Source organism: Dermacentor silvarum, chromosome 7, assembly GCF_013339745.2.
Source record: "Dermacentor silvarum isolate Dsil-2018 chromosome 7, BIME_Dsil_1.4, whole genome shotgun sequence".
NCBI lineage: Eukaryota > Metazoa > Arthropoda > Arachnida > Ixodida > Ixodidae > Dermacentor > Dermacentor silvarum.
The window spans coordinates 100,448,299-100,592,477 of NC_051160.1; the positions used below are offsets into that span (position 1 = coordinate 100,448,299).

General features: G+C 44.9%; 5 protein-coding genes and 1 long non-coding RNA gene across 8 annotated transcripts in view; 5 read left to right on the forward strand and 1 right to left on the reverse strand.

The window, feature by feature from the left end:
- Positions 1 to 9,698: 9,698 nt before the first annotated feature.
- On the reverse strand, positions 9,699 to 19,540 carry LOC125946537 (keratin, type I cytoskeletal 10-like). Its single transcript, XM_049670034.1, has 4 exons — positions 19,484 to 19,540; positions 16,112 to 16,149; positions 13,202 to 13,276; positions 9,699 to 10,192 (listed from the first exon to the last, which is right to left on the reverse strand). The coding sequence occupies exons 1-4, from the start codon at positions 19,518 to 19,520 to the stop codon at positions 9,959 to 9,961; spliced, it is 384 nt and encodes a 127-aa protein (XP_049525991.1). The 5' UTR covers positions 19,521 to 19,540; the 3' UTR covers positions 9,699 to 9,958.
- A 32,032-nt stretch (positions 19,541 to 51,572) lies between these two features.
- Positions 51,573 to 70,650, forward strand: LOC125946538 (uncharacterized). Its single transcript, XM_049670035.1, has 4 exons — positions 51,573 to 51,654; positions 57,963 to 57,994; positions 58,642 to 58,686; positions 70,253 to 70,650. Exons 1-4 carry the CDS (start codon positions 51,621 to 51,623, stop codon positions 70,625 to 70,627), a joined length of 486 nt encoding a protein of 161 aa, XP_049525992.1. The 5' UTR covers positions 51,573 to 51,620; the 3' UTR covers positions 70,628 to 70,650.
- Positions 61,991 to 66,588, forward strand: LOC125946539 (uncharacterized). Its single transcript, XR_007467651.1, has 3 exons — positions 61,991 to 63,144; positions 64,541 to 64,641; positions 66,490 to 66,588. It is a non-coding gene; the product is annotated as an uncharacterized LOC125946539 (long non-coding RNA).
- Positions 70,651 to 90,356: 19,706 nt separating the features above from the next.
- Positions 90,357 to 112,006, forward strand: LOC125946540 (uncharacterized). Its single transcript, XM_049670036.1, has 5 exons — positions 90,357 to 90,477; positions 93,045 to 93,088; positions 96,233 to 96,332; positions 105,145 to 105,395; positions 111,726 to 112,006. Exons 1-5 carry the CDS (start codon positions 90,423 to 90,425, stop codon positions 111,870 to 111,872), a joined length of 597 nt encoding a protein of 198 aa, XP_049525993.1. The 5' UTR covers positions 90,357 to 90,422; the 3' UTR covers positions 111,873 to 112,006.
- A 9,073-nt stretch (positions 112,007 to 121,079) lies between these two features.
- LOC119459034 (collagen alpha-1(X) chain) lies at positions 121,080 to 137,268 on the forward strand. 2 transcript variants are annotated; one of them, XM_037720881.2, is made up of 7 exons: positions 121,080 to 121,203; positions 124,171 to 124,251; positions 127,020 to 127,244; positions 130,594 to 130,851; positions 132,943 to 133,077; positions 135,488 to 135,841; positions 136,590 to 137,268. In XM_037720881.2, the coding sequence occupies exons 2-7, from the start codon at positions 124,194 to 124,196 to the stop codon at positions 137,045 to 137,047; spliced, it is 1,488 nt and encodes a 495-aa protein (XP_037576809.1). In that variant the 5' UTR covers positions 121,080 to 121,203; positions 124,171 to 124,193; the 3' UTR covers positions 137,048 to 137,268. The 2 variants fall into 2 exon arrangements, with proteins under 2 accessions (XP_037576809.1, XP_049525994.1); XM_049670037.1 differs by lacking the exon at positions 132,943 to 133,077.
- A 1,605-nt stretch (positions 137,269 to 138,873) lies between these two features.
- Positions 138,874 to 144,179, forward strand: part of LOC125946541 (uncharacterized) — a 7,079-nt gene continuing 1,773 nt past the window's right edge. The window contains exons 1-3 of one of the 2 annotated variants that reach the window (XR_007467652.1): positions 138,874 to 139,058; positions 143,011 to 143,099; positions 143,488 to 143,538. Coding sequence is in view for 1 of the 2 variants with exons in the window: in XM_049670038.1 (XP_049525995.1) it covers positions 141,434 to 141,497; positions 143,011 to 143,099; positions 143,488 to 143,538 (204 nt within the window). In the remaining variant the exon portion in view is untranslated. Of the gene's footprint in view, positions 139,059 to 141,347; positions 141,498 to 143,010; positions 143,100 to 143,487; positions 143,539 to 144,179 lie in introns of those variants that run through there. The other variant, XM_049670038.1, reaches the window with a different exon arrangement.

Sequence of the window (144,179 nt, forward strand, 5' to 3'; positions counted from 1 at the left end):
TGATCATGGTTCATAATGGTTAGACACAGATAGACAAGGCGCTAACGAGCGATGACGGCTTATGATGACAAGGACGTCATTAGCGCACCTGGCACCGCAACCTGCAGTACTTTGCTAGCGTTGTCAGTGCACCTTGCGCCGCCGTGCGCAAAAGTTCGTGTCGCCGCATCCCTGTCGTTTGTACTGGCCGGAACAAGTGTCATAACACTGATAATGAAGTTGGGCTGCGTGGGGATGAGTAAGTGGCACAATGCATACATAGACAACTCCTTGAGGAGTTCCTGCATCATTTTTTATTCTCTTCTGTGTATTCCTTCCACGTACAATAAAAATATTTTCCCTTAGAATTCCTGGCACTGCTCATTGGATTGTACTTTTGTTCCTTATGTACACACCTGCAAATATGGCCAATATTTACTTGTGTGATATTGTTAGCTTTTTACAGCGGAGCTGTTAGAGCTTTTCGTTTCCCAGCGTGGGGTTCGCAAAAACTCGCCTAGCGAAGACTTGACTGCGCGTTGCCTAGCAACCACCTGCCACAGCTTTGCCTCGCTTCTCCTAGCCCAGGCAACGCTCCTCCTCCACCGCCCCAGCAATGACGTCACTGTGCGCTGCATAGCGCAGCTTGCAACACCGACATCAGGTTCCAGCAGACTCGCTCTGTCAATACGGTCGCCTAGAAATCACTTACCCAGCTTCGCCCAGCCATGACAATGCTTCGCGCCGCAATTCTTGCTTTGCTTAGCCATGAAAAAAACTTTGTGAAGCTTGGCCATGACGTCACACTGCTTACAAAGATCGTGTCGCCGCGACGGCGACACACACCACTCTCGTAGACTTCGCACTGAGTAAATGTAACAGGGGACGGCCGGAGAAAGTACAAGCGGTACAAGACTCCCGAAGAAGAAGCCGCTCAGGTGGAAGCTCGTCGTGCCGCCAGCCGAGAACGACGTGCTAATCCGGAGTATCACGCCGAAGCCGCTGCAGCGACGAAGGGCCGAAGATCCTGACTTCCGAGCCCGGGAAAGCGAGCGTAGGCGACTGAACTACCAGCAAAACTTAGCCGAACCTAGCAAAACTTAGCCGAGCCTAGCGAAACTGGAAGAAGCTAGGTGATCACAAGCTCCACTGTTTATGGTGCCTTCTACAACTTAGTGCAAGCTGTGGAAATTCTTTATTGCCATTTGCATTATTTGCCTACTTCTTGCATTTTGCCCTTGTCTATCTATCTGTCTATCTAGCTATCTATCTATCCATCTATCGACGCATTCGTTTATTTATGTATCTATTCTTACGCCAACCCAGGGACCCAAGTTGGCTACCCATGAGCCAGAAAATGTGTGCTCTTTGTCATGATGTCGTCATGGTTCCTCTGTTGACGGCATTCCAACTTCGTCACCTGACTCATATCATGCCATCATAGTCACGCCTTTTATCCGACCCAGTGGACCAAGTTGTCTAGTAGTCTGAGCCACTTGGCTTGTGGTTGTGATGCCGTCATGGTCGTTGCATCAGCATGATTCTAGCTTCGGCATCCGACTCTCTTCATGCTGCCATTGCAACACCATTGTTGTCACACAATCGTCGTGCATTCGTTGTCATATCCCGTAATGCCGTCACGGTCCTTCCATTGTCGTCATCCCAGCTTTACCATCTGATTTCGTCATGCAGTCGTCATCACGCCTTTGAAGCCGACCCAATGAATCAAGTTGTCTAATAGCTTGAGCCACTAAGTACGTGCCCGTGGTTTCGATACCGTCGTGGTCGTTGCATTATGATGCGAAAGCGTCAAATGGCCCATTGAGTGAAAAGGCTGGCGGCGCCTGTAGCAGCAGCGAAACGGCACCTCATTTCGCATTGGTTGCGACGTGACGTCGCAACCAATGCGAAATGTGGCCCTAGCTCTCGCTCGTGTCCTAGGTCTCGCTCGCGGAAGCCTGTGTTATCCGCGCGTTTCTTGTCCGCGCAAGCTCTCACCCGCGATCTAAGAGCATCTCGGTAAGGCCAAATCAAAACGCGCTAAGCCTCTCAGCCCGCTCGCTTGCCCGTGAAGAATTCAAACTCGACAGACCGCTCAGCGGCGTTCGACCTGCGACGTGACGTGAGCAATGACGCACGCACCAGGTACACTTCTAGGCAACTGCAACGGTGGAGCCGCCATGGCGTATAGAGGAAACGTGCTCGTCTAGCACCCCGAAGGCCCGTGTTGGATTCCCACCGAGACCGAAATTCACCAAGTTTTGTTTTGAAGGCCCTTGATTTCCCTTATTTGCGTGATCCTCCCTGAGAAGTTTGACTTTAGTCCATGCATTTTTGACGTGTTCTTACTCTTTGCACCGTTGGCCATTTTGGTACCATCACTCGGTGGCAACACCGACGACGCCGGATTATCGCATAATGTGGCATATAATGCTTTCGCATAATTATATTTAGGAAGTCACTTGAGTCGTGTAGAGTTCCTTGTATTTGGAAAACCGCTAACGTGGTCCCATTCTGTAAATCCGGTAAAAAGGAAATACTTTCGAATTATAAGACAATATCCCTGCCATCTACGACTTGAAAGTTACTTAAACGCATTATTCAAAAACACAAACTCAACAAACAATAACGTTATTTCGCCGTGTCAGCGCAGCTTTCGGAGCACTTTCTCGACAATAGAACAACGTATTGAGTTTTCGCATCATATTGCTACGATGGTAAGTAGTCGAGGCCAACTCCGAGCTGCATTTGCAGATTAAGCCAAAGCTTTCGACCTGGTCTGTTATATAATACGTCTTCTGAAGCGTCTTGGCGTTATTAAAAAAGTAATTTTAATTAAATTACTGATAACTCGCATCACAGAAGCCTGTACATTTCATTTAACAACACTAAGTCCAAATCCGTTGAAGTTAATGAGGTCCGGTGTGCCCCAAGGCTCTGTTTTAGGCGCGCCTTCATTTGTAATCTGTATTAATTACGCTTCGAAGGTCACTCAAAGCACTCCAGTTAAAGCCAACGACTGTGTATTGTATTCTAGAATCTCGAATGCTAGTGACCAACTACTAATAAATTATCTTGTATTGCGATAGCAAATATGTGGACACTCCAGGCGCACTTCTGCCGTCGGCGTCGCAGTAACCGTGAGGTTTTTTTTTTAATAAATGTATTTAAGGAGAGGTTGGTGTTTATACGTGGCGCCGGCTACTCCTCTGCTCTTGCATGATAGTTGTCCTCGCAATTTTGTCAAAAATCACCAAACTGGACTAATAACCACATGTTCGAACATTCACGTACAATGTCTTAGCTGAAATATAAATAAATGTTCGCGCTACACAAGAGTTCACATAACATAAATACTCACAAAACTGAAGTGTTCATACACAACACATGAGTTCACAAACCATAAATGATCTCAAAACCAAGTTCACAAAGAAGGTGTTGGGCACTTGCGAATTGGGTCCCTCTTAAATGCTGTGATCTAAATACAACAGTCTTGTGCGCATACACAAATGCCACATGAACACGAAGAGACAGTAAACATGTAATCAAGAGTGCCTGTTAATAATCACAATGCCAGCAATAACTAATATCTGACTTAGTATTCTTGTGATATTTTTTATTCCTCCAAAAATTGGACCAAGGCGCGCGCAGCGATGTTTTGTAGCTTTTCTGTCGGCCATGGACCCAAAATATTTCCTATGGATAGTGGTCGTCTATCCAAGCCATGTAGTTTTTCTGAAAGCTTCTTACAGGGAGCATCATGTTTTTTACAGTGTAGAAGAAGGTGTTCTATGTCTTCTTCAGCCTCTCCACATGAGCATGTAGCACTATTAGTTTTTCTTATCCTATACAGGAAGCTTTAGTATAGGCAGTGCCTAGCCGAAGCCTATGTACTGTTGTTTCAACCGATCGGTTAATTTTAAACGGAATATTCAATTCTATTCCAGGATCAATATTATATATTTCAGAGTTCTGCGCATCATTTATGAACCAAGTTTCCTTGGACAATTTACCGCATAGTTCGTTCAATAAACAACGCGCATCACTCCTTGCTAGAGGAACTAGTGATAATTGATTCTTTTGGTGAGCTGCACGTGCCATTTGATCAGCCGTTACATTTCCTATGATTTCACGGTGACTTGGAATCCACTGGAAAGTTATGTCGTGTTGCAGATCTTTCGCTATGGCGTATGTCTTCTGTATTTCGTATGCAATGTGCTGTTTGTTTTTCTTAAGCTGATTTCATTTAGGCTCAGCAATGAGGCTTGCGAATCACTCAGAACTACCCAGCGAAGAGGTCCTGAATCCTGACATATGTAACGTAACGCACAAAGTATTGAGTAAAGTTCTGCCGTTGTGGACGTTGTAAATTGGCAAAGCTTATAAGAGGTATGCAGGTATATAAAACGCTGATGTAGAGCTTTGTTCCCAGCATTATCCATCGGTATTTACGTGAATTCGATCTACGTAGTTAGTTTAAAGATGTGATAAAGTTAATTGCTTTATCGCAACTACGGGCATATCGCATTTACGACCTACTCCAGGAATTGAAGTTACTATTTCTGGAATTGTAAGTCGCCATGGGGGATGAGCTGCGCATGCAGGCCAGTATTCGTAAGCAGGTCGTAAGTTTTTGCACCACCGTATTTCATTATGTATGCGTGCAGCGGTTCTACCTTGAAGGTCTTGGCACCGCAGCCGTGGCCTAGTGGTAGAACGCCCGCCTCGGCTGCGGGAGGCTGTGGGTTCGATTCCCACCGCCGCCGGGCACACACTGGTTCAAAAGGGTACAAGCGTACCCCGGCCTGGCGTTCGGCTATCCTTCAGGGGTGATACGCTTGAGAAAGGAGCCTGCGCCCTGAATTCCCGTCGGAACCAACGTGAGCACGGAAAAAAAGTGGTGTCTGGGCCGCTCCCATGGCGGTCATTTTCCCATGTGGCGCCCCAAGCACCTATTGAGGTGGGAGCACTTTCGGGTTGAGGTCAAACACCCCCTGGCTGATTAGCGTGTTGTGTTGCCAGATGAAAAAAAGTGACGGCAGGTTTCCGTAAATCTTAGTGCATGAAAAGTTGGTTGGCGGGACTCGGCAATTACCAAAGCACTGGCAGATGCACGGGGAACGCCAAGACATATGCGAAGGCTTCTGGCCATTAATCTTTGAATTGTTTCCTCTAGGTTACGGGATATTCCATGTAGTACAGGAGCAGAGTATGCTATTATTTGTCTAATGATCGCCGAGTGAATGCGTAATAAAGAAGAGGTTGAACTACCCCATCTCACTCCAACACATCGACGAAGAATATTGATAAGGAGTTGACTTTCTCCTCTAATGCTTTTATTTGGGGAGTCCATGATAATCTTCTGTTTATTATAATACCCAAGAACTTGTGTTGTCGCACAAGTTGCTAACGCTGAGAGTCTAGCACGAGCTGGAATCTCTTGAGGTATTTCCTTGTAAAAGGAAGTACAGCAGTTTTCTCAATTGAAATAATCATACGTCTACTTTTCAAAAAATCATTAATCACTGTTAGGCCAGCTTGTAACTTTTGCTGAACGGCTTGAATACTCGTGTCAGATGCCCATATGCACAAGTCGTCTGCATATAGTGATTAATTCAAGGTATCAGGCAAGATATGGGGTAATTCAGCCATAACACAGTTCAATACAAATGGACGGAGTACACTACCTTGTGGAACGCCTTAATTCACTTTATGCTCTGTGCTTTTGCCATCAGCAGTTTCAATATAGATTTTCCTGTCTCTTAAGAATTCCGCAATCCATCTCAGTGTTCGGCCAACTATGCCCAACTGAATTAACCCATGCAGTACGTGAGTGTGGCTGGCTATGTCTAGAAAAATTGCAACGGTGATTTTTCCACAGCTCCTCTCATGATCTACGTATGTAACAAGATCTAAAATCGCATCCGTCGTACACCGGCGCCTGCGGAAGCCCGCCATATTTTCGGGCAGTGCGTTGGTGCATTCTGTCCACCATTGAAGCCTAGCATCAATCATCTTTTCCGTGAGTTTACAAACGCAACTTGTCAGGCTTACAGGGCGGAAAGAATCTAACGATAAAAGAGTTTTACCCGGTTTTAGTATCGGAACCACTCGCGCAATTTTCCAAGAAGGAGGAAGACATTCCGAAATCCACGCATCATTTAGTAATATTAATAAAGTATTTGTGGCTACAGGACCCAGGTTTTTCAGGGCAGCATATGTGACCCCGTCAGGTCCAGCTGCTGTCCTCTGGCGGCACGATACAAGTGCGTTCTTTAATTCTTCTAGTGAAAACGGTGGATCTAGGTCATGATGATCGCTTCTAATAAAATAATTTATCAATGCTTTGACTTCTTCGACAAAATTACTGTATTCAGATGTATTTACTGCTGAACTTGGGCGTGTAATAAGCTTACAAAACTGGTTTGCAACAGTTGTTTCCGGTACTTTCTGGACTAAAGCTAGAGCTCTGAATGGCTGTTGGTGCGTTACTGGTCCACTTAAAGAGCGCAGAACATTCCATAATTCTGATTCAGGTGTAAAGGGAGTGAGTGAAGTGCAGAATTCTTGCCAGCGTTTTGTACCTAGTCGCTCCAGCTGCCGACCCATACAATCATACACCTTTTGGCATTCTCGGCAATCTTCAAGAAGGCCTGTGCGTCGATATTTTCTCTCAGCTCTGCGGCGCATAGCTCTGAGCCTCTCGTATTCAGAGTCTACACCAGCGTAACCATCAGGAATCTTAACAAATTTTGAACAAAGATTTAATTTGTCTTCTATAAGTGATAATAGACTGTCTGTATCACTGACAGCATCAGCTTGGCTTGTAATGTGATATCGAAATGCCTGCCAATTTGTTATTTTTGCAGAGCGCCGATAAGTCAAAAATCGTAGTCTAGGATGCTGTATTAGGATAGGAAAGTGATCACTACCCCTTGTTTCAATGTCTGTTCTCCATGTTGCTCCACATGCAATATCGTTTGAGCAGAGCGTGAGGTCGAAGCAGCTGGAGTAATTAAAACCGCGTAGGAAGGTCACTGAGCCGTCATTCAACAAACACAGACCACTCTTCTGAATTGCCTTTTCTAGCTCATTTCCACGACGGTCGCAGTAGGCGCTTCCCCACATGACATGGTGTGCATTGAAATCTCTGCAAAATATTACATCTTTTGTGTATTGAGCACGTTCTACGCCACGCGAGCCCGCCTAGGCCACTGTATCTTGAAAGCCATCTGCGGCGGGGTTCGCGTTGATGCGAGCGGCTGCACGACGGTCAATTCGCGTGCTGCTGGCGTCGCGCTTACTCACTCCAGCGTTTTGACAGCGAGTTTCCGCTGTCATCGACTGAGATGCGTTCATGTTTTCTGGGGTATGCGTGACACCATGTTTGTTCATCAGTTAGTATGCCTATGTTTACAAGCTTATACGGACCGATAAAACTACTATAGCTGTCCACTAATTTGCTATCGCAATCGCTGCTTCGCCTTTCGGGCAAAACTGCTAATTTTTAAAAGTTTTGTCTTTGGAGTAATTCTTGGCAACTAACAACTAGTGTGGCCTTCCGATCTCGATTACGATCCCCAGCAAGACTACACCTCTGCGTTTTGCTACGGTTTCAGCAAGACTAACATCAGACATGTAGACGAGTTCAAATACCTCGGGGAAACTTTTGCTCCTAACTTGAAATAGCAGAAACACATAGACCGCATCGTCTAGAAGGCGTTTCAGAAACTTGCCGATTTAAAAGGAACGTTAAAGGACGCTGCTAAGGATTGCAACCTAACTACATACAGAATACGAAGCAGACCAATTTTGGAGTATGCGTCCGTTGTCTGGTCTCCTGCTATATTCTTTTTGGCGCTAATAAATTGGACTGTCTGAAAAAGAAAGCGATAAGATTTATATATAACTGATATGACATTCACCTTTCCCCATCATCACATGGCATCACTTGCGACTTCACACACTTGCAAACATACAGATGTGTGAACGCCTTATTACCGTGCATAAGATCATACAGAAGGCCACGGGTGATTGCAGCGTCGGTTTCATTTGCGAAGTGCCCCGCCCGTGAAAATGGACGCACTCTTCACCTCATACTTGTTCCATTCCAGCCACATTTGAATAGTTTTCAATTTTCATTTTTCCCATCAACAGTCGAACTTGACGCCTCAGTGCGGCAATTATCTCCTGCGTAATCTGTGGAGCAAATTATTCGTCAAATACATCATTTCTTCTAAGACCTGCGTGTGTACTCTTTTAAAATATGGCGGCGTGTGTATCCTTCTAAACGGGATTGCTTATATGCAATTTTGTTTTATTATTACCTTCGCATGTATGTAACATGCTCTTGTGTTACTTGCACACCCATGCAGTTTCATATTTTGTTTTTATGCTAATGTATGTTGTGTCATGTCTGATTTACTACTCACGTAAGCAACTTCTGCATCCTCACCTGCATTATCTCGCAAAGAGACGGCAGTGCATGTAAAGAAGTAAAGTCGATTGCAGTTATATATTCATTCAGATTAGGCGTGCACAAAAAAAAAGTTCCGCCTTGACTAAGTCTGTCTTGAATTCATGGTAAATAAACGTATTCCCTGGTTGAAAGCGGTGATCCTGGTCTATTGTGAACGGTATGTTTTTGCAAACTTTACAACGAAGAGACCTGTATAACGAAGCATTTTGGAGGTTCCAAGTAGTCCATTATAGAGGAGTTTGACGCATAAAGCTCATAGCGTTTTTGTATTTGATGTGGTCTTCGGTCTGAATAGGTTATGTGTGTGTGTGTGTGTGTGTGTGTGTGTGTGTGTGTGTGTGTGTGTGTGTGTGTGTGTGTGTGTGTGTGTGTGTGTGTGTGTGTGTGTGTGTGTGTGTGTGTGTGTGTGTGTGTGTGTGTGTGTGTGTGTGTGTGTGTGTGTGTGTGTGTGTGTGTGTGTGTCCTTTCTACTTGTTATGCATGGTATGTACCTTTAAGTCTTGTTTCAAATGCATTTGTAGTTATAGTCATACTTTAATTTTTTATTTTTGTTTTTACGTACTTCACATCTTTTCTTTTTCTAATTTGACTCAACTTGTGCCTGCTGAAATTTGTTTCACTTAAATGCGGCCAGTAAGGGAATACCATGAGTTTTCTTTATTTAGCAGTCATCATTTGTAAACACTCTGTGAAGCAATATCCAAGCAATTAACTAACACAAGACTTCCAACATAAGTGAGTTGACAGTGCGAAAGACAGCTACGTAACAATGGCAAACGATAGTGACTCAATTTCTCCTTCAAAATTATACCATAATAATATGTTGCAGTGTATCTCGGCAACATTCGTTGGTGATAGTGTTTGTTCGTCTTTTATTCAACTATAGATTGGGACGCGAATAGAGATAATAATTTAAAATTTCACTTAAGCATGCGTCCTAGTGCTCCGAAAACCCGTGATGTGTATGTCACCATACTGCGACGTTTTTATTTCGGGTACTTTTAAAGTTGGAAAATGGACAGGTGGCGCTTTATTTTACCATAATGAACATGGCCCTTGTGCAGGATACGTGCTGAGGTGCTCGGAGAACCTTTACAGTTTTCAGTCTCCGTCCTTAATCTTCTTTTGTTGGGAGGAACATTTCATGAAAGTAAGCATCTTCGTAATTCGAAATTTCTTGTATGACACTAGAAATGTAGTACATGGTTATATGGATTATACATGCACCGCGTAAAAAATTTGACTACCGTGCTCTCGGGGTTTTAGGAAATGAATTTATTACGTTTCAAAAGGGGGACAGTGGAATCGCGAGAAGAAAGCAGAACTATTCTGAAAATTTTGTCACCGGGATACAGTTGTTACCTGTCGAAGTTACTGAAAATATATTCTGCATCGCCACGCGGAAGTAAAAGGCAAAACACAGGAGGTATCGCAATGTGACTTCGAAATGCAGACCCTGTGGAATTTTCCTATAAACGTTGCTTCAAACCTTCGCCTTTATTAACCACTTATGCTGCCTCCGTAGCTGCCTCCGCCCGCGCTGCCACCGAGGCCTCCGCCGAGGCCTCCACCTAAGCCTCCGCCCATGCCTCCGCTGAGGCCGTCGCTGCTGCCACCGTAAAAGGGCGGAAGCGGGATCTGCTGTTGCTGCTGCCAGTAGATGCTCGAGCCTCCATAGTAGCGGGGATAGCGCGTGACAGTTAGGTATCCCTTTGCGTAGAATGGCATAGAGTACTGCATGAAAGAAAAGCATCGGAATGAGATCAATGAGCTCTGGCACTGCTACAAACAAGTGTCTCTATCGGGCTTTCGCATTGTCATTTACTGAATCGGAACCCTAACTCATACACTTCAGAACCTGATTTTCTCCTTGATTTAGGGCAAACTTCGTCCATTATCATTTTCATCGAGTTCAATTTCATTCCTCCTAATTATTATTAGCATTAATTTTGTTGAGTTGAAAAACCTGCATGCAATTCTAAGAGAGAAAAATAAAGCAAGAATGGGGTGGTTATTGCTACCAGAAGAGGCACATTGCCGATCTGGCCTTCGCGGAGGGGAGGACACTAGCATAAAATGGAAGTTAGGAACAAGGAAAAGAATGCCGAAATATAGAACAAAAAGCCACATTTCAAAGTCTAAAGTAAAACAAACACAACTATTAGAGTACAGCGGTAGCATTAGAAAAAAATGTACCTGCAGATCGCACAAATAAAAAGAAAATAACCTCCGAGGTGTCATCACTTGCACACGGAGAAAATAATGCGCTCTAAACGAGAAGCCCCCAAGTAAGTATATTTTACAATAACGCTTTACCTAACCTCTAGCTCAAATTGTACGCCTTGTTCATGTGATGTTATTTCGGTGATCTAAATGCGCTTTCATAATAGTAATCCTTTCACTTTTTCTCAAGCACTATGAAATTTCTCATAGAAGGAAACTTTTCAGTTCATCATCATTATCATCAGCCTATATATATATATATATATATATATATATATATATATATATATATGTGTGTGTGTGTGTGTGTGTGTGTGTGTGTGTGTGTGTGTGTGTGTGTGTGTGTGTGTGTGTGTGTGTGTCCACTGGAGGAAAAAGGCCTCTCCCTGCGATATCTAATTACGCCTTTCTTTCGCTAGCTGATTCCAACTTGCGCCTGCAAATTACCTAACTACATCACCTCACCTAGTTTCCTGCCGTCCTCGACTGCGCTTCCCTTCTCTGTAACTCTAATGGTCCAATGGATATCCATCCCACGCATTACATGGCCGGCCCAGCTCCCTTATTTTCCTCTTAATATCAACTTGAATATCGGCTATCCCCATTTGCTCTCTGATCCGCACCGCTCTCTTCCTGTCTCCTAACGTTAGGCCTAACTTTTCAGTTCATTACACCTATAATTAATGATTTTTCCACCAATACTACTGGCAGTTGGAGCTCGAATAAAAGAAAATTAGACAGTACTTGCACATGAAATATTGCACCCGAAATATTTATATATAGAAAGTGAAAGCTTCTTTGCTGACACCCCAGAATTGGCAACAGGATGAACCAGTTTTCATCAAACTGGTATCCTGTATAAGGCCATAGTAGCTTGTTATCAGTCAAAGATAGAAAGTGCCTCGAGCGGCCAGTCGCGCGACAGTTCTTCCTGTTTTCGCGGGCTTCTTTCAAGCTCGGATCAACACCTTTACGGAGCACGTTTGAGCAACAGAAAGCTGTATCGGGAGTTTTTCATGTTGCTCTACTAGTTTCTCATTGACACTTTTCATCTAATTGTAATATTTCAAAAATTGTTCCAATAATTAGGACTATTTGTATAAGGCGGAATGTAAAAACTAATTTGAGGCGTTGATCTCTACGACAAAATGGTGATACTCTAGGCAAGCAAAGCAAGGACAACGCGCTGGAAAGTTCGTGCTTTTTCTTTCCTTGCGGACGTGGCTGTAAAAAATGCATGGTGGCATTATAAGGATGACTGTGACCTCCTGCGAGTTCCAGGCAAGAGCACACTTAGTCTACTGGACTTGAAACTGTTCATTGCTCATCATTTCCTGTTAGCAGAATTAGATGTGGGCGACGACGATGACGAGCCACCATCGAAGCGTCCTGCCAATAAGACAACACCACTGCCTCCCGTCTCTTTCCGGACAGCAGGGGCAATACATATGTCCGAGCTTTCTTTACAGATGTAAGCATCTAGATGTCGTTACCCTGCTGTACTGAACGCACGAAATTTCGTTCCACTCGCTGTGACATCTTTCTTTGTATAACTTCTTCAAGAAACTGTTTTAAACAGGTTCATACATTGAAGTTACTCTGCACGGCACAAGAAAAGCTTTCTATGTTCATTACTCGTAATCTCCGATCATACAGTTTTTTTTTCATCCATTAATTCCCGATGTGCAATTTATTGCACTTGCTTTGGTAAGTAATCCAAATATAATACACCAATAAAACTTTTCTTTCGTGATAAGATAGCGTCAGTGGTCTAACGAATGTCTTTTCGTGATGTACATGCAAAAATTCGTCACTCGGGCCGCACGAGGATAGCTAATGTTTGTCGCTGTGCATGTCTGCACAGCACTTTTTACTGTCGACGTTATTGATTATGTGCAACGAAAGCAGCTGTGGACCACGCGCCATCAGGAAATAAGCAAGTTGAACCAAATACTCCGAATAAGCATGTAAATAATAATGATTCCTGAGAGTAATACCCCTGTTATACGGCACATGTAATGTCATTTGTAGCAAATGACATTCATATCGAATGTCATTACGGTCTTGCGTTCCCAGTCTACACAGGTAAACAAAATGGCGTTCGCAATTGATCGTGATGTTTATCGGCAGACTGCTATGATAACGAAACCTTACAAATCGTGCTCCTTGTTTACATATTTTCACTATATTGTTCGCAATACAATGGTAAACATTGGAAGGGTATTTGAAGATATATTACATTTCGTTTTAACTTATCGATTTTGTTATTTTTTGCTGAGCTCCAGTCGAGATTACACAAGTTGCGCGTACAGAGTTCAGGAAACTCATGGGATGGGCGAATGCCATTAGCTGTGAATGTCATTCACCATGTCCGTGTAGAAGCAACAAAAATGGCATTGACACGTAATCTCATTCGCTGAGAATGACATTACATATGCCGTGTGACAGGGGTATTATCCTACAAGTTACGGCCCGAGCAGGAAGGCTCGAAACTTAAGAAAAGCGTTTTTTTTTTCTCACAGAATAAGGATATATCGGGTAGTATCCTCCGCCCTTGATTCCGGTCTTGAATGAACCGCCGCCGTAGATTCCGCCCTGCAAAGAGGCCAGAGCTTAGTAGCCGTGCCAGGTCGGTTGCGTACTTTACTTCTGAAAATGCAATCGCAACGATGAATCGTTGTGTTATCGGATAATAGACCACCGCAATCCGCGGTCTCACATCTCAAGTGCTGATAAGTAATCATCGCCAGGATTAACTTGAATAATATAGAATGTCTTCTGCCAAGTGGATAATTAGGCAAGAGTCTGCGAAACCTGTGCGTGAGTTACATCTCTATTTTTTGCCTACTATGTATAGCCAACCACCACCATTTTCAACACGCGTTACCCAAAGAGAATATTGATGATTGCGCAACTTGAAGCACTGCGTGCTGCATTCTGTCTCATCTACAAAGACTAGATTTGACGATGGTGCGTATTCTGTACCTGGAATGTCAGGCAGCTGTCTCTACTGTCCACCCTACGGCGCTCACACCACGAAAAAAGCTGGTGCTCGAGATTAGAAAGTTTTATCGCACAATGGCCGAGAAATTATATTAAGTCAGGTTTAATGTACGCTTCTATTAACATGCCATAATTTTTCGAGCTTAGTCGGTGGCCGGAGTGGCGCACTGAGGCCGTCATCACCGTGATCGGCCGGCCATGAATTCCCAATGATAAGAAAGGAATAAAATGCAGCGAAAGGAATCCTAACGTCGTACCGGCCCATTCCCTCTTCAGTTACTGCCAAGCCATTGCGGCGTCATAAGTAACGAGCGCAAAGGAGGTACTCCTGCTGCGAAAGTCAGTCGAAACTGTCGTTATTTATGAGTCAAGATTGCAAGATAGGCGGCTCCCAAAAAAAGTATGATTCGCATTTTGTTCTACAATATGTCCATACAGCATGTTCAACTATCGCGAAGAGACCCTTAAACGCATTCTTTGTGGCTCTCCTCGACATGGTGCAAAGGTACAATCGCCCAAAACCGGAGTTCGCAATGTGGACAGATCGCTTTCTGGACGAACATTGTCCCAATGCCTATCTCCCCAGTCATCGCACAAGAGGTCGATAAATAGTTTGTAGCAATTCTTAAGGGTCGAGACACCTGCACGAATTGATTTAGCACTGTCTCTTGTTGACTGTGATGCTTTGCTGCGCTCGTGAGTGGCGAATGTGTATTATTAACAATGGTTATCGTGTGCACGGGCAGTGTGGCTACGCTAGGTTACGTCTCCGTGTAGAGACCTACCTCTTCCCTCGTTTATCCCTCCAACTACTCCGCTTATCATTTTTTATTTATTAATTTTCACACCTCCTTATTTTTGGTTAGGAGAGAGAAACGTAGCGCAAAAGCCATGGGCAGTGTTTTCGATACTCCAGAGCATCTCTTCAATTGGGGATAGTTGATGAAGCTACCTACTATTTACTTAGTTGCTACAAAATTTATTTTTTCTAAACATAGAGTCCATTCTCTTTTTTGCGAATGCACAGATATAATGGGTACCAATTCGTCCTAATTAAAAAGAGAAACTATCTAAAAATGTTCATGTGTGTAACATAAAAAAAACTGAAATTTTGACACAGTGTTTGGTGTGGCAAAGGCAGTACAAACCTTGCCATTGTTTTTGAGTGATTCACGGCGTTTCCAATATAAATGCAAGTGTAATATTTATCCCTCTGATAACATTACCCTTCCTACTAATGATTGTTGCGTAGAAAAATTCAACACACGACGATGCTTTGCACTGTAATGTAAGCTAATTCTTCAGTGAAGCCACTGCTGAAATTTAAAGAAACGCGTCCACAAAACACCCAGCTTGACCGCTGCAGCTTCTCAGCATGCGTCAAAATCCGATAGCAAAATCCACGATATGCGAAAGACAACTCTGAAATGTGCAGCTTTGGGCTTGCAAAGCGCTCTACCTGTATGTACTGGCTGAAGGGATAGCAGTGAACTGCCCAGGTAAGTGAAAGATTGCCAGCGCTACCAAGCGCAAGTATTCTGCTGCAAATACGTGCCATTGCGGATTTTCTAGGGCGTAATAAAATTTCACGTGCTGTTCACTCGTGGTTTTCCTTAAACAGCATACCCCACTGAAGATTTATGTGGTGTCGTTCACTGCGCCTACAAAACTCTGTCAAGCACACAGCCATAGTTTGTAATTACGTATATGGCACAGAGCCACCCTGCCGCCAGGAGTACTTAACATGGCGTACAAATGAACACCCGACAGAGCTCGCATGCATCGTAGGCGTGTTGATATTGGTAGATTAGTAACAGATTTAGGGGCATCCAACCTATCCTCTTGGTGAAGGACAAACTTCGCGTGGTTTGTACTATTTTATCACTAGCAGCAGCTGCCAGGACATTTCAGAATATTTGTGCCACTGTATTACGTCAGCCCAATCCACACTACAGCTGGAGATTCTCTCCCAACGCTACTCTTTGCCGTCCACTACCGCGTTTTCCTCTCTTCGGCACACATTCGGCTACTCCGATAACCCATGGTCTGTAGCATCGGTTAGATGCTTAGCGTGTTACGACACCACATGTACTAAACTTTTTTATTTTAATCTACTGCAACAGCTACCCTGGTCTCAATTCTACCGCTGTTTTTCTTTCTGTTATTGTAAAGGATTTAATATTTGTCTCGTCGCTCGCTGCGTCGTCTTTAGCTTCTTGTCGAACTTATTTTGCGTTGAAACATTTGTTAATTGCGTTGGAACATTTGTAGAAGCTGCATGATCTATAAACCTCGCATAAATTTATCAAACAATCTTTATTACAGTTGCGTTTCAGCTGCAATTCAATGGCTGAATTTTATCTAACATGAGCACTTCGTGATCATATAAAGAACTGTAGGGCAGACTGTATATCTTCTTTTACTTACTTGAGCATAACTTGTGTTGACAGCGAATGCACCGAGAACTGCAAAAAAGTATATTTTGTTAGTTAACCTGCATGCGCACGACCAAGCGAAAGCATGAAAACGCTGTGTTGAGTTTCATTGAGAAGAATAAAAGAACACCAGAAAGCTTGTTTTTGATGCAGTATTCGGCTCTCTGAATGGGTACTATTAAATTTCTAAAGCTAGGACGACATACGACGCACCTATGCAATCTCGACTAATTTTACGCAATTTGTTACAGTAAAAAGTTATACTATGTGCAAAACAGATGTGGATCAATTATAAACAGTAAAAAATGGTCTTGTCATATTAGGCGCACTTTGTATGCGTTCGGTTTTTCGTGTTTAATGCGCGTTCCCCAAATTATTTCAGTACGACAACAAAATTGCAGGCCGTGAGAGGCTCTTGTCTCTGAAGGTAAAAGCCATGTTCTTTGGCGTCAGTATCGGGTATGTTAAAAGTTACAGCGATTGATATTGCGAATTATCCCATTTTCTGATATTTTGGGCATGATGCGTTTCAAGGGCAACAATGGAAAGCGACTGAAAATTACGATATAGTATACGGTGCTGATGTCAAAGGCTGCATGTGACGAGTGAAACGAGTGAAACAACAATAGGCTCGAGCCGTTCGGAATATCTAAACACCATTTGTAACTCACCCACATGTCTCCGCATATAACTCATGCATGCCACTCAAGCAGCTCCTTGCCCGGTTTTCGCACCTTGTTGTATTGACTTTTACACACGATCGGAAGGCATCTGATGTCAGTGTTGTCAATTACGTGCATTCTGCTTTTAAAAAATGATTCAGAGACGGAATACGTATGCTGGACTTGCTCCATGAAAAGCTGTCTTGATATTTTGTTGGATGCATATTTACGCGTATATGTGGATTTATCGGCACATAGGCATATTTATTCTTCATATACGTTCGTGATACGGAAGCGAGGTCAGCTTGCCGTTTGCCCTGAGCCTTATCACAATTTTGCAGAGCTCTCCTGCATTCCTTGGCTTCTCTAGCATACGCAATATCATTGGAATAAAAAAAATGCACAGCTTCATCGCTTAGCGCTGAGAATTGCAAACGCTTACATGCGCCTCTGTTTAAACGCTTACAAGCGCCTCTGTTTCTGCTTCGCGGCTAGAATTTCTAGACGTGTGGTGGAAGTGTTGTCGCATCTGTAGTGTGGCCACCTTCACCGCTCGTCATTCTCCACTGTTTTCTGCATTTTCGTGAACCACGGTAATGTCATTCTGCAGCCGCATGCGCACTTCGATATCAAAACTTGTGTACTTCGCCGAATTTTGAAATATTTACTGTGGTTTGCAGTAAAAGTACGTCGTTCTAAAATTACCACTAGAAATAACACTTTTCACTCTCATGGACTCATCTGTGTGATCCGAGGTATATCGTAATGTTTCTTACGAAAATTCTGTTCATGCATTTTACGGTGGCTGTACTTGTTTTATATCCTACCAAGAATCATGCCATCTTGTGAAGAAAATCGATAATGCTTGAGTGTAGTGTTAGACTGCTGGTGCAGGTCTAAGAGCTGTATATCTACAAAGAGGTTGAAGTTCAGAATGTGTTCGCTTGCGACGCCATGTCCCCATTTGTGGACACGACCATCTTTTGCCAACCTTCAATGTCGTAGGTGGGCAAGAATAAGCAGCAGACATTGAGCTTCAGGTGAATTGAACCAAATGCATGTTAAATGTGCCTTAATTTTCCTTTAAAGCGTTGCGTATTACTAGAGCCGCCTACTAGTCAAGGTACTAGCATGTTTGATTGAACGTAGCTCGACGTACCATGTTCGGGCATGATCCAGTTATATGCGATTGTTCTCTTGGAAAACCTAAACATTACTGACTACACAAATATATTTACTTCATCGCTAATTGTGATGACTCATTTCACTCATTTCACAAATGAGTCATCATTTCCCAAGACTCATTTCACTCATAGCATCACTTCCCCAAATTGCCTTTCTTTCGGTGGAGTGTCGAGTGTCTTGGAATAAAGGTGTGTGCATATTACTCAATAATATATCCTGCATTCGTGCCTGATATGTTCTGTGCATGTACGGTTGGTATCTAAAAAAAGAGAATACCCGGTTACCTCATATGCTCTTCTATGGTTGCCAGGAAACAAGCTCCGTAACAATGAACTAGCACAGTGAATGAGTTGTAAAGGCCAGAAATCTGTATAAAAGCCTTTCTTACAACACGCTGCAGTCGTAGTATCAGTGTTCATTAGAAAAACTAAATCAAATCAAGTAGCGGCGTTCAACATCACAAAGCGACATACGGGTTTTGAGATACACCGTATTTTGAAGCTCTGCATTAAGTTTATTTAAACAGGTGTTCGTTAACGCCCGCCTAAATATATATACGCGAGCGTTTTATCATTTAGCATCCATTGCAATGTGGCCGGGATTCGAGCCTGAGACCTCGTTCTCAGCCATTGGATGCCCGTTGTATGCCCGGCCTAACTACTCAGCCATGGCGGATGGCATATATATGCATTGGAATATCGGAATTAAGCGTAATACTAGAGTGAGCAGTGGGCGTAGAAAATTGACATATTTCAAAGGGAAGAAATCATCAAGAGCGGCTTCTTACTTATAATTAACGTGCTCTCGTCAACGATGCATGATGTCAAACAAGAATATGTTCATTTGCCAAACTGCCTAATATATTTTTTTTATTTTGGCACGGTAATTCACTGCTCGCCTTTCACAGTTGCCATTTATGTTAAACTCGTCGTATGTTATATTAGACTGAAAACCAGCTTTGCGCGAGACTTAACGAAAGCTCCTAATTTTGTACGTACATATTCGGAGGTGAAAAAAATATACATTTATTACCATCTGAGTAAGTAAGACAAGTGACTATCATAATAAATAGACAATCGGGCTTCTCCGCCGCCTTACTGAAGGCTTTCAAGTTCTCGCTGTTGGCAAGTTATATTTTGTGCTGTGTGTTCTCAACGTATTCGAAAATTGGTAAGCCCCAGGGGTAGAAAGGTTGTCGGCATAAAAAAAACCATGCAAATACTAAAAAGGGGACCCTAAGCATCAAGTAGGTGAAAGTGGGGTCATTAAATGTCCAGAAAAGGAACGTGTCTAATGCCCTTGATTTGCTGCGTCCGTCAACGTTAAAGCAACGCCTTTTCCAAATGAAAATGCGTCAGCTTGGAACAGCTCCGAGATCTATGCACAAGCCTGTGAGCTCAAATGTTTCAGTTTTGCAACGACAACTATCACTACGACTACACAACGCACAAGCGCCCTGGTATCCCTGTATCCCGTTGTCTGATCACCATCTTTACGTTGAGATAATGAGTACTCACGTGCGAGCAAGGTTGTGAAGAGCGCGTGCCGCATCATTCTGTCCCGAGCACCGTGCGACGAAGGACACCTAAAAGAACTCTTGCTCGTTTCGAAGGATAAGCGCGCTTTAAGTAGCAGTAGCACTCGGAAACGGTTTAGAGTTGCTCTAGCGGGCTGTCAAGAAGTTTGTTCGTCTAGGGACGCTCGCGGCTCCCTGCATACATTTATTATTGTTTCTTTTTTTTTGCAATTGGTGAGCTGGCACGTGTGCTTCTGAGCGCGCTTAGGAGCTGCTGTAATTGGTTTTTCTTTTCAGGTACCCAAAAGGGTCGCACGTGTTTCCAGCGTGCACTTTTCAAAACACTCGACAGCCTTCGCATGCAGTTGCAGTCGAGGCTCGGAGAAGTGAAATATTTTTCCGTACCTTCAAGAATATGTAACTGCCTCCAGAGAACAGGGGTGCGTCGGATGCTTCAATGTGGTTTTAATCCGCTACATCACGTTGAACGTGTACAGCCAAGAAAAGAGGAGATGAAGCACCACTCTACGGAATGTATGCAGCTCTCACATGAGCGACAATGTCGCTTTTTTAGGTTAGTTTGGAGTTGTAAAATTGCTTCAGTATGCCGCAAACAGGAATCCCTTTACCTGCAAAATTCGTCACGTGTGGCGACACTTTCAACGTTGCCGGTAGCTGAACGGCCACAATGAACTCAGGCTAGTTTCGTTTTTTTAAGTTGAGCACAAAAACCACGTCTTCCGACCTGATGAATCATTTAACGGCCTTGATTATCTATTTCCTCTCCGGCCGGCCACTCAGAACATAATATGAGTTGTATTCGTCTTTTCATGTAGCCCTCGATGATGAAGCGCTTATGCGCCTGAACGAGCTCTCAATGTGGCCAATGGTATGCCTGTTCAAGGCTTTCCTTGAAGTGTTACATGACCGCATGCATCATGCTTCCTAGATAAGCCCCAATCATCAAAGTGGTGTGTAATTAGGATATCTTTTAGCAAAATGCTCTTGTACTTCATACTTACTTCCACCCCACTAGAACCTCTTCCGCAATGACGGGGGCTTTAGTGGGTCCAAACCAAATGATGGTGGCATACTGATCGCTGTTGACGTTTAACTGAGATGTGTTCGGCTGAACGACATAGTAAGTATACAAAAGTCGATTTGGCTATAGAAGTCAGCCTAGCGCGTTCGGAAAAAGTTTTAAATGGGCTGTTCTTTATATACCCGCAAATTTCCCCTGTCTTCTTTCATGAAATCATCTCTTATATTGAAAGTTAAGTATCTTGCAACTGCAAGCATATAGTATTTATCAATCTTGGTGTTTTAATACACCCGTAAATTATTAGAACACCCTTAGATATTGTCAGTACAATTATTTCATAGTGAACAAATGCAGCCAGTTGTTGAGCTTTCTGGCCTTCTCTTTCCTTCAGAGGCATATCTTGATCGCCAATTCCTGTGGCAGCGTTTTAGATCTTTGCCTTTCGAATGATCAAGTTATGGGTCTGTCGTATTTATAACTCCCTTGTGCGTCCCGATGAGTTTCATTCGCCACTAAAGATAAGTGCCAATGTGTCACCCGGGTGGGAGAGCTCCTCCCGTGGTACGAATGCATTCGCTTGCTTTGCTTTCAAGCCCGGTGATCATGTTGGTTTATATGTTTTCTTCTGCACCACCGACTGGTAACTGGTTACAGACAGAACCAATGTCGATTACGATGTAGACAAGTTTATGGAGCTTGTTTTCAGCAGTATGCGCTAATACATTCCTCTGTACGCTCTGAATATCCCCACTCGTTATCTTCTGGACTCATAAATGCCCTAAAGCCCATCTATCACGCGCACTGACCATCTAGAAGTCTTGTGTCTAGTGAGTGGAGAGAAGAACTCTGCTTTTTTCGAGCTCCCCGAAAACGACTATATAAGCGGCATCACGGCTCCTATATTGCAGTCCCGAAAAAAAAAGCGCATGTGACAGGCCGGCGGAATTTCCGAAAAATATGCTTAAGCGCTTATAAACGTTGAGAGTGTTTTCTCCAGCAAGACTCTACGACAGTAGAAGTACAAGCAGTCGCGGACTGTTTTTCTGTCCATTCCGCATTCTTATGTAAAGGCTCAGCTTTCAATGCTGGTGTCAATCAGCAGCACGCGACGGTTTCCACATCTAGCGCTGTGTTGTTTGCTGAAAAGCTCATCAGCGAATGCTTTAAAGATGCCCTAACATAACATAGTCCGATGGTGGCTTACGCTGCTGTGAACATCTCAGCAAAGTTTAGCTGTCGTACGCGGTGCGTGGAGCTCGCAAGTGGAGCGCGAAGTCACCTTTCTCTCAAGCACTCTCTTTTCAACAGAAGCCATGATCCTCACTCTCTTCTGGACGCTTTATTTTATAATAAATCGCATTCCCATACGCGGCTGCTATTCGTCGCTACGATTGGCTACACCGCGGCTGCCGCGGGGTGCCGCCACGAGTACACTGGCTAAGCGCACTGCGGCTCGCTGAGGGCAACTGCGTTTGGCTTACGTTTAGCGCATCGTAGATACCAAAATCGGAAGCCGTGGTGCTTACGTTAACATCCAAAGTGAAATTTGAACTGCGCGCCATTCTTGCAAGGCGTTATTTGCAAAACAGAAAAATATGACAGAGTCTCGTCCTTTCCCGTGTTTTAACGATGCTTCTCTGATCACATGGTAGAACACAGAGTACTTTCCAAAATTTCGTGTGAATGAATTGTCTTGTAAACCTATCACACAGAAAGTGCTCCTTTTCACCGAAAGAGGTACACGTTTCTCTCCGGCTGCCAGACCAATCTGATTTTGCCATACGTCGTATTTCCCGCTTATGTCTGTTTAATAAAATATATTACACTAATACTGGCCTGAAAATTACACCTTTTTCTCATCCAAGCCATTTATAATCCCGCATTAACCATCGCATGAAAGTTGGGGCACCTCAGTGCAAGAGAAAGCGCACACTTCGAAGCCTTCACTCCGAAAACAATCCAAGATTAGAATCGCCTTCCCACCTCCATCGTCAACAGAGATCATGACGTGTTCAAGTCGGCTCTGTGTGAACATGTGCTCTCTCATTCGCTTTTTTTCTTTTTCTTTTTTTATTATTGCCACTCCTCTCTGTAATGTCTGTGCGGCCCTGAGAGTAAATAAATGAAGTGAATGCGTGAACAACAGGCAACAAGGACGATAAGGTAGGTCAACAGTTATGGAATTTTCTTTTTCTATAAACAAGATCGGACAAGTACACATTCCGACAGGTTCACTTGATTGCTAAGGGTGTGCGAATATTCGAAACTTTCGAATAACGAATCGAATGGTGTCTTATTCGGTCTTCGAATCGCATTGTCACTATTGGTGAACGCAAATCTTTTCCCAATACGTTCCTAATATTTGTAAACTTTAACTGCGCCCAATAAAACATAGAATTGGAGCAAAAGTAGGGTAAATTTTCACTTCCGGGTCATAGTATAGACATAAAACACGATAACTTGCGCCGGGGAGCGTGCTGCATCGCTTAAGTAGCCATACTTTACCGGCAATACAGCGATCATTCGCACTTTCTAAAGATGAAAAGGCCCCTGCATTCGAAGAACCTATTTCTTTCCTCCTAATGCTCCGTTCGTGGATTTATTAAACAACTCTTCATGACGTACTATGTGATAATAGAAAGTTACCAACTTAAAAAATACTACGATGGAAACATCGTTTATGTTAATTGTGATAACGGCTATTCATTATTCGAAAACTATTCGATATTCGATTCGCTTCAGGCGCTATTCCATTCGCACACCCATTTTTCCTATTCGCACACCCATATTCCTTGCATGGGTGTTCGATTGTAGAATGCAGCGTGTAGTTAGGCTAGTAGACTAAATGGGAACTGCCAGACATCAGTTAAGGGTAGGATTCGATTATACCGCAATAAATGTGCTCATTGTAACACGCCGAGGAGCCCAATAATCACGATTCTGGCTGGTTTATGAACGTGGGCGAAACACTGAGGACTAACTGTGCGAGCAGAACTCTTTATACTGAATCTGTCACTTGTTTCATTTCTTATCTGTTCACATAACTTGCGTGTGAATGACATTCCCCCTTACCTCCTTGTGAGTTCAAACAGCTGCGCAATTCTGCTTACGGATGCGCATTCCAATCTTCGGGTTATCCGCACAATGAAACATTTTTGCGAAGAACGTAATCGCAAAAAATAAGGCTGAAAATATCAAAGCAATATTTTAGCTCCTTACTTCTACTTACTACGAACACTTCAGTCGCTTAAGTGAATTCGCGCTAACGCCCATCGCTCTTTGTAGACACATTGTGTAGCGTAAGTAGGCTAAAACAACTTCACTGAGAGAACTACCCTCGGGAGTGTAATTTAGTGGTTTAAACTACTCTACTTTTACAATAAGCTGAACGTGAGATATTATTTCTGCACCAGCACTGCGACTACGTAATTTCTTCGAAACATCACATCGGGCCCTACACCACCTTCCCCTGACTACGAAGGCTCCGGGAACCCTGAGCTCGACGCAGAATTCAGGATTGAGGAGATCAGGCAGGCGCTCCACGCCCTCAATGGCAGATCGGCTCCGGGTCCGGACAAGACCACTAACAAAGCCCTACGGAACCTGGGCGACAAGTCCATCGAATACCTAACGGACATCATTAACCATGCATGGAGCAGTAGTAAAGTCCCGGAAATGTGCAAATAGGCCAACACCATTCTCATCCCCAAGCCAGGCAAGCCGCCCAGCCTCGACAACCTCCGCCCAATTTCACTCACATCGTGCGTGGGGAAGGTTGCTGAGCACGCACTCCTAAACAGGCTTTCTCGTTACCTGGAGAACCACGACGTTTACCCACACAACATGATCGGCTTCAGGGCCGGCTCTCGACGCAGGACGCGATGAAACTCATCAAGCATCACATTATTGACGGTAATACGCGGGACACGAGAGCTATACTAGGTCTAGATCTGGAAAAGGCATTTGACAACATTCTTCACTCGTTCGTTTTAGACACAATCTCGAGCCTTAACCCGCGGAAGCACTTTCGTTCCTACACGAGATCTTTCCTGTCAGACAGAGAAGCCACCGTTAAGATCGGGGACCTGACTTCAGACATGATCAAGCTGGGGTCTAGGGGGACGCCACAAAGGGCAGTCATATCCCCAACCCTCCTTAACCTCGCCATGATTGGTCTATCCTGGAGACTATCTGCTATCGATGGTGTCAGTCATACCATATACGCAGACGACATTACCATCTGGTGTACGGGAGGTAGCGACGGACAGGTAGAGACTGGCCCTGCAAGAGGCAATTGATGCTACCGAGAGATACATCGAGTCCACGGACCTTCGGCGCTCACCGCACGAGTCGGAACTGCTACTATATCAACCCAAGCGCAGAGGCCCCAAACCAAAGGGATGGAAGCCACTCGCCGAATGCGATATCAAACTACGTACAAACGACGGAGGCTGTATTCCGACGGTGGATGCCATCCGGATTCTCGGCATGATGGTCGATTCGAGTGGCTCTAACAACTAGACAGTGCTGCGACTCACTAAGAAAACGGACAATGCCATCAGACTAATAAGAACAGTGGCCAACCGGCAGCAAGGCCTCGGAGGAGATAACCTCGTGAGATTGGTACATGCGTTCCGTAATGTGCCATTTCACTGATGTCACGGCCATTCACAACTGGCAAAGATCGGAGCGAGATAAGCTCAACGCATTAATCAGGAAGGTTATCAAGAGAGCTCTCGGCCTCCCCAAATATACACACACGGAGCGCTTACTTCAACTCGGCATGCATAACACGCTAGAGGAAATAGCGGAAGTGCCGGAGAGGGCCCAGTTCATCAGGCTATCTACCACACAAGCTGGAAGACACATCCTACAGGAGCTGGGCGTTCCGCCCACAGTAGTCAAGACAAAGTTCTGCAGCATTCCCTCGAGAGCAGCGGGACCGCATCACTGTCGCCCCGATCCCACGAAACGTCCATCCGGAACCCGAACCCATCGTGGGAAGAAGCCGGGCGCACACGAAGGCCCTCCTGGAAAAGGCTCGTGAACGGGCTTCGTAGAACAGTTTCGTAGACGCAGCGCAGCTACGCCGACGGACGGGCCTTCGCTGCGGTTAGCGTAGACCCCGAAAGTCAAGTAACGAACTCAATCTCGATTAGTAACGACGTCCTCTGAGATCGCAGAGCAGGCTGCAATAGCGATGGCCTTATTGGCCGACAAGAGGACAACAATCTACAGTGACTCGAGATGAGGCGCTCGGGCATTTGACAAAGGAACCATATCCGAGCTGGCCCTAGGGATACTAGGAAGCAAGGAGATCAAGCCACACACAGTCATCTGCTTTCCAGCTCACATGGGACAGCTCGAGGGTGCCCCGCCCAGCCTCAATGAGTCGGCACTGAGTGCTGCGCGAGGGATCATCAACCGCGTAGCTACCGGGCAGCGTGACGTTGGGGGTACTGACAATCAGGACTCTCCTTACTCGTACAACGAAATTAGTGAGCACTTTTACTTCGCTCGGAGGATCTATCCCCTCCCACATTGTAAACTCAATAGACCTCAGGCTTTAACACTAAGGCTTATACAGACGGGGGCATACCCAATCCAGCTACTTCTTCACAAGATTTACTCCGACATTCAGGCAACAAATGAATGCGCACTATGCAATGACTTAGCGAACTTGCCTCACATGCTCTGGCAGTGTCCCGCCTTACCCGGCGATAAAAGCAACACTTGGTCACGCGCAGATGTGGTTCTACGCAGCCCCCACCTCGAAAAACAGTTATGGGCTGTCCAACGGGCCCGCGACGCGGCGGAGAGGCGCGGTCTCTCTGTTCCGACGTGAGAGCGGCCCGCTGCGCGCTAGCGCGCGCCCTAAGGTACCCTAATGAAGTTTTTCATCCATCCATCCATCCATCCATCTTCTATTAAGGAAGTCAATTTGACAAATGAAGTTTATGTCATGTGACCATTTGTGACATAGCGGTAATTTTTCAAAATGCAGTCTTATAGTTAGCAGAGAGGGTCACCGTGCCCGACCCAGGACGGCTATGTGCAGAACGTCTGGTGAAAATGAGTTAAGTTCACACGTCGGGAAGGCTCTATATGCTGTGCTGCGTACGTCGTGCAACTGCTGTGTTGCTCATTCTTCCTGTGATGATGTCTTGCTTCCTATATGCATTTAAAGGTGATTTTTTAATAACATTTTGCATCTTTAAGCGCTTCGTTTATTTTATCCCATCAACAAGCCTCCTCGACGCACTGCGAGAAGATTTCGGCGTTTTTACGCCGCACTAAATCGCAGTGGCCGCGGGTTCCGGATTATAAGCTCTCGAATCGCCAACATTTTTATGAAGACTTGAAAACCTGCATTTTAGCCAGTGATACAGTTGCTGCTTGGAGATTTGACTATTTCCCGTCGCCCATGAATGTCGAGCGCGGCCTAGAAAGAAATACTCCTGAGGAAATTGTATATTCAGGCGATGCAACAATCCGTCGAAAACATTGTGCATTGCCAGCAGACGGAAGGCTTGCTTCCCCACAATGCATGGCCCTCTGGCTCTACAGCCAAAAAAATCTATGTTTCGTGCAAATTTTCATTCTTGCTTGGCACTACTGTCGAATTAATGGCAATTCTTCGGCCTTTATAGATTATTCTTAAGCTGGCTGATTTTCGCTGAATTGATTAGCGATGTTCCGTGGTTCATAGGCGTCTTGGCTAGTGGCGCCACCAACCTTTGGATCTTACCTTCCCAGTGATGGGCAGAAGGTAAAGTCGCATTAGGAACAACAGCGACAAGTCGGTACTACGTTGTGGCGCTGCTTGTATCTCCGACGTAGAGTTACTGTATAGGCTCTCCCTAAAGGTAGACTATACAGTAACTCTACTCCCACGTATTGGGGAGAGTCAACGTTCACATTTTTGCGACGCATTGAATACGCTTCGCACCTTAATATTGCGCTGCTCAAGAGACGGCAAAAGATTGGCTTGCCTGTAACGTTGAAAGACATTACCTCCCACTTAAGAAATAATTAAATTATTTATTTATTTAAATATTTATTTCATTATCTGTTTATTTATTTGTTTGTTTTTCTTGTTTATCAATATTGTAAGCATCCCAAAACTCATAAAGAGGTTGACATACTAACATAGTACAGGTGTAACACTTAATCATGCAGGGGATACGTCAAGCTCAGAAGAATAAGGCAAAGCGCACAGCTACGCCTTGTAGAGAGAAATATGCATTTATTATGGTAGGAAAGGTTCAGAGGTCGGCCCGAAATAAAGTTCTGACCTGCTACTCAGCCTTGGGAAAGAGATACGGGAGGGAACGAAAGGGCGAGAGGTGGTGAGTAAACTTGAACAGCAAGGACTCTTAAAAGCCCCGAACCTAGACGCCGTTCGTGCGAAAATTCCATGAAAGCTTTTGCAGCATCACGCCGGCAAGAATCCGCTCAAGGTCCCAATTGAACCTTTTCAGACAAAGGTTGATTCGTAATCTTGAACAAATGCTGTCCCAATGATTGTCCTTGCACAGCATATCGCGGGCAAGTGCGCAAAACTTGTTTTGTTGTCTTGGGTACCTCGCACTCCTCACAGTCATGGAGGTGTCGGCGAGTCAACGCCAAACCTATTCGTAACCTGGGAAGCAAGGTTGCATAACTTTGTTTTATCGTGGGTAGTAATTTCACTTCTATAGTTGGGTCGACTCCGTGAAGGCGTCGATGACGGTGAGTCGGCAATGCCCTGTATGTTCTGGTGTTTTTCTGCAGTAGGATACGCAATAGAGCATTACTGTCTGGTCGCCAGGACGGGATGGACACTTGCGTGGCATTATTGTGGGCCATCTTAGCCCATTCATCGGCCAGCTCATTTCCATATACGCCACAGTGCCCAACAATTCATTGAAACGCCATACGATGACCAGTTCTCAGAGCCAAATCATGTAACTCTATCACATCTTGAGCGAGGAGATAATACGGCCCCTTTTAAGGGCACAATCAGTCGCCTTGAGGATGCAAAAAGTAGTCATTGCAATGAAATGTTAACGCATGCATTCAGTGAAACGCAATGTAAAAAAAAAAACGTACACCAACATCCGCAAGAACACAGTGCAGAAAAGGTTAAAAAAACGAACATACGCCCACGCGTGAGGCACAGAAACCGCCTGATCGATAAACTTATCATTAAGTTAGCGCAACCAATGGCCATAAGAATGCGTTCATCAATCTGAAAATGAATCAAGGTGGAAATCGAGTGCTGACAGGAATGAATTTACAGATTGTGAAAAAAACAACGTCGCTCGGAACTTCCGGAGCTTTACTGCTAAAAGAAAAAGGATTACTGTTATGTGGTACAACGGCGGAAAATGGTCTAATACATTTAGCATGCTACAGCAGCAGTGTAACTCGCTCGGGAGCATATGACCATGACATACAGGAATCAACTATACAATTACACAATTGCGTCTGTGAAAAGGAACTCAGATGGCTCCGCAGCTGCGTTTTCTAATCCATGTATGAAATCTAAACATTCTCCAGTTCTGGGTCTCTCTGTCAGTCGTAAGGCGCGGCAGTACCGGCTGCTCTACACAAACCAAAGATGTTGCCTGCACACAATGTAGTGCTCCTTACGAACTGAACGCCTGCATACCAACGACTAAGTCCTGGTATACCGTTCACCATATTACCTATCAAATTATTACCACTCGTGAAAAACTTCAACAACAAAGCCTTCACGCTGAATTTTCAGGAGATTTCATCTTACGTTAGTATTGCTGACAGTTAAGAAACCGATCCTCGTGCATATGCCATGCTCTTTTATCTTTGTAAATGCGAGGCCCCAACGAGTAATGAACTTTCAAAGTCATACGTCCGTACTCCTTTTCGGTAGCTCAAGGTATTGCCACAAGCACACCGCGTTACCAAGCGGTTTCATGAAAAGGAACCATCACTACTACATCAAATAAACTGCACTGCAAATTGCTACGCCTTTCCAGAATTTGAAACAAAATTATCGATCTGTTTAGCTGGTCCATCCGTGTGTACCTACCGCTCCTATTAATGAAATACTGCGTACTATTCACAAAAGGACGTAATAATGTCTCTTTATGTGAGAGTTTAGGAATAACGTCACTTTTGTGTGCGTGTGAATGGAAATTATTTTCATGATGCCTACAAGGATGTGTCTGTAGGAAACGGGACTGCTTCGCGACTGTTGGTGGTGTGTCTTCATGGACCCACAATTGCTGCAATAGTTTTATCGAAGCTCAATATATGTGTCTTGACAAAATGCCAGAATATAAATGAAGCGGGTTCGATGCTGTCTTACGTTGGTGTAGTAGACATCTCAGGCGTGGATGGATCACAAAAACAATACGCCGTTTGTTATGGCCAAGGCCCATATACTCACATACATATTCTAGAGGATGTATAGGGCGTTTATGTTGGAAATAATGTCCACGTTGGTGGACCTGTTTGAACATAGGGGGGAGGGCGAGTCTCAGAACTGGTTTTGGCAAGTAAAACTACAGAAAGAGTCTCATGTACCAGGCATAACAGGACAGTGGGAAATTCGGTAGAATTTAGTCAAATGTGTTGAGCCTGTTTATGCGGGAGCCACCTCCTTCCTCTAGCGGGCTGCGCATCATGACCGCCAGAAATTCAGTATGTCACATGTTAGAACAATAAGCTATTTGGTATCTGCCCACGCAAATACGCAATGCAAACGTGCACTAATGCTGAATAATGAAAAGAAGCATATGAGCGAGACACCAGCGTGAACCATGGACATTTGCCGAGTGGGTTGTATTTGAAAACTTCTGGCAGTAACCATCTCAATGCGATTAGCACGGAAGCCTTGTAGTGACCCAACGCAGTGCCACCACCGAGAAGCGTCATGCCTACGGCGTCTTTGCAGCCGGGCTGCTCTCGCGTACATCACTCTGGACACAATACGCCGTACAGCGGCGCCACCGCGAAGTACGCGTTTGGTGCGTTTCTCAGTACTTGCCAAGACAAAATGTCAGAACACGTTTAACTCGAGTTTGATGTGACCCAGCATCGAATAATTTTTAAAGTATTTTTGTCATTGAAAAGCAGGATATACTCAGTGGCATAAACCAGTGACCCAAGCTGACGTCAACGCGCTTCAATAAAGAACTGCGGACATATTGTTACGCAAGTTGGCATCAAATAGGTTCACCGTTGCACAGCACATACCCAGTGCCCTATCAACGTTTTCATTCCGGAGAGCGAGAAGCTTCTCTCTAGTTTGTGTCGCGGTAGTACATAGGCACGAACGGCAGCTTCTGCAATGCTGTTGCGCGGGGGTTCATGATTAGAGACCGGATTTTTGGCAAATGCCTTTTTTTGTTCCTTGCGCTGTTATCGCCTCAATTTGATATATGAGCATGAATTAGAGGTAAAGAAGGTTCATAGTGTTTTTATACTGCCTATAAATGCCTATTTTGGCGTTTATGCCTAAATGCCTATGAAGGCCTATTTTCAATATCGGCGCCTATATGAACACTATTTAGCCGTCAAGTTTCGCTTTCGAGTGCAGTTAGAGACCGTTGTTCATGTTACCGGGCAACATTGACTGTCCGGAACTATATGAGGCTTAACCTAGTCCTCTAGTTCAACCAACTCCAGGGAAACAACCGCTAGAAGCAGTGAAATTGAGGCGCCGGGCAGCATACGCCGCCGCGCTGACATGGCGCGAGTGGTTGGCGAATGCGAAACCGCGGAGAGCCGTCAAGGGAAAGGAGAGTGAAGAAGAAAAGAAGGAAGAAAACTGTGATGCGCATGCGGCTTTTGTTTTGTTTGTAATTTACTTTTTAAGGTATTCACCACCGTCAAGCATTGCTTCTCAGCGTACAAGATCATTCTCCGTGACAAGAGGCACAATTTTGAATCCAAAAATCTGGAGATGGTGGCACTTTGCTATTGTTTCGACAATCTTCACAGTGATTCTTAGACTACGTTCCGCGTGCCCTCTAAACAGATTTCTTCAAACATGTGCACTTTAAATGGGCGGAAGTGTATTTGGCAGTCTTTGGACGTTTTGCCTGTACAATTCGGATAATGTCTTTGTGTATGAGAAAATTGTCAGAGTTGTACCTAACAGTCCTCATGTAAGAACATGTTAATTTGTTTATAAATCGTAGTCTCAGTTGCATTTATTATTTATCTCTTTTTGTTGTGTCTTAATTTAATTACGTCAGGAAGACATAAAGTAGCGTTTTGTTAATCAGTCTTCCTAACTTTCAAGTATTCTTTTTCTTTCCTGTTTCACTATATGCGACGCTCGACTACAGTGGCCGTCGAACATGAATATGAGCAGTGTGCTTGTAGAATTAAGCCAATTGATCATCATTAGTCCAGCAGTTTTATGGGGCAATTGCACGGCTATGTTCAACTGTTGGCGCCTTTGTGCCATCATACACAATAATATTTCATTGTTTTTTTTTTGTCGTAGATACAGGTCGCGCACGGCTTCGTTTAAAATAATTTGCATTTATGTAAAGCTTTATTGTGCCTATATTGACGATGTTGGAGGCCTAAAACGTTGTTTTGCCTGCGCCTTAAACGCGCGTTTTTAATGCCTAAAGATCGGGCCTCTATTCATGAGCCATTACCACAGCCAAAAGGGCATGACGGCGACACCCTGGGCGCTCTCGTTGAAAGAGCTTTTACGCAGTGAAGAACATTTGGCGTCAAAGGGGCTCACTGAAGAGCGTTACATACCAAATGGCACAGAACCCGCGACTTAAGTTTGCGTGAAAGAGAGTTGGCATGAACGCTCAGTTCGAAACCCGCTTTGAACAGCACAGCAGACCGATGTTCTACCAAATAAATGATGACCAAAGTTGGTCTGAAAGAATTCATGCTCGGACCGATGCACAGAGATACCGAAAAGTGGGTGAATGGCCTGAAGTTCACAAAAATGCTAATCGCATTTAATATCGCGGCTAACTGAGGCTTCTCGCCACCAGAGGTACCGTAGCCGCTACTGCTGCACCTGTTGCGTCCACAAGAGTAAACAGTGGCAGAAAAAAAGAGTTACAGAGTATGGAGAAGGTGAGCTTAGCAGTGCGCGTTGGTGGCAGACCCAGCCTCGCATACTACGATGCATCCGACCTCCTCACTGTCGATTTACCATTGCTCGGTGGTTGCATAAAGTGTCTGCCGGACCCTTACGTCTCGATGGCCTTGTTTAGTTATTTTTTCCGCCTGCGTTCATGTCGTGCTAAAGATTCCGAACCCGCATGTTTCCGCCCTGCGCACTGCGCCATGCAAAGTGTTCTTAATCTAGACAAGATATTGTGATCTACTGAGCTGTGATTTAGTAACATTAGCATACTGTCTAAAAAGTAGCGTTTTTCTAATTTTGCTTCGAGGATGGTTTCAGTACATGTGTTTATACTGAATGCAACTGAAAAGAAAGGCTTTCAATATTTTGAGAAAATTGGACAGCGTTTTCTATCTTCGGGCACACCATAACTTTAAAAAATAGCGTAATTCCGCATCAAGTAAGGCAAGAAATTGTGCAGTCTTTGACAGATGTTTGGTTGTCACACTCTGTCCATAATGAGTTGGTGCAGCGTTAAATGGAACATTTCAGCATGGTAATCTAGGCATCACTGTAGGTGTGATTGTGAACCGTCTCTGTTTCGTAGTATGCTTTTCACGTTGCAGTTCAATTTTTTTAATGCGAAGCATTTCTTGGCGAACATTTGGCACTTTGAGAGTATCTTTCTATCTAGCCGCCTACATCTTGGTGCTCTCATGGTCGTATTGTTAACTTGGTATGTACTAAAAATGGCATAGTATGACAAGAGTGTATGATGAACATAAATGATAGGTCATGACATGAATGTCAGGATATGCGTGTAATGTAGGTCATGAAACAGTTGCCTACGTCTTGGTGCTCTCATGGTGGTTAACTCCCTAGGCTCCCCGCAGACTGCTTCGCATAACATCGATTCCCACGTGGCGTGGGATCTGCAGGCTTTTTTCTTATTTCTGCCGCGCCTATTTCTTTCCCGTTCAACATATGAATGCGATGACTCTGCAACAGCGATGGGCCCAATTATGTTGAATAATGTGCTCAATAACGACATAGCGCATTCGTCAGCAATATATTTATGAGCGACACTATGAGTCGAGGGCGCTTCGAATTATACAGGTGAACGTAACACTGGGTGCCACGTTGTTTCAAGACAGGTCGTTAACAGGTTGTTTCAAAAGCGCAGCCTACGTCGCTCGTAGGGCAGGGTTGTGTTCGGAAGCATTGGCGTTGGTAGATGTCGAAATGAAATTATCGTGCAGGAAATGAGCTTCTATTGCTTTTGCCTTGGGGTTGACTGCCACATTTTTATTTTCGTTTTGCAACAATTCATCTAAAAATTTCAGCGTCATCCGTCTCGTTGTAGTTCACTGCAATTTGAAGCGTTTTATCGTAGACAGAAAAAATGTTATTAAGGGTCCCTTTTGCAACAGCTAAGACGACTTGAAGGCGAAAGCCCGAGTGCCGCTAACTCAATGACACGACAACCACTTTTTTTTGCTCAGTCATCTTCACCTCCAACCCATATTTCGCAAAGTCACTTTGGCAAGTCATCCTCATTTCACCAAACTCGGACCATGACGCAGCACTTACTTTTGCTGAGTCATCGTCACTCTGAACCCATATTATGCAGCCATTTTGCAAGTGATCATGTATGCACCAAACTTGCACCATGACTCAGCACTTTTTGCGGAGTGATCATCACTCTGAAATCACAATTGACAGTATTTTTGCAAGTCATCATCTTTTTTTTGCAAGTCACCCTTCTTATGATTCACCAAGCTGGAACCGTGACTCAGCACTTTTTTTTGCTCAGTCACTCTTGGACCATGACTCGGACCATCAAACCTCACAAATTTTTGCTAGTCACTCCTCCATTCCACAACCAATTGATTCATTCTTAATTCACACTCAATTCACTCCTGATTCACCTTATCACTGCTTGGTTCAAATTCATTCACTCTTTATTCACTCTCATTTACTCTTAATTACCTTAGCTCACTCTATCTCATCATTACCTTTCGTTTGACTCCTATCACCCAACTACACCCCTTTAATTCACCATCAATTCACTCTTAATTCACCTCGTTCACCTCTCTGAATACCCAATTTTTATCATTACCATTCCCATCATAACCATACTTACATCCATTACTATAATTCATTCTCGGTTCTTGGCCACTTTCAGGTTTTCCTACCCATTTTTCCGCATGTCATGCTAATGATAATAATTGATTTACTGACTATCAGGATCATTCATCAATATTTATATTCCTCACGTAATTACCTATCGAGTGATATGCCATGTTATGGGGTCCGAAATGACCTTACCGAGTTACCGATTTCCTGTACATATTTTTTACCGATCTTTTGTCCCAGTTCTGGCTCCCCTTTTTAAAGGTCACCTCAAAACGAGACTTATAAGGCTTTCGCCTTAATGGGTACATTTTAAGAATTGCTTTAATTATATTCGCAGAAGATGTTATTATAATAAAAATTACGGCAGCACTCATATCACGATGACTGTCGGTGGTAATCCCAATAGCAATCGAGCATTGTAGCGACAAATGACATTCCCGAAGTTCCGTTTATTTATAACGTGAAGTTGTAAATCTGGATACTTTAATTGGTTCGGCTGTATGCCACATGCATGCTCAGATATCTTCCCACTTTGCTATTGCAGTTCCTTCTCAAGGTCACCCATGACCATGGAGGCATGGCGACGACTGTGTGACGCCGAATCAATTACGATGGAATGACTATGAAGGAATGGTATCGACGGAATGACAAAGGCGTATAACGACATGAGGACAGTGACATGTTAATTCTTAAATTATGACGATGGTATGACGAGAGGTCGATGACGCAGCTGGAGTGGCGAGATGACGCGTCCAAGTTTGCATTACGACGACGGCGTGACGATGGAGGCATGATAGCGACTGTCTTACAATGACGGCATGACAAGGGCGGCCTAACCACGATTGAATGAAGACATTACGATTACAATACAATTACGAAGAAAGATTGACGTGGATGAGAAGACGAAGGTGGTATGATAACGGTGACATGACAACAATAGGATGACGTCATTATGCTGATGACAATTATGAAACGACATGCATGGCGACGATGGCATCACTAGAGTCAGATGACTTGGCCGGAATGACGACCATGCAATGACTACGACGACATCACGACACTGAACGCTTGTGGCCCAAGCTGTTAGACAATTTGGACCACTGGGTCAGAGTAAAAGGCGTGGCGACGGCAGGATGATGAGAGTCAGATTCCGAAGCTGAAATGATGTCCATTGAACGACCATGACTGGGCATCACTATGGCCGTGTGACACCGAATGCATATGCCAACTGTGTGACGACGATGGCGTACCGGCAATAGCATGAATAGTGTCAGATTAAAAAGCGGTAATGACGGCGATGCAACGACCACGACGACATCACAATCGTATAATAGCACAAATTATCAGGCAAGTTGAGCCACTCGGTCGGGGTAGTAGGAGTGACGGCAAAGACATGGCGAGAGTAAGATCGCGATGCAGGAGTCACAACAATGAAATGACAACTACGGCATCACGACCAGAAGCACACACCTAGTGGCCCAAGCAGGCAGACAACTTGGGTCACCCGGTGGGCGTAAGAGGCTTGATCGATAGATAGATAGATAGGCTCCGAGCAGCTGAAGTAGGCAAAGAATGCTATTCGTATAAAAAAACTGCACAACAAATCTCACGATTGATTTTGACGTTAATGCGATTACTATTGAACCAATGTAGTGTCACACCGCCTTGCCACCGTCATTACGCGTCAAGTACGAGGCGTGTATGCCACTGGGCTCCTTTCTCGCGCATCCCTGTGGACGTGTTGCGCCATTAGCAGCGCCTTTGCTATGTTCGCGCGGCGTGCATGGGTGGATACATATATACACAAGATTGTCTAAATAGATATGACGCGGGTTAGTTCCCACTCGGCACCGATTAAATTTAACGGACTTTTTTGTCATTGGAACTTCCGCAATATCGCATGAACCAAACCGGTCCGAGGGTTGATTTCAAGCTCGGGTCCCTCATAACAGCAGGCTGACGCTCTACGCATTAGACCAGGACCACCAACTGACTGAGTGGCGGCGAATATATCAAGCGCGAATAAATGGGCCGACATACCAAAAACTGAGTGAAGTCCCAAGGAATGCTTACTGGAACAAAGATGCTGTCGACTCGCTTTATTGTTATTTTTGTGCCAATGTCTGGATGGCGTGTAGCTATATGAGAATTTTTCCGGCACTGGTGCCTCTTCCGGAAGGTATCACAGTAAACACTTTAGAGCATGTGTTTTTGAACTGGTGACTGGTGAACGTGAGAGAAAGTTAGCAAGAAATAAAGTTCTTATCGCTAAACTGATAACGCCCACGTAGCATGAGAGAGAGAGAAGAAAGAGGAAAGGCAGGAAGGTGAACCGGATGGGATAATCCGGTATGCTACCCTATGCTGGCGAGAGGGGCCTACAGAATAATAATGAAAATACCTTGTCCTTTGGTAAAGCTCCACACAATCACAGACAGTCTGACTTTTATTGCGATAGCAATGATATGGACACTCCAAGCGGATTTCTGCCGTCGGCGTCGCCGTCGCCGTCCGGTTCCGTATAAAGTCAAAGGGTGATAAAATCGTCGCCACGCACCCTATGCTGTATCTGTGAGTTAAAGCACGCGAGGGACAGACGCTTTCACGGAGAGCAAACACACGGCTGAGAGCAAACGCGACTTCCTGCGTCGCGCGAAAGGCCGTGGGGGGATGGGAGGGAGGAGGAGGGGGGCGACGCTGTGCTGCGGCACCAAATGCGTATCTTGCGACCGGGCGCAAGGGGAACCCGCGACTCAACCTCCCACGCGAAAGGTGGAAAGCGGGAAGGCAGCGCGGGAGGGAAAGAGTGCGGCTTCTATTCTGCCAGCAACTGCGTACTTGTACATAGTGCCGCTGCGCGCTGTCACGCGCACCGTATCTTGAAAGCGATCTCCACACGGCTCTTACCTTTGTATGTGCAGTGCTTTCGCCGCTCACTTTCCGTTGAAGCGATAGACCGCACGAACATTCGCTCACTGCTGCTGCCATGCTTGCTCACGCCAGCGTTTTGACAGTGGTTGCCGGTGGTCATCGACTGTGATCTATTCATGTTTGCTTGTGCACGTTGACAACAGGTTTGTTAATTCAGTTAGTAAGCAAATGTGTCCAATGTTATGCAGCCGATAAAACTACTATCCTTGCTCAGTATAGCTCTCTACTAATTTGCTATCGCAATTGATGCTTCACCTTTCGGGCGAAACTGCAACATTTTTTGTACCGCAGCGATGGTCTATGATTCATCGTCCACCTTATTTGTGGACTGGCAGGAATACATTGCTTAGTCTAGCACAAATGCGTTGATATAGCATTCATTTAGAGGCGTGAAATATAAATTAAGCATAGGTTAACTACACGGCGAGAGGCTGCTTGGTGGCAATAGATAAAACAAGACATTTTAGCAGGAATAGCGGATAAGATGAAAACAGGAAAATACTCATTATTCAGTTTCAAGTTTTGTATTTCAACCCACTGAATAAGAAAACGTTAAGCATATATAATGCAAATAAATTTGCATTGGATCTTTTTTGTACGTCAAGTAGCAATTTTTGATTCTCATCTTTAGTGAAAAACTGGTAATCTGTTTGATGCTTAACAATGATTAGAACAACATCCCCAACTGTGAGTATTCGTTTACCTACCTATCTACGATTACCTACCGCTTACCACTTACACACTCGTCACTTGCAACCCGGTTTACATTTATACGTGGCAAAAAAAAATGTACTGGAGGAACGGACAAAGCCTGTGAGGGATAGGAAGAAGTGTGCTATCCCTGGGGAGAAATCTCTAATAATGTTTTCGCATGAAAGGTATTCAGAAATAAATATTTCACTTAAGTTCAACTGCATGCTGCAGTGCTTACTTGCGGCTTAATTTAAACCCGTTGATAGCTCAAACTGGTTGGTATTTTATGCCCTCAAAATAATTATCGATTATGCTACATGGATACCACGCTCATTTGTTTCCATACTTTCTGTCGTGTTAGTATTGGGCGATTTGTTTCGCTTCAGTATGAATAGAGAGAGAGGAAAGTTCATTGATGGAAACGGTAGAGAGGCGGGGAAGCTGCAGAATGTTCAAGCTGTGGCATCCACAATAGTAGTTCAAGTTAGACCAAAATTTCAGTGTCTGATAACGTAAATGATAACGTAAAAAACTAAGTTTAAAAATCTAAAACCATGTGCAGGGTACTAGCAAGCCGCACGCAGTATTAGATGCAGCACCTTCTCTGCACAGGGCACGACGCTGCATGTCACACTGCTTAGTTCTGTGCATCGCGACGTCTAGTTTTTTTTTTTTTTTACGCACTAACCACACAGCTGCGCATCGCGAAACGGGCAACCGTCCGCTTGTCAAGTCGGGCATGTATGGACGGCGAAAATCCTTCATTTCTAGGTACTACCGTGACGTTTAGCATCGTTTCCCACTTGCTCGCTTTTATGGTAGAAATGGAATTGTCAAGAAAATTAAAAAGAGCACTTCCGCGTAGACGCTTGCCGCTTCTTTTGCTCGAGCCAGACGCGAAAATTTCTCGTCTCAGAATGCGTGAAATTACGACGTGCGCGTCTTGCCTTATGCGTGTAGCATTTGCTAACTGTGCAAGCGACAGTAAATCTCGCACGTCATCTGAGGTGTTGCCTGAGATATGCATTCATTTTATTTGTTTCTCTTTTACTATAAGACTTGCGTCCTTCGTGAAGAGCTATAAATATACGCTTATATCACAGGCGTTCAAAAATTATTCATGCGTGATCAAGTAGTTAAAGATAAAGCGCCATTTATTTACAGTACAAGGTGTAGTTTTCTTGCACTTTATAATTTTTCTATATATGCATATGCCCTCAGAGTCCCCGCGATGCCTCATAAATTGACTGCACACAATGTGTGGTGGTACAGTGTGTCACCATTACCCGCTAAGTGCTGTTTTTGACATTCAGATAGCGCACAGGGGTTATCACAGCTATTTTAACAATTACCAGAGTCCAGTGCCAGCGAGCGCGTAGCAGGACACGTAAATTAACGATAAGGTTTTATGTTGTCTGCAGCAAAAAGGTTACGGCTAAATTGTCGTCATGCTTTTTTGTTTCTGCACAAGCCTGGGCATAAAACAAGACCCTTCCCTCTTTCGAAGAACTACGTGCCTTTTTTTCTCTCTCAGTTTTTAAGTGCGTACGAGCTTGCCGTGTTAATTGTGGTGCTAAGAACGGCGAAATTATGACAAAAACAGCAAATCCTGACGAGTGCTCCTTTACCTATTTGAACTTATAAACTCAGAAAATATAGAAAATAGAAATATAAAAAAATAGAAACGTACTGCACAAATTCGGACATCCTGCACAAAATGTGTATTGCTTTACAAGCAACCCACGTACTCGTAGTCGCGCTTTTGAAGCCAAAATGAGGCGTGTATTGTCAACGGCTGCAATGAGAGGGAATAAAATGTTTCTGCATAGAATATACTGGTATGGATCTCCAAAGTGAACTCAAGCGAAATATAATAAATAGGTAAAATTATGCTGATCACATTCACTGTGCGAATCAGTGTACCTGAAGCATTCGTGAGCTCGAATGGATCAAGGCAAATTGGCGCATTAGGACCAGAGACCCACTGCCGATTTCAGTTTCGAACGCATCCCTCAGCCATCATGGTGGACATTGCAGAGAAAGCGGCACTTTTATTCAGAAATAAATCACATTGAATCACAAGGGACAATGCATTTGACATTGTAAAAAAGTAACAGGCCTGGGCGGCACACCCAGAACACTCACAGCGTAAGCTAAAGGAGCGTTTAGCTAAGCGACGCTAAGCTAAGCGCTAAGCTAAGGGGCTAAGCTAAGGAGCGCGTAAGCTAATGGACCACAGGAGGTCCTTTTTCGGCAGCACGTACTAGAGGGTCTTCACTGTGAAGTGTCTATGCGCCGTTTTCACGAGAACGATCTAAACGGCCCTCCCGGCGTCGCCGGTTAGCTACGACTTGTACTGCTCTCTGCACAGCGTTCTACTGAGCCCGACATTGCCTGGCTGTAACCGTGGGCGTAACTCTACGATTCACTTCTTCAGCAGCGATTCGTACCTGGCGAGGAGGTGCCAAAAGTGTGCCGAGGACTAAACACAGTTATTGGGGCTATGCGGCGCACATGTCACATCCCTTGACCCGTGGCACGATGCGATGCTGTTGTTGTTGATGACGATGATGATGAGTGAATGAGTGAAATAACTTTTATTAGAGACCCTGCGAGGACGCGAACTAGTCGCGCCGGTCCCACGTTGGGACCGGCTAATGATAATAATAAATTATTGGCATCACCTTTCATACGGGACGGTGACAAGTAGTCACCTAGCCTGTTTGAGTTAACCAGGTCCAGCTACATGAAACATGCAACTGCTACACGCTGGTTGGATGGATGGATGCTATGAGCGTCCCGATTGAAACGGGGTGGTTGTTTCCTCCACCAAGCTCTTGCTATTATTTTGCCCAGTGTCCAACCTATGTTTAAAAAAAGTCGCAGTTTCCCCCGAAAGGCGAAGCCGCGATTGTGGTAGCAAATTAGTAGAGAGCTATACGAAGCAAGGATAGTAGTGTAATGGGCCGTATAAAGTTGTAAACATTTCCTCACTAACTAAATAGACCACCAGTGGTGTCACGCGCGCACAGCTAAACATGAACACATCTCGCTCCATGACCGCGGAAACTCGCTGGGAAAACGCCGGAGTGAGAAAGTGCACCAGCAGCCGCTGGCAAATTGACCTTCACGCTGTCTCTCGTCTCGCTTCAACACGAACTAAACGTCAAAAGCACAGCACATGCGCAGCTACCGGCACTCGGCGCATGCACTTCGTCCCCATTGCAGATCGCTTTGAAGATGAGGCCCGCGCGGGCGCGCACTTTTCCCACATCGCAGATCGCTTTCAAGATACGGCGCCCGCGCGGCCGCGCTGTAAGCAGCAGACGAAAGAGCAGAACGCCCCCCCCCCCTCCTTCTCCCTCTCCGTCGCCTCACCCCCGTGCCTCGCGCGCATAAGGAGAACGCGTTGGCGCTGAGCCGATGCTCCCTCAAGGGCTGCAGAAGATAGCGTCAACCTTTCCTTTCCACACGAACCACTTACTAAGGAGAACGCGCGCTTCCGTCCTGCCTTCCTCCCTCGCGTGCGCTTTACGGAGCCGCGATTGCCGGCACACCCTCGTACGCTTTCACTCGCACACACAGCGTACGGTGCGCGGCTACGATTTTATAACCGTTGGACTTTACACGGAACCTCACGGCCATGGCGACGGTGACGCGAACGGCAGAAATACGCTCGGAGTGCCCATATAATTGCTATCGCAATAAAAAACGCAAAGGATTCCCACCATGAAACTTTCTGCACCCCTATTGGGAACTTTGTTTTTGTATGCCTCCGTTCTTTCTCGCCTCCCTCCTTTTCTGCCACGAAACTTCCAATCGCGTCCTACTAATCTCTATTGAGGTCATGTTTGCGTTCCCCCTACTATCGCTGAACCCAAGGGCTTCAAGGAGACCACACTAGCCTAAATCGACAGCTGGCCAGATATCTGCACTAATAAAACATGCTCCATCATTTCCCTAGCTTTAGCGCAGCAAGCACATGCTTCATTTTCCTTGTTGTACCCCGCTTTATAAGTGCGCTTACTAAGGAATCTTGATCTCGCATCGAAAAGTAAAGAGATTTGAGTTATCATAAATTGTTTCTTTCCACTTTCGTTATTTGTCGCTTTAGTAGTTACGCATAGCAGGCTTTTTTTTTCATTAGCCTCCTCCACCCCATGAGAATGTCTCAGCCTCTCTGGCTTTGCGTTCGACGTTCTTTGTTGCCATTTTACCTAATATAATGGTCGCATACTTGCTGGTAAGGTTCCTGGTTCCTTTCCTTAAAGTCAATCAATTTTTTTTTCTCAGTACAAATATCTGAACCCTTTCCCAGTGCAATTACTTTCTTCCATATTCCTGATTCATTCTTCATAATAAATTTTACTCTGAGCTTCCCTCACTTCAAAAGTTTCCCAGCCCATATCACCCTGCACAGCTTCATTTATAGTCTTCCCATGGGAGCCCAATGCGAGGCGCCCCATTGATCTTTGGTTGCCATCGAGTCCGTATTGTACCCCTGACTTCAAGAAAGCAACCGATTTTCCAAATGCAAGTCCTGGAACTATTACACCTTTCCACACACCCAGGACACCCCGTACCCATTGTATCCCCATAGCGCTATGTGTATCAATATGGCCGCATTTCTCTTCCCCTTTGCTTTTCTCTTCCCCTTTGTTTACATATATGTGTTGCCTTCGCTTATCCATATACTAAGGTATCTGTACTCTTTAACAAGGGGTATTTCCTGGCCCTATATTGACACGGTCTGTTCACTCTTTTCATTCAATACCGTAACACCAGATTGGTTAACGCTCAATTTCAATCATAAATTCTCGCCTTCCTGTTCACAGATATTAGCCACACGTTGCTTATCACTTTGCCTGTTAGCTAGCAACACAATGTCGTCCGCATAAAACAAACCTCGAAGCTGCAGCTCTACTATTGGGCCCGCCTGTTTGTATGAGATATTAATCCCAATATTACTTCCCTCTAGCGCCCTTTTCATTCCTAGTACGTGTACATGTACATGTACATTCATGTACATCATAAACATCATCCATGTACATCATAAACAGCAGCGGGTATAGGGGGCACCCCTGTCTCAGTCCCACGTTGATATCAACTTTCTCCTCGCTCGTCATACCTTCTCTTTTAGCGCAAACTGTGTTTTCTTGGTAAATCTCCCTCAGAAGCTGTATGCAGTCATTGCCACATATCTAGGTACCCAAGTTGGCGCCAAAGTAATTCGTTGAAGAGCGACACACACCTACTGACACATAACCAGTGACCCAAGTTGGCATCAGACAGATTCATTTGAAACCTGCACAGACCGAGCGGCACTTACCCAGTGCACCAAGGAGACGTCACAAAAAATCTGCAGCCCCTCTCCTGCCGAGAAAATGGGGACGAGCGAAGCTTGTGTGTTTCTTCGGCGTTCCTTGTAACGAATTGGACTGACGAGTACCACGTTGTGCTCGAACCACAACCAGTCACACGCACTACAGCTGGCTCCGAACTTCCGGTTGAGAAACTCGCCTTGAAAGCTGGCCGTCGCACCGGGGAAGTAGGCGCTAGCGTTGCCGAGGCGTGCATCACCGTTGTCGGGTTCCTGGAGCGCAAGACGACGCTGACGTTTGGCCTCAACATCGCGTTCCCGCAACTCGGGTCGGCGGCTCTTTGAGGACGTTTGGCCTCAACATCGCGCTGCCGCAATTCGGGGTCCGCGGCTCTTCGCTGCCGTTTCGCCTGGGCTTCGGAAGCCCTCACGCTAGAATTGACACGTCGACGACGATCCCTTTCACGAGCGAGTTCCCGGCGCAGTTGCTCAAACGCAGCCTGCTCCTCGACGGAGCGCACCACATGCTGTCTTCCCAACCGGCCGGCGAGACCGATCTGAAGACAGGGAAGCCGGCGGAGCGCGCGCCGACCCCCTTTCCTTCCCTTTCCCTCCCCGCGACAAACCAAACGACCCTGATTGGCAGCGCGCGGTACGTGATCCGGTGCCGGTGCAGCTGGAACAGCTGCTCTACTGTGGGAGCAGCCCAGTTTTTGCGTGACCACAACGCCACCGAAACTTGTGAGCCAATACAAGCTTCGCTGGAAAATAATTGAACAGCGGTACCTACCAAGTTCGCATCTAGTTACCCATGTCGGCGTGAAAAAGGTTCGTTGAAGAGCGGCACGTATATACACATTGTCACACACTCAGTGAACAAAATTGGTCCGATCGTTCGTTTCAAACCCTATCAAGTCCGCACAGAAATCAGATGGGCTACCCATCCCACCACAACTTGCCAGTGACCCAGGCTGGCGGAAAAATTGTGATACAAGCATAAATAGATAGGCCCCGGCCGTGAAGTTACCTAAGAATTTTAACGCACTAATATTCTACGGCAAAGCCCTAGCGTCTAACTGTTACATTCTTTTACTTAAATGCACTCTTCAAGGACCCCATAACAACGTGTATCCATATATTTTGTGAGCGATGATTAGATTGCTAGAAAATTACCTATAAGAGTTTGTTGCTGTACAAAGGGACTTGCCATACGGCTGACTAACTGTATTTGAATCCCCTTACCTTTAAGAAAATGCTGTAGGACCTTCTATTCCTTCTTATTCAAATCTCTTGACATCTTGTGCTGGCTGCAACGTAGCTTCATCATGCCACATGCTTGAGTTTGAATGAGGTCAAGAAATATACGTCAAGGAGAGTGGAAGCCATGATTTGCGATATCATAAGACTATCATTTGTTTTCGTGTCCTGCCTCAATCATGTTCATAGAAAGGCAGTGAATGTATGCAAAGTGATTGTAAGCCCTCACGAAATAGAACATGATGCCTTTGGCGTAATTGTTTTTAGCAAAACATATTTATCTCTAGCTGCACCCTGTTTATTCACGCCGTCATTCCTCGTTTGTTGAATGATACTGGTGCTTTTCTTTGGCTTCCGCGTTGCAGTCGTTGTTGGAGCAGGCAGACGAGTCATTCAGGTGATTCTAAGGCGAAAAAAAGCAGTCTCAGCTACGCCCGAATAAAAAAAAAACATTATTAACAATAGCAAAGTATTAGAAAATTACACAAAGGAAAGTTCGTATTTCATTGCTCGTATAAATTGCAGTAAACACCCGCTTACTAAATAAACAAGCATATTGTCACGCGCACGCAGTAAACATGAACAGATTGCACTAGATGACCGCGAGCACATGCTGTCACGACACTTGCATAACGAGTAGTGCCAGAAAAGGAGGAAACCACTAGTGCTGCTCGGTCGCTTTCGAGCTCTATAGAAAGCACTCGTGGTGCGGTTTACATTCGCCCGGTCGAAATCAACCGCTCCGAATACATTTGCCGTGTTCATTTTGAACGCCGTGCTTTAACTCAGAGCACTCGGAGGTCCTCTTGCCTTCGAGCTGAGAGCGAGACAAAGATTCGACAAAACTCCGATCCCATGGCTCCCCTGACAGCTCCGAGAGCGGCTGAAAATTCGGCTGGGTCAGGCTTCCTTTTTGGCAACAATGCGGAGAGCGCGCCATATACCTCCAAATTTAGTTGGAGCGCGGCAGGAACAAGTCGAATGGGCCATTGCAGATTACGTGACCTCCAACACTCGGCGCGGGATGAAGAGCGCCTAGAGCCGCCGGGCATCTCGGTGCCACCTTAGTGCTGGCACCCGCTGAAAACTAGGGAGCCTGCATGCAAGCGCTCCTTAGGGTGGCGACAACACCGAAATTCTGACCGCTATTTACCGCCAAATTGGGTGAGTAGCCATTTTGATTCCCAGTCTAGCTACAGATCACAGCAGATTCCTGCTTTTGTGTGTGTGTGTGTGTGTGCGTGCGTGCGTGCGTGCGTGCGTGCGTGCGTGCGTGCGTGCGTGCGTGCGTGCGTGCGTGCGTGCGCTTGCATGCGATGTGAGCTCCCTACTGAAAACCTTCAATGTACAAACGAACAGCCATGTGCACCGACAACCACACTAGAAGAACCCACACGTACTCTCCTCCTGTAACACGCGCTCGATCACGTGACCTCCAACAGTGGGCGCGTGGGAAGACGAGGCCTATCAATCCACTATCCTTCTCGTGTTCTCCTCGCACGCGCAGCGCATTGTTCCCGGCCTGCTCGTTCTGCCTGCACTTACACTTTATACAGAACATCGCGGTGACTGTAACGGCAGAAAAAAATCGCGAGTAAATATCTATATTTGCTATACCATATACCATAAGTTCTGCTTTGGAGGTTTCTCTACCAGGCGCCCGTTCGTCACTTTATAACACAATGAACTGGTGTCACTGAAATGAAGCATTCGAGGTAAAACGGTGACCACGCCTCACTCTCCACATGTGAAATATTTAATAATATATTGAGTAAGGCTGTTGAATTGAATTGAATTTGAACTTTTACTTTTCTTGAGTACAGGGCACGAAAAGTGCAGGAGCTAAAGGCGCGCAACGCCTGGCAGACGCACCTAGACTCGTAACATGTAGGTGTACATCCTTTTCAATAGTAATACATTGTTGGCAGGTAATAATAGTGATAATCAAAAACAAAACAAAAACAAGGCCTTCGATATTGCAATGCACTTTACATGTCTCACTGAAAGTATAGCAATAATAATAATAGTTTTAAAAAGTTCATTCTCTTAAACACTTTCACAATCAAGTAATTAAGTTGTTACAGAAAATGAAATATCTCCGCAAAAGTGAAATGAAGTTTTCACAAGCAACTTCCGAACAAGCACTGATCACAAATAATTTTTCATTGAGTAAACGCATATGTAGTATCAACCAAAAACGTTTACGGAGCAAGGGATCTGACAAAAAGCTGAATAGCTCCGCAGCCTCAAAACGCTGCCTGGTATTCCCATTTCCAGCCTCTACTGCTATATGCGAACAACAGTGTGATGTACGGTTTTACTGGCTACTTTTAATGGCTGCTCGGATATTCAGCGTTTTCTTAAATCTCGTGGTCCATAAACTTTTTGGTCGATAGTACATATATGTATCGCATAGAAAACGTCATTAACACAGGAATGCTTCGCTTCTTTGAAGAAAAATGGGAATAGAGAGGCAACAATGTTGGTATAAGTTGGTATAACAAGTTGGTATAGCAAGTTGGTATAACTCATATAAAACATTGAGCACACTGGAATATATCTTACCATAAAAAAAAGGCAGAAAAAGGTAAAATAAAATCTTTGCCCTCCCTTTTCGCAGTCATTTTGCCAGCTATTGAATAAGAAGACAATCCTTGAAATGCTATATTTTTCTCAGGCGGGCGAATCCGCCAAAGAGATAAGGACGAAAGAAAGGACAACACACACGTAGCGCATGTGACCCCTGCGGTCCTGGACGTGCGCTACATGTGTCTTTCATCCTTGTCTGTTTGAGGCATTTGCATGCCTGCAATTCTGAAACAACTCGCCCGACTAGCTAAACAGGGTTTCATAATATATTTATGTACTAGGTATTATTTTTAGTTATTCTATTTTATTCAAAAGCAGCTACGAGTGCACCACTGCAATGCAAAGGCAATGTCCCCTCACTTACGTGCTTCGTGACCTGCACGTCCACCGGTGGAAGTATACAGCAGGAGCAGACAACAATATCTACAAACAAAATGTCGCAATACAAATGTGTGTGATTAGCTTGCAAGCTACGTAATTTGCCTTTCAAACAAGCATGCAAACTCTAATAGACTGACAAATAAATACTGACCTCCTTTAAATCTCACTCGCTTCAAGCGCACATATAATTTTCTTAACCCAACTGACATAGCTGTATATTCCTCAGATTTTACATTCCGCTTTGATTTAAATTACAGCACTTCAAGCTAGGCAAGACATACTTTTGTTTTAGCATGCTCTATACACATAAACATTTTGCAGCGTCTAAATGTATCTTATCGGCATAACACGGGAAAATAAATTTGAAGGAACACTATTAACACTCTAAAATAGGCCATTAGTGGTGGTGGACCAAGAGCGGCGGCTATAAGTTTATTGCGATAGAAATTCTATGAACCCGTACTCCAGGCGCATTCCTGCCGTTGCCGTCACCGTCGGCGTCGCCGTGATGTTCCGTGTAAACTCCAAGGGCGATAACATCGTCGCCGCGTGCTGGATGCTGAATGTGTGAGTGAAAGCGTGCTAGGGTGAGCCGACGATGGTGGCTCAATTTCGCGCGCGCAATGGAGGAAAGCAAGGAGGAAGTGTGCAGTCTTCCGTCGCGCGCAAGGCACAGGAGAGAGGGGAGGGACGAGGGGGGAGGGTTGTTCTACGCCGGCGGCTGCGTATGGCGCGGCCGCCTGCTGCCACATGGGCCCTATCTTGAAAGCAATCTGTGCTGGGGACAGACTGAGCCAGGTGCTGATAGCTTCGTGTGCGCCGTGTTCTGGCGGTTTAGTTCGCGTTGAAGCGAGAGGCAGCACGAAGGTCAATTTGCTCGCTGCTGTTTTATTAGCTCGCTGCTTTCCCACTGCTAGCAGCGGGAAAGGAATGGATACTTATGAAATCTGCTTATCAGGGAACGCATTCTCGGACGATCGCTTTCGGCGATATCACTTTCAGTGCGTGCTTATTGGGTGGTTGAGCCAAACCGGATGAGCCGATTGGCTGGGTGAGCACTGCGTCACGCGAAGAGCGATAGCATCGCCGAAAGTGATCGTTTGAAAATACGTCCCCTGCTCAAAAATTATGTGGCGCACCGTTTTACTGCACCAAACATTTCTGAGGTATGGAACGTGTTAGCCGTTTACGGGAATCAGTGACTGCCATTAGCCTGTTGCTGTTATTATTCATGCATAATGAGCGTGATAAATGATATTAAGATAGCGGCTGGGTGACTCCACGGAATCAGTCAAGCGATCAGAGAATGCAAGGTTACGCAAGCGCATTTGCTGACAAACGCAGTGAGAAAACCGGAATACCAGAAGCAAAAACAATCAGAAAGGTCCGCGTAACGTTCAATGTAGATTGTTGAAGAGAGTAGTCAGCCCCTTAATGTCAGTGTCGCGAATTCACAACATACCGATAATTCGTCATTTTCATTGTAACGCAGGAGACTTTAAGGGCTGGTTTTGGCCTTTGTGCGTTATCCATTGGCAGCGGCACCGAAGCAATTTTTACATCGCCGCTTTCCAGCAATAAACTGAACTATAGATGGGAGCTCTCATAGAATAAACTGTGCTGTAGTCAAGGCCGTGCAAGTTCACGTTTTGCCGTTGTGAACTTACAGGTTTTTCTGTAACATGGTTTAACCACTCTTTCACTGGCATTTATAGCGAAAGTTGTTCTAATAACCACCATTTTCAAGTATAATCACACGACTAAGTTGGACACCCATTTTTGCCAGGAAACGTGTGATGGTAAAGGAATAAAGATGATGGCTTGACGGCTACTGGATAACGACATTACAAACATGGCGACTGAATGACTATGATGAAACGATCATGAGGGCATGACGATGAATGTACGACGCCAACTCGATGACGACGTTGCCGTGCAAGAGGTTAAAGGAAATGGCGACGACAATATGATGCAATGGCAATGGATGCGATTACGACACTGAATTTGCAATGGTATGATGACGTCGGCTATCTGAAGACAATGGTATGACTATCAATTTGATTACTCTATCACGACGACAGTGGTATGACGACAGCATGACAAAATTGGAATGACAAAGCTGGAAGGACGACGAAATAATGGCTGTACGACGGTAAGACTACGAATTTAAAGCGCCGACTGCGCGACAAGGATGCAATGGCGGTTATACTTTTACGACGGCGTGATCACGACGGAGCAATATCTACAGAATAATTACGCCTGCGTGATGACAACTGAATGATGAAGAAGAAATGTTGACAATATAGAATGATGACAATGAAAGGACCACGACGGGATGACGATGGTGTGAAGGCAGCCTGATCACAACGAAATGACAGCACGTGGCGACGTCAGGGCGACAACGGCGGAATGGTGAGAACCGTGCGACATCGAATTAAGGATTGCAAAAGAATGACGACTACGGCGTGTTTTTGATGGAGCTCACGTACATGCGTAAGTGCATCACATGCCACTCCGTACCACATCGGTGCGCACAATATCCAGAATGGCCAGCGCTAGCCTGCACTACGTGTGCTACAAGCCAATCATGCAAGACGGACGCAAGTAGCCAGCAGGCAGCACGCAAGAAAGTGAGGGGAAGAGACGAAGAAAGTTTCACCTAATGATTCAATAACACCAAATTTCTGCCGAAATTAATTAAAAAATTCAGAAGTATTCTGTAACCCTTGTATACCTCCACTTCTAGCTCATCGCAATATGTGGATGTTGAGGCACCTTATTCATGATAGCACTTTCCTCACTTACCTGCTGACGAGTATAGCAAGCAACAAAATTCGCCGCACTGCGAGAACAGAACCAGGCGGGCCCGCCATGGCGCAGCTGCTAACTTTCTTATTCTTTAGTTCTGGCCTTGCGAATCTGAGCTTTTCTTTTCTTCCTAGTGCTGCAGGCATGAAGGCGCCGCTGGTGAGCTTATGTTTGTGGTGAATCACGATTAATAATTTATATTCATCTCAAAGACGGCGAAGCAGCTGCTTCGAAGTGGTATTAATTGTTTCAAGCTTCGGCTGAGCCAGCTGAGACGAACGCCGCAATCTTGGGCTACAAAACAGCGTGAACGCAGTGTTTAATTTTTTTTCACGAACCATTTGCTTAGCTAAGAAATAGCTCTAAGATTGAGGCGATATGCTGCTTTTGTGCTTCCTCGACTTATATAGCGTGTGTACTTAATGTACAGTACAATTATTTTAAGCCTATTTTTATTCTTACACGTGCTTTCAGTTTTTTTTTATTTTGCTCTAAATATGATCTAGGCCACGCGCGTAAGTATTCATTTATTTAATATGATTTAATTATTTCTTGATCAGCTAACTTTATCGCCACTACTAATTTATTCGCATCAAAAATCCCTTTACGAATGATTATGCATGCACCGTTAGTCAGTATGTCAATCTTCAGGGGCATTCTGCAGCAGTGAGTTAAACAATACCACTGTACTATGTACGTGCTACGTTGAACTTTCACGTAAAAACGACTTTTGAGTGTTTTTAGGCAACCGGTTATACATTGTTTTTGCCTAAAGTGGTATTTTCACTGCGTAAACCTTTCCTCTCCGATTCTATGTCACCGGTGACGTCTTCAATGTGTCGTCTTTTTTCGCATAAACAGGAAAGAGAATGGAAATTACAGCAGTGAGCAATTGCTGATGGTCGAAGATGCATATGAACGCCGTAGTGGCTTGCATATTAGGTGAGTACAAGACATTCTAGTAATGCGGGAGTGACGGCCGGACTAGTGAGAGCGGTTTAATTCGAAGTCTCGTTGGGTTTTCTCTATAACAGCTAATTCTGTTCTCTAGGATCCCTTGCACATTTGAAGACAACATGACGAACAGAAGTTTGAGTAAATACAATGGCACCAAGAATGGTGCACACAACGTGAATTGTTTAAATGAACAATGCATTTTCTTATTCTTATCAACTAAAGACATTTCGTTTAGTAGATCTACATAACCCATCAGTGGTGCATATCACGAAATGCGTGATCTGCAGTAAGCTCCTAAAGAATAGCAAAGATTGTCAAAAGCAGTGTCAACTTTTCTCCGGCACGACAAAGGTCTGCAGAAGCTCACACGAAAACTGTACAAACTCTCAGAAGGCACTAAGTCCTCTGATCCAATGCATGATCACACAATCTATGGAATATTGTTTCAAATTCTCAAGGCTTTAAGTTCGTAGGTGGTCATTGTCACCGGCTTGCCGCCTTCGCTATTGATATATCCAGCTTTGAAATTGGCTGGCATTTGCTCCAACGAACAATTCTAGCGTCGGAGCTTTCCTGTGGGGCTCAGAGAAATAAACACAAGCTTCAACATCTCACCATCAACAACTCCAATTTCTACTTGGACAACGTCTATTTGATTGTTGTTAAATATCCCCTCAATAACCCTTTTCGTCAGATTGTGGCTATGCTTGAGAGTCGTCCACGCGCTTTTTTCACGCATGAACAAAACATATATGACGTGAAAGCCCCGGAGGACACAGTGTGTGAACGAGCGCTGATGAGGTGTTTGAAGCTCTCATTTCCCCTGTATGTGAAATGCAACCTTCACCTTGTGCTACTTGCCAGGTGACGCATACGACTTGCCATTACATGTTTGAGACCATACAGAAAGCGGACATGAATACAATGAATTTTAACGAATACTTTTTGAACAAAGAAACACAAAAGCATACGCGCCCGAAAACCGCTCTCTCCTTACCTAGAAACTCAAACACAATCTTTTTCCATCCAATTAATGTTGACGAGGTCTGCTCTGTATTTATGGGAATGAAAAATGTCACAGTTTTGCCCTAAGGGCGAAGCAATGAATGCGATAGCAACACAGCAATGTCATACGAAGTAAGGTGAGAGGCTTTGGTAGCAATATGAATTGTAGTAAACATGAGCTGATTAAGTAAGCAGGTGTGCTGCGGCGTAAGTAGACCAACATGAAGAGAGACTCGATGACCACGAGAAGGCGCGTGTGAAACGGTGGTGTTGATGAGAAGCGCTTCCCGTGGGCAGCGCGTGCGAAGGGACACACCTGTAGCGCTGCACTGCCGACCCGGGCAGCATTGCATGTGTAGCGTGCGTTGGAAAATGTGGCCCGACTATTACTAACTGATTGAACAAGCGTGGTGTGAGCGCGCACAAACAAACATGAATAGATCACACTGAATGACTGCAGACAACGACTGTCAAAACGCTGGCAGCAAGCGCATACGCCGCACCAACGGGCGAAGGTACGTGCGGTCTATCGCTTCGACGGAAACTGAGCGGCGAATGCACGGCGCATAAAGGTCAGAGCCGTGTGGAGATAAGCGACGGTGCGAGCGAGCGACGAGCGCGGTTGGTGGCAGAGTGGAAGTGCGCCCCCCCCCCTCCGCTCCCTCCGGCGCTGGCTTCCCGCTTCCTTGCTTGCGCGTGGGAGATTGAGTGCGTTCGCTCTCCGTGATAGCGCGCGTCCCCGCACGCTTCCGCTCGGGCATATGGCGCGCGGCGAAGATTTTATCTATAGGGAACCTCACGGCGACGGCGACGGCGACGACGACGGCGACGGCAGAAATCCGGTTGAAGTGTCCATATAATTGCTATCGCAATAAAACTCTAAAAGCTGTGATTCAGACAACCTGCAGATAAGACCCATAAAATACGTCATACACGATATAGCCCCCATTCTACTCCATATCTATAATACCTCTTATTGCTGAAGGCATCCTTCCATCAAAAATGAAGATTGCTAAAGTCATTCCAATATACAAAAAGGCAGACAGGCTCAACGTACAAATTTATCGCCCCATATCCATGTCGCCTCACTTTTCTAAGGGACTTGAAAAAATAATATTTATTCAGTTATCATCCTTCAGTGAAAAATATCGCATTATCACGAAAGCTCTGTATGGCTTTCAAAAAAACAAATCAACACAGTTAGCACTTCTAGACCAGAACGACCATATACGGCAATATTTTGAAAGGAAGCTACTGACATACGTATATTTATAGACTTTACTCAGACGTTCGATCATATTAACCATAACTTATTATCAACAAGAGAGAGAGAGAGAGAAAATGATTTAATGAAAGGCAGGGAGGTTAACCAGGACTGAGCCCGGTTGGCTACCCTGCACTGGGAGAAGGAAAAAGGGGAGAGAGAGATTAAGAGAAGAATAGAAAGTCCACTGTTGATATCGCTGACGTAGCAGCAGAAATCTGTTCTATCACTGATGATCAATCAGTCCGGGTCATAGACGGTCACTCAGTCCTGTAGTTTTTAAAAATCGCAGCAACGCTTTTGTGGCCTTTTGCAGCTGTGATATTCGAGGCCATGGTCCCAAGATCTTGCTCAAAGTGAACGGTCTTCTATCTAGCCTATTGAGAACCTTGCAGAGGTCATGTCTTTCGTTTTGAAAACATTGACAGTAGCATAGTAGGTGTTCTATAGTCTCATCGACACCACAGGCATTACACTCGGCGCCATCAGCCATTCCAATCAAACACGTGTAAGCATTGGTGAATGCAACACCCAAGCGTAAGCGGCACAGCATTGTCTCCTCATTTCGCGGAAATCCAGGCAACAGCCGCAGCTGCATAGATGGGTCGAGAGAATGCAACCAATGTTGGGCGAATTCAGTTGTATGCCACTTCTCCAATGTCATAGTTTGCGCTAGCTTGCTTAGGCGTTGGGCTGCAAAGCTTGAGACGTGTCGTATCAGGAGCATCCCACTGCAATTAATTAAGTCATATTTAGAAAAAAGACGGCAATATGTGCACACAAATAAATTTAAATCGTTTCCTTGTGAAATAAAAACAGGAGTCCCGCAAGGAAGTATTCTTGGTCTGCTGCTTTTTAATTTATATATAAACGATGCTGTTCTGATCTATCCGAAGGAAAAATTTGTCATATATGCAGACGATACTAGTGTGTTTATTTCATCGGCATGTTGTACTAGTTTAATAAACAGCACAAACGAGTTTCTCCAGAACATATCCACATGGTCTGCAGAAAATTTTCTTAAAATAAATTCAAATAAGACAAAAGTTGTAATTTTTTATGCGAAAGGCACAAAGGTTCCACAAAGACACACTTTAGAGATGAACAAAGGGAGCATAGAAATGGTCAACGAAATTCAAGTATTAGGTACATACTTCTCTAGTACGCAACACTGGGATCGACACGTAGACTCTAGTACAAAAGCTTAGCCGTATCACAGGAATGCTAATCAGGAACATATATCGTCTACAAACATCCGTAAAATATTAAGTTACCACTCATTATTTGCATCACATATTAATTGTACACACCTTGTGTGGGGCACAACAACTGAATCTAACCTCAGGAAAATACACTTAATACAGGAAAAGATCATACGTATCATAGCAAACGTGCCATATCACAATCACACTGAGCACCTCTTTAAACACTACAACATACCCACAATATATTCCTTATACAGCCGCTCTCTCCTTCGTATATGGCACTCAAACTTAAGCTCTCAAAACAGCGTATTTAATTAAATTGCTTGTCTGCGAAAAAATACAGCTACCTATATTACCCGTCATGGAGAATATTGGTATATACCACCTTCTAGAACCAACTATGGCTTGTAAATGACGAAAAATAAATTTCCCAGACTGCTTAATTCATTTCATGAATTCATTTCACGTCAATAACATAACATGGTCAGAACTGTTCTCACTTATCCGAACCTTTTCCTAATTATTTAATGAAGCATAATTTATTTTTCACCTGTATTCATATGTGCGTATTGTTACATGTTTGTAATGACATAATATTTGCTCATCCTATTCCTTCTCCAAATCATGCCAATATAATTCTAGCACCATTTCTTTTCGCCTTTAATTATGCACCGTCAAGTGTACGCAATTTTCACTTTTATTTACCTATTGCCTAGTGTATGTGATGTGGAGGTATGTACTATCTGCATTGTGTGTACTTGTCAGTGTCCAATTTCCTTGTTACCGTATTGAAAATTCTCTTCAATTGATTAATTATTGTACATTACCATCTATACGTAATGTTCCTGCATATGGTTCATTGCGCGACTCACTGCCACCATGTAACACGGGGGGGTGGGGGGGGGGGGGGGGCTAGGGGCACCTCCAGCTGCCTCACTGCAGCTTTTAGCTTAGCCCCTGCCGTTGTATTCTCAGCAATCGACACAAATAAAGAAAGAAAGAAAGAAAAGAACGAAATAGCAGGATATCATAACACCTGGCTTGTAGACCCTACAGCAACTGAGGGAGTTATTGAAGAGTAATAAATAAACAGCGCAAACACTACAAATGAGATTAAGAAATAGCGCGCTGGTGTTCACAGGGCGGGGCCTCCCGTTCATAGAGCTGAATCGGGTGCACATACCAAACCGCTTAATAGGAGCATGAAATACCGCGGTTACATCGTACCGATTTGCGACTTCTTTCATAGTTTGGGCAACCCTGTGCACGTACGGCACTCCCTCTGACCTTTCAGTATGCTGTCCTGACTCGGCACCAATAAGATACCCACAATGTAAGCCAGCACATTCTAGACGTTAAATCTACGACTTGAAACTCGGTTCCACTGTGTGCTACACAACTTGCGCAGCTCGGACTGGAGACGCAGTGCTGCCATAGCCCTCATAATCGCTTTACCACGAAGTTGTTTATGGATAGGATCCCGGGATGTTTTTCGCGGCCGCCGACAGAATCACGCATACAACATGCAGAACGGCATGTAAAAAACCATCATCATCAACGGCTCACACCCCCGTAAGGCAGAGGCTACAAGCACTCCTTGAGTGGCGGTGCCAACCAGTTCAGCTGCACGGATAGCTTGCCTAAGGAATATCGATATAATGTCATGTTCGCTTATTCGTTCACCCTAATTAGCTATAGTCGACACACCAAGTAGTTGGGTAGGTACTTAGGGATGCTCGATGTAATGATCGCCTTAGGACCATTCAAAATGTGTTAAATAGTTCCGGGGTCAAACATACAGTGTCTCCTTTGTAAGTGCCTCTCTCATGTTAATAATTTGCGAATTATATTGTGCCGAACATACCGATTGGATAGCATCTGCTGTCACAAAAAATTTTTACTGATAATTATTTGCGCATATGGGCCCAATACAGAATCCTAGGGAGTAACATTATCATTACCAAGACCCATTGGTTCATTTTTTTTCTCCTGTATTGAAATTGTCAGAAGTAAACAGGCCCCGTATCCACACACACAAAAAAGCTTCTTACGTTAGAACTGTTCGTAGGAGAAAATGACAGCCAATCCCTAGTGCTGTACATAAATTACCAACAGTGGCCAGCACATGGTCGATAGCGCTTACAATTGAAAAGCTCTGTGCATTTGGCCCCATGGGCCAAAATCTGAAAAAACCTCTTGGGTTAGAATGGTTCTTAAGTTTAAAAAATTCCGGCAATCCTAATGCTCGATTATCATTATCGATGACGCCCGGCCAATAGCAAACAGAACTCACAAATAAATAAAGAAAGCTTTGTAAATTCGCTTCTTGAGTACTAGTGTGACAAACCAATCATTACAAGCTATCATGTGCGGTTAGCAGCCTGCAGACCAATGGGGATATTGGCAGCCAGAATAAAGTTATTAGCTCTGTGCGATAACTGCCGGAGCTTCACGTCCCAAACCTACACATGGGCAATGAGAAACGTCGCAAGCGAAAACTCTTCTTTAATTGCGTTTAATAGAAGTTCTACAGCTCGGCGCCAAGGTTAAGCATACGGGTATTCATCGATACCACGCAATGCGGCTGCAACGGCCTGATAATGAAATAGCAACTTTCTGCGCAAAACGTGTGTAGGTGCGCCTTACCGTTCTTAGTAATTTCTATTCACATTTACGACTTCCTTCATTGCCTGTTATTGCTTCGACTGTCTTGCTGCGGCTCCGTTCCGGCATGTAATAGTCTACATTAAATGTGGGGCATGTTTTGTTTTTTTTACTTTGATTCATAAAACAACCAATAACCCCGAGGCTACTTTCAGGTGTCACCTTCCTGAACGCTTCAGGCTGGACGGTGAGTCACTGTTGTCAGGACTTCAACAATTTTTTCCCGTCCTAGCTCCTCCGTTCCGCTGCACTTTATAAGCTTGTCGCGTTTTATCACGCTGCGCAAATAAAGCCTAGTCAAATTAGCTAAAAAGATGATGTTATTTGAAGTCCTTGCCCAGCTTAGATGTTTTTGATTTTGCTCAGCAAATCGATTCTCCACACAGAAAAAGTCGTAATTAACTGCTTGTTGTTTATTGATAAATTGACGTAGAAAAATTCTATTACTTCCATCAGAGCACCGCCATTCATCTCACCAGGACCGCAAGAGTCTGCAATAGTGTTTGCACTTGTCTACCACGCATGTAGACATCACAGTATAACTGTATCTTCAAAATGTAACTATTATTTATCCTCCTTACGCTTTACAAAACGAAACTTAAGTATCGGTAGTGAACATCGCTTCAACTTACATATTCCACCAGTTCTGCACCTCGAGATTTGCTTTCCGTTTGCCCCAGGAATATAACCTCTATTTTGTTTCTTATATTTTAATGAAATGTATTTTCATACACTGTTACAGCATGACCTGTTTGAATATTTCAAGCATATCCGCGATTTGTTTATGCTCGTTATTTTTTAAGAACCCTGAAATAAAATAACCGTTGCTTGCAGATCAAGAGGTGCGGCCGCGACCTGAAGACTGGCGACTTTTGTATGGTAAGAAGCATTTACGTCGCATAGTGTTGTGTTTTTATCAAGTACAACTTTCTGTGGAATCTAGTACCGCTGTGTGGTAAAAGTGGAGAAGCGAAAGACAGTTCTTTGAGGAATGTGGGCTGCTCAAAGACCAAGCTATTCCTGAAACAACTGCTGTTAGTACGTATCAGTAAACAGCCACGCTAAAAAATCTGGTCACACTTGCATAACCTAAGGCATGCACAGTTTTCTTTTTTACCATGCTGACAGCAAACAAGTTGTAACAGCTGAAATGTAAAAGTGGGCATGTATTTTGTTCTTGTTTCTATACACGTGAATAACACGCTCACAGAACTCTTATAGAATCACATTCAGCCAATTTTAGACGGGTTTTCAGGCCCGCAGCATGTCCTTGCTGTTATTTTGCGCACTATAGTGTTTCGCGTCCTCACATCGCAACCGGGGTGTGCTCCGCATTTACCGCATCAGCTGTAGATGGACAGTCTCCGACTCTCGTGCTCCAGCAGTAAACGAAGGAAGCAGGAAAAAAATGCCGGCAGATACCACGCCCTGACGGAATCGATGTTATGCGAAGCAGTGTGTGGGGCGCCTACCAAGTTAACGAAACGACCGTGAGAGGGCCAAGACGTAGGCGACTGTTTCATAACCTTTATGACACGCATGTCATGACATTCATGTCATGCGTCCTCACAGTCCATTTAGCTACGCCTAAGAGACTTTAAGACGAAAGCCCTAGTCATGCTCATGACTGTGACTTCGACCACCAACATTTATCCTTTCCCTTCACTTAGTGCCACATCCGAACCCATTTCAGTGGTTCTGGAGTGCTAATCTTGTTTGCTGAGTCATTGTCATTTTTGCTGAGTCATGCTCATGACTTCTACCATTATCCTTTAGTGTTTCCTTCACTTAGTACCCCCGTCTGAACCCATTTCAGTGGTTTTATAGCGTAAGCTGTTATGGGCTCATTCCAATAGCCGCTTCTGGTCGCGATGATGCCGCTGCCGGCGTTTGGCCCTAACCGCTATCGTCGGAAATGGGAAAAAAAGTACCCGCCCTCCGCCGGGATCGAACCCAGGCCCGCTGCGTGGGAATCGGACGCTTTACCACTGAGCCACGCAAGCGCTTGCTATGAGGCAGAACAAAAATTCCCTTTATATGCGCCCTATAGGCCGGCGCGCAGGCACACATGACCCGAGCCTCCACCAGTATGTTAGGTGCCATCTAGTTAATATGCCTGCAACTGCCGCGTGCGACGAGATGCGATTCAGACGCTACGCGATTCAGACGAGGCGCGCGATCAACGCTATCCGGGTGTTAGATGTTCGCCACGTACTCTGGGCGCCACGTATTCTATGGAGTCTCCTCGCAAGGTACGAACCGCTGCTGAAGGAGCGAATCGTAGTGCTACGTGCGCGGCTACAACCACGCATCATCGGGCTCAGCAGGCTGCTGTGCCGTGAGCATTACAAGCCGCAGCTTGCCATCGACACCGGGCGGACAGTTCAGATCGTTCTTGTCAAAATCGAGGCGAAGACACGTTGCCGCGAAGACCTTCTTGTGCGTGGTGCCTTAATTGGAGCTACTCTTGCGCCGCTCAACCAGCTTACGCTGTGACTGTGCTGCGTGTGCCGCGCAGGCCTGTGAATTTTTTTGAGTGTTTATCTTTTCTCGCTGAGTCATTTTTGCTGTGTCATGCTCATGACTTTGACTTCTACCATCATCTTTTATTGTTTCCTTCACACTAAACATTTTCACACCCTTAAGGGTGTTAAAAAGGGTGTTTTCCGCATTTACACCCCCGTGCACACCCTTTTAGCACCCATTTTGTTAAAAACACCCTATCATATGGGTGTATACGGCACATAAGGTGTGAAGTTGCTCAAAGAAGGGTGTTAAATCGACGTCTGAAGGGTGTTGAACACAAGGATGCATGCATAAATCTGACCTTAAGAACGCGCATACGTCCGCGCAATGAGCCATGTGTCTATGTATGTCATTTTTTTCTAAGATACTGATGTTACTGGCATGACGGGCACTCCAAAACGTATTACCTTGAAAAGTAGACACATTCACTTGCAATTTCATGAAATATCATTAGATTTAGTTCTCACTGTGATACTACAGTGCAATTAGACACTTTTAACACAAACTGCAGTAATTGAATGAAAACGCGCAAGCAACTCGCAAAATTTTGCAGGAATTTAGCGGTGCACTTAACAGCCCAACAAAACGTTGCGAACCCCGGTGAGATGTCTTTTTAAGCGATTCAAGGTAGTAATTAGACACGCAGGCATAAAAATTAGGCTAATTCACTTGTCAACCAACCAAGTCAGACAATCCTGTTTACGTAATTGAAGCCCATCATCGATATAGTTCATAAATGGTTCTTTGAATGCCAAGAACTGATGCCGCTAATTGCTTCAGTGTAATGAATTCCGGACTATGCAAATATGGAAAACCGAAACATGTACTGCGGAAGAGCTCAACTGTGACTCCTTTGGCAGACACCACGAGTGATGTGAATGCTTGCGCCTCACACGTGGCACGACCAATAATGTAGCGCTCCTATCGAGCCACGATCTCGCTGAAACTTTATGCTGTGACCTGGCATGGTCTCCTTGAGCGGACGCAGCTGGTATTTTGATCGTACCTGTAGAAGCGCGCTGGTCGGCTCACTCACGGTCAAGATTACTGCGACGCACTCAAAGTCATGCAGCCCAGACATCGTTAAAAAATAAGAAAAAAAAAACGTAACGCTCGACACGAAACGTATTCGCCACTCCCAGCTCACCGGTACAGCTAGAGACCACAACGAAGTGGCAGCAAGCACGCGGCCACGCCAGCAATCAAAGCTGTGAGAATAAAGGGGCAACGGCAGATAATTTTTATAGTTCGACTGAGTTCGGCGCAGCGCGATTTTACGGGCTGCGCCCTCCCGACTGAAAAGCGACCGGAACTGACGCTACGACGCTTTCCTGTTGCCTAGAAACCCGGCGCGCGGCAGGGTGGGAAGGCGGAAGCTGCTACGTCACCTCAGTGACTCTTGCTTCAAAAGATGCGTTGTCTCTTTTTTGTCTGTGCCCGTGTCTCGCGCTGTGGGAAATAATTTTAAACGTGTGATTGGTTTTATGTGCGGTCTAACCAGAGACGTGATCCGTGCGTTGTGTATTAATCGCGCAACACCTCAACTAAAAGCCTTGGCACGCGCTGGAAGATGGATCCGTGTCGGCGGTCGGTATACTACTGTCAGTATGGAAAGATTCAGGCAAGTGTCCGTTCATTTGGTGTTTCTTTATTTGATTACGTGTTATTGTTGGCTGTAGAAGTATCTCATTCTGATCCGATAGTATATTTCACTAATGTAAGCGCAAAAGCAGTTGCACGCAGTACTACGGCAAGATGGCTACCTCGATTGCCCCCGGGCCCCGTGTGGCTAGCAAGATGGCTACCTCGATTGCCCGCGTGTGACTAACGTTTCTGTGGCCACGTCGGGCGTGGTGCGCCTGCATAATCGCCGCTTTGTTTCTGAGCGCTTGAACTATCGGAAATGTGGTGTTCTTGCGAGTTCAGCGCGGCTTATAACATGGTCGTTCGTTTTGTGTCGAGTAGAAAAAGAAGTGACGACTGGCTTCGCCTTTCGCAAGTACCGGCGCAATATTGGCTCTCCCTCGCGCGCCCGCGTACTGCTGCTGCTGCTGCTTGCCGGACGCCTTCTTCAGCGTGTTTAGGGCTATCTTTCTCTCTCCGTTTGTGTGTGTGTGTGGTGTGTGTTCGCGCGCGCGTACGTGTTTTGTAAGCGCTTTACGTGTGCGTGCGTGCGTCCGTGCGTTTTTTTCTGAGCGCTGTGTACGTGCGTTCGTGCATATTTTTTGAGTGTTTTGTATGTGTGCGTGCGCGCGCGTGTGTGCTTGTATGCGGGTCTCTATGTGCTTGCGCGTGCGTGCGTTCGTGCGTGTTTTGTGAGCGCTTTGTATGTGCGCGCGTGCCTGTTGTTGAGTGCTTTGCATGTGTGCGTGCGCGCGCGCGCGTTGCTGCTTTGCGAGCTTTTTGCTTGTGCGCGCGTGCTTGTATGTGGGTCTCTATGTGCTTGCGCGTGCGTGCGTTCGTGCGTGTTTTGTGAGTACTTAGCGTGTGTGCGTGCGTGCGCGTACGTTTTGTGAGCGCCTTGCGAGTGCGCGTGCTTGTATGCGGGTCTCTATGTGCTTGCGCGTGCGTGCGTTCGTGCGTGCGTGTTTTGTGAGTGCTATGTATGTGCGTGCGCGCGCGTACGTGTTTTGTGAATTTTCTGCGGGGGCGCGCGTGCTTTGTGTGTGTGTGTGTATTGAATAAAGTCGGTAGTTTTACACGCAATAAACCTCTTCAAAATTGTTGCAGCGGCTGTCCCCGCCCTGAAAACCGAATTTGGTGTCGAGCCACTCTGGAATATATGGAGGCGCCGGAGGACTAGTGGAAGGTGTAAGTTTCCTCCTTTTTCCCCCCTCTACCCTGATGAATCCACTTCCTTGATTGTTATTGTGAAATAAACGTTTCATCAACAGCATAAATACATGAATCAGAAATCCGGAAAGTGTGTTTCACGATTACACTAATTTCTATCGTGAAGCGTGTACCTTGGGTTAGCCCACATTTCCTTGAAGTGGGCAACTGCTTATGAGGCGGCGGCGAGCGCAATGCTGCCGCCCTTTTCGCCCGCACAAAAAATGTTTTGCCTACAATTGCAAAAACGCCCGTGTCTCGTGCATTGGGGGCACGTTGAAAAATCCCTAGGGGTCCGGATCAATCCAGAGTCACCCGCTATCCCGTGCCCTTTAATCAAACTGTCGTTTTGACACGTAGCACTCCCGAATTCAAGGAGACAACGGCTTCAATTGTGAATAGCTGGTTATTTGCGATATTGCGCATATAGCAATTGGTTTAAGCAGCTTTTACTGAAGATATGAAGTGCTAAGATTTAGGTCTCTCTGGGGTGGTTCTCATGCCCTTCGAAAATTGTCATCTATAGCTCAATTATAATTCGTAAAAATGGAATTTATAAGGCATGCCCTCGGACTCGAGAATGTGTTTGATTGAGCTGTAGGTTTAATTGAGAAGGTTGCAGTGAGTCCAATAAATTTTTTTAATGCTTTCTCAGTAGGAGTGTCAAAGTGTAAAAAAAAAGCGTATGTGTGTGTGTAAATTGTTTAAAGCGAGTCATGTGGTGCAGGTGTGCTTGTGTGTGTGCAAGACTTCGCTCCTCGAAAGAGAAGGACTTGTGTAAAGTGACTTGTTGAACAACACTTTGCAAATGTGGTGAACATGGTTTAAATAATGGATTTGAGACCTGCAAGGAGTTGCGGCATTCTAACGCATTCCTCTTACATTTACCACGGATTTGCAACTGAATTGTACAACTCTCTGGTGCTGTTTGGCCAGAAAAGGCAAGGAAACAATAATTAATCAAATTTGCTTCATTCACACTATTTATAGCCAACATAGTAGCCCAAGTCACTAGTGTGATCGAGTATATATTTGCAACGTGGCACTAAGATTACTCATTACATTCAGCTTAGCTGCTTTCATGGCTGGTAATAAACTTAGTGAGCACTAAAAGAAATATTAAACAATAGAAATACCGCTGGCACAGCACTGGCAACAGTGTATGATCAGGCAAACGTATATGTGTGTGGAAATTTCAATGCAATGAACTTTCACTACAACATCTGTGGTATGAGACTTTTTTTTTCTCAGTAAGCTGTACCGAGTCCATACTTTGATTTTTCTCTTGCCAACCAAAATCACCTTTATTGCCAGTGATCTTGTCTCGTTCTGGTAGCATTTTTTTATGTGGAACTAAAAATGTAATTTCTTGCAGGTCATCCAGATGACAGCCTCACAATTCGCAGCCTTTGTGCTCTCCATCAGAAACCCATCAGGGGCAAGCCACTTAAGTTTGCCTTCAGACAAGACAACATTGTAAGTAGATATAGGCGTGTAGTCGAATATTCTGAAACAAGTTTCCATTTAATACTGTGAGGCTTCTTTGATAGCCTTAGGTTCATATTTTGTGTAGTTGTGTGCATGCAGTTTTTAGATATTGCCGATGGCACAGTGCACATTGCAGATATGACGACTATGAAGTACATACTTGCAATTTCATCATTGCCTTTCATAATGTTTTTCTTTTGTGCAAGGATATTCAGAGATTGGGGCATTTCAGCATCATATTCTGTATTGTACATTCAGTGCTCATTTCAAGTTACCCTCCGCCTACCAATTTATTTGCGGGAAAAGAGTATTTGTTTACCCTCTGCAATGTGATTCTTATTTGCTCATTGCGTCAAACTCCTCTACCTTTAATTATCATATAATTATCACAACCTCAAAATTTCGGCTATTATTGTTTTGAAAACAGTATCAAAATGTGCTAGATTGCTATTCAAGACTGCAAGGGAATTGATGAAATTGCAAGAAACCGTGGCTTCTTATGGTAGTTGAAAACCTCTTTTCAGCAAACCATGTGCCTATTTCGTTTACTGAGCTGCTCATGAAATTCGCAAGCATGTTTGATTTAACACAGTTGTTACAGGAGAAGAGAAAAAAAAAGATTAACAGGAGCACTTTTCATGAGGATGCAATGCTTTTGGATATTCTCCAGGCGGCAAAATGTACATTTAGGAGAGAGTGACCTGGAATCGGAGAGGGTGGGGCAGGGAGCCAATTTGCAGCCATTGTGACTCATGCATGTAGTGGCAACACAGGATGAGAAATAGTTGTGGCACTGCGGTCTAGTAAATAGGTCAGCACTTACACAAACTCCCCCACAGTGAGGGGGAAACGTAGGATATGTTGTCCAATAAAGATAGTGCTTTTAGGAGACGGCAGGAAATTTTAGGCTCTAGTTGAGCAGCTACAATATAAAGGACCACGTAAATTGTAGGAAGCCAACATAAACTGAGTAGAAGGACATACGTCACTGTTCAGAGCACGAAGTAGAAATTCGGAGCATCAGGAAGGATTGTAAGTATAAATAAGGGAATAGTACTTGTCAGCGAATTGCCTAGCTAACAAGGGCAAAAAATAGTTGGCAGGACGTTCTATATTTTACAGGGAAATGTGCTGAAACACTGATTCTTACTCAGTCAGTAAAGAAATATACAACAATAAATAAAAATAACTACGTATACCGAAAAGGCCTTATAGACTGCAGTGGAGAGTTGGATATTGTTGAGCTAGATGCAAGTACTGCTTTGCTACTGTAATGCAGGGCAGGTGAGAATGCAGTTGGGGGTTTCGTCATTTTCGTCTGTTGTGCACTCTCTCTGTACAATAGTGCTCTTCGTCTCGGAGTGTATAAATGTTGCATTCAAAACAATTCTCATGCCTTGAGCACAGCAGTCTTATTGTGTCTTCTCCCATAAAGTCTTCTGCTGCAGTGCTTCTGAAGTGTAATGCACAACTACATTGCAGATTTTATATTGTGAGTTTTATATTGCGGTCACATCCATGCGCCTGGAGAAATGCCCATTGCTAAGAGATGTCGTTGGGAGAGTCTACATTTTATGCTCTTATTTTCCATAGTGAAAAGGCTACTGTATATTCATTTTTGCTTCTATGCCATTTTGTATTTACGATGACTTAGTGATCGCGGTTTCTAACTTTGAAAACTGGAACTTTTGCCCAATTGAGCTGTGCCTTGTTTTCGGTCACAATAATTAGGGGTGTTGTTTTCAGAACCTTGTTGCCTTATCAAATTCCCCACAGTATAGGATCGTAATGAAATGTAGAGTCAACTCTCATGATTCTGTTATTTTGCTAATGCAGGAAGCAGGATTCCAGCACAGCCATCTCCTGCACTTATGGTCAAGATGCTCAGACAATGGAGTCCCTGTTCCTTGTGGTTAACCGTGAACAGTATTCTCGCTTTTATGAAAGCTAAAGGTGATTTCCTGCATAAATTGGGATTTTGCAGCTCAAATGTATACACTTTATTCTAATTTGAAGCAACTTATATATGCTGTTTAATAGTTTTATACTGTTTGATACAATCATTTCTTGTTGAAAAATATGAAGCATGATGTTTAACATTTATTTATGCATTACTGGCTGATGCACGATGGCCTGTGTTTAAAAAATTTGAACTCACACATTTGAAGCTTCATTCAGTAACCAGAGTATGGCTGATTTAATAAACATTATTTGCTCATTTATGTACAAGCCCTAATCTTCCATTATCGCACCAAGTACAAATAATTTAGAAATTGGCAATGTATAATCCGCATGTGGCCAGCAGAGTACCTTAATGAACAGTGGTTTGTTTTTATAAGGCCCCCATTGATACGGCACTTCGCACCTAAACAGTAATAAATGTGGCATATTTAGGCTGTCTTGCAGTAGAAAAAAACATTTTCAAGCAACATATTTTATAACAGACCATGCATTGCCTTCGCATTACAAAATTTAAGGAAACGAGAATTGTAATCAGAAAATCTGCTACACAGCATTTTTAGCTCAGAGAACTCTATTTACATTTGAAAAAAAATCATTTAGGTGGGAAAAAATTTTCTTGCTGAAGGAATCTTGTTGAAGAGCGAAAATTCATCGTGATGCTCCTGGATCAAACCTTATTTAAAGGATGTTCATGTGTGAAACATACAGGGTTTCAGTATATCAAAAATGTGCGCCAGTCAAGCTTTATATCGACTTTCCAAATCAGCTTTTCACAATGATTTGCCATGACATTGGTGTACAAAATAACAGGGTGTGTTTATTGTGTGCGTGCTCTACTTCCCTAATTGACCTTTGCAATATACTATATATTTTTTTCAAGGCCACCAAAACTACAATTTTTGTACCTGAAATTTAATATCGAAAATTTATTCCTTTAAGTGGCACCAAACAGGCTGTTTTAGGGTTACCATATATACAGGTTGTTTCAGCTAAATTAAGCTAAACATTAAATAAATGCAAATGCTACGTAGCTGGACAGAACCAAGGTAATGTTGTTCGCCGACGCTTGGATTTACTCAGACTATTTTTTGTAGTCGGCCTAATTCGATAATTAGACCTAATTATTTATTCAACTTCTCAATTATAATTAGATGAAAAATGTCAATGAGTAAATTGTAGAGCAACATGAGAAACTCCCAATACAGCTTTCTGTTGCTCAATACGTGCAACATAAAATGTTTTTTCCGAGCGTGAAAGAAGCCCGTGAATATACGCGAAATTTTCGTCCGACTGGCCGCTCGAGGCAGTTTATGTGTACTCGCGGGCATCTTTCACGCTCGGAAAAACACTTTTGTGTTGCACGTATTGAGCAACAGAAAGCTGTATCGGTAGTTTCTCATGTTGCTCTATACAATCTTCTAATTGACACTTGTCATCTAATTATAATAGTTGAGAAGTTGAAGAAATAAGTCTAATTAGGTGGAGTACAAAATATAGTCTTGAGTATCCCCAAGCGACGGCCAACAATATTACTTTAGTTCTGTCCACCTACGGAGCATTTGCATATTTTTAAAGTTTTCCCAAGTTAACTGAAACACCCTGTATATAGGACAGATTTGATCAGTTATATTTAAAAAAAACATTTTTGTAGGAAATGTAAATTTTCATGTACTTACAAATGTATTTGGTGATTGCACATTTTAGGTTGTTATGTATGTATTATGTAGTTATGTATTCTAGCATGGAATAAATATATTTACTTTCCTTGAAAATGCAGTATCATATATGTCTTGCTGGTTCGTATTACATTTTATATGGATATGTAAAGCGTAATAACCATGATGTAGATATACACGCTCAGAAGTTAGTTTGCTAGGTTGCATTTGTGCAGTGAAGACAGGTTTGGCCCTGAATTACTAATATTTATTGTCATCCACACATATAAATGTTGTGTACGCCTATCGAAACTTCAAGCTTGGCTATCGGACGCCGTGCTTGGCAGCTGAACTTGAACCTTCTGGCACACACGAGTTATGCCTGGATCGCTCTATATAGTCATAATTCAAGGTATGTACAGCTGAGCCTGCCTTCCCTATACTGTAGAAATAAAGGGTGTACACCCTTTCAACACCTATGAAAATGGGTGTTAATGAGGACTAACACCCTAACACCCTTCATAATTTTTGCTGGACACCCTTCCTCTAGGGTGCTATAATAGCACCCCAACTGTAGGGTGTAGGAAACAGCACCCTTAGGGTGTCCGTCTGGCGACAAACTGATTTACACCCTTAAGGGTGTTAAAATGTTTAGTGTGTTCCCTAACTACCCCACCCGAGCCCATTTCAGTGGTTTTTGAGTGTTAATGTTTTTTCGTTGGGTCATTGTCATTTTACATGGCTGTTTCATGACCTACATGACACGCAAGTCATAACATTATGTCATGACCTATCATTTATGTTCGTCATACACTCTTGTCATGCGATGCCAATTTTGGTACCTACTCAGTTAACGGAACGACCATGAGAGCACCAAGGCGTAGGCAGCTGTTTCATGACCTGCATGACACATATATCATCATATGCATTTCATGACCTATCATTTATCCTCGTCATACACTCTGGTCATGTCATGCCAATTTTGGCGAGTACCAAGTTAACTAGACGACCATGAGAGCACCAAGACGTAGGCTGCCAGATAGATAGATAGATAAATAGATTGATAGATAGATAGATAGATAGATAGATAGATAGATACTGTCAAAGTGACAAATGTTCGCCAAGAAATGCTTCTCATTTAAAATAACGACAAAAATAATCATGCACTGTCCATTTACAGCCGCTTTGCTTGTATCCCCAGGAACTTCGATCATGTAGTAAATGTCGCTCCTCTTCTTGTTCTACGGCACAAACAAGTGTAATCCAAAGCAAAACAATTCACGAAGCACATGAAAGCCCACAAAGCAGTGCCTGACATTTTTTTCAGCATGTGTTGGTGGATTGTTGAAATCAGCGGAAGAAGGTATATTTCACATCGTTCCGAACATTATGTTCGGAACGATGTGAAATGTAAAGGAATACAAAGCAACACTCCGCTACACGCTCGTTGCTGTTCCGCACGTAAGCGTCAAAGACTGTGCTCACCGTATGGTCTGACCCCTAAGTTTGGGAAAGTGGAGCCAAGCTCCGAAAAAGAACTGACGCCGTATTCTGCCGCACCAGATAGCGCAGATAGTTGGAAGTTTCGGAGCGGCCAGTAATTGGACGTTAACGCATTCATTCGACTTCAGCTCGCGAGAAGCTTCTAAAACATCGCAATAATATTGAAATTTGTTAAAAGAACTAGACTGAATCACTCGGGCTGGAGCATTTTATCTTGAGGGAATAGCATAACACGTGCATGCAATCTCTCACATACCTGTTGGTTAAATTGGAGTACTACAGATACTCCAAGGTGATCCAACATGCCGCAATGTACGCATATACGATACTGAACATGTGACACCTTTTCACGGCACCCGCCAAAGAAAGTAAACACTCTCTGAACATTTCATGGTCTCACGCTGCGTTCATTATCTGCCATGTCTGTGTGAATTGCTGCATCCAAAGCAATTTCCTTTTCTTTCTTTCTGTCAATACAGGTTCCCTACTGCAACGGCACATGCTATAATGACGTGTGCCTCTGCCCCTGGGAAAAAAAGCCCTTTTCACTTCATGCTGGGGTGGTAAATGCGTCAACAGAGAGTTCAACGGCACATTGGCCATCGACACCTCGGCGTCCGTCCAGCCCGCCTACAGAGATGTTGCCAATTACATCGCCGCAGCCTGTAACATTTATCAGTACCACGCAACCGCTCGAGACTCAAACAAGTAGGCTGCCTGACAGTACGTCTGTGGAGACTACCACGCAAAAGATGACCACCAAATTTCAAAGGAAGAGAAAACATCACCACTGCAAGTGTCATGGGAAAGTGATTACGAAGAAAGAACCAGGGTTTCTGTTTCAAAATATATAACAACGATACAGCAGTAAAACATATTGGGGAATGCAAAAACTCATAGAAGACGTTGCGCATTATCAATAGTTTATAGTACACTCTCCAAAAAGCTTGCCCCTTTCAGAAACTCTGTGGTCTTACGTGCCAAAATCGTGGTATGATTATGAGGCACACCGTAGTGAGGGACTCTGAAATAATTTCTACCAGCTGAGGTTCTTCGACATGCGCATAATGCATGACACATGGACATTTTTTTGCATTTCGCCCCATCGAAATGCGGCCACCATGGCCAGAATTGGACACCGCGCCCTCGCGGTTAGCGGCGCAGCGCCTATACCACTACGCCACCACGGTGGATAGTTCGCACCCTTTGGGTCGTATCTTTTGCCCACTGCATAATCATTATTTCTGTGACCGACACTTGCCTCATTTGAAAATGGCGCTTGCTACTTTGCTATCAATATGCTATGTGACAAAGATAAAGGACATATCGATCGTGCCCAATAAATGCCGGAGGAAGTCCTTCTGGGTCGCTGACAAGGTATTCACCTACGAACGGCACCTACTAACAGTAAAGAGGCGTAACGGGTCTGTCTCTCTCTCTCTCTCTCTCTCTCACTCGCCTATCTCACAGCAGACTGAGCCATTGGGGCATAACTTGGCCACAAGTGAAGAAAAGCTAACCCTTTCAGACATTTTACTGCCGAATGGGAATGGTGGCGTGATACACATTTGTGAAAAGAAATCAGACGCATTGCCATGTTTTGAGCGCATTAGCCTGCCACCGCGTGCCATTTGGGTGCATTTTACACTGCAGTAAAATCAGTTGAGGACTAGTAAATTTCCTGTGTTGCCGTCACGTGAGCGCGTGTATGACTTAAACAGCAAGGCGACGGCGCGACGATGACTTAGCAACGATGGTGACCGTGGCAAGATTACTGAGTTGTACTGAGGCGATCAAACGTTACAACCCGTTCCGTTATGTTCTAGGCCGATTCCGAAGGAAGTAAGCGCCAATCATCTCGAAGAGCTAGCTTGCATGTGGTAAGGAGTGTTGCCAGGTTATTAATTTCACGTGCAATACATGTGCCTGTCGAACAATAGTTAGATGATTGCAACCACGGGCTGTTTCCGTCAAGCTCTCGTTCTTTCTGTGGCATAAATAGGCGCTAATAGTGCAATGTAAGCGGCGTGTACCTCGCTAATACTCACTTCTACGGCGCACCTCTTAGGTCCCGTATCGGACATGAACACTGTCCAAATGCGTTTTTTTTTCTGCAACACCATTTACACTGCCCAACTGCGGCACTTAACCGCAACGTGACATAGTCGACGGGTAGCAAGTGCCGAATGCAGCAATTTGTTTTCGGGCACTCGTTCTGGCTAACGCTCGACTAGCAAGCCAGAATTCCTCCCGGTGAATATCACTGCCTCTGTGTTTCTTTCTCGACCGCATGACAGCTTTAGATGAGCAACGAGGTAATGAAATGGAAGTGACAGAAGAACTGTACTGCATCGCCGACCTAGTTACTCATCAAGGAGGTGCCGGTGTACAATCACTTTGGGCGTGGCCGCTTGCCGTCGAGTGTAACCCGATTACTGTTCACAGCTGCGCTTTTGGTGGGCTACCGTGCTGCAGCTATCCTGCTGTCACCACTATCGGCGCCTGTATACCTGCCAGGGGGAACAGTGGCCTCCGATATTACAGTGGCGCACCTCAGCGAAAGGCGCTCCGGTGCAACCTCGGAGGCCACGGTTCACCGCTGCAGCAACGAAACCCATTTAGAACGCAGCTGCGAAAACTATCTCGTCGCGCTCGTTGGCGAGTATCAACACCTAAACTGTTCTTACACCCTGAAGAAGTGAAGCGCTGTTCTGTTTTCCTTAGACAATTTTCACCAATCTACATGCTAGTGTCGCAATACCTAGACCTGTAAGCCAAAGCTACGATCCAGGGGAAGAAGATAGCTCCCCTGCCCCTAAAAAGCGGGCGGTGAGCTCCGAGGATGACTCAGTCTTTTCGGCCCTCAATGAAATTAAAGAGGCAATTAAAGCGATAAGAGAGACAACGGAAAAGACTAACTTTAAAGTAGACAAATTATGGAAATAGAAGCTAACGGCGGAAAAACGACTAGGAAAATTGAGGCGATGAGTATTTGCCATCAGAGGGGGAGAGTGTAAAGTCGCTCCCTGGAACGTCAGCAGCCATCACAAAGAGGACATTAACAGGTAATAGGAAGGCGGACTCATCCAATAATCATGGACAGTAATCATGGATTCACTGTGTGGCAATGGAACTGTCGCGGATTCCAACACAAAAAGGCAACACTGCGACAGTTAATCAAATCATCTGGGGCTAGGCCAAAGGTAATTATGTTGCAGGAAACCTTAGCGGATGAAGTCAAGCTTACTGGGTACAACACGACATGTAGGGGCAAAGAAACAGGGAGGGGATTGGCAACCCTCATTGATAAAAAGCTACCATACATAGAGCACAACATTCACCTTAGACATTCCAAAATTGAATGTACTTTAGTAGAAATAGTACTCAAAAGGAATAGAGGCAAGGCGCAAAGCATTTTCTGTCTGAACATTTACAGCAGTCCCAAGGACTTGAAACAGAGCTTTAGAGCACTCTTCAACAAGGCACTTTCGGTTGCCAAAACTGCCCCGCTCATTATTGGAGGGGCAGTTTTGAGGAGGGGCAGTTTTCTCCTTTTTTTGTATTCCAGCTGTATCCCCCTATCACACATGGGGATACAGCTGGAATACAAAAAAAGCAGAAGGGCTGTGGAGCCTTGCCGTAGATCTGGGGCTATGCCTGATCACTGATCCAGCATATCCCACCCGTTGTGGCACGTCCACATGCAATGCAGGGACTCCACACCTGATCTCACTTTCGTTAACAACTCAAGAGGACTAGTTGAGAAAATTCTAATATGGATCTCGCGAGCGATCATTATATCTTACATATAACCATAGGCATGCCGAGGCAGGAAGCTAGATTCTTCAAGTGCACAGACTGGGACCTTTTCAGGAAAGTCAGAGCAAAAAGAAGGGAAATGGGAACATTAGGGGCTGAGAAAGAGCCCTTTCAGATATGGGTCAACCAGCTCAGAGAGGACGTCAAAGAGGCCACTAAAGAAATTAAGACAGAGGAAAGTGTTGAGATTATGGATAGCAGGCTGGCGCACTTGATTGAGGCCAAACAATCTATAGTACAAAGATGGAGAACGCAAAGACTCAACAGAAGGCTTAGGAAGAAGATAGCGCAACTAAATAAGCAGATTGAGGAGCACTCCAAGACACTCGCAAAGCAGCAATGGGACGAGATCTGCAACTCTGCTGATGGTAGAATTAAACACGGCGGTAACTCGAATCTCCTCAAGCACTTACTTAACGAAAATGAAACAAGGCTGAAGAAAAGAACTGCAATAGCTAAGTTGGTTCATCAAGAAAGTCTGGATAGAACTCAGGAGGAAATCATGGATCTATTGGCTGCCAAATATCTCCCGCTTAAGGGACCGAACGATGGTGATGAGTGCTATGAATATTCCGGTGGGATATGTGAGGAAATGGACCGCGACTTTTCGGAGAGCGAAATCAGGACGGCTCTCCACAGTCTTCACGGTAGGTCGGCGGCGGGATCCGACGGAATAACTAACAAGATCCTTAGGAATCTGGATGATGAATCAATCACTTATCTAACTGACCACTTCAATGAACTCTGGAAAAAAGGGGTATATCCGGAGGAATGAAGGGTCGCCAACACTATCCTCATACCAAAACCAGGTAAACAGCTGCACTCTAGACAACCTCCGTCCTATTTCGCTAACATCATGTCTAGGTAAGGCTATGGAACACGTTATTCTCAATCGACTCACGAAATACGTTGAACAAAACGACATTTTACCGTACAACTTAATCGGCTTTCGCCCTGGACTGTCGACTCAGGACGCTATGCTCCTGATCAAACACCAGCTCGTACAGGCCAGCCCAGTGCACGCGAGAGCGCTCTTGGGTTTGGATGTTGAAAAAGCCTTTGACCGCATATATCATAAGGCCATACTTGACGTTCTCTCTGCGGTGGGGCTAGGCAAGAGATTTTTTAACTTGATTAAGGACTTTCTCGGAAATAGGTCTGCACACCTCATGTTGGGGGAGCTTAAGTCTGAGGCAAAGAACTTGGGAAATAGGGGCACCCCGCAAGGAGCAGTACTCTCGCCCATGCTATTTAATTTAGCAATGTCTAGGGTTGCCAGAAATTTGGAGAAAATTGAGGATATACATTACGTGACATATGCTGACGACATAACCATATGGACTGCCAAAGGTAACGTAGGACAGACGGAGACCAGATTACAGGAAAGTGTATATATTGTAGAGAATACACTGAAAGATATGGGGCTGAAATGTTCGGCAGTCAAATCGGAACTTTTGGTTTTGAAACATCGTAGAAGAGGTCGAAAACCAAGAGGTTACATCCCGACAGACGAGCCCAGAGTGAACTTACACACTCACGAAGGAACTACAATCAGGCTAGTCGAAGGAATCAAAGTTCTTGGATTCTACACAGAAGCGAATAATGCGAACTATAGAACAATACAGCATATCTCAAATAAAACCGACGAAGTAATTAGGCTACTAAGGAGAATTACCAATAGACACAGAAGGCCTGGGGGAAGACAGTGCTTTGAGGCTAGTTCATGCTTTTGCTCTCCGTCATTTCACCTATGTTGCTGGATTATTCAACTGGACGCAGGTAGAACTTAACAAACTTAACACGGTGATTAGGAAGCTCATTAAAGCTACCCTAGGGATACCGATTAAGACTGCAACCGAGAGATTGATGAGTCTAGGGGTGCACAACACAATAGAGGAAATTGCGGAGGCTCAGCAGCTTGCGCGACAGGAAAGATTGACAAAAACACGAGCCGGCAGGAATATACTACAGGCAATAGGGGCAGAGCTAAATAGGTCAAGGCGCCCACTGGAGGATGAAGTGGAGTTGCGAGCTGAGATTAGGGATCTGATTAGAACTACCCCTCTCCCTAGAAACATGCATCCAGAGCACAATATCAAAAGGAGAAAGGCAAGAGCTAAAGCACTCTTGCGGGAGATACAACAGCACAATCAACAGGCGGCTTTCGTAGATGCTGCCTGGGTGACAGGGAAAGAAGCATGTACTGCCGTAGTAGCAAACATTCAAGGGAAGGTGCAAGATGCCATCACTGTATTCACCAAAGATTCCATGGTGGCGGAGCAAGTGGCAATTGCTCTAGCCATCAGGAACAATAAATGGACTTTTATTTACAGCGATTCCAAAGCTGCTATAAAGGGTTTCGATAAATGCTACGTGGCCGCGGTTGCAGCTAAACTTATTGAAAACACTATGAGTATGAGAACTGAAATCCAATGGTTTCCTGCGCATATGGGAGAAGTGGATGAGACCCGGGCTAACCTCAATGAGGTTACTCATGACTTGGCACGAGGACTTGCTAGCCGTGACAGTCACAACCGAGCCGTCCACCACCAGGCCGGGGAATTTAGAGATCATTTATTAACATATAACGAGATTACTAAACACTACTATCTAGGATGCAGACAATTTCCATTGCCACATTCAAAGCTGAACAGGGCTCAGGCAGTTTCAATGAGACTATTACAAACAGGAACTTATCCCACACCGTACCACCTTGATAAAATGTATCCAGAAAGAGAGGTCAAGAAAGATTGTCATGCGTGTAATGGCATCATTGGGATCAGACACATGCTGGCGGGATGCCCTGCGACTCTCACCAACCCTGAAGAAGAATGGCTCCATTGGAAGAAGATGCTAGAGAATTCATCTTTTCAAGATCAGCTACGGGCTGTCCAGAGGGCCCACGATGTCGCTGAAGGGCTGGGCCTAACGGTGCCATCGTGGGAGCGGCCCGCCTCGACTTGAAAGAGTCGAGCCTCAGGACTTTTATAAATAAAAAGTTTTTACACACACACACCAATCTACCCTCTTATTCAAGTGTCATTTCATTCAAGCAAAAAACAATGAATACCTATTTACACGCAAGAATGGCGATGAAAATAACATCTTCGGATTCATAAAGAAGGTGCACGCAAGCATTCCAAGGCAAGAGCAAATTGTGTTAGTCGATTATGTCATCGTACGTGCCGATATTTGTAAATCACCTCTCGAATGTAAAGATTCACCACAAAGAGGTTGTAAAGCAGCCTGCTGCATAGTACCTGTTTGATATCTATACAGTGTGTCCCAGATAACGTCAGCCAAGCAGTTAAACGAAAACAAGTGTTTAAGAAACACAATGCGCGATATCATTACAAGACCTACGGTGTTCGGTTGTCAGAGGTCTTGAGAGCGAACCCCATAGGTCTTGTAATTGTATGTAGGACTGTGTCATCTAAATAGCTTTTTTTTCGTTGGACAGGTTAGGTAACGCTAGCTGGGATACCCTACATATCAGAGCAAATTATCACAATTAATTTTTGTTGGTTAACACTATAATTGACTTACAGTTTAATGTCATGCCAATGCCATCCACTGACGGCAGATCACCTGATACCCTACCCCATAAATTTGGGCCCTTTTTATGCTCTCCCTGTCTTTATTTACTTTCTGCCATGATTTTATCAGTATGTCCTATACCCTTTATTCGATTGCACTGTAGCCAACCGGTCCCCTCTTCTTGCTCCTCTTCTTGAACGTGGTTGATCATCTCCGACGTGTTTAGGCTGCGCTCGTGTGTAGCCGAGCCTACAAAGCCAATGGATTTACAAGGTGCAGATATGGCGATGGCTAGCAATGGTACAGCACTCATACCTACAGTTCGGAGCTACGTAGGCTGGAAAGTTCCCCCAAATAGAGATTGAAATTCATGTTCTTCTTTCCTGCAGTTTGCAATTTGAAGTTTCAGATGTAGGTAAAGGTTCGACCCCATTTAGGGTGGACACACGAGCACGCGACCGTGCTTCATGGAGCGTCAGTCGAACCCAGTGAAGGCGCGCAATGAAAGAAACCTGCGCAAGCGCAGGAAAATGCAGCGGATGACTTGGTAGTGTTTAGCCTAGCCCAAAAGCCAGGATCTGATGGGCACCTAGGTGCGGAGCTGATGGGCACCTAGGTGCCCATCAGCTCCGCTGTCTTTACCTTTGCGCCTCAAGTGCAAGCTACGCTATTTTTTTATTTATTTTTTTATTTACGTGATCGCCTAACAGACGTTGGCGCCTTCAGGTGCCACCGACTACTCCTTAATCCTTGGCAGACAAAATGATGGGAAATGTGACTAAAGACGCTGAATTGTCACATGAGTCACATGAGTCCGTACATGAGTCCAGGAAGCCAGAGACAAACGTGCTAAATTGCATAAAGAACTCCACGTACCTCTAATTCTGCGAAAACACATACAAAGGCACGGTTTGCAGTCGAGTTCACACCACATATGTACACGTACTTAACAGAAGACATAAAAAAGTCACAATCTTAGATTTACACCACACATACGTTTCGTCTAATTTACCATTCATGTTGTTCAGTTTACTTCAGTTTATTTGTACAGTATATTGATAAACAATATTGCAAGATATACAGGGCGTTTCGCTTCACTTGAACCACAGGCATATCTACCGGCTGGGCAAGGGTGGCACTAGCCCCCCCCTCCCCCACCCCCCTGCCCAACCGCGGTAGATACGCCTTTGGTTCAAGTTACGTGAACACCTTGTATAACGGACGTAAAATCACCTAAGAAGAAAATTTTCTCGTAAACAAGCGGGAATTTCACAAGCTATAAATCCACCACGTGCCAGGTGGTCCTATTCAAGACCATGCGAGTAAACAATAACCCTCCACTCCAACGGTGGCACAGAGCCTGTTAGAAAAGTCCAATACAGGCGCAACAATGTGTTTGACCAGGCTAGTTCATACCATATTTACTCGCATAATGAACGCACTTTTTTCCCGAAAATATGCGCAAAGTTGGGGGGTGCGTTTATTATCCGGAGTAAAATATTGAGCGATTTTTTTCTGCAGCCACCTCTCATTTTAAAGCCACAATTTCGTCCGAAAGGCTAACCATCGATTGCGATGGGAAATGCGTAGGCAGCTATACGAAATAAGGAGAGTAGTTTTATCGGCCGTATAAACGTGCAAAGTAATTTAACCAGCATGGTGTCAGCGCGCACAAGAAAACATGAACCAATCACACTCGATGACCACGGACACTCGCTGTCGAAACGCTGGCGTGAGGAAGCGCGGCTCAACAGTGAGCGAAGTGACCTTCGTGCCGTGTATCGCTTCAACGCAAACTGAGCAGCGATAACGGAGCACGCACAAAGGTATAGGCCGCCGTCGCACCTATACTCAGCCCCCGACGCAGGTCGCGTTCAAGACAGAGCGCGCGCGGCCGCGCGATGTCCAGTTGCTGCGCCTAAAGCCCCTGTATATAAAAAGTAGCGCCATTCTTAGATCTTGCCGCCACCGCGCTCACCCCGGCGTTTCCTCCTTGCCGCCTCCTGTCGCCCCAGCCTCCTCCGCTCCCCCATTCATAGAGTAACATACTATGCCCCATTGGCCAATCCGTGTCACGTGGAAGCACGCGTTGCGCTTTTCTATATTCTTTTCTTTCCAGCGCGCTCCGACTGCCATTCTCGGGCCTGTGCGACGAAAGTGCTGTACGCACAAACGGATCAAACGTGTTACGGACAAGAACTTCGTTGTGATGGCATGCTGCTGCGCCTTAAGTGGCCGCAACCGACAAGGCGAGGGCAAAAGGCTTTTTTTGTTTACCATCCGGCGTGCGCAAACGCTTGCTGCACAGCTGATATTTGCGCCGTCTCGCATCGCTGCGTTGCTACTTCCAAAACGGCATTATTAACACCAGTTACTGACTGACGAAGCAAAATCGCGCCTCAAAAACTTCTCCGCAGGGCGCGATCGAAGTTTTTCTCGGATTTCTCTGGTAGCGCGTTAGCTGTCGTCTGCCACGGCAGGCCCGACGCAGGCGGCGCCACTGTCGATATCGCGCCTCGATCGCCCTGGTCGCGCCGAGCGCGATAGTGGAACGGAGGAGGAGGGAAGTGTAAGGCGCTACTTTTTATATATAGGAGCTTTAGCTGCGCCGCCTCTCTCCCTCCCCTCCCACCGGCGCTATCCGCACGATGAAATACGGCACGTTTCTTCTCCGCTTTCCTCCCTCGAACGCGGGAAATGGAGCTGAGCCGTGCTCCCTCAAGGGCTGCAGAAGATAGCGCCAACCTTTCCCTTTCCCAACGAACCACTTAGTAGTAGTAGTAGTAGCCGCAATCGTCGTCGCCGACGGCAAAAATGCGCCTGGAGTGTCCATATCATTGCTATCACAATAAAAGTAGGAGACACACGAAACGATTCGGCATCCGATACAATCGTACCCGCCGGACGCCATATAGGACGTCGAATCGTACTTTGTCTCTCGTACTTCACGGCAGCAAATTCAGGGTGCGTTTATTAGGCGGGAGCAATTCCTCAATTACTTTCGTTGGGCAGTTATTGGTAACTGCAATCAGTTACCGTTTTAAATAGGTAATTTTACTTGTATTCGGTTACTTCTTTTTTTATATATTGCATACAAGACTATTCACAATTTACCATGCTCGCTATAGCATATTTCTCTGTAACTTCTTCTCTACGCCAATCTATCTACTGACGTCTTGATGTAGACAAACATTCCAGTATTTATTGCGTTTATCCTAACGAGGTACCCGCAAAAGGCACTATCTGGTTTGTCTTGGACGAGGTGCTTGTGGTGGCCAGGGCTGGGCTGGTGGAATGTATTCTAGGAAGTTTCTCGTTGGTTTTACAGTTGTGGGAGTCAGGTGAAAAATGATGCGCCGCTCTTGCCCCGCCTGGCTGGTATGTCCCTTGCCGTCCTACGTAAGAAAGAACGTACGTGCATTCAAATAGGTACGTGAAACAAGAAATCTATTCATCGCCCTCGGCATGGTACAGAAAATACTTGGGGAATAGCATACTTTTTCTGAGTGTGTAAACGGTCCCGTGATTCACGAGATGAGAGCTCGACGTCTTTGTATGTGTTTCCTTTCGACGTACGTACACGGCAACAATTTGTTAAGGTTGTATCTGGTGTAAAGAATTCCGAAAGAAGCGCTTCCTTCATGCATCTAGGTAACGCACAGCCTTCCAGTTTACCGACGACGATGGGTAGACGCAAGAATGTGGAGGCCTAATTCAGCTGATTGCAGCGTGTTATATCATACAGATTACGTTCACCATGGATGTAATATCTGCCTTAGTTTGCGCTCCTCACCTTGATTTCAGAATAAAAGCAGTATATATGCTGCTTGTGCTTCCTGTTAACTTATTCGGTGTGCTCAGTCTAAAAATGCAGCGAACGTATGCCTTGCAAGAACAATTAAAAGCTGATTTGAAAGATATCCACGTAATGCTGGAGGCAAGCATATATCTTACAACAGCAAAGGTGATTTTTTTTATCTTCCACGTTTTGTGAGGTGCCTACTTTCCTAACACATATACGGTACTAGGGCAACATACATGCTTAAGCTGACTCCGTATCTAATTGCAAATGGTGACCACAAAACAGTTCCACTATGTTTCAAAGGAGGCCCAGTGTTTTCATTAGAGGTGCTGGGGAAGTCCACGCAGTCGCTCACGTTCTTCCTCCATGACCGTGTTGTGCTAAATGGGACCCGCCGCGGTGGCTCAGTTATCTCAGGCGTTGCGCTGCTGAGCACGAGGTCGCGGGATCGAATCCCGGCCGCCGAGGCCGCATTTCGATGCAGGCGAAATGCAAAAACGCACGTGTGTTCGCGTTGTAGTGCACATTAAAGAACCCCAGGGGATAAAAATTAATCCGGAGCCCTCCGCTACGACGTGCCTCATAATGAGAACTGGTTTTGGCACGTCAAACCCCAGAAGGAAGAATTGCGCTAAATAGCAAGCCCTTAAGGATTGCCAAAGCTTTATTTAAAGACTGTCGTGCCCTGCAGAAATTGCAGAACGACCACCACATTTTCATACAGTCCTTATTTATACGTGAAACGGCCTAATAAACATTCAAAACTCCGGTATACCATAAAGCTGTGCTTTTAAATCTCATCAACTTTCAAAACCATAATTATTCATGTTTTCTTTTGCTTTTTTTCTGCACCGCGTGCCTGAACAAACGGTATGATCGCCACAACCTATTCGAATAATAAATGTTAGAGAAGGAATATGCAAAATAGTACTGAAGTATTTGCTACTTAAAACGCAATAACAAAAATGGTTGTCATAAAATCAACGCTCCAAGCAGAAGAGAAAATACACGTGAATAGTATGTTTACACTGAACAACGCGAGCTTGTTTGCTGAACAGACTGGAAGGGAGGTGGGGGGATGTTCGCCAAGCTTGAAGTTGCACTGCCGGTACTAGACTGTATTCATCTAATCCTCTAATAATTACCTATAAAAGGATCTCGAAACCATTCGAAGTCCCGCTAATTCGACGTTGATTCTGAGATCACCTACATGTTTTTTTTTTCTTTTTTCTAAACTCTGGCCAACACTTCAATTATGTAATTTCTGAACTCTCTTCCAAATGCTTTCAGGTCAACAAGTGCCACCACATCTCATTCCTATATTCAACCCATGTTTGTGCACTATATAGTTGTAGAGAGAAACGTTTTGGCGCTTCATAAATGCTATGTATTTAGGGTGTACACATTCTTATGTTCGATAAGTGAGAGCAAACTGCGAATAAATTTGGAGCTTTAGATATGCCGCTTGTTCATTGTAAGGTCTTATTTATTAGGACATCTATTTTTCATCCTGTAGGAGATGCTATTCGTAAACAATTTTGCTGATTAAACTATTGACGCCAGCATTAGCCGCTTTCAGTCACCTACTGTAAGGTGATCGTAAAAAAATATCTCACCATTTCGGCACATTCAACCATCACAGTCAGATAAAGCGTCCATATGGCTGAAAACCAGGAGGCAGTGCCTTCAGTCCTCTTTTCACACTTAATCAATGGAGTTTCCATTACACTTCAAGTAGATAATCTCATTGTGTATAGATACGTTTATAGGGTAAATATTGAATTTTGTCATCTACAAACAAGAAAGAACGTACGTGCGTTCAAAGAGGTACGTGGAACAAGAAATCTATTCATCGCCCTAGGCATGGTACAGAAAATACTTGGGGAATAGCATACTTATTTCGAGTGTGCAAACGGTCCCGTGATTCACGAGATGAGAGCTCGACAGAAGGCCAGGGCCGTGGCGCTCCTACGCCGGGCGACAGAACTCCCTGGCGGCAGCTGCTTCGTTGACGCGGCCCAATATGGCGACAGCAAAAATTTCGCAGTAGTGTCCATCAACCACAAGGGTTCGACCGTTAACGCAGCTCCGGTACGAAGCACGTCGTCATGTGCGGCCGAGCAAGTGGTCATTGCCTTGGCCCTCCTGGACGAGAAACATGCCAACATCTTCCGCGACGCCAGGGCAGCCATCCGCGCCTTCAGCGTTGGCGCCGTGTGAAAAGAAGCCTGTCGCATCCTCGACGGCAAAAGCATCGCCACCCACACTCTCACGTCCATGGTTCCCCGCTCACATGGGATCCATCATGGGAGGCCCCACAAACCTCAACGAGCTGGCCCACTCCAAGGCGCGAGGTCTCGCTTTCCGCGACCATGGAGAACTCCCCGGCCGGCCAGGAGTGGTGGAGAACAGAGATCAACCGACAACATACAATGAAATTACGCAGCACTTTTATCTCGGCAGGAGAGACTTTCCCCTTCCTCACAAGAAGTTAAATAGAGCGCAGGCATTGACCCTCAGATTATTGCAAACAGGCTCGTATCCCAGTCCGGCTTTATGACACAAGCTTTATCCCGACACTTATGCCAGTAGTTCTTGCAGGCACTGCAATGACTTCGCTAGCTTAGACCATATGCTCTGGCGTTGCCCCTCGTTACGAGGCACGGAACAAATAAATGAGGACAAGTGGCTCTCCGCTATCAAGAGCCCCGATGCCGGGGCGCAACTATTGGCTTTCCAGAGGGCCCACGACGCGGCGGTCGGGCATGGCCTGACTGCCCCAACGTGGGAGCGGCCCGCTGCGCGCTGAGTCGCGTACCTCAGGACGTTCATTAATGTTTTAGATCCATAAATCCATCCATCCATCTGCAAACTAATACAGATGCTTGAACGAAACGTTGGCTCAAGTGACTTGAGACGCCAAACTCCATTACTGCGCAGAATATTTTTAGAAATCTATAGAAATACTACAGGAGGTTGCTTACCTATTAACGCAACAGCCATGTACATGTGTCTATGCATTCTGCTTCCTGCAAAAAACGGGCGAAGTAAAATACAGTGTCATAATGGCTGCGGCTTGTGGTAGAATGCTCCAACATGTCCCCAAATTCCTTATCCGGAATTGGCTGTACACCAGATAGGAATTAATGTTTTGTACTTTTATATTCGTGTACAAAAAATAAGGGCCTCTATTCAAAAAAAAAAAAACCTCACACGCTAGATTTTGTATTGACACAAAATATCTGTCAATCATGTTACTGGACACAATGTCAATGAAGGCGGCTGACCAATGGAAGAAAGCACGTACAAGCGAAAAGGTTTGTGAGTTTGGCCCCCGGAGTGTAATACCACCATAAAAGAACATTGTTAACGGCTGAAACGTGATTTCTCTCTGCTCCGGTGCAGTTCATATATGCGATAAGAAGCTCAGAAATTAATGTGGTACAAATTAGGAAATACCCAAACTTCCAGCCGCGGTGTCTGTTGCCCCGACCCAAGCTCTGGGCGGCAGGAACATTCTATGAAACGTATATGAAAGCATTACCGTGTTTCGATACATAAAATCGCAGCTGTTTTTTCGCAGCCTCACTCAGACATGCGGATAAAAGCTGTTTGTATGAAAAAATAGCCTTGCATTACTTATAACTTCCTGCGCACATGTGGCGTCGCGGTGAGCTCATCAAATATGACTCCTCAGAGGAACAACCGCTCGGGTCCCGTTGTATAAGAGTTGTTTTCGTAAGTAGGGTACACGCTGTACACTAAATGCAATGTACATTACTTGCAGGAAGCAGTATAGTTATTCCGTAAATATGAATATATGTATGCCCAGGCTCCCTCGGCATCCAATAGATATTACAATCAAGGACGGCGCTGGCAGCAATTCTAAAAAAAACTGTGGCTCAATCCACGCTCTGAAGGAGGTTGGACAGCGACGCTAGAAACGACATCCACAACAATTACCTATTGTAACGTCACTTTAATTCACGCACGTAGCTCTACAACGAGTGAAACCAGAGACAAGTGAAATGTACTTCACCACATCCTTTATTACTTCACAACATTAAATTCACGCTGTTCTTCTGGCGTCTTTCCTTTCCGTGGTCTACCCATGGTAGCCTGGAGTGAACTTAATGAGTTTACACGTAGTAGGTAACCGCGGGATCCATTCTAGGAACACTAGAGGAGAGATGTTGGTAGAATTCGCGGAAGGGAATAGGCTCTGAATAATTAATACCTTCTTCAGGAAGCGCAGCTACAGGAAGTGGACCTGGAAAAGCCCAAATGAAAAAACAAGGGATGAAATAGATTTCATACTCTCTGCCGATCCCAGCATATGGCAGGATGTAGAAGTGTTGGGTAGGGTAAGTGCAGGACCATAATAGATTAGTGGGGTCTAGGATTTCTCTCAATTTGAAGAGAAAGAATAAAGTTAGTGATGAAGAAACAGGCCAACCTAGACGCAATAAGCGTAAAAGCCGACCAATTCAGGCTGGTGCTCGCAAACAAATATGCAAATTTTGAACAGGAAGATGAAGACAACATAGAGGTAATGAATGAAACCGTAACTAGGCTGATCTCAGAAGCAGCCATTGAAGCGGGAGGGAAGGCACCAAGGCAATCAGAAGGTAAGCTCTCCCGAGTAACAAAGAACCTAATAAAGAAACGACAAAACTGGAAAGTGTCAAAGAGAGATCAGATAGAATTCGCTGAACTGTCAAAACTGATCAACAAGGAGAAGGTAAGAGATATTCCAAATTTTAACGTGGAAAAAAATCGAGGAAGCAGCAAAATATGGACGCAGCATGAAATCAGTGAAAAGAGAACTAGGCATAGGACAAGGCAAAATGTATGCACTGAAAGATAAGTAGGGTAATATCATCAGCAATTATCATGACAGAGTGAAAGATGCGGGAGAATTCTGGACTGCGCTGTACAGTACCTAGAGCAGCCATGCTGCTTTCATTCGAAGTAGTGATGAACAGGATACAGAGGCCCCTTCTAGAACTGGCAATGAAGTTAGAAGAGCCTTGCAATATATGACCCAGGGAATAGCTGCTGGAGAAGATGGAATAACAGTCGATTTATTCAAGGATGGAGGAGATATCATACTTAAAAAGCTTGCGGCCCTTTATAGCCAATGCCTCACGACTTCAAGTGTACCAGAGAGCTGGAAGAAGGCCAATGTTAAACTCATCCATAAGAACGGAGACGTTAAATAATTGAAGAATTATAGACCCATTAGCTTGCTCGCAGTATTGCATGAAATATTCACCAATGTAATTTCAAATAGAAGGGATATTCTACGATGGATCATATCCATGTCATCAACCTGGTAATAGAGAAATCTGCGGAGTACAGTTACCCTCTCTGTATGGCTTTCATAGATTATAAAAAAGCATTTGATTCAGTAGAGATAGCAGTAGTCATAGAGGCATTACGTAACCAAGGAGTACAGGATGCATACGTGAATATATTGGCAAATATCTACAAGGGTTGCACAGCAACCTTGGTTGTCCACAAGAAAAGTAGAAAGATACATATCGAGAAAGGCGTCAGGCAAGGAGACACAATCTCTCCAATGCTATTCACTGCATGCTTAGAAGAACTATTGAAGCTCTTAGACTGGGAAGGCTTAGGAGTGAGGATCAACGGCGAATATATTCGCAACCTTCGATTTGCAGAGGACATTGTCCTATTCAGCGACAATGGGGACGAATTATAGAAAATGATTGAGGACCTTAACCGAGAAAGTGTATGAGTGGGGTTGAAAATTATTATGCAGACGACAAAGATACTGTTCAATAGCCTGGCAAGGAAACAAGAAATCACGATCGCCAGCCAACCTGTAGAGTCTGTAAAGAAGTACGTTTATCTATGTCAATTACTCACAGGGGACCGTGATCATGAGAGAGAAATATATAGAAGAATAAAATTGGGCTGGTGTGCATACGACAGGCATTACCAAATCCTGACTGGGAGAATACCACTGTCATTGAAAAGAAAAGTGCACAATCATTGCATTCTACCGGTGCTAACATATGGGGCAGAAACTTGAAGGTTAAGAAAGAAGCTCGGGAAGAAGTTAAGGACCGCACAAAGAGCGATGGAACGAAAAATTTTAGTACATACGTTAAGAGACAGAAAGAGAGCGGTGTGGATCAGAGAACAAACAGGGATAGTCGATATTCTAGTTGACATTAAACGGAAGAAATGGAACTGGGCAGGCCATGAAATGCGTAGGATGGATAAACGATGGACAATTAGAGTTACAGAATGGATACCAAGAGAAGTGAACCGCAGTCGAGGACGGCAGAAAACTAGGTGGAGTGATGAATTTAGGAAATTCGCAGGCGCAAGTTCGTATCAGCTAGCGCAAGACAGGGCTAAGGGGAGATCGCAGGGAGAGGCCTTCGTCCTGCAGTGGACATTAATATAGGCTGATGATGATGATGATAATACGTTTTGCACTTCCCACGAGGGTTTTCAATGACGTCAACTCCTTTTGAAGCAGCTGCAAACCTAATCTTTACCGTAACGCGTCGGAGGGTGTTCCTATTGTTGAACGCGCCTTATCATCCACATGTGGTTTTGATGCTTGTTTGTGGTTTTTCTTTTGAAAACGAGTGCTGAGCTATATGCTGCATGCCTAAGTTCAAATGAGATATGCTATTTGTAGTCAATTATAAGCCTGGCGTTTTTTGCTTACGCCAACAACACGAAAATTTCCATGGCTGGTAGAGGTATACAGCTTCGCTGTAATTAGAAACGTGTGCAACTTGTGGGTTATCACGCTTGACGCCAATAAGAATGATGCAATTTCGATTAGCATTGACAAAATTGAGTCTCTTAAGTATCCTTACGTTGATTGTACACAAAAGCATTGGGACTTCTGTGTGTTATCAGATTTAATAAAAGCTTATTTAATAAAGTTCTTTGTCTCTGTCCAGCTTAATCCACCATAATCAACCTTGCCCTAATTTGTACCAAGCTAATCTACCTTATTCTCCTTTATTCCACCTTGTATCACCTTGACCCACCTCAATCCACTTCTATCCACCTTAATTTATCTTATTTTGCTTCAGTCCACCTTAATCTACTTTAATACACCTTAATTCAATTTTGGGAGCCGGCCACGGCGTCCTTCCGACGGCTTGGCTGTTCACCGTGGATTTCGCAGTGCGAGCCGCAGCAGGTCCAGCGCCGGGAACGTGACCTAGCTCATCACTTGCTCACGTGGGTTTTAGTACCATGGGATGATAACAACGGACGCCGCATTTTCCGTTTCATTGGGCATTTTCAATTGTTTCGCAATTAAAATTGATATTACTAGGACAGTTCTCTACCTGTTTCTAAAGTTAAAATTCTGATTCTCAGAACTCGGCTCCCCTGAAAGCATCACACGGCTAATAAAGATAGGACACATTACAGCGCAAAGCGCCACCAAATTTTCAACTGCTCTACGAATGAATTCCCGAAAACTTAACAATATTGGTTGAAAACGTACTTTCTCATCAGCCTCTGTTAGATGACTTATCCACATTTGCGGCTTGAGTTCTAATGTTTTCACGCATGCTTCACCTACGTATTGCATTAAAGCTGCACCTGCCCATATAGCGATATTAAAGCAAGCCCTCCCGGACTTTCCTTACCGGGGCTGGGTGCGGCTGTCTTGCCGAATAGCTCACAAGCTAGACCGCACTACCCTTACTACAACCCCACAGCTGTCCTGCCTGTTGGTCTCACTTTCGACGGAATTAGTCAATCATAAAACATATGATACCTAAATATCCTCATTGCAACAAATGTATATAATCATTAACGCAATTCCTTAAATAAGGCAAAGCTCTTTCTGCCTACTTTCACAGGATTTGGGGCAAGGCGCATCTGCTTAGTCAGTATCAACGAGTATAGTACAGTTTATTGTTGCACAATTTCCTGGAGCGGCCCGCTCTAATAGGCCCGCCAACCCTGGACAAAGTGTCACAGCAAAGAAGGCCAATTCAGAAGACAATATAACACGCGGACAGGTGGGTCACGTGATGGAGGTGTTCCCGTCTTTAGTGACAGGCCGGTAATCGCTGAGGAGCCGAATGCTGCGCAGAACATAATCCGTTCCATGGCATTCCTTAACCGACTCACGAAAGCTTCCCTTCTCAGGTTCAAAAATTTGGTTGGGATCTGCATAATTGTTTTTATAATAGGAAATGTCTCTCATTTCACAGGAACAGCTTTAGCGCGATTGAGTGCAGTTTGTCTTTTTACACGGTTTTACTTCTGTCAGTTAAAGCACACATTTCTATGTCCGCGTAAGATAACCTATCATCTGCATTTTCTTCTCAGTGTTTCTTCAATATACTCACGCGGCCTTGCATAGTGTAAAGGTTAGAAGGTTGCTATTTTACCTGTCAATGGATTTAATAAAGCTGCACGCAGGTTAATGAAGCTAAACTGGCGTATGAAATGTCCAGACTAAAGGAAACAGCTTAATTCATGGACACCACTGATGCTTCGCACACAACCACACATGACAGGGCGGAAAAACATTTCAGCACTTCAGCACTAACACTGAAGCCAAATCAAATTTTACTGTAAAGAAATAGAGACGTACCAATTGGATTTGTTTTCTAAAACAGTTTAAATGCCGTCACAAGCAAGCGTGTAGTGACAGCAGTCGTGGAAGCCAAATCAAATTTTACTGGAAAAAAATAGAAACGTACCAATAGGATTTTTTTCTGAAACAGTTTAAATGCCGTGAAAAGCAAGCGTATAGTGACAGCAGTCGTGACCGACCAAGATAACAGACACTTCCGTGGGAAAATAATTTGTTCATTAACTCACCCTGGCTGTTTAGTGTAACGTCGTGCCGCGCAAATAAAGAGCTGACAACAGGGAAGCGAGTTGTCACTTTATCAACACGTGTCGCAAACATCTATGTCATCGGAGGAGTTGCAAAGACGGGTCTCTCGGCCTTGAGCAAGTCAAGACCAGCTGCTTTCTTAAGCAGCTCCTTTAGGACACAACCGGGCAACAAGCCGCAAAAGATGAACGGGCCTCTTTCTGTTGCAGGCTGTTGGAAAACAGCTGTTGCAGGCTTTAGGAAAACAGGTAAGGTCCATACACACATACACAGTGTCATGTTTTCGCTGTCACTTGCGAACGCTCAAGACATTCATTTCATACTCCCCATCCTGACTTCTCAAAATGCATAAGAAAAGATAACGAGCCAGCCGGCTTCGGCACCTCTTGGAAGCCATAGTCAATGCAACGCAGCTCAGGTGCTTGCTTTCGCTCTGCGTGTTGAACACAAAAGTAAACATAGTCAATCACTAAGCTAGACACGGCATGCTTGCTTAGGGCGTCGAAACCGCAAATTCTAAAAAAAATGGTGACCACATTTCGAAAAATTGGTGACCACAGGCCCATCCGTCTGGGATGCTCAACGGCCTATTTTCGCGCGCGAAGTGTTCAGTTCAACGATATTTCGCGCAATGACCGTGTCACCTGCCGCTACAGTTAGGTTGGCTGTACTCCTTGTTCTGTATGGTAAGTAACACTGTAGCATTAGCACGCCACATTGTTTTAAGATTATTCTATAATTACGGTAGCCCCAGTTTTATACAGGGGCCCCGCGTAACTTTAGCCAAGCTTTAAAAATATGCCAATGCCACGTAGGTGCACACCGAGGTAATGTTGTTTGCCGTCGCTTGGAGATGCTCAGAATACTTTTAGCATTCCGCCTATTTACATTATTAGTCTAAATTATTCAACTTCTCCAATATGAAAATTATATGAAAAGTGTCAATGAGAAAATTGTAGAGCAACATGAAAAACATTAGCGTAGCTTGCACTGGAGGCGCCATGCTAAAGAGACAGCGGAGCTGATGGGCGCCTAGCTAGTCCTGGCTTTTGGGCTAGGCTAAGCACTACCAAGTCATACCCAGCATTTTCGGGAATTTAATAATTATTTATCGATTATCGATTAGCTATTGATTGGCTACCGCTTGGCTATCGATGACTGACTAAGCTTAAGTAGTCCCAATGATGCTTAGCTAGACTTAGCTAGGTTCAGTTTCGCTAGTTCACAGAGGTATGTGCCATTGCGCTTGGACTCTTTCTGCAGTTCCGCCAGGATCGGCCCACATCTTCTGTTCGCGAATCACAGAGTAACGGCCGGCTTAAATAGCTCCGCTGTTAAAATCCCGATACAGCTTTCTGTTGTTCAATACGTGCTACATAAAAGTGTTTTTCCGAGCGTGAAAGAAACCTGCGAATAGACGCGAAGTTCCTCGTGTGGCCAGTCGCGTGGCAACTTTGCGTGTATTCGCGGGCTTCCTCAGCACGACTTCCGAGAGTAGGCTGCGCACATGAAATCCTGAAACATCTCGGAGGCGACACGCTGGGACTTCCGTCATAGCTGCTAACTACCAGGTGCGCTGTTTAGACGCTGTGAACAAAAAGATGTTACACAGTTCCCAGCCTTGTGTCTCTGCCAAGGTTGCTTAAGTGGTATATACAACGCATTCATAACCAGTTTAACCAAAGCAAAATTGTGTTTTAGTTGGCGTTTAAACGTCACTCTATTTAATAGAGATACTAGCCGATATGAAAGGCTGACTTATTACATAATTTTAGGGCATAAGGCCATATAGCTTAGAAAATACTTGCGAAACTCGAAGCACTACCAAGATTTCACCCGAAAGGGGCAAATTCCAATTGATAAGGACGTAAAGGACACACAATATCTTCAGTGCTATTCACTGGAAATTAAGAAAGGTATACAAGCGGGTGCATGGCGATGCGCTAAGAGTGAGGATCAAGTGGGAACATCTCGCCAACATGCGGTTTGCGGATGCTCTCGTCGTTTACAGCAAAGATGGAGGTGACTTGTAACAAATGGTTGAGGACTTATCCTACAAGTTGTAAGAGTAGGTCTCAAGATTATTATGTATGCAGAAGACTAACGTAATGTTCTATATCCTGGCCAGAAAAGTAGTGTTCGTGACTGTCGGTTAGTTGCGCAAGAGGACACGTATTTAGGCCACATATCAACAAGGGTTGTTGCGGACGACAAGAAAGTTTTTAGTCAAGTAAGAATGGGTAAGAGTCAAATGACAGGAACTCTGAGGTCCTGAAAAGCACCTTACACATATTCTTGAACAGAAAAGCATTCATTTATTGCATTTTAGCACTGCTTACCACTTGGACGAAATCTTCGAGTATTACAAAGAGCCTGGGATCGAATCCACAAAGCTTTTCGTTCGTAAATGCTGTTTTGCATTGGCCGGTCACTTTTTGTAATGATATGCACAGAGTCAGTATTACCATATTTTTATTTTACGAGCAGTTCTAGTGTAAGAGATTTTTTTGCGAAGGAAGGCCATGGGTCTGAAATCACAAAGATTTTCTTTCGCAACTGTTCTTTTCTATTGGCCGATACATATGACTAATGTCCAGCATCAAGACTGGCACTACTTTCCTGTTAGAACGATTCTCGCGTAAGAGCTTTTTGTGAATACAGGCCCTGAAGAAGGTATTCTGGACCATGAGCGAGTTATCGGGCCAAAATGACAGTCGTAACTTTAAGAGACAGGAAGATGGCAGTATAGAGCAGCGAAGCGGACGGGTGTCCCTTATATTGTAATTACGTTTTGGAGGAGCAAATAAAATTGAAGAAGGCGCGTAATGCAGAGAGGAGGTAAGCGGTTGTCCATTACAGTAATAAAATTACGTCCAGTGCAGGGGAATGCATTCGCATATGACAGTAGACCAGGCGGCGTAATGAGGCGCATTAATTTCTTAGCATGAAAGGGAGCCAGTTGGAGCGAATAAGAGGCAACTCTACATCTCTGGGAGAGGCTTTCAGGCTGCAGAGGACATTAGTTGGCTGAGAATGATCCCAACACCAATTTCACATTCAGAGGCGGGAGTCTCTGAATGTGAAACCCAGAGAGCGCATCACCCAAAGACAAACAAGCCATTGGACGTATTTGATTGTGCATAGCTCGCCAGTTTATAATCCCCGAGCTGAAGCGGTTGTGTGCTGTTTCCGGGTAGAAAAAACAAAACAGATTTTCTCCTTTACTCCGAAATGAGCTACATCACATTTCCAGGGGCTGTTCTCGCCGATACAATCTTCTCGTTGGAGGCTGGCAAGGTAAGATGCATCGAAAGCGTATTGCCGAACACTTTTTTTTTTACGTTGAGTTGTTCTTCTAATACAGATGGTAATTCGCACAAAGCAACAAGGTATTGAACCTTCGAAGGCGGCATTCAGAAACACTACGCAATATTCTCTTCCTTAGCTCAAGTTTGTCGTTACTTATAAAAAGGTATCGGCAGCCTCTTCAGCCAATGGTGGTGCCTCGTTTTGTTTTGTCCACCCTGTCTTGCAATCCCCAACCCCGAAGTATATTTTATTGCTATTCTGGCGAAACAGCAAAGTAGGATACGACAATTGGCATATAAATTATTTAAGCTTACACGTATGCTTATTCACGCTGCCTAAAATACGGTTTCGTGCGAAAAACATCGCTCGTTTGCTTACAGACATTTTAGTTATGCTACAAGCTGGAATAATTTGATAACCATCGACTTGTGATAACATCGACTTGTGCACTTAGCTTTTCTTGTACAGCTTCCTTGCCATACTACTGTTTGGAATCCCACTAGAGCGCTATAGAAAATCAATAGAATTGTTTTTATTGTTGACCCTCAAGTGCTGTGTTGTTTTGAGGAACATTACGCGGTATTCTTGTTTTTGAAGTTTTCTCACCGGGAAAATAATTTAACCTAGGGCGCTATAACGTAAAATGATTCCAAACTGTTTTGATTCCAAAGTCCTGACGTCAAATTTACGTAACCACCGACGCAAGCATCGGGCGGTGACTCGCCGCGTTGTCTGAACAACCCAATCGAACACTCTCCTCGTTTATAGGAGGTCACCTTTGTCGCTTTCAAAACCAATAACATTGTCTACACACAGCGGTTTTTCTTATCTAATTGGCTGACAAGAGGCGAGGAGCACGCTCTAGTGGAGAGGGTTTCGATGGGGCCGAGCCAGCACAGTGAAAATATATAACCGCATGAAGAGGGTGGCGCCGGCTTCTCCGATTGGTCCGCTTCGCCTTACTTAGCTTGCGGTGGCTGGTCGAAAATCGCGGCGGCGTGCAACGGAGAGATAACAATGCCACTAAAACGGATCCTCAGCAAGGAAGAGTTGGCAGTGCGGTTTCGTATGCATGCCGAAAGGGCTCGATAACGTTTTACTGCCACGCAAAAAGGTTTATCATGCGCAAACAAATACATGCTCACCGGCAGGTGCGAGTAGCGAGGGCCTGAGCGATCGGCGGGCAGCCATTTTCTATTCCTTTCGGAACGGGGCTGTCTGAGGCTATTCAGAAAATTTTTCAGTTTTGTTCGGCATATTAATGCATTTTTTTCGCGTTCACGTCACTTTGACGTGGTGAGTTTTCGCGGTTTTGTCAGGTCGCGTGACAGACAGCCGAAGAGGCGTAGCCAGAGAACATTGGACCAATAGCTGAGGGCTAATGGTGAAAAGGCGTCGAATCAGGAATGATTATTTTTTCTTTTGTGCGGTTTAATCATGCATAATCAGTGTGTACAGGTTGTATCAGATGGGGAGCTATCGCGGTTTTCGTGACGTCGCGTGACAGACAGGCTGAAGTTGGGAGCGGCCCGAAACTGTTGTGACCAATCGTAGAGGCTGATTGCAGAAATTGGAATCAAAACCGTTTGGAATCATTTTACGTTACACCGCCCCTAAATGCCCCAACCTAACAGAGACGTTCTGGTAATGTATCTTTTCCAGGGTTGCCTGGTCTTACTAAATAAACTTTATGGGAAACATCCACCTTGAGAACGAGGAACTCAACTAATTAGCATGACAACTAAATATATGTTCCCAGGCATTGGCATAATTTTTGTGTCAGTAAACTTTCCTCTTGGTTCTACTAGGATGCAATGCAGGATGTCCCGAATTTCTCGTTTGCCTGAGTTTTCCGGCACTCAGTGCGCAAAGATGGCGGGGAAAGTGCGAAAGCAGCCGACAATAACATGTCGAGATATAGCAACGCATGTCAACACGAGCGCACCCTACGCCACTTCCTTGTCTCAAACACAAAATATAAGGAAATGTTATGTACAGGGCCCACCTCTTTTTGGATGAACAACTCATTAGTATTCAAGAGCGTATAGCAGTTGATATTCAGCACGAAATAAAGAAAACGATTATTTCCTTTATCGGTATCATCATTAGGCGACGTATTCGGCACATAAATTTCCCCGTGAAGTAGAAGGCATGTTGAAGTTATACCAGCCTGAATACTAATGAGGCGTTTCCTCTTGCACTGGACGAACCTGAACCATGGTGTAACAAATATATTTCAGGTATTGACACTCGCCGCCCGCCGCGGCCGAGAGCGCGCACAGATTGTGGTCGCTGTAGCCACGCCTCATTGGCCCCTGAGCCTCACCTGCGTGGGGGGCGCTGCGGCTCAGGGGCCGATGGGGGAGCCGTAACCTAGGCAACCTAGTCCAATGAATGCTGGAGTTGTGAACTAGATCTGGTCGCGCCGCTGGGCGGAGTGTCAACACCTGAAATATATTTCTTACACTGTGCCATGTACCAACGCTGCTTATTGTTATCAACGTATATCGCAATATCGCAATGCCGTGACGGTCCCGCTATCTATCTACAGACTCGGCGCTTGCCAGACCTTTCAGGGGCGCGTCACGGACGAGTCTCGTACTTCCGACATTATCCGTCTATCCACCATAGAATGAAAAGAGTGCAGACGTAACGCATTCTCGCGCCAACACTTTGCTTTCTTTCAAACACGTTAAATGATAACTTTTTTTTCTGTAACTTAGATGCACAGGTAATGAATGCACTGAGTGGAACTATAAAGAAATAAAAGAAGGCATCGACCGTTTGACCACGTGAATTTTCCGTTTTCGGCTGTTGAAGAGGTAATGCCCAAGTGATAACTCAATCGTGAATCTAGATAAGCAAATGAAACTGAAGGCGTGCCGCAGGTTGCTTTTGAGGCCTTGATACCATTATCTCATGCATCTGAGGACGTTTGTCAAAGCTCGCGGATATCGCGTACTTCGCAAAACTCGGGCCTTCCTACGTAGCACCCGTGCTGTGAATATACCTCTTCTGCGGACTTAGCCTAATTCTTCAAGTGTTTTCTTTTTTTTTTCCTCTTGAGTAATTTATCGGTGCAATATTGTGATCTTTTCGCAAAAATATAAATTGTTGGGGAATGACGCAAAGACACATCAAGTCAAGAAAGGGCATCACAAGAAGCAGAAACAGCACCCCAACCGATGGCCCAATTTAGAGGATCGTCATTCGCAAGAAGACCCCTGGAATGGTAAGTGCACTAAAAGCAATTACAGCAAGTGAAAGTTGTTTTACATACCTAGGACATTTGCATGACCGTCCCTTCTGTGGTCGAACTTTATATATTTTAAACCCATTAATTAAACTAACTTAAGAAAGCGTCTTTTCTGGATGTATAAATTTACAGTGTCGCGCATATATATTTCGCATTTAGTACAAAAGTTCCGCTAAAGCAAATGCCCACAACCTTCAATTAATCTGTTTTTTTTTTCGTAAATTTGGTTAGTGGTTGGTTTTAGGGCTACTGCGTAGACAGGATAACCTACACGCAATGCTGAATCACCCAGACAGTATCACCCGTAAGATTGTGCATGGCTGGGTGGAGTTACAAAAAAAGCAATGCCCAAGTCAGGTCATAATCCATAGTATATTTTTTTTACTAAATCTCTACCCACGTCTTTAAATCGGTAGCCCGTGCACTAAATGTTTCTTTTTTGTTATTTTTTCTTCGTTCAATGCTATTTATTACACAGAATTAATTCTACGTTTATTCTGCAGTATTCTATCGGACATTGCACAGAGTTGTCACAGAACTAGCTTACAAAACGTAAGCCTTGAAATTGTCAACATGATAATACAATATTTTGTAAGACTTTAAAGTAGACTATACTGTGTGGTCCACGTCGTAGTCCTATAGTTCGCTATGTGGTTGATGTACACGTATTGTGCATAGCTCAAATTACTCAGCGACCAAGTATAGTACGAAGCACAGTAAAAAAAACTGTCAACTTTTCCACTGGGGTGGAGATGGGAGACCAGCGAAGCTGTACTATGGTAGGAATTATGTTTTTCCAATTATGACTATTAAGAAGTGATGGTGTAATTGCTTATTTGAACTATTAAAGAGTGAGAAATATATATGATCGAGTGGTTTTCATTTTTTTAGTGACCACTAGAGACCATGGCCTTATGGCTATGATTATCGACAAGGCCTATTCATACCCCTCTCTCCAGACCGGCATGCGTCACACTAGTTGTCCGATTGGGATGCGACGCGTTGGGAGGAGTCGCGCGTCCCGACGAACGCGACGGACGCGACGGACGCGTGCAATAGGCTACGTGGTGTTGACGCGACGCGCCCATGCATTCTTTTCCCCGAACTGCGGACAAGCCACGACAGGTTTGCCTTTTAACGCTCCCTGCTTGGCTGGTTAAACTTGGTTTGACTTAGCGCAGCATCGCACTGATCTGAGTCTTCGTCCGATGCGACGTGTCTTATTATTGGTATTGCATTTGTGAGCATGTGGTTACGCCTCGATCCGTGCAGCACCACTATAATCTAGGTGGTGTTGCACTCAATGCCCTCCTCGCCCACCGCTCCCCTTCCCATGGGAAGTCGCGTTTGCTCTCCGCCGTGCGTTCTCTCCCCGTGAAAGCGCGCGTCCCTCGCCCTCGCGCGCTTTCACTCGCACATACAGCATACGGCCAATGAGAGTTTTTTTCTACTGCCGGACGCGACTATCGAAGAGTGAGCACTTAATAGCTTCGTTCTAACCACCCTCTAAAACTGTAGTCAGTGCTTACGGTGACATAACTGAGAGACCTTCCTTGCATTCAACAGGCTATTTGTGTCACCAGTGTTGTAAGAAATTTGGTAATCAAGGGGTTAGATCCGGCCAGTCCTCGTATACATGCGAAATATTGTGGTCGCGTTCTTGGAAATGCCAGTCGTCGCGGCATGCGATTATTATTATTATTATTATTATTATTATTATTATTATTATTATTATTATTATTATTATTATTATTATTATTATTATTATTATTATTATTCAGTCAGCAGCACACGACGGTTCCTACATCTAGTGCTGTGTTGTTTGATGAAGAGCTTGTCCACGAATGCCTTAAGCGCTTGAAGCCTTCCCTATCCTGTGGCCCTGACGGCATCCCCTCCGCAATTCTAAAAGCTTACGGCAGTATATTTGCTCCAGTATTGACATCTATGTTTAATAACTCTTTGACTACTTCCACTTTCCCTCACATGTGGAAAACTGCTCGTGTTTTTCCTGTATTTAAGTCTGGATGTAAATCAGATGTGTCGAATTATCGCCCAATTTGTCTTCTCTGTGCTACGTCCAAGATTTTTGAGCTTGCTCTTCACAACATATTGACTTTTACTGTGAAGAACTCGCTCATTCCGAATCAGCATGGATTTCTCACCGGCCGCTCCACTATCACAAATCTCGCAAGTTTCATGACACAGATCTCCACGCCGGTACTGCAAAGGGGGCAAGTTGACACCATTTACTGTGATCTCAGCAAGGCTTTTGATGTAGTCAGCCATTCGCTGCTTCTGATCAAGCTTACGCACTTTGATGTTGACTCGTCAGTTGTGAATCTCTTGCGCAGTTATCTTCTTGGTAGATCGTGTTATGTTAACGTCAGTGGCCAAACGTCTTCTTCTTACATGGCAACTAGCGGCGTCCCTCAAGGATCAGTATTAGGACCACTCCTTTTTTTAATTTTTATTAATGACGTTCTTTCTGTTATTCGGAACTCTTCTTTCCTTCTATATGCCGATGACATCAAGATTTTTAAGAAAATTCACACTGTTGATGACTGTCGCGCCCTGCAGTCTGACCTGTTTTCTTTTTCTAAATGGTGCAAGGATAATAACCTTACCTTGAATGCTGCTACGACCAAAGTCATGACTTTCACACGCAAAACAGCAAGTATTTCTTTTTCTTATTCTGTAGATTCTGTGCCGTTGTGTAAGGTCTGCGAGATCAATGATCTTGGTGTACTTTTTGATGCAACCTTGCACTTTTTGGCTCACACTAAACGTGTTGCAATGCGGGGTATGCGCTCTCTTGGTTCTGTATGCAGACCCAGGATCGCGGGTGGAAATTGTGGGATCACGACCCAGGTTGGCCTGTGGCTCAGGTCAGGGTCGGAACCCGGCCCGGCTACGTCTGGCTCCTCACCTCAGGGCCGGCAGTTGGGTGCGGTGGGGGCTTTCTTTCTGTATGCAGACTATCGAGGGAATTCAAGTCTCCTACACCGTTCCGCAAATTATACACAACCATCTGTCTTCCTCAACTCGAATATGCGTCGGTCGTCTGGAATGGCTCATCTAGATCCAACAGTGACATTATAGATCGTGTCCAGAAAAAGTTTCTAAGCATATATAATCACCGCTTTGCAAACCTGGACATTGCACCCTGTACTAGCACTGTTGGATTGTTGTCATTGCCCTCACTTCGCGACCGACGTAATCGCGCTGACCTCCTGTTTCTCTTTAAACTCCTTCACGGTAACCTCACGTGTCCCGAACTTCTCGGCTGTGTCATGTTCCGTATCCCACGCAAGATCACCAGAGAACATAGACCTTTCCATGTTCCTGCCTGTCATCATGAACACTCAACTGTTCACAGAATACAGAATCTTTATAACACTTACTTTCGTGAACTTGATATCTTTCATAACTCCTTGTCATCGTTCCTTTCCGAGCTTTGCCTTGTGTTATAATTTCATGTATTGTTCAAGTGCCCTTCTCCTCCTTTTTCTTTTGTATTTACTTTGCGCTTTGTTGTCGGTACTCTCTTCTTTTCACAATTTTTATTTTTATTCATTTATTGTTTAATGATTTTTCCCTGAGTGTTTTGTTTTTGGTTTGTAATGTATGCGTGCGCCAGCACTCAGACTTTAGGGTTGTTCCTGGGCACGTTAAATAAACATGATTGATTGATTGATTATTATTATTGTTAATAAGGTTATTATTATTATTATTATTATTATTATTATTATTATTATTATTATTATTATTATTATTATTATTATTATTATTATTATTATTATTATTATTATTATTATTATTATTATTATAAAACGTTTCCTGTGGCAACGTTTTAGACCTTTGCCTCTCTAATGCTCAAGCTATAGATGTTTCCTGTTCTGACATTTCCCTTGTCCGTCCCGATAAGTTTCACCCCTCACTTAAGATAACTGCCTCTGTGTCAGTCTTGAAGCAGAGCTTCTCGACTGGCATTAATGAATCTTCTCGATTTGCTTTCAAGCGGGGTGATTATGTTGGCTTGTACGACTTCTTGTCCACCAGAGATTGGTCCCTGGTCACAGATAAAACTAATGTTGATGACCAAATAGATCAGTTTACAGAGCTTGTTTGGAGCGGTATGCGCCAATACATTCCTCAGTACAGTCCTAGGCACTCTAAATATCCCAATTGGTTCTCATCTGAACTTATAGCTGCCCTAAAGCATAAAGATCGCGCGCACCGTAAATCCAGAATTCCTGTGCCTAATGAGTGGAGAGAAGAATTCCGCTTTTTTCGAACTCTGTGCAAACGCCTCTATAAGCGGGATCATGACACATATATTGCATTCTTGGAGAAGAGCACCTCCGACCGGCCGGCGGAATTTTGGAAGTATATCCGCAAGCGTACCAGTAATCGCGGAGAGTGTTTTCGTCTGCTCGACTCTGGTGGAGTAGAAGTCCAAGCAGTAGCGGATTGTTTTGCTGCCCATTTCCCTTCCTTATATAAGCCTTCAGGTTTCAACGCTGGTGTCAGTCAGCAGCACACAACGGCTCCTACATCTAGTCCTGTGTTGTTTGATGCAAAGCTGATCATCGAATGCCTTAAGCGCTTGAAGCCTTCCCTATCTTGCGGTCCTGATGGCATCCCTTCCGCAATCTTAAAAGCGTACAGCGGTATATTTGCCCCAGTATTGACATCTATAATTAATAGCTCTCTGAATACTTCCACCTTCCCTCACATGTGGAAAACTGCTCGTGTTTTTCCTGTATTTAAGTCTGGCTGTGAAACCGATGTCTCAAATTATCCCTCGATTTCTCTTCTCTATGCCACGTCAAGGTTTTTGAGCTTGCTCTTCACAACGTATTGTCTTGTACTGTGAAGAACACATTGATTCCGAATCAGCATGGATTCCTCACCGGCCACTCCACTATCACAAATCTCGCAAGCTTCATGACACATATCTCCGCGCCAGTACTTCAAAGGGGGCAAGTAGACACCATATATTGCGACCTCAGTAAAGCTTTTGATGTGGTAAGCCACTCACTGCTTCTCATCAAGCTTACGCACTTTGGTGTTGACTCGTCAATTGTAAATCTCTTGCGGAGTTATCTTATTGGTAGATCATGTTTTGTTAACGTCAACGGCCAAACGTCTTCTTCATACAAGGTAACTAGCGGCGTTCCTCAAGGATCAGTTTAGGAGCACTCCTTTTTTTAATTTTTATTAATGACGTTCTTTCCGCCATTCGGCATTCTTCATTCCTCCTGTATGCCGATGACATAAAGATTTTTAAGGCAATTCACACTGTTGATGACTGTCGCATCCTGCAGTCTGACCTGCTTTCTTTTTCTAAATGGTGCACAGATAATAACCTTACCTTGAATGCTGCTAAGACCAAAGTCATGACTTTCACCCGCAAAACAGCAAGCATTTCTTTTTCTTATTCAGTAGATTCTGTACCATTGTGTAAGGTCCGTGAGATCAATGATCTTGGTGTACTTTTTGATACAACCTTACACTTTTCAGCTCACACTAAACGCGTTGCAATGCGGGGCATGCGCACTCTTGGCTCTGTTTGCAGACTGTCGAGAGAATTCAATTCTCCTACACCGTTCCGCAAGTTGCACAAAACAATCTGTCTTCCTCAGCTCGAATACGCGTCGGTCGTCTGGAATGGCATTTCTAGATCCAACAGTGACATTATAGATCGGGTCCAGAAAAAGTTTCTAAGCATATATCATCAGCGCTTTGCAAACACGGACTCTGGGCCCTGCTCTAGCACTGTTGGATTATTGCCATTGCCCTTACTTCGCTGCCGACGTAATCGTGCTGACCTGCTTTTCCTTTTCAAACTCCTTCACGGTATCCTCATGTGCCCCGAACTCCTCAGTTGTATCACATTTCGTATTCCGCGCAAGATCACCAGAGAACACAGACCTTTCCATGTTGCTGCCTGTCACCACCAACACTCAACCGTCCATAGAATACAGAATCTTTATAACGCCCACTTTCACTACCTTGATATTTTTCACAACTCTCTGTCTTTGTTCTGCTCTCAGCTTTCCGTTGTTGTGTCTTAGTTTCACATATTGTTCAACTTCCCTGATCCTCCTTTTTATTATGTATGCAGTTTGCGCCTTCGGTTACATGTATGTACACTTTTCTTTTCAAGATTGTTATTTTTTATTCATTGTTTTTTTACTGATATTCCCCTGCTGTATTTGCTGATATTGTCCCCTGCTGATATTTTTCACAACTCTATGTCTTTGTTCTGCTCTGAGCTTTCCGTTGTTGTGTCTTATTTTCACATATTGTTCAACTTCCCTTCTCCTTTTTATTATGTATGCATTTTGCGCCTTCGGTTACAGGTATGTACACTTTTCTATTCAAGATTGTTATTTTTATTCATTGTTTTTTTTTTCACTGATACTCCCCTGCTGTATTTCTTTTTCTATGTATACGTGCGCCAGCACCTAGACCTTACGGTTGTTCCTGGGCACGATAGATAAATGTTTGACTGATTGATTGATTGATTACTGCAGAGAATCTGTCTATGGCTAGGGTTCTATGCAATGTTCGTGTCCGTCATCCATTTGAAGCAAGATCGCTTCACCCTATGCAAAATCTATACCTCTCATCACGTGGATATGCATTTTCAGTAGATTAGTTGTGTGTACGCTCGCACCGCCGTCTCTTCGTCGTCGTTGCAAGCGCTTGCGTGCCTAGTTTCCTTCCGCTTTCCCGGCGTGGCCAATCCGCCGTGCGTGTCTAGTTACGTCCGGCTCACCGAGGTGGCGGTAGTCTTCCACGCGAAAAAAAGCAGGGAAAAGATGATATGACTTGATCTCTTAAAATCATAGGTAGCGCTACAAGGCACATTTATGAAAAAGAAAAAGAATAATGACAAGTATACAAAAATGCTCGATAAAGAACATGTATAGTATACCTGATTAAATCAAGCAGCCTATAGGTGACTATTTGTCGCCGCCCCGTTTCAAAGGGGATGCCAATAAATCATCATTATCATCATCAATGTACGCCGCCTATCAAGACCGCCGAACAAAATAAAAGTGTGTGTGCGTGCGTCTTTCTTCGGCATGACCACCGTCACCGCTCAAGAGAAATCAAATTTGCGCGTACGTTTGATCGAAATTCTGCGTCACCTCTATGTCGTGTGCTAAACTGCTTCGCTGGTAATCCACCTTCAGCGCAGTGGAATGGCACGTGAGGTTTTTATTATTATTATTATTATTATTATTATTATTATTATTATTATTATTATTATTATTTGGTTTGCATATATATATATATATCCAGTATACAGTGAGCAAACAGGGGTGTTATGAGAACAATAAAAAAAACGCTGAAGTCAAACACCGTCAAAGAAGGGAATGCAGCAATAGGATAAGAAATCACCTCAGCTTTGACGCACCTTGCAATGTAGCTATAAAAATTATCTTGTCAGTCAAAGATTGCCCTTTTGGGTGATAGTGAAATGGGCGTTCCCTGGATGAGCAAAAGTGAAACCTTCATAGCGAAATGTTGGCCTCCTAAATGTCGAGGCGCCTATGACAAGAGCTATATATCTGCATTGCATTACGCAATGCATTCCCGGCCGTCACCATGGGCGGGCCGCATGTGCAGTGCACGGCACAAGGGGCTGGCCGTACGTGAACGTAAGCGCTAGTGCGATCGTGCCCGTAAGGCCGATCCCTCGTATCGGCAACGGCAGAGCCTCTGACCATCTACCACAGTGATCCCAAGGCAACACTGTGCAAGTGTAGAGTCATCCGGGAAAATGTGAGTGTTTGCGTATAATCAATGGCTACATGATCTGAAATAAAGGCTATGCAACTTAGCGAGATGTGCCTTCATTCGACTTCAACGTTCAAAGAATACAATTCTAAACAAGCAGTCAAATCACATAAGCATCGCATTGGTTCGTTCAGTATTTCTTCGATTCATTGCGTGGTCGTCGTCCTTGGATTTTGACTTTGATTCAGTTCGCATGGAAGAAATCGTCGCGTTCAACCATCTTTCCTTAAGAAAGGAGCTTTGATGTTTTACAAAAATCTTGTTTTAAGCATTTAAGCACAAATTTAACTTGAATGCAACTGTATTTTCTTGGAAACTGTGAAAATGAAAATCTCGAAACTGGCGTAGCCCTGAGAATTTGTACTAAGTCGATATGCCTTGCGTACTCACTAGCAACAATTCGTAGATTGAAATATGTGCCTTAACATAATGAATTAAAGAACTTAAATTGCATAATTATGTTAATTATTCAATTAAACATCTTGATTACGCGTAGAAGTAGTGCCCGTCTCATCGAGTAACGTAGATCAAGGGTTATAATTCTGCACTCTGCGATAGGATTTTATTTTAATTTGGTGCAGCTAAAAAAAAACGTCAACTTTTGAGTTCGACTCAGCAAAAGTTAGCTTTGTGCCGACACTGGTCTTCATAGGACTAATCAGATTCATCCAGGGTTGGCGACGTTCGGTAATTCGTCCTGCCTGGTGAATGTCATGCAATAATAGTACCATTATTTCTACACGTAAGGTCGGAAAAAGCTTGCTTACCTTCGCTTTCGTATGCATTATGGCTTTGCCCGAAAGTGACATACCGTGCTGGTAATTGGTGCAGGTGATGTTTGTATCGAAATACAGATTCCGGAAATTCTCTAAACCGCTAGCACTAGGTACGAACGTGAGAAACTTATCGGGACAGTATTGTAGATGGTCTCTGCTCTGACGTCATAACAGCAGAAGAATCCTCGTCCCCGCAGACTCGGAATACGCGGAGAGCGTGGCAAGCTCCGAAGAGGACGGTGACCCGTGGGACGCGTACACGTCTCTCCCCACCGTTCGCATGATACACAAGGGCGGGCTACTACCACCAGTGCTTGCGCACGCCACCCCGCATAATTTGTCCGAAGACGAGTCACTGGAGCCTGTCACCATATGCGGACCAGGTTGGCACGCGCCCCTCGACAAGCGCCCATCCAGGGGACAGCGTACTCTAGAACAAAAAACTCAGGTAAGTATGAGAACGTGCTCGGAACGGCCAGGCAAATATTTTTTTATGAATATGATGAAAAAAAGAGATGTTGGTATAGCAATACGGCACCGGCTAGTCTGAACAGACCGTGCACTTGAAGAACAGATCACGCACTTGCACCAATACATTTCGCACACATACATTTTAATCGGATATACATGTGATTTAAGTGTGCAATAAACTACCAAACGTTATTGTCCCACTGAAAGACGTCGGTGCATTCGAACAGGTTGTGGATGCGTACTTACCTGAATTTCCGATTTCATTTTGACGTGGTGATCTATGTAGGAGATTTGATGTACATTGTACATAATTTAATGTATGCAATCGTTTTGTCCTGTCAGTTATGACCCTTATTTGAGAGTTGACAGTCTTAGTAGAAGATATAAATATTTAGGAATAGTCTTGTACAATCATGCACGTGCTTTTGTTAGAACAACGAGAATAACTGTTAGTGCCCACATATGCTACATTACAGCTTGACAGCCAAACAAGACAACGACATTAAAAAGAAAGTCTCGAAGCAACAGTACCAACCTGCAAGGCGAAACATTTTTTTTTCAAGCGGAGCAACACAAGGATAAGCGAAGAGCGTACGATACTACTTTCGTACCCTTTTCCGGCAGGAAAACACTTACCATTAACCAGAACCAACTGAACCGTTCATGCTAAAAGCATTAACTACTGCATTTTGAATCAACTCAAGCAATCTACTGAAGTAAAATAATTACCCGAATGGGGTTATGTTCAGTTCATGAACGGACTGTATCATCGCCTATATCTCAAGAACATCTAAACTCGCTGCGACAGTGTCCTACTTTCTTGCATCTCAATCGCCCCTGTACATTGCGCAAGCCATGTACCACTTAGCTTCGTTTGTTCTTATTTTGTGCATTTCAAGCTTAGTCGGCCTTTGTACCCATAGTATAAATGATTCTTGCGTGCTTTGCAATACTTACTATCCTATTGACCCAATATTAGCAGCATGAATTTCCTCCTTGACTGAAACGAATAGCAGTAACTCCATGTTATTAAGGCTGCCATTTGCCATATGACAAGCATTCTCATGTCGTGAAGACACGAAATAAACTGCCGGGCTAATTAGTTCACGATAGATAACTTGCAGCGCACGAAGTCGAGACAAAGTGGAACACCAATGCACATACAGCGCTAATTTTCAGCTGAATCTAAATTCGAAGATGGGATAATTTATGCATGGATGACAATGATTTGTAAATAAGAATTTCAGTGGCTTGTGAGGATAATCAATATCATTTTGAGATAGTCACACTGAAGGGCCACTCTTCAGCTAAAAGTAGGCGCTTCAAGTCTCACTTTTTCTCGTTCTTGTACTTCGAAACTTATTAATTCGTCCTGAACTGCAGCTTACGATATCCTTCAAAGCAAGTGTGTGTAATAAGCGTGTTCTAAAAATGCTAAACTAATGGATGCAACTTGTAGGTTAACCGAAATTCGATAACTATCAAATATCTTCACAACGAGGTATTGAGCACAAAACTGCCTATAAGATACCGAAAGACGGAAATGAGCATTAGGCTCGAAATATTGGCAAATCATATTATAGAAGAGTTAAACGGGGAAAACAATGGCGTGCAGCTCACGTGATGCCAAGAGCAGATATCACGTGAGCTATCAGAGCAACGGAGTGGGTGTCCGGGGGAATGAAATGCACTCGAGGATCGCATAGCATTAGGTGATCTTATGATATTTAGAACTTTGCAGACGTAGGATGCACATATAGAGGAAGTTAATCGAAGGTCACTGCAAGAAGGAGGCATTCGTCATCAACCGAACAATGGTTAGCTAATGGCTGTGATGATAACCACAATGATGATAAATTTTTCGATGCTTTTGTCACGCCTTCCTGTCGAGGCAACAAAAGCCAGCACATAATTTAATGTCTTAGGTAGGGTAAAGTGCTGTGACCATAGGTTAGTGAGGCCTAGGATTTCTCTCAATTTGAAGAGACAAAGATTAAAATTAGTCATGAAGAAACAGGCCAACCTAGACGCTGTAAGGGTAAAAGCATAACAATTCAGGCTGGTGCTCGCAAGCAAATATGCAGCTTTAGAACAGGAAGCAAAAGACAACATAGAGGTAATGAATGAAACTGTAACAAGGCTGATCTCAGAAGCAGCCATTGAAGCGGGAGGGAAGGCACCAAGGCAATCAGAAGGTAAGCTCTCCCGAGTAACAAAGAACCTAATAAAGAAACGACAAAACTTTAATGTGTCAAAGAGAGATCAGATAGAATTCGCTGAACTGTCAAAACTGATCAACATAAAATGTCACAGTTTCACCCTAAGGGCGAAGCAATGAATGCGATAGCAACACAGCAATGTCATACGAAGTAAGGTGAGCGGCTTTGGTAGCAATATGAATTGTAGTAAACATGAGCTGATTAAGTAAGCAGGTGTGCTGCGGCGTAAGTAGACCGACATGAAGAGAGACTCGATGACCACGAGAAGGCGCGTGTGAAACGGTGGTGTTGATGAGAAGCGCTTCCCGTGGGCAGCGCCTGCGAAGGGACACACCTGTAGCGCTGCACTGCCGACCCGGGCAGCATTGCATGTGTAGCGTGCGTTGGAAATGTGGCCCGACTATTACTAACTGATTGAACAAGCGTGGTGTGAGTGCGCACAAACAAACATGAATATATCACACTGAATGACTGCAGACAACGACTGTCAAAACGCTGGCAGCAAGCGCATACGCCGCACCAACGGGCGAAGGTACGTGCGGTCTATCGCTTCAACGGAAACTGAGCGGCGAATGCACGGCGCATAAAGGTCAGAGCCGTGTGGAGATAAGCGACGGTGCGAGCGAGCGACGAGCGCGGTTGTTGGCAGAGAGGAAGTGCGCCCCCCCCCACCCCCTCCGCTCCCTCCGGCGCTGGCTTCCCGCTTCCTTGCTTGCGCGTGGGAGATTGAGTGCGTTTGCTCTCCGTGATAGCGCGCGTCCCCGCACGCTTCCGCTCGGGCATACGGCGCGCGGCGAAGATTTTATCTATAGGGAACCTCACGGCGACGGTGACGGCGACGGCGACGGCAGAAATCCGGTTGAAGTGTCCATATAATTGCTATCGCAATAAAAGAAAGTGAGAGATATTCGAAATTATAACGTGGAAAAGATTTAGGAAGCAGTAAAATATGAACGCAGCATGAAATCAGTGAGAAGAACACTTGGGATAGGACAGGGAAGATGTATGCACTGAAAGATAAGTAGGGTAATATCATCAGCAATTATCATGACAGAGTGAAAGATGCGGGAGAATTCTGGACTGCGCTGTACAATACCCAGAGCAGCCAAGCTGCTTTCATTCGAAGTAGTGATGAACAAGATACAGAAAATCCTTCTATAACAAGCAATGAAGTTAGAAGAGCCTTGAAAGACATGACCAGGGGAAAAGCTCCTGGAGAAGATGGAATAACAGTCGATTTAATCAAAGTTGGAGGAGATATCATGCTTGAAAAGCTTGCCGCCCTTTATACGCAATGCCTCACGACTTCAAGTATACCTGAGAGCTCGAAAAACGCCAACATTATACTAATCCATAAGAAGGGAGATGTTAAAGTAGTGAAGAATTATAGACCCATTAGCTTGCTTACAGTATTGTATAAAATCTTCACCAAAATAATTTCTAATACAATCAGGGCAACACTTTGCTTCAGTCAACCAACAGAACATGCTGGCTTCAGGAAGGGATATTCTACGATGTATCATATCCGTGTACTCGAGAAATCTCCAGAGTACAATCAAACTCTCTATATGGCTTTTATAGATTATGAAAAGGCATTCGATTCAGTAGAGATGCCAGCAGTCATAGAGGTATTGCGTAATAAAGCAATACAGCAGGCATAGGTAAATACATTGGCAAATATCTGCAAAGATTCCACAGCAACATTGGTTCTCCACAAGAAAAGTTGAAAGTTACCTATCAAGAAAGGGGTCAGGCAAGGAGACACAATCTCTCCAATTCTATTCACTGCATGCATATAAGTATTCAAGCTCTTAGACTGGGAAAGCTTATGAGTGAAGATCAACGGCGAATATCTCAATAACTTTGGGTTTGCAGATGACAGTGTCCTATTCAGCAACAATGGGGACGAATTACAACAAATGATTGAGGACCTGCACCGAGAAAGTGTAAGACTGGGATTGAAGATAAATATGCAGAAGACAACGATAATGTTCAATAGCTTGGCGACAGCAGAAGAATTCAGGATCTCCAGTCTGCCTCTAGAGTCTGTAAAGGAGTACGTTTATCTACGTAAATTACTCACAGGGGACCCTGATCACGAGAAAGAAATTTACAGAAGAATAAAATTGGGTTGGAGTGCATACGGCAGGCATTACCAAATCCTGACTGGGAGCTTACCACTGTCGTTGAAAAGAAAAGTGTACAATCATTGCATTCTACCGGTGCTAACATATGGGACAGAAACTTGGAGGTTAACAAAGAAGCTCGTGAACAAGCTAAGGACCGCACAAACAGCGATGGAACGAGAAATGTTAGGCCTAACGTTATGAGACAAGCAGAGAGCGGTGTGGATCAGAGAACAAACAAGTATATCCGATATTCTAATTGACATTAAGCGGAAAAAATGGAGATCGGCAGGCCATGTAATGCGTAGGATGGATAACCGGTGAACCATTAGATTTACAGAATGGATACCTAGAGAAGGGAAGCACAGTCTAGGATGGCAGAAAACTAGGTGGAGTGATGAAGTTAAGAAATTTGCAGGCGCAAGTTGGAATCAGCTAGCGAAAGACAGGGGTAGTTGGAGATCGCAGGGAGAAGCCTTTGTCCTGCAGTGGACATAAACATATGCTGCTGATGATGATGATGAATTGAATGACGAAGTAGGGTAGACAACCGCAGATGTCCCCTTGTTAACATCAGTGTCTTTCCTACGCTTCTATCCCTCCTTCTCTCTCTCATGTCCAGGAATTTTCAGCATTGCACTTGCGGTAATTTAGCGAACTTTCCACAGTGCCCCAGCGTAACTGAATGGAAAGCAGTTTTTAAAAATCCTATTTCAGAAAGCCACTCCAGTTTCAACAGCTTTCAATTAGCAACGTCGAGAGGGCACGACCTTTCATTTACCTGAGTATTTAGGGAGGTTAGTCGTAACGAGTTTTTTGCGTTACTGGTTTATTTCCGTCTTGATAAAAAACACTGCTTTAACGCGGCAGGAAAGTTGCGAATAAGTGCTGTTAATATGCTTGGTATTACATGGGCGGACCCTCTCGACTTTACTTACTGAAAGTTGTTGAAATTCGGGCGTGCTTGAGAAATAAGACTGTTAAAAATGCTGCCCATTGAGTTACGCTGGTGAATTACGGTGAAGATCGGCAGATGCCCGCAGAGGCAATGGCCGAAATCCCTCGATCTCGGTATGTGCAAATGGGAGAGTAATAAATTGGTTGGTGGCCAAGTAACTGATTTCAGGACGGTGCATGTGTGTGAGGAGGGAATGCAACGCATTAAGCTTACGGTTCCCCACGAGACCAATAATTGCATTACGCTGTGCACTTTCTACCTCAAAAACTTTCTTGACCATTGTGCGCGCGCATCTCTACGTAGGGGCTCCGAGCAAAGTGCGAGGTGAAATTTCGGAAAGGATGTTTTTGACATCCCGCTCATTCCTTTCTTGAATGAAAAATAGTAGCCATTGTAGCCACAGAAGTAGCCAGTGTTGGCAGCTTCGTGGTCAAACCTTATCCTTATGCAAGTGGAAAGAAAGAAAAAACAAGACATAAAAGGCAAACTTAATAACTAGTGGAAGTGTTAAAATTGCCATCCGTAAGCCTTAATAGCAGTAATCATCCTCATTTTACAAACCTATTTGTACTTTCTAGTTCACGTATAAACGCACCCAATACTTCCTCTATAGTTTGCTGGATTGGTTTCAGATAATTTGTGCGTAAGTGTGTGTCTATGTAAGTGATTTCATTATAAACGATAAAGCACAATGTGAACGCTCAATTGCTTCCAGAGGTTACCATTCTTTCGTTCTAATCACAATTGTGAAAATTCTATTTCCACCTGACAATGTGACATATCATGTTGTTTTGAATTTTCCAGTTTTTTTTTCACAAGTTCGGCTAAACACTTATTTGCTTCCAATGGCGTTGTTATTTTGCTTGATCAGCCGCCTGGTGGTAACTATAATGCAAGCATAAGTAAAAACAGCTGTAAACAAACGTAGCCAACATATTTGTCCCCTGGCCTCCCGTCTTGTTTCAAAAGTGCTTTCTCTCTCTTTCATTTTCCTTCTCTGGCAGATGTCCTTTCCTGGAGTGCAGTTCTTCTTTGGCAACGTGGTGCCACCCAATTTGGCCTCAGGGTCATTGGCTGATCAAGGAGACTTCGACAACTTCAAAAGCAACAAGCCGAGCGAGGATGACGATGCTCCTTTCATAGTTTCGTAGAAAATCTGTGTTAGCTATACCAAGCCAAGAATGTGTCGTCAGAAACGACCGAATACACAATCTGTATTGAACAACCCACACTCGGAGTTGAAGTGCAAGCACACCATTTGAAACAACTGAAATAAATTCATTTATGCGCGTTTTATTTCCTGCAATGTGAAGCAATGTACATCCGTTACCTTTTCAAAATGGAATAAACATTTCCAATTTAATTAATAAAAAAACTTTTAAATCCTGAGGTCGGGAGCGTACAAGTCGTTTTTTTATAGGCAGCCACTCCACCGATATTTATAAGGTTTGGTCAAATTAAATGTATAAATTAAGAATACCGACCGAAGCAACCAGAGGTTTTTGTTTACGGCACCAATATATTGAAACATTCTTGAAAACTGGAAAAGTAATGAGAACTGAAGAATGAAGTTTGCTATTCTAACGCAACAATAAAAAGCAATAACCAAATGCTTTGGATACATGTATGGATAGTCTATGGATACATGTAAAGGAAACAAACCTGATGTGTTGCATAGTTCTCAGAAATATATATATGCGACTAAACTACCAGTAGGACTCTTGATTGGAAGCTGTGTAACACTTTCATTAACGCTGTAAATTTGTATATATATATATATACCTTTTTTTCCGCTTTAAACGATCATTAGACGATCTATCCGATGATTACACAACTGTGACGTCGTTTCGGTTGAAGAGTAATGAATTTTGTAAACTTTGTGTGCATTTGTTTTCCTTTTCTTTTAAGCATGAAATGCTTTTAGCTCCCGTTGTTGGCGATCTTCAAGTGACCTTGAGCCAAAGGCCAGAGCCGTTATCCGGGCACTAACACAAGAATATCCGGCCACTCAAACGAGAGCATCTAGGCACTCAAACAAGAACATCCGGGCATCGTTGCAAAAACAAAACGATATTACCCCGGCAACCAGTCAAAAGTGAAGAAAATGGGGTCTCTAACCCCGAACCCTTCGTACAGGAGCGCATTACATACGCTAGTTACTTCCCAAACAACTTATAAAAAATATTACTTCCGATTTCTTTATAACGTTTGTTCGACAATATCACTCAAGCTGTTACTTCTAGTACGGTGAAGTTTTATTTGTTATTTACAATAGTGACGTTCAAAAGGCTGATAGAGGGCCCCATACATCTTATAGCACTGAAACAGGGTTGCCTGGGCTTTTTTAAACGCCAGCCGTCCGTGATGATAATGGTGATGATGCCTCAATCAATGGCACAACCAACTGTAGGGGATAGGCCACAAACCGGGTGTTATGATCGAAACTTAAAATTAATTAGTTTAGAAATAAATAAGTAATAAACAAGAAAAAATGAATAATTGAAGACGAGAAGTGAACCGATAGTAAAGAACTAAAGTAGTCCATACTAAGTTAGTCAGCCTTGCCTTGATAGGAATAGTAATATGAACTTAATAATAAATTAAATACAGCAAAGGATAGACGTAAATTTTGAATAATAATATTAATAATAATATAAATGTGACTTTGCGACTTTACTTTTCAAATTTTCTAAATTTATATTTTATTGAAAGAAAACAATCAATCGTGGAAAATGGATGGATGGATGCAAAACTTCAGTGAAAGTCCTAAGGTACGGGACTCAGCGCGCAGCGGGCCGCTCCCACGTTGGGACAGTCAGGCCATGTCCGACCGCCGTATCGTGGGCCCTCTGGACACCCATAGTTGCGCCCCGGCATCGGGGCTCTTGATAGTGGTGAGCCACTTGTCCTCATTGATTTGTTCCGTGCCACGCAACGAGGGACAAGGCCAGAGCATATGGTCTAGGCTAGCAAAGTCCTTGCAGTGCCTGCAAGAACTACTGGCATAAGTGTCGGGATAAAGCTTGTGTCATAAAGCCGGCCTGGGATATGAGCCTGTTTGCAGTAATCTGAGGGTCAATGCCTGCGCTCTATTTAACTTCTTGTGAGGAAGGGGAAAGTCTCTCCTGCCGAGATAAACGTGAGGCGTAATTTCGTTATATGTGGTTGGTTGGTCTCTGTTCTACACCACTGCGGGCCGGCGGGGGAGTTCTCCATGGTCGGGGAAAGCGAGACCTGGCGCCTTGGAGTAGGCAAGCTCGCTGAGGTTTGTTGGGCCTCCAATGATGGATCCCATGTGAGTGGGGAATCACGTGAGAGTGTGGGTGGCGATGCTTTTGCCGCCGAGGATGCGACAGGCTTCCTTACACACTGAGTCAACGCTGAAGGCGCGGATGGCTGCCTTGGCATGTTGCTATTGATATTGGCATGTTTGTCGTCCAGGAGGGCCAAGGCAATGGCCACTTGCACGGCCGCACAAGACGACGTTCTTCGTACCGAAGCGGCGTTAACGGTCGAACCCCTGTGGTTGATCGACACTACTGTGAAATTATTGCTGTTGCCATACTGGGCCGCGTCAACGAAGCAGCTGCCGCCAGGGAGTTCTGTCGCCCAGCGTAGGAGCGCCTCCGCCCAGTCCTTCCTTCTTTCCACCTTTCGCTGGGGATGCATATTGCGCTGGGCGGAGGATATGATGATGTTGTCTTTCTGCTCTTTCGGAAGGCCCTGGTAGTAGTCTTCGACTTTGGCCGGGGGGACACCCATCTCTGTTAGGAGTCGTCTGCCCGCCCTGGTGCCAGAGACTGAAAATCTGTGCCCTTTCTCGTGCTTCTGCAATTTCTTCTAGGGTATTATGAATACCCAACTGCAGGAGTCGGTCGGTGCGTGTGTAGTTTGGTAGTCCGAGCATGCTCTTGATCCCCCTCCTTATCATGGCATTTACTTGTCTCGTTCGGCCCTCTTCCAAACGTGCATGGCAGCTACGTACGTGAAATGGCATAACAAGAAAGCGTGGACTAGCCTTTTCAGATTTTTTGCGCTCAGGCATCTCCTTCTCCTAGCTGCCGGCTTGATTAGCCCGATGACAATATCCGTCTTGTTTGCTAGTTTGTGAATGGTGATGCTATTTGTGCCCGCCCCTTCGAGTGTCATTCCCACGATTCGAATGGACGCGACTTTGGGAATCGGATCTCCGCACTTGATGTAGAGATAAATGCCAATTTCGGGAGGGGGAGGGGTTCTAGTTCTCTGGCTTGCAGCTCTTTTTAGTTGGACTGTAGAGGAGGAGCTCCGATTTCTTTGGGGAGCACCGGAGTCCCGTGTCTGTTAGAAAGCGCTCTGTAGTGTCTACAGCTTCCTGGAGAGCGGCTTCGACTGGTCCGTCACTGCCTCCCGCGCACCCGACAGTGATGTCGTCCGCGTAGATCGTGTGACCGATGCCTTGGATCTTGCCTAGTTATCTCGAGAGGTCGACCATTGCGATGTTGAAGAGGAGCAGTGCGATGACTGACCCCTGGAGGGTGCTTCTTCCGCTCCGCTCCATTTCCTCTGATTCCAAATCTCCAGCCCTGAGGATGGCGCATTGTCTGCTCAAGAAAGACCTGACGAAGGCATGGAAGGACGAGCCTAGGTCGAGTTTGGAGATGGCGTCGAGAACGAACTCGTGACGGATGTTATCAAAGGCCTTCTCCAGGTCAAACCAAGGATGGCTCTCGTGTCCCGAGTGCAGCGTTCCAGGATTTGAATCTTGATAAATGGATTTGGATGAATGATTTGGATCATGAAAAAATGGGAAAATATTAATAAGGCAACCTTTTTGTGTCACAAAGAAAATTATAAATGGCTCGGCAAACATTCCCGTCACTATATCCTAACACCGTGGCTCCAAGTATAACTGAACTGCTTAACCGCAGTCCTAGATTGCGAAGCGGAATTTCCAAACATCGTTGTCGGTGATTAGAAAACCGCCGACACGATAATAAAAAGTGGTCGATGGATTCTGGTTCATTGTAGTGGTAGTATAATGGGGATGCCGCCAGACCACATCTGTGCAAGTAAAAATTTAGTTGTGGAATACGGCAACGCAGCCTTATAAATGTTACTTTGAATTGCCGGTTAGGACGCCACTGTCGGTTCCAAGAATAATTTAGATGTATAAAATCTGTACCTTTCGCTAACGCGAGGCTTTTCTTGTCTTCGGTCAAAGAAAACTGCCCATATCTGGCTGCAGTGATATGCGCAGTTGCAGGCAGCACATATATCGCCGGACCTTTTAAAGAAGCTCGTGTTAAAGAATCGGCTATTTCATTAAAATGGATGTCTTGGTGGCCTGGTACCCACAGTAAATGAACTAACCTTAAGTGGGGTGAAGCTAATGTATAAAATGGGTTCAAAGCTGTCGAAATTGTAGACGTGTTAAGCCCGCTGCATACAGAAAGGGAATCTGTGACGATAACAACTATTGTAACATGTAGTGGTAACATTGGCAACGCAAGAACTATAGCCAGAAGTTCGGCCTGAAAAACTGATGCGTATTCTGGCAGGTGAAGTGAAAAAGACCAATCGATGGAGGATGAGTATATTCCCACGCCTGCCTTCTCTTCACACAAAGAAGCATCAGTCGCTATTGCATTTATTGGGGAAATGGGCCAAATAGTCTTGCTAAAGGGCATTCAAATATGTTAGTGGCTGTAGTTTTGCGTAATTGTGGAAAATGCTTGCAAATTCTCTTTTAAGGGATAATGTGGACCTATCAAACGGAATTATTTCTCTAGCGCGAACATTTAAAGGTGCTTGTGCCTGCACAAATACAACCTGTGGGGTATGTAACCGTGGCCACGTGTTCTCAAAAAATGAAGTTGGTTGACTAATAAAATATATTCTATACGTCTAAGAGGAGATTGATAAGTTCTTAAGTAGGTTTCAACCGTAAGCATGCGGAATCTCGTGTCAAGAGATGGTAAGCGCGCTTCCTGGTATAACACATTATTAGCAACATATTTAGGCAAACCTAGACATATTCGAAGAGCTTCTCTCTCTAAAATAACAAGTGGTCTTATTTTATATTTTGCACTTGGGAAAACAAAACACAGCCAAATTCTAGAGTCGGTCGTACATACATAAGGTAGATCATAATTAATGTGTCACTTCGCATACCAGACCGCCGGTTACTAATTCTACGTAATAAACCTACGGCTTGTGTTCCTTTCGTTGCAATATTTTCGATGTGAGAATGCCAGTTACGTTTTCCATCATATGTGATACCTAGGTACTTACGCGACTCTACCTGTGGAATGGTTCTCTGATCATATACTAATGATAATTGTATCGGCCCGGAAAGCGGAAAGACAAGGAGTGCACTTTTGTTTACGTTTAGTGACAGGTGAAGATTGTGAAGCCGCGTCTCCAGAATACAGAGGTACGTTTGCAATTACAGGTAAAGAGAATTGATGTCTCTTGCTGTCGCGAAAAACGCGATGTCGTCTGCATAGATATATAGATGAATGAGTCTTGAGCGGTCCGCGATAAGAAGAAAAAGTAGTGACAGACGCTGAGCGCGCTGCACTGTTGGAAGAAAAGCGGTGGAAGGCAGTGGCACCAAAGGTGGCAAAATACGCCATATGGTAGCCATTTCATGCTTACATTTACTCTCTTTTACGAGGAGCTAGCATTCTTGTTGTTGTTGTTGTTGTTGTTCCAATGTTCGACCACCATACTCCGACCACGAAGAGGGGCGAAAGAGCCAACGCCTCTTTATAAAAACAGCCCTTCCCCGTAGAGTGAATAAAGCTAAGCGAAGCTTCTGGCAAGACGACGCTGTCACAGGCATTCCGCTTCGTTTGCCCTAAACTCAGGGTCGGCGGCTCTTCGCAGACTTGTGGCCTGAGCATCGCGCTCCCGCAACTCGGGGTCCGCGCCTCTTCACTGACATTTTGCCTGGGCTTCGGAAGCCCTCACGCTATAATCGGCATACTAGAATCAGACGACAAGATTCGCTTACCCCCATTTTCTTGACAGGGGTAGAGCTGGTGATTTTGTCTCTTTGGGTCCCACGTGTGACAAGGGTAGTTCAAGAGGGCGTTACAGGTCCCCGAGCCTACAGGCCTATGTACCATTGAGCTTGGACCCTTTCTGCACTATGACCAGGATCGTGACACCACCAGGAGCGTGACACCACCACCACCACCATCACCGCCGCCGCCGCCGCCGACAATTGTGAGGCAATACAAGCTTCGCATGAAAAAGTTACGGCAGAAGTCATCTCACAACGACTGTCGACGTTAATGCGAATAGCAGTCGAGCAATGCAGCGACAGACCACATTCCTGAAGTCACGCTTATATAACACCTGTAGCGGTAGTTATGAGACGTTATTTCTTTGTACAATACGCCACATACTCCGATATCATCCCACATTGTTATAGAACTCCTTTGCCAAGGTCGCGCATGAGCACGGAGGCATGACGACGACTGCATGACACCGGCGCACAGACGATATAATGACAGAAATGGAATAATATCGATAGAACTGAAAAGGCGTAGTAACCACGACGGCGTGACGAAAATGAGATGTCGATATATTACGAAGATCGTTTACCGGCGACAAGGTGACGAGGACGACATGAGGACACTGAAACGGCAACGCCACTATGACGATGATGGCGCGACGACCACGGTATGACGACAACCGGATGAAGAAGCGGGATGGACGACAACGGCACGACCGAGACGGCATCACAACGGTATGATAATGAATGCGTAATAGCTTGTGTCTGACGACGATGCATGACCACTGCGCCGTAATCATAATTGAATGATGACAGCATGTTTACGATAGAATGATGAACAAGGAATGACGGCTATCGATCGACGATGGCGGTATGGCTGCGATGATATTGATACATGCATATTGCGTGTTTCTTCTGGACGATACGCGCGGGTACCCCGACGAAGAAGACGAACTGCTCCTTGGTCTCGAGCTGTCGGCTGAACTGGCCAGCACTGCAGCTATCCTTTGTAAATATACTTTGCAAATAGTAGTACTTAATCCTTCGTTCGCGTAGCATTTTGTTGGAGGTGCTGGGTAGTCGAACCCTGGCAGACATGCTTGCAAAGTATGTCTCGTCTGACCATATACTGATTGGGACCTTGCAATACCGTATGTCACATTTGTATATAACTCTTCGCGTCACGACACTGCCTGCTATTCCCCGTTCTTTCTGTTGTTCGGCCGAGAACCCACATTGCCACTGGACGCATCCCTTCCATCCGCCGCAGCAGAGACCAGCGAATATGCACTTGACGCCATCACCAGGGCAGCCCAAGCTGGCGAAATTGCCCGCGCTCGCCTCCTGACCTCCCAAGAGAACCAACGGCGTTTGTACGATCGACATCACAGAGACGTTCACTTTTCGCCTGGATCTCTGGTACTCCTGTGGTTCCCGACTCATCACGTTGGCCTGTCAGAAAAACTCCTGTCTCGGTACAGAGGCTCATATCGAGTGCTGCGTGCCGTGACTCCAGTTACGGTGGACAATGAACACCTTTTTTGGTTAGATGTTAGGCACGAGAGGTTCAGAGAGGCCAAAGTAAAGCCAAAAGTTCCAGAAGAATATACCCGTCGGATACCGTACAACAAATGCGCTAACTCATTGCTTCAGTACTTGCAGCACACAGGGTTGCACATGCTTATTTGATGCTTCTATTGCTCATTTTTCACTACACATGTCTCGGTGTACATCAACCGAATAACTAAAAAAAGAAACTGAAAGGAACTATGAAGAATGTCTTTTTCATCGCTTGAGCTAGTACCTAGAAATATCATCCCATTGTTTTATTTTTATTTTTTTACAGTTAAGCTCTATATGGCCAGGCGAAACCAAAATCCATCCGTCTGATCTGCACAGAAACTATCTTCATTAGCAATGACTCGAGCGTCGTCCTCTTCTTCCACAACTGGCTCGTTGACGCCCCTCGGCGCAACCGCGTGAATGCGCTCGTGCCACTGCTACCGCGTTCGTCGTCTTCTTCCACAGCTGGCTCCCCATTGCCGCTCATCATTCTAGCGTTGAATTTCACTTCTGCTGTCGTAATGCGGAGGCCGTCGTAATGGGGAGGCCGCGTTTACGGGGCCATGAGCCATTGCGTATGAGCCATTCATTTGCTTGCGTGACAGACAGATATAATTTTGAAGCAAGAAAGATCGCAAGCGGCAATGGCGGGCGTATGCTGCTAGCCACGCCGCCGGGCAAACTCGAGACATCGAACGCAAGTGACAACAGCGGACTGCGGGCATACCGTCAATGACGTCGTTCTCTTCGTCGCAGCCGAACGTGTGTATAACCGCATTAAGAAACACAAAGACGTAACGAATAATTGAGAGAGACTTTGAAGAACCATCGGGATTAACCCGGTGAAAAACTCCGGGGCCGCGCGTTCCAGCTTCGCTGGTTAACGATCTGTACGGAGTGCTTGGGCGGTGATTTTTTTATTATTTTTTTTTTTCTGATCATGCGTCATATGGCGAGTGGCCGATAACAGCGATAACAACAGCGCTGCATCGTCCAATACGATCAGCAGCGGTGAAAAATGAAAAGATACCGATTGTCGAAAAAAATTACGTACCTGTTTTCACAAGCAATTAATAATAAACTTTTAGAAACGATGGAGAATGGGAAACAATATTGTTATTTGAATTGTTCTTTCTCTTCCCCCGGAAATAGTCTGTAATGCATCGACATATATCCTCACCGCTACACGCACTGAGCAATTCTTAGACAGTCTGGGGCGTAAACATTGCAAGTAGTACTGCAGTTGCATTATGCTTTTTTAAAGCAAGCATAGCGAGATCGAGGTAATAGTTTTACTGGTCATAACGGTACCGAACATTTTACGCGGATAATGAAACTTGACGCAGAAGACATTAACATTGGTGTTCGTATGCCTTTAAAATTTTATTCATACCCGCACTACATTGAAAACTTAATTTTTCACTATTCCCACCCCCTCTCCCCCTAATTGTTTTCCAGAAAGCTGAGTTTTTTTTTTTTCTAAAGACTTTCCAAGATTGAATCTTTAATTTTTGCACTTGCTAATAGGGATAACATTTCTAACTGAAGCACGGCAGGCTACATTTACAAAGCTGACTGATACACACAAAATTATATAAGCACCTGATCGGAAGTGCAGTTAACCAGCTCCGGTAATCCTGCCTAATCGTTCGTGACGACGAGCTCAATATCTTTACGCTCCGATTGGCCTGCGCCGTAATTTTGCTCCCGCTGAAGCGCCGATTAGAAGACGAGGCCACGGCATGCAGAGCGTGCTCCAGCGCGTGGCAGCAGCCGCGAAAGAAGAGGAAGCACGGCTGGTGCCAGCGGGGGTTCCATTCGGTGCCCCAACTCCGCGCGCTTCGGACGCCATCGCTGCTTCCTACTCCAGGGCTCATCGGCGTCGGAAGGCTGACGCGTGAACCCGGGACTGTAAGGTGAGGTTTTGACGTTACGCGCACCCTTACGACGCTCAGTACCTGTCCTTTTCGTGGAGATGCGCGAAGAATTGCACTCCGTTCAGAGAATGGAGATTTGGGCCGCGATTGTGCAGCCACGGCTTTTCCGCTGCTAATCCTTCTCGTGCTTTTCGCGCTTCGTCACTAGTCAGAGCCACGCTCCGCCCACGTTATCACTAGGATATCAGCCAGCCGTAAACGCTGGATAGAGTCGATAGGAAGGCATCGCTACAAAATTGCGACCTTGGGCCGGTTTAATGTAAAGATTTTACCCTCAATGGCTATTCCATTTTGCTCTTTATTCTGAGTCCCAACGGCGCTCCGCTCACATTATCACTGGGAGTGGCCGCGCCCATAAACTGTGAATGAAGAAATAGTATCGTGCGAAAACTGTTCGTGCGTTATACCGGCCCGGTTTTCGGCGTCTTAGACTGTGTACCTTACACCACCACTGATGAGCTGTTTCTTAGTGTGCGGGCTTGTGCGCGACGTTTGTAACGTTTTCGTTAGGGCAATTTTAGCGGCCCTTTGCAATCCAGAGCAAGTCATTAGGCTTATCGGGTGAAGAATCGGGATGGCTGCGAAGTCAAAACCAGACCTTTTCACGCTAACGTGAGTCGACAGGCAAACGATGCTTTTGGGATATTAGAGGCGGTGCGATGGGGGGTAAAAGCCAATTCACACTGAGCCTTCCGGCGAAATCTATTTCCGCCTAAACGCCGCGTCGTTAGCATAGCTCGCTTTTCGCATCGCCGGAGCTGCTGCCTGCTCTCGAAATTCCGCGAAAACAGGGAGAGCGCGCGACGCTTCACTAATAGCGCGATCTTCCGAGTATGCGCGCGCACACACGCCCGTGCGGAGTTTACCTTCCTCACCTTTTCGCCGCTTCTTCCGCTCGCGTCTTCCTAACGCGCGTTTATTTTTCGTGTCAGCTCAGCCTTTCTTGACGTTATACGTCTGATTGGCGTGGCGCTTGTCGTGCCGAAACCATTGATTTTTCGCAACTTCTAATAACATCTCCGTTGTCGCGACAGTCAACGCAGGCTTTTGGGATGGCGCCATTGTTCGCGTTACGATTGGATCGTGGCGAAGGATGCCAGCAGCAGCGGCCGAAAAATCGGACTGGAACTGGTTCGCGTGCGGAGAGCCTGTTCGGCGCAATTCGCCGCCGCCGAATTCAATTCCGTTCGGCTTTAGACGCCGAATGTTTCAGTTTGAACAAATTCGATTCCTTTCGCGCTATTCTATGCTTTTCTTATCGTACACTATTCAATGTCGGATGATTCCGCTGATAACGTGGGCGGAACGCCGCTTGCACCATGTACAATCGGTATAGCCACTGTATACCTTAGTACCCTGAAATGGGATCCGCCACTAATAGAAAATCAGGAGGCTATTCATTCAGGCATTTGGAGCGGAGTTCAATCAATAGCATCGACGTGTTCCAGTACGTTCTTGCTGCCAATTGGCTTTGCACGTTGGAGCATTCCATCGGAATGAAGGCGACAGCGCAATATTAGCAGTTCGCCCCCCCCCCCCTCCAAAAAAAAAGCGTTTTGCTGGGATGCGTTGGTGGATTGTATCAATTGTGCGCTACAGTGTAGATTTCCCGCTATTGTCGCCATGCCGATGTGCTAAAACAAAAAACAATCGCTGCGTAGGTGACAAAATTATTGACCTTGAATTTCACAAGCGTAAGGCTGATGGTGAGCACTTCGCGACACGGGTTAATAGCAATTTAAGGTGGCTCGAATAGTGCATGTGCATAAGCAGGTCTATCTGTAAGGGAAATATTGGGGCAGTTTTATATTAAGACGCGTGGTGAAGATTGGCAGTTACATGTAATTTTGTGTGCGTGTGTCACTTAATTTTCATTTCTGATAAGACCGTCACTAAAACCACGCCGATTTCCCATCTGCGCAAAATAAATTGCAGCTGGCACTGATACTCATTTGTGTTCGTGTTCTGGTTTAGCGGCTGTAATTTTTCGCTGGATATACGGCATATACTGAGTGTCTTAGCTATGCTGCACGAAGATAAAAAAAACTGGATCATTCTACGCGAATAAGACCCCGTGCAAGTTGCACGGAGTAGAGTGCTGAAACGGCCCGTCATTTTACGCACTGAAATAAATTAGCAACTTCATAGTAATAAGGGTACATCACTTTTTAATTATCAAGATGTCTATTACGCAGTAGCAGCGAATCGTATGAGCCATAGGCACGTTTTTGACTAAGATACACCTGGCGTGTTATATTTATATGCGAAAACAAAGCCAGCGAAAAAACGAGATACCGTGACACTACTGACCGGTGCTTGTTCGCACGAAGGCAGGCCAGCGCGCACGGCATAGCAACCATATCCAACAGTCTCAGCGGGAAAGCAAGCTGGAATTAGTTGCGACGAAAACGGCACACGTGCTCTTTCAACGAAGTGCCAACGATTCTCTATAATCTCTGCGTGACAGCTACTAGCAAGCGACTCAAATGAGCAACTTGCTGTACCACTGTTTTCTAGCCCTGCTATACCACGCGCGTGTACGCGTAGTCACCAGGTATTTTTCATGTCTCAGGCGTTCTCTCGTCACAAAAAAAAAACATAAATAAAAATAAACACGTATATCTCGCTGGAAACGCCTCATTGCGACGTCTTGCGATTTCCTGCAACTCCCTATTCTCTAGCATTGACTGCTCACTCCCCACTGAACATTTTTTTTTCTTTTCTTTTAAATCTGTAACTGCTTACTTCGCATTGCAATACACATCCGCGCTCATATGACTTCCATATGACTCATATGACTCAATCATACAGTATTATGATTGACTACTGTGCAAGAATTGTCTAGCGATATAGTTGCTGCTTCTAATGCGCCGTCAACATGCACAGCGTTTGCATTTTTACATGCGTCAATAACGCTGCTGATTTTTTTCACCTCGACGGTTGCAGGTTCTCCACGTCCGACGGTAAGAATGGTGCGTGTGGCGCTCGCCGCCGTGCTGTTGGCGGCGTCGGTGGTAGCCGTTAGCGGTGAGTGCCTTGTCTTCCATTTTTTTTATTTTGAAAGTAGTAAACAACCATTTTTTGGTTGAGAAGCTTGGTACGACGCACCATACACCTAATGACAGCCAGGATTGAGCCCTCGCTTGAGCAATGAGGTGAGGAAGTTAGGGTTTCGTGTCTCTTTTATAATAATAGTCCCAGCGCATAAATGCGCATAGTTAAAGCACTGACTTTAACATAGGTGAAAGCAACACCATAATTTTAGCGGAAGATAAATAACGTTACCGTTTTTTTTAATTATAATTATTTTTAGACATGTAATATATGGTGAACATGAGTTCTAAGTCTACATTTTCAAACAGTTGGCTGAATGGTTTGTGGCGAGCTAATTTTTGCGTCACTCCCTTTCATTAAATTCCAAACAGAATCCTCTAAAAAAAACTGGTGCGGTTTTACGAGTGTACCTCAAACGGCTATCACACACGGTGAAGGAAGCAAACGAGCAGCCCGCCTGATTCCATGGTTTGACCGATTTGGCACGGAGCAGGCGTCTCCACTAGATTCCTGCTGGTAGCAAGTTTGGCGCGTTTACGTGGATCAAAGTAGAGAGTTTTAGAACGCCCCCCCAAGACCCGCCGTGGCTTAGTGGCTATGGTGTTGGGCTCGTAAATTCGAGGTCACGGGATCGAATCCTATCAAGGCGGCCGCATTTCAAAGGGGGCGAAAAGCGACAACACCCGTGTACTGGGATTTAGGTGCAAGTTAATGAACCCCACGGGGTCGAAATTATTCCGGAGACCCCCCACTACTGCGTGCCTCATAATCATAACGTTATTTAGGCACGTAAAACTCCATAATTTAGATTATGGGCCCCAAATTTAAAGAGCTTTGCGGGTGTTGGCGTTGGGGCATGCAGGAGTGAGGGGCTTTAGAATAGAGCGTTGCGTTTGCGGATAGCGTCTTGCGCTTGCAGCGCCAATACGGCGTCAAAGAAAATCTATTATCAAAATGAAATAGGCTGTTTCATAATAAGGATTTTGACTTTCAAGTTCTCGCGTTTAATCAGAATTTAGAGAATATTCTTTTAGCAGCAAGCAATTTATTCCGCTTCATTTTGAGTAACCACCTTTACGTGCCTTCACCAGCCAAGTTATTTGAATTTGAATTGAATTTATTTCCAACATGTTACATCCGCATGTTTTTAGGTGTATGGGAGTAAAATCCGCTAAAAAGCAGCTTGACAAAGCTCCCATATCCCTATTGTGTTTGGCAGTGCAGGGCAGAAAACACAGAGTACATTGGTTATACAGCAGATAATTACAATGTCGTCAAAAAAAGAAGAAAAAAAACAGAATAAAGCAGTACGGTGCGGCAACAAAAGTAGAAATACAACCATACGGGACATGAAATCGACAATGGAATTCAGAATCAGCGGCGTCTAATGAATCAATCTTCATTACACACGTTAGTTGCGAGAAAGCGATGACTGCAGTCACTTTTCCTAGCAATACGAACTTCACGCGTTTACCTGCATCGAGTCCAGTTAGGTGCTATAGGATAGAGCGCCGTCGCTTCGATGGGTGCCGCCATGGTTGTTGGCGCAAAGTTTTCGGGCCAGCTTTCGCGGCTCCTCCTATATCAGTGAAATAGCGTCCCCGGCGCAAACAACAAACGCAGTTCTCGTCTCGCGCATGCGCAGTGGCTTCAACGCTACTTCTTTGTTTTTCTAAAACTACCTAGTAAATTAAATTCTAGGGTCTTATATTTCCTGAACCAACGATCTGATTATGAGGCACGCCGCATTGGGAGACTCCAGATGAATCTTAAGCTAGCGCGCAATCCACGGTACATAGGCGTTTTTTTGCATTTCGCACCAATGGAAATACGGTCGTCGGGGCCGTATTTTGATCCCGCACCCTCGCGCTTAGCAGGGCAATGCCGAAGTCACTACGCCACATCGGCAGGTACCAAAATGATATGATTCCTCTGCTATAACGCCATAAGAATGGCGCATTCATATGGGCGAACAACAGTACTCAAAGGTCGGCCCTGGGTTCTCTCTCAAGCATAGCTGCATTCCAGTGGGCGAGCAGGAGCAGGAGCGCCGGGATCCAGTGGCAGAAGAGGAGCAGTTTGGTGATGCCGAGAGCACTTATAGCGCTACTCCCGCGTGAAAAGCGAAGTGCGAGGGAAGGAACGTGAGCCAAACGCGTCATATCTCCTTATTTTGGCTGCCTTTCAGTCGTGTGATAAGCGCCATCACACTCACGGTAAGATGCACTGTTGTTCCACTTTCGTTTTTTTTTTTTTTTTTCAAAACGCTCTCTTGTATGCGGTAAGTAGGAAAGTAACTGGAACGCCAGTGTATGTAGTCGTACACTTTTACAATGAATATCTCGAAAGGTGTGTCATTCTGAAAATTGAATTTAAGTGAATACGCCTTGCGAACTAATCGGCTGCAATTCGTATATTGCAATATGTACCGTGAAATAATTAGGACGTTAATCAATGATTTTATCATATTAGCTTAGCACGTGTTCGAATATTGGTGCACGCAATGTCCGATTCCTTACATAATCAAGGTCAAGGACTAGAATTATGCTATCTGCCACAGGCGATTTCCTAAAAAATTCTGTGAAACTTAAAATTCCTCACTCCGTGGAATGCTTGAGCGAACGGTGCATATAGCCTTCGCAATAAAGCGGGACTTAGCAGATGAAATATCTCTAATCGAAAGCACAGCTTTTTGGCGGCTTATTGTTCCAAAACCGTATGCATTTTCTTCTCGTCACCAGGCCAGTACCGGCGGTACAGGCCGCGTGACTTTGGCTATCCCGCGAGGCAGAGCTCGGATGTCCAGTTGGCCGAAGCGCCCGGCCCTGTAGCCCCTACCGGCTACAAGGACATCAGCCGCGGCCACAGTGGCGTCTACGTCGAGGAGATGTCCAACAGCTACGTCCTGGGTGGGAGGAAGCGTCGGCGCAGCCGCTTCAGGCTCGTTGACATCCCCACTGATCAAGGTAAGCAGACGGCGGGATTCGCCGTAGTGGGACGTGTGACGCGCCCTATGAACGATGTCAGAAGAAGGTTACGACGAAATATTCTTCTGTGCTCGCATATTAGCGGGATCATACGTTTCGTCGTAGTCAAAAGGAATACGCCCCCAAGCCATTTTTGTTTCATGGTTACGAGCAGCGCGAAGTTGACGGGGACGCGGAAGCAAATACGAGCGATGACTTCAAACTCATGTTAAGGCACAAAACGGCTTACGTCTGCTGGGTGTTTCATGCAATTTCACCGAACTTAAAAAAATACAGTGCTACATATTGATGAATTCCGTCTTTGAAAATGCTATTGAGGGCACCGAAATCACACGAGGCGAAAGCGTTCAGCGAGGTCATTTTATTTACACGCAAACGTAGATGGCCCGTCTGCCAAATGCGCGAAATTGTTCGTCGCCGCGAGGGAAGCGAGGAAGGCGCCTGGAGAAGAGGTTCGCCGCGTTGCCGCCCTTTCCGATTGTGCTTCGACGCCGCGGTGCTCGGTGTGCACGTTGGCGGCGTCTCTTCTTTGCATGTGCACTAACGTTCGCTTTCTCTGTGGCACACCAGGCGTCGCACCGCGAGAAGAGACACAGTAAGCCAGAAACGCAGCGAGAACGAAAGGCGGGTGCCGACTCTAATTTGAACTAGCTCGCTGTGACGTCGCGAGTTCCGACGGCGTCTACTCGGTCATAGTTAAAATATTTATCGGCAGAGATGTACTAAGTTGTGTTCTAAAAAAAGCCACCGACTGAATTTTCAGAACTTTTACTGAGCCAAATGACCCAAATGCCCCCCAAAAAATGTGCTTGGAAATTCTTGATGTCACACTGACCTACCAGCGTTTTGGTTTTGGTGCAAAATTGAAAAGATGAAATTTCAACCTTTGTTTTATCTTTTAATATCGGGCATATAATAACAAATTAAATGGTACATGTCACTCTAAATTAATTTAGGTGTTCTCTTTGGTGTGCATTCAACATTAGGCATAATTAAACTCTTTGTTTTAGACCCTTTGAAGCGTATCTTGTCCCCACAGAATAATCGTCGACTTAACTTTCCTTTTCTAATACTGTGTGCTCTGAACTTCTACAGCTTTAAAGCTTGGAGTACATGGGTGAACTGTCTGCGTCCAATCCACGAACTTCGTCTGGCGGCTATCGCCAAAATTGACATGGACCGCTGATCTGATGTGGCTAGGCGAGATTTAACGTGTCCGGTATTCCTGTATGTGCAAGTGGATTACCGGGTCAGCAAAGGTGCAAAGGCGGGCGGCAAGATTGGTGGCATCACCTGGTGGTGCAGAGTTCAATCATACAGAGCTACTATTGCCGTGACCAAGTATGTCCCAGTTCGCTGCTGGTGCAAATTTTCGATAGTGGCGCAATCGCAAGCTCGTTGCCTTTTTAAACGTTTTTCGTCGACAAGAACACTCTCGCAACACGAAAGCGTCCGTATTAGGCATTCTGGTTAGATGAAGCTACACATGATGTCGCTACAAGCGTACACTAATCCAACATTACGTAAACACCCTTTTGGATACCGAAATGCCCGGCACGGTGCAGCACTTATTTTTGTCGGGTGAAAGCCGCTCCTGGAAGCGTCCAAATCATGGCGAGGAGGAACGTGAGCCAATCTGCGTGCAGAGTTGCTCCGAGTGGCATGCTTTGTACTGCTTGTTGCTGCGGAGAAGTTACACGGCGACATGAACTTAAATTAACGATTGTCGCCTAATTACGCACGTGATTTGGCGCCAATTATTGCATTTTCGAGAAAGTGTGGCCTCTTCTTCAATCAGTGCAACTATTTTGCAATGTAAGGTCTGAAATAAAGAAGGACAAACGTGGCGATGGGTGGCGCGCTGCTGCAGCTAGTTTGAAGCGATGAGGTACTAGGCATCCTGCTTTCTCGTAAGTGTAAAAAAAATGCATGGCCATGTTACGTACGCAGCTTGAACACTACTCAGCCGACAGGTAATCACAAATCATGTAGTGGTGCTACGCTTTCTTTTTTCTGGAATGAATCTGCGTGACACCTCGGTCTATTCTTGCTCGTGTACAGGCTTGCTGGGACTAAATTCTCTACGATCATTTTTGGGGATCTGTTTTTCGGTGCACCGTGACTGGCTAAATCACTGATAACACGCCGATCTTTCCAGTGGGACGCACGCAGGGCTGCGCCTGACATCGAACAAACGTAAAAGTTTCTCGGAAAGTTCTTGACTAAGGATACTGGCCCTGGAGTTGTTTAAAATCATGCGGGACAGCAGAATCGTTATGCTCAATTCGCACTTATCTTGTGTCCGGCCGTATGGTGTTGGGCTGCTAAGCATGAGGTCGCGGGATTGAATCCTGCCCATGGTGGCCGCGATTTGATGGAGGCGAAATGCGAGAACACCCGTCCACTCAAACTTAGGTGCACGTTAAAGAACTCCAGGTGGTCAAAATTATTCCTAGTCCCCCACTATGGCCCGCCTCATAATGAGATCATGGTTCTGGCACGTCACATCCCATAATTTATTAGTTATCCTGTAACCTGTACTTAAATGACGGTGCCTTTATTACCTGTGTAACGCTGTGTAGTAGGCCGATAGCACACACAAATGCGTGCCAATAAGGGTGCCGCGTGATTGCCACCGTTCAGTTTTCAGCACAGAATGGTTCAAAACGGAGATATTTGTGCATATCTCAAACGTGCAGGCTAATCTGTCGTATTCCCTGGAGCACCGAAATGAGGTCACAGCAATTTATTTCTCAAGCGGCCACTGAGAGGAAGCCGTTCGCTGTCTACATGTCATGTAAGGAATGGCAGCCAGGACGAATTCAGTGTTCAGTGACAATAAACATTTAACAGGAAAGCAGCTGGTACCATAATACCATATCTATTTTAAATCAACACGCCACGGGTGTGCGTTGAGTTAAAGCAAATTCTTCAATCGTGCTGTGACGCTTCGCGGCACAATACGACGTTATGACGTGGACAGACACGTGGCTTATCGATACCGGCATTGACATGATGGCGGTCCTCAGCGGTCAATTTCAAAGTGCCTCGAGTGCAGTTGCACTGGTGTCCCATAATGACGGTTTGGGTGTGTAACTGAGATGACTGAGAGAAATTAGGGGAAAAAATTTACACTTATAATAGCACTGCGAATTTCTTGCTTCGTGGTAGATCGTTCGTGCAAGTGACCGCCATATTAGAGAGAATAAATGCTTATCTATGTAACGGCGGCGCACACTTATCGCTGTTAGTGCCTGTGAGAAGCTGCACAAAACTTAACTAACACCCTATCATTTTTTTTTCTCTTGGCACTCTGCAATATTCCCAGGTGGAGCCGGTGGACAGTCAGCCCAGCAGCCGCAGATCACGGGACAAGACACTGTAGGTCGTGCGGGTTCGCGGGGAAGCGGGGTTCCCTCTGGCGGCGAGGGAGAGCTAGGCATTTCCCGTCTCTCTGGCGTCCACGGTTGGCCAGCTCAGACAGGTTCCGGCCCCCAGGCCGGACTTTACAGCCATAGGCTCGGCGGAAACAACGAGCAGGGAACGGCAGGGGCTCCGGGAGCAGCGGGAATGCCGGGAGCAGCAGGTCAGTAAACGCAGAATGTACGGCGTCTCGCTCTTCAGATGGTGTGTTATAATTCGATACGATAAAACTTCAGCATTTCTACTACACTGGGGATAACAACTGGTCGATATGACGCTCTTGCACCAATGTCCTAAAAATGTCCAGAACCAGTCCACCCTAAAAGTACTAAATTACGGAAGGGAAAGTTGGAGAATATCACGGAAAATTACGTAGGGCCTGTGGTTCGCATACGGAGTTATGTAAGGCAAAATGACAACGCTATAAAAAAGTTACACGCTCCGTATTCTAATGATATATGGTAATAACCGTTTATATAGTAACATACTCGTTTTCGTGCAGGATTCATATGATTATATATGACTATGGATAAAAGCCATATCAGATTTTTCCGTATTGAATTGTAACGTTAAACTCCGATACCTGCATGGGATCACAGAGCAAACGAATGCTGCAAATTCTTTCGTTGAGATTGAGTGCAAGTGCATTTGGCTTGGTCGCAAATTGGAAAGAGGAGACAAAAAAGGCAATGCAGCCTACTACGGCACATTATGCGGTGGCGTATTGACGTTATGAATTAATGTAAGCACCGAATAGAATCAACTGGCACAAGATTAGAGGTTGTGTAGGTCACCTTGGTTGCTTTTTACTTGACGCCGAGTACATATTCGCAATGTGTATGAGGACACTTTACCTGGATACATTTTACTGATTAAATAATTCGGACACATGTACTTGATATGTAGGACACTACAAGTGTAACCAATATGGCGTTGCTTTTCTAAGAGGGCATGCAGAGCACTCTCTCGGATACCCATGCCGAGAGCACGCCAATACTTGGGGAGATGGAGTATGAACTATGTGGCTTTCTGAAAGGACTTGGCTTTGGATATTAACGCCACGTGACCCACGTTTCCCTCTCCGACGTCTCGACACGTGGACATCATCTTGGCCACCGCAGCTGCAACGGATGCACCTGTTGTGTTTGTTCCCAATCACTATATATAACGCCATGTAGGACCGTTCAGGGTAACAATCACTTCTGCATAATTCTAGACATACAACAAGACCAGCCTTCTTTCTTTGTCTAACTTATAACACTAGTTACATGACTACAAAAAAGACCTGCAGAAAAACTGTTCTGTCAATTTTGCACACTGGACTAAGACGCTGGACTCGCCTGCATCACAGCGATATGAATGAACGAAAAACGTCCCCTTGACGTCAACTTTCTGTTTCGTTTGTTTTTTCCAAATTGCTCACCCAAGCTGGTCGCTTGTTTTTTTCTGTCGCTTACGAGTTCTATAATAAGGGTAAAAAACGCGGGCAAGTTAGCATTCAGTCGTGCAAAGCTTGGGCATAGCGAAAGTGTCGATCCTCAAGTCTTACTGGCTGCTACTGCTAGGTATTAACTTGGTCGCTGCTAGGTCTTAACTTGGTTTAACTTAACTACGCGTGTAGGGAAGGTATTCTTGAGCGATCATTTTCGGAGGTACCTTCCCTTTCGTGCCATTTCACGAGACTAGCACTGGACGCCTCGGCGCCTACGAGCGACAGCGTTCCTGGCATGCCCAAATGCAGGCAGGCAGGCAGGAGCCGTGTCTGTGTCAGGCAAAGCCAGCGCGCACCTGCGCCGGCGGTTACTAGGCAACGCGAGGTGACGTCATCACTACTGCTTCGGCGCATGCGCAGCTAGGCAACGCGGGCGGCGTCGGCAGCAGCTCTGCGCGTTGTCTCGTTGGTGCTGCTACAATTTTGTCTCTCTTTCTCGCCCTCATTTTCTTTTTCCCTCTTCCGAGCATTGAGCACGCCGCGCACATGCTCTCTTTCCCTCTCCTTAACGTCACATGTCAAGGCTTACATGTGCACGGCACGGAGAGGAGGCGAGGACACACTGCTAGGCAACGCAATGACGTCATAGCTCGGCGAGGTTTTGCGGCAGCAGGCGCCACTTTTTACGGTTAGCTGGAACAGCTTTGATGTTAAAAATCTGCTAGCTTATCAGCGAAGCTTTGCGGAGCGATAAAGTTATGCCACATTACATGTCAGCAACTTAGGAGTCAAACAGCATGCCCTCTGGTGCGCTCGAACTAGGTGCACCGGGACAGCCGGGTCAACCGGGACAACCAGGACAGCCGGGACAGTCGGGACAGTCGGGAACCGGGGGAGGAGGACCTGGGGCGGCAGGACAGCCTGGCCAAATGGGAGACTCGACAGGCCAGCAAGGAAGTAAGATTTTCAAAATGACAAACTTGTTCTATGTCTGGCTTTCGGACAGCGTGCCCGAATACCTTAATCGAGATAGGGGTGAAGTACATATGTGCACATATGCAAACATCTCAAACATTCTTGTGTACGTGTGGAGGCCGGGTCAAAAGTTTACGGTGTGGGGGACCTGAGAGAAAGACAGAAAATTTCCCCAGCATGCAGCCTGGATTTCAAATGTGCTACGTATGCTAGTGAACGCGACGAACAACACAGTGTTGACTGATTGGGTGCAAGGTAATACTGGACTTACATTTGACTTTTTTTGCGGGACCCACACACCGTAAGCTTTGCAGCCTGCTCGCACACTTATGTATGTATGTATGTATGTATGTATGTATGTATGTATGTATGTATGTATGTATGTATGTATGTACGTATGTGTATACATACACACGTACGTACGTACGTACGTACGTAAGTACGTACGTACATACATGTGTGTAGGTATGCATGGCCGTACACAATCGTGAGCAAGTTGGAGAGCACGGAATTATCAAAGAATTTAAATTTTGTCTAGCGCAGCATCGCAAAATGAAATTACTTTAACACATTTCATTGTTCCAACAAGTTCACGTAGTGTGCACCACTTGATTTGAGCCGATGTGCTTAGACTGCGAAGGAAATTGTTTTAGCATGACACCATTCGTGGCCAAACTTATGCTCACAAATTAAAATACACCGACACTGTAAGCTCTGAAAAAAAAACGCGCGAAAGGCGAGTTCTGTTGATTTTTATACCTTTCGACGATTTGTGCATTATTGCTTGTCAGTATAGTGCTCTTGTATCCACTATTGCTTATGTTTGTCAAATACATTTAAACAATTTCCTATTTTCACCGAGTGCTTGTTAGCTGAGATTAGGTGTTCTCTGCCTCTATGCCTATATCTATCGGTGCCGCGTTATAACCTAAAGCATAAATACAAAAACGCTGCCCTCGGCCTTTTAGCCGCCTTAACGAGAGCAGTCGTAACGATGTCATAGCATAAAAACTTGACATCAGTTGAGAGCAACTTAGTTACTCGGAGAGTGACAGAGCCCGACTCAAAATTGGCATGCAAAAGCATTTACAACTATATAACAGGGGCATATTTATAAGCATCATGATCCAACAGTACGACAAAAATTTTGTTGTGCTGAAGAAAGTGTAAAGATTAACTAGCTCTTGCATAAAGTTACATAGTCAGAATAGTGATTTAAAATCGCACCTAACTGAGCACGATGAGCTAGCACTCAGTTGCCATTATGTAGGAAGGTACCCTGCGTAGTGTAATAATAGTTAAGAATGCGCATTCACATTGGCCGCGTATAGATTTAATGGCTAGTACATCACGCTTTCATAACTTTTTTTTAACGGAAAAAAGTTTTTACAAGAGTTCAGAGGACGCTAACACGTTTGTTCGTTTCTTGTGTGCCCCATAATCAGGTCGTACTTCTGGCACGTAAAACCCCCAAACTTATGTTAACGTTTCCGTTTTTTTTTTTTTTTTTTTTGGAGAGAGGTGCGCCTATGTTGACGCCACTTCGTTGTCACCCAAAAGAACACTTCACACTGCATAAATTCGTATTTATATGAGTATACAGAAATACAAAATAAATAAAACCAGTTTTGTTAAACGAGTGTGGACACCAATTTTACAGGGTAAATTGTCAGCCTTATAAGTTTTTCATGCTTATGAGGATCGACTTCATGATCCTCCGTGGGCGCACATATGAAATTCATAAGACGACGCGTCCGTTTGCTGACGTCAATGCTTTGGCGGTTCATGGGACCTACGTGACGTCAGGTACTCAAGATTCACCTCACTCGCAGGTTATTCGCCCCTGGTGGTGGGGATATTTAACCAAGAATCTGTGCGCTAGAACTCAAAGGTTATTCACTCCTACTGGCGGCAGTATTTCAACGAGAATCTGTGTGGTAGAAATTGAATGATGCTTCATTACAGCGGATACGTTCCTGCATACGCAGTTCCTCATCATAGTCTCGTAAATCCTCTGTATTGCCCAACAGCGAGAATCGTCACCCGTGATTTTGGTGACTGCACTCTTTCAAAGCTAGTTTTCCCATCGGCATCAGAGAAAAAGAAATAATAAAAATAAGCGATTCGACGCCCAGTCTCCCGCATACTGCTCGAAAAGAGCAGCAATTTCGACGCCACCAGCGCCACGTGGGTTGTAGGGCTTGCTGAAGCACACTCGATAGAGAGATTTAATCAGCGCTTCCACGTACCTGTATATATACTATCAATTTCACTAGCAACTTTTGGATGTGAAAATACATTTACTACATTGCATTGTAACCAATCCATGACAAACGGAGTGTTTCTTTTTTTTATTTTGCGAGTCTGAACAAATCCACCATAATTAACGCAGGTCCCGAGCAGCGAGGCCTTGGCGAGAACATGGCGGCGCAAGGAAAACCTGGTGAGGCAGGGGCACCGGGTGCTGCTGGAGCTCCAGGACAGCCGGGTCAGCCAGGACAGCCAGGTCAACCTGGACAGTCGGGACAGTCGGGAGCTGCGGGATCATCCTCCGTAGGGCGCGAAAGGAGGGACGTCGGCGAAAGCGGTGCGCCACAGGCGGGAATGACTGGCCTCCCGGGCCTGCCGGGACTTCCGGCATTACCACCGGCAACAGGACCGGAACCGCAGCATCCCGCCGGAGGGCGCAACCTTCCAGAGAAATCAGGCGGCACGCCGGGAGAACCTGGCCGGCCGGGAAAGGATGGTGTGTTGACAGTAAATTTTCAAACCGAAATTTTCCTAGCCTCTACGCAAGGGTTGATGTTCTCTGTTTCTTCGCAAGATATATTTGTGGGTGCACATATGAAGCTTATACAGCGTTTCTTTTTTTGTTTTGCGTGCAGATATCACTCGCAAGAAAAGGCAAAACAATCTATTCACTAATTGCACGAATAAGAACATTTAGTACCTTGGTTAGAAACTTGACGGCACATGTCTATTTTGAAAAATTAGCGGGAACGGTCGTGAAAGTCATCCCGGGTCATTATTTTACGGAGGCCTTGTAAACAGAAAATACTGGCATCAAATTTTTCTGTCGCTCTACCTCACTAAGGACCCAATATTTAGTAGCGTAGCTTGGAGTGCAACCCTCTTGTGACGAAGTAGGGCGGCGTAGAATGAAGCTTGGCTATTGGGCGGCATAAAGCGGTCCGTTTCGCCCATGCTGATAAAGAGACTATGCGTACAATAAGGAATTGCGCAGAGCACCCATAAGCATAAGTAGAGGCCATTGGCCAAAACTGGCTGCGATATTGGCTAGCCCTAGTCCTACACTAGCAACGCAATGGCTGCGGCACTTGCCTAATATTCTCCCGATCTGGGCTCTAGCTCTGGGCTAGTATTGGATAGGGATGCACTTTGCTCACATGCAAGCGTTGGTCCAGGGCTGGTGATTCCTGTCAGAAATGGGCCATGCTTGGTCCAATGCTGGCACGATGCCTGGGTTCCTGCAGGAGCTGACGGGCAGCCAGGGAAGCCCGGAGGACCCGGAGAGCTTGGCGAGCCGGGCCAAATGGGCGCACCCGGTGAAATGGGCGAGCCCGGACATCCTTCCAAGGACGGTGGACCCGCGGGAGCTCCAGGTACTCCGGGACGCCCCGGCAAGCCCGGCGCTCCCGGTCTCCCCGGACCACCTGCCAAGGCTAGCGGTGCTGCTGCCGACGACGAGGCGAACAAGCTACATTTCGAAACCAAGACCTCGAGTGGTAAAGTGGACGATGCTGCAAAGGCGGTTCCGGACAAGAACGCAGCAGTTTCAGCTTCCGGAGACGCTGCGGGTACCACCGGAGCAGCACACAACGAGGTTACCGCCCACAACAGGCCCCCAGGCCGCTACCGCAGGCTGCGCCAGGCCAATCGGCGCCGCCACCACAAGCACGGCCACCCACGGCTGCGCAACCTCAACCACTGAAAGACTCAGTCCAAGACAGCGGGTCCGTGTGTGTGTGGGACAAACGGAGGTTTTCTGCAAGGGGAGGAGAGGAAGAGACGCAACGACAGACCTGCGCATTGAAGGAACTTCAGTTTTTTTTTCTATTTCTTTTCTTGAAGTAAAACACCGCGGCCCCGTTGCCCTGGCTACTCATTCCTCGATCCCCTTTGGCACGCTTGCCATGTACTTGGCGGCCAGACGTGGGAACGCTGGGAAATGATCTGATAATTGCTACCACGAACAAGACCTAGCTGTAAATATCCGTAGCCTCCTTAAAGTTGGCCCGCCCCTCCAGTAGGCGCCTACGCTGACATTAGTCTCTCACGTTCGCTGCCTTCAATCGTTTTTCCTGCCGTAACCCTTCCAGACGCCGATTAGTTGTGTTGATTGAAAACTTTCTTTCATGGCGTTTCTTGCATCTTCGGAATCGTAAAAAGCTTAGCTGCAAAATAGATTAATAAGTTTTCAGTTCTTTAGTGAAGTTTGTCAAGTTTACAGAATGTGGACTCTATGCGAAAGCTCGCTTCAGGAACATCAGATATGCGAACACCAACTATTTCAAGTCTATCAGACTTGAAAAGCACCTATCCAGACACTTGAAAATTATGGCTGGTGCCACACATTGTGAAAAACCAAGCATAATACCAAACCATCTACCTTCATACTCGTTTTCCTAGAACAATTTGCCTGCCTGTGTAGTTCAAACTTGAAGCACTATTTCAATCAATCGTTTCAATACGTATGGGACACATGGTAAATATCCTTACTTTAATCGATGCTTTTGGTGTTTATGCTCTAGCTTTGGGTATACAATTGTATACACCAAACAACTAAAACTGAAAAACCAAAAAACTGAAAACGCACACACCACACCTCCACCTTGCGCCCACTTCCTTCATTGTATCCTCAGCACCCTAGAGCAATAAATATTACTCCAGCGCTTTCGGAGCGAGTCGCAGATCGGTTCGTTTTTAAACGTTATTCCTAACCTTTCTTTTATTACAGAAGCTAGTTTTAAACGTAGTTCATCCGTTGATTGGTATCAATCATCCCTAGTTCCCTCTGATAATTTTCTACATCTAAAATTCTTGTGAAACACGGGAAAAAGTGTATTTCACGACAATCCTCAGCGAGGCACCCGATGACCAGGAGTGGGCCGTCCAGCGGGCCAGGGCCATTGCCGAGGATCTCGAAAGATTTTTCTCCGCCGATGAACCCCTGGCAGCCTATAGCCCCGGGCACCAACAGCCTTAACCGCTGGACAAATAAAGTTTATTCCTATCCTATCCTGCCCCATGACGTTATCAAGCTTCCGTTATAGAGATACACGCCTAACTTTTACCTTCATAGATGTGGTTTGTCCATTACCAAAGTATTAGTCTTTTTTAACGAACCGTAAGCAATTGACCATTTCCTTTTATCCTGCCGCCGTTTCTCCTACCTCCACAGAATGTATGTTATACTTCCAACTGCTAATCTGAATTTACCATTAACAATTTACCACTAACAACATCAAACATATTGTCCTTTGGAGCCTGTAGGCTCTAGGTATGGGTCTGTTATTAATGATATACACAGGTTCACTGAGGTTCACCAACCGTAGTGTGCTTTAGTCTTCTTCCTTTTTTTATGAATAAGCCCTCTCAAAATATTTCACAGCTTCAGTTGAATGATATTTATATGGTTTATTGTTGCTTTTCCCCCTCTTTGGGTGTGACCAGTGTGACCTAGTTGGTATGAGCCATAGTGGGTACGAGCCATGCTCTGAGGCAACAACATCAACAACAACATCAACACCCCAATAGTGCATTGGGGCTACTCTGCCAGCATTTACCATACAGGCATGACAGTGTACGAGCACCACTCTGCAATCAGTGCACCTTCTTTTTGCTTAGGGAGATGGCCGTCTAATGGAACGCACAGGTTTGCCAGAAGGCATCGGAACACAGCCAGGAAGCCAAGAGAAAGCTGCCTCTCGGCCACACCCTAAGTGAGTGCTGAATCATCATCCTCGCAGTAAGCACACGTGAAATTTCTAACTGTGATAGGAATAATGGTGGCACCGAGCTGATAGTTTACGCCCTTGAGGTGCACAATCTTGCACGCCAAAATAACGCGTCAAAACCAAATGAATTATCTTTTGGGGGGAATTACGTTCCAAAACCGCGATCTGATTATGAGACCCGCAGTACTGGGGAACTCCGGATTAACTTCGACACCCTGGGGTTCTTTAACGTGCACCCAATGCATGGTACACGGGTGTTCTGGCATTTCGCCCTCATCGAAAATGCGGCCCCCGCGGAGAGGATTTGATCCCGCGGCTTCGAGTTTGGCAACGCAACGCCAAAGCCCATAAGCAACCACGACGGCTCAAAACCAATAGCTATAAAGGAAACAGTAGCTTCTAAAACGTGTTCCCTACCTCTTGAAAACATTTCTGACGGGATGTGTGCTGGGAATGTCAGTAGTATATATATTTAAAGTGTATCATTACCACGAGTTCGAAGGTAGACGATTGGGTGTTCGCGCTCGGTGTTACCATGTTCTATTGTAGTAAGCTCCCTTCATTCATTGTTTTTCGCAATTATTTATATCCCGTATACTTTTGTAGTGGCTAAATCCGTGTTTTTTAGTATTTTAGATTAGAAAGGGTTGATGTTCTCATATGCGATGTTCCGGCACAGAGTTCCCGCATGGAGTCCCCATTCTATAAGCTTGACAAAACCTTCTGAAGCAGAGAAAATTTTAATTCGTTCGGAAGCTGTATGCTTTTTCTTCATTCTGAAGATGCAAGGAATGCGGTGTAACTAAATTTTCAATAGACAAAAAGAGTTCTGAAAGGGGTACGCAGCGTAATTGTGACGAGCTTTGTCGTCGTAAGAAAAACAAAGAAGTGTTTCAAACATCAACGTACCCGAGTAAAACAACCTTGGTTTACTCCGTGTTTTATTAGGTAACCATGATCTCCCATCTCTGCCATTCATTTGTTGTTGTTTATCTTCTTTCGCATCTTCAAACACTCCCACTCCAAGTAGCTGGAATACAGGCAGACTATGCAGCGTTTTCTTCTTGGTTTTGAAGTTCCTGGGGGACGCGAAACTAGACGCGAGTCTATTAGGGGCACCGTCTAACGTACATAAGCACCCAGCATTCCTGTTATCATCATCATCCATCCCAGTACTTTCCTACCCTTCTCTCTTCCCCAGTACAAAGTAGCAGACTAGAACACACTAGCTCAGGTCAACCTGTCTGTCTTTCCTATCAATAAAATCAATCTTGCGTTATTGGTTTGACAACCATCAGTCGTATATCTGGTATTCGTTGAATCTCGCTGTTCTTGCACAAATCGGGAGCTCCTTCTTTTTATTATTAGCTTTTTCTTTCACTTAAAGCAAACAGGGCGGGACACACGTCGTCGCTTTTTCGAAGTTGTCCAATATTTCACTTCCTGTATAAGCCTGTAACAAAAATTGGAGAAAAGACACAGAAGCATCCTTGCTAGATCAAGTTTCTTACATGGCGCACCACTATACGTTTGCGTTAAGATTCACGTCTTTTCTGAGGGCTCATGCTGCGAAATCACAACCAAGAAAACAAAGCGGAAATACCAGGGTTTCGTCTGATTCTGCTTGATATGCAGGTACGCGGAAGCAGCGAGTACAATGTTCAGATGGTTACACCGTACTTTGATTCTAGGGTCGCGTGGCAACTCCTAGCGAATAAAAAAAAAGATTCTATGGTCCAATTTACGTTTCCCGGCCAGGCTTGTCTCGCTTTCCTTCACGTTTGATAACTAAGCCTATAAGAGATATGAAAAGGAATCTATTTACAAGTATGAAGTACAGCGATCACGTCTAGCAGTTGTAGATAGTCTTCATGGGCCACTGAACGCGAGAAAGTAGAACGGGCGGATGAACGTTTCCAAAACATTTTAAGAAACATCAGCGCTTATTTTAAGCCTTCTCTCCGAACATGTAACTGTAAAGTGTTTTTCCGGAACAGGATGTTGCATCTGTCTCACTTACTGTTCAGAGAGCACAGCCGAGGGCAGCCATGAGTAACTAGGTCGAACAACTGAGGAATAAATAAAGCTCTCTCTTCTGCACTGCAACCGACAGCTGACCGTTCCACCCGCTCCTGTTTGTGAACTTTGAGCAAGAAGCCAGGTGCCTCGCGTTCGTCACGAACGACCTACTTCCACGCTTCGACAACGTGAAACGCGAGAAGCATATAATATGGCTTCATCCGAATTACGAACTGCGCAGAGGGACCACGCACGCAAGCAAAAGTACTTTTCACTCACACGAAGATTATACAAAAATAACTTACTCATTTGTGCGACTTAGGGCCAAGTACAGCAGCGCCATGCCAACACATGCAAAAGAAGCGTTGCTGGTTATATCGTCAATCGCCATAATCTCAGTTGTCGGTAAGAAGGAATCGTCCATCCCTCCTCAACATTCCAGTCACTAAAGCATCGACTCGACGCAAGATGTTTGCGCCCTTCAACACGTATGCCGCTTAATTAGTCTAACGATGCATTTTCACCTATATGCGGGAACTTGTCTTTGCGCTATCGAAAACTGCTTGGTTTCAACGATTTACTGTAACGTAGAGCACTGCACGGGCCGACTTTTTTAGCCCAGGCCCGGGCCGGGCCCGTTTTTACGTTGGGCTGCATGCCCGAGCCCGACCAAAAGCTTTATGGCAAGACCCGGGACCGGCCCGAGCCCGGAAATTATCTACGTTACACGCCCGGCCCGGCTCGCCACCCCTTTACCTTAGGCCCGAGACCGGCCCGGCCCGGCTCGAAACCGGCCCGAACCAGGCCCGAGACCGAAAAGACCATCGAGTGGCATTAAAAAAATAAAGAGAATGAAAGGAATTTATTCTGAAGGCATAAATATATTTCATATGCAATTATGAACACCATTTGAGCGGTATGAAAGCAAATACCAGAGCGCAAAGTAAAACGAATGACCCTGCCGAGCAGTATCGCCAGCAGTTTCCAACGGCGCGACCTTGATGCGGCCCAATCCACTTCTCGCGCAGTCGCCGCCACAGTATTTTCCACATCTGGCGCCTCACTGCAATGCATGCGCCGCCCCAGCCGCTCGTCCCACTCAACCGTATCCTAGTACACTCTAACCGAAGCGCAGCCACGACCGGCCGTGGGCGCAGCGCATGGATGGAGTAAATGGAGAAATAAATCTTCTCGTTCGTCCATCATGCAGCGTAATGCGGTGCTGCTAGGCGACTAGTTGAGAACATGCGTGCAATCATGGATGGACGCAGTGCCATATTTCAGCCGCGCGACGAATTATCTTACCAGTCATCGTTTTACCAATTTGCCTTTGAACAATCAGCAAGTCGCGAAGGCGCTTACACCGCGCTGAAAGAATTGAATACATTCATTTAGGTAATGAATACAATGGCATCCTTTGGGTTGAAGCAACTTCGGTCTTTCTGGACTTTTACATTCTGTTCAAACTGCGCAATATACGACGGAAGAAGAAAAGGGAAGTACACACGAGTAGTACTGCTAGCTTCCAGCTGTGCCGGGGCAACAGATTTTCAGAGTCGAGACGCGCGAGGATAACTCGCTGCACGTTACATGCAAACCACCAGAAAGTCCGAGCACGGTCCGGGCCCACGTCAAAATACCCGAGCCCGGCCCGGGCCCGGGTCAAAAAGCACATTCCGTGCCCGAGCCCGGCCCGAGCCCGTGAAATAACTGCTTGCCAGGCCCGGACTTTCGGGTAAGCCCGAGCCCGTGCAGTGCTCTACTGTAACCTCTCATATGTCTGCTGGAGACACCTCCGCCATATAATTTCACAGTTGTATATTTCCACTGCTTTTTCCTTATGTGTCCTTTTCTCATCAAAAGTATCTCTTTCTGAAGCGTAAACTTTTCCCGTTACGATAAATGAACTGTTTTTCAGCACCAGGAGCGACCGCCCTGGCTGTTGCGGACAACCGAAGCGAGAAAACAAATTCGGTACCGCAAGCCACAGCACTTTTGAGAAATAAGGTGAGTGTTCCTTTTTTTTAATTCATTGTCGAAAGGAACTTTGCAGATTGTTTACGTGTATTCAGGTATTATGGAGATGTGGTAAAATCATAGCAAGGTTCCTTATTATTTAGTGATGTAGCGAAAACAGGACAGGGGGACTAGTTAATACTTGGACAAGCGCTTTTACTCATCCTCCTGTTTTGGTTTCCGCTTACATCACTAATCACCATGAAAAACGTGCTCGTCCAAGCCGTCACCTTTACAACTTACAATTATGTTGTAAGAAAACGGGACGCGATTTCACTGAGCGATATTATTGAACAAAGGGGGAGTTCAATGTAAGCGGTAGCCAAAATTGTTTTGTATCTCTTTAAAATACTTGTCGGTGTTGTTTTGTTTTTTGCAGAGGAACGCAGGCTGCATTAATAACACTACCGCAAACGGAAACATCTGCTATGTAAGTGATCATGAACTTGGCGTCTTGCATATGTCGGACATGCGCTTCCACAGAAAAAGCATAACTTTTTTTTTACTGTATCAGGTTAGTTTGTTGAAGTACCAGCTATTGTAGGATCAAGACAGTGTGGTCGAGCTTGTTGTAATCTGACAACAATGAGATTGTTGTTGCGATCTCCAATTCTTAGCGGGCTATTACCAGAACGAAAACACAGTAAGAGCTTTGTTAGTTACAGAGTCGCTCATCTGTAGACGCGCTAGCGGAGTGCACACAGTCTTTAGTGGCCTACTATACGGCTCCACGAGGTGGCATATTCAATTCCTGGCCATAGCTGGTGAGATTGTGTTGCGACGGAAATCTAAAAACGCACGCCATAGATCTTTTTGTGCGCCTTCATCGCATGAGATCAGTTCTGGGGCTTTTCCTATGACCTCCAAAGTGCATCTCTGAATAATAAATGCACTGTTTTCTTTTTCTTCAACAACGCCGTGTTCCTGTAAGGCGTAGGCGGTTTTTGACAAGCTGTAGTTTCTATTTATACCATGAACAACGAAACACAATAATGATCCCCATAGAGTACAATGCAAAATGACAATTGTTCAGTTAGGTCTTCAGTTCTCAGGCTTTATTCATAAGGCCAC

Excerpts from the sequence above, each read along its gene's own strand:
- LOC125946537 (XM_049670034.1), bottom strand. The coding sequence starts at position 19,520 with ATGATGCGGCACGCGCTCTTCACAACCTTGCTCGCAC. Across the intron at positions 16,150-19,483 it reads CTTCACAACCTTGCTCGCAC|TTCTCGGTGCATTCGCTGTC; the intron begins GTGAGTACTCAT and ends ACTTTTTTGCAG. Across the intron at positions 10,193-13,201 it reads ACCCGATATATCCTTATTCT|TACTCTATGCCATTCTACGC; the intron begins GTGAGAAAAAAA and ends TCTTTCATGCAG.
- LOC125946538 (XM_049670035.1), top strand. The coding sequence starts at position 51,621 with ATGCATATGAACGCCGTAGTGGCTTGCATATTAG. Across the intron at positions 51,655-57,962 it reads CGTAGTGGCTTGCATATTAG|GTGTCACCTTCCTGAACGCT; the intron begins GTGAGTACAAGA and ends GGCTACTTTCAG. Across the intron at positions 57,995-58,641 it reads TGAACGCTTCAGGCTGGACG|ATCAAGAGGTGCGGCCGCGA; the intron begins GTGAGTCACTGT and ends CGTTGCTTGCAG.
- LOC125946540 (XM_049670036.1), top strand. The coding sequence starts at position 90,423 with ATGACCGTGTCACCTGCCGCTACAGTTAGGTTGGCTGTACTCCTTGTT. Across the intron at positions 90,478-93,044 it reads TGTACTCCTTGTTCTGTATG|GGGCTGTTCTCGCCGATACA; the intron begins GTAAGTAACACT and ends TCACATTTCCAG. Across the intron at positions 105,396-111,725 it reads CTCTAGAACAAAAAACTCAG|ATGTCCTTTCCTGGAGTGCA; the intron begins GTAAGTATGAGA and ends CTTCTCTGGCAG.
- LOC119459034 (XM_037720881.2), top strand. The coding sequence starts at position 124,194 with ATGGTGCGTGTGGCGCTCGCCGCCGTGCTGTTGGCGGCGTCGGTGGTA. Across the intron at positions 124,252-127,019 it reads GTCGGTGGTAGCCGTTAGCG|GCCAGTACCGGCGGTACAGG; the intron begins GTGAGTGCCTTG and ends TCTCGTCACCAG. Across the intron at positions 135,842-136,589 it reads TGGCCGGCCGGGAAAGGATG|GAGCTGACGGGCAGCCAGGG; the intron begins GTGTGTTGACAG and ends GGGTTCCTGCAG.